Source organism: Dasypus novemcinctus, chromosome 15 (assembly GCF_030445035.2).
Source record: "Dasypus novemcinctus isolate mDasNov1 chromosome 15, mDasNov1.1.hap2, whole genome shotgun sequence".
NCBI classification, from domain to species: domain Eukaryota; kingdom Metazoa; phylum Chordata; class Mammalia; order Cingulata; family Dasypodidae; genus Dasypus; species Dasypus novemcinctus.
This window is the reverse complement of record NC_080687.1, coordinates 37,600,769-37,722,664: the sequence shown is the minus strand read 5'-3', so window position 1 is coordinate 37,722,664 and position 121,896 is coordinate 37,600,769. Positions and strand designations below refer to the sequence as shown.

Here is a 121,896-nt window from a genome sequence, read left to right as displayed (position 1 = left end):
ACTCTAGTACTAATTATAGGTTCAAATAGAAGGAAAAAAGAGTCATGCATAGGGAAACCACTGCTGAGTCTAACTCTATCACAATGGGGAGCATAAATACCAGATTAGGGCCCACTGGCAAAGGGCCAAATTCCTGAGCTATCTGTCCTGACTATAGTATCTGAATGTCTCCACATCCCTGAGGACTTTCACTTTTTGGCGTAGTATCTACTTTGGCTGTCAATGAGATCCTGTTGTGATGTGCATAAGTGCTACCTCTGGGATGGCCTCCTAACTCACTTTGAAGTCTCTTAGCCATACAAATGCATTTGTCTTTAGTTTTCTCTCCTTTTGGTCAAGGTCTTTCTTTTTTCTTTTTCCAGATTCATTGCTTGTTGGTACTTGGTAGCAATCCCTCAGTGCCAGGGAGGCTCATCCCCAGGAGTCATGTCCCATGCTGGGGGAAAGTTATTGATTTTATATGCTGAGTTCAGCTTATAGAGAGGCCACATTTGAGCAACAAGGAGGCTCCCAGTAGGTAACTTTTAGGCATCCTACATCACTAGGCTAAGTTTCAATTTCAAGAGCAAAGGCTCACAAGCATAGTAATCAATATCATGGATCCTTCAATGGATCATCCTCCTTCACAAGTTATTATTCCTGCACTTGGGGGAGTTCATGCTCCCCACAAAACCTCTATGAAGACCTCCCTGGGGAGGTGGGAAAGGAGTGCATCCTTCCTGATCCCCACTTGACCTCACTGATGGGACGGGGACCACTTTACCACAGGTAGTAGTGAAAGTCCTGACTTTTCACTAGGCTTCCTCTAACACCATCTTAGCAGGAAGGGGGTTGGGAGTCTCACTACAGGCTTTTCTAGGGTATAAGTGTAGGCTCTCTACTTGGCCTTTGCAGGTGGGGGCAGAGCCACAATTTTTTACTGTACTGTTTGGCTGGATAGAGTGTTTATTGTCTAAAAGTTTTCTCTCCTGCTAGGCTAACGCCTTTCCTGGCCCTCTGGCAAGAGAAAGCAGGCTTTTACTGGGACTTTTTTTTTTTTTTTTTTGGCCTGTAATTGTTGGCATTTCCAGGTTGCTGACTTCTCCAATACTCAATCTGAAATGTATGAGGTCAAAACAAAACCCAGGGTACTCACCACTGTCATTCTCTGGGGATCAAGGTCTCTACAGCCCACATCCTTCTCTCTACCTTTCAGTCTAATGTTTGTTTTATGTAATGGACAGAGTTTTTGCTGCACTCAGTGGGAGAAACAGGGAAAAATATGTCTACTCCATTTTCCCAGAAATGGAAGTTCCTTTAACTTGCCTTTTTGACAGGGTATTGCTGATGGCTAAGGTTAAATGTGAGGGAGTGGAATTTATGAAAATTTTACCTTGACTTACCCTAGTCCCTTTTCTTAGTACTCTAGAAGCAAAGGAACAGAGAGAGGCCTGACTCTTAGGATGCAAGCTGTGGCAGGCCAAAATAATCCAGAGCCAGCTTGCCTTTAGGAAGCCTGTGAGAGGCTATCTTGTAACACATGTGGTTGGCAGAATGGTGCGCACTTACTTTAAAAACTTTCCAATGTGGATTTATTCACAATGTAATCTGAGACTTTTGAAATGCCAGAAAGAAAAAAGAGAAAAGAATGTTGTTAGTCTGTGCACATTCTTCCCTCTCCAGGCCCCATCAGTCCCTGTCAGCGCACAGCCCTGCTCAGTTTGCCCCAGCAGTGTCACTGAGCCTCAGAGGACCAGTCAACCAAACCTGCAGAGTGAAAAAGAAATGGGAAAGCCTACTCTAATGTGAGTATTTGTGTTTTAGGAAATAGAATACTTTACAACAATTTAAGTTTTGTGGGAAGAAACAAAGTACCGAGTCCTATAATCAAGGGTACCAAATAAAAAACTTGCTTAAAGATTGCAGACCCTAAGAAATCAAGGAAAGTGTGACTCACTGACTGGAATACTGACACTAGAAGGGTAAGCACACAACTGCATCCTAAAGTGCACCCCGTGTTCCTGGAAGGGTATGTTGATGTCCACGTAACTTCTTATGGTGACCATCATACTCAGAAGGGAACACACCACAAATATTAGCTGGCCTTTTGTGATTTTTTCTAGTAGAACAAATTATCCAAATCATTCCCCAATGTTTAAAATATGCATCTCACTGCTATCAGAATTTTACATTTATGGTTTTTATTTAAGATACTAAATATTTTAGAGGAGGTTTTGTTTTCCTTGGTTTTGTTTTGTTTTCCTAAACACCTGCTATATTGGGATGGACTCAGAGATTTTGGATGCTGGTTATGGTTACCCCTGAGTCAATTTTGCTTATGACAAACATCAGGCATCACATTCTGGGAGATTTGAATATCAGGAGAAATTAAATCCTTACTTATTCCAAAATCTGGAGACTAAATTGATGAAGACAGCCTGTGGCTGCTTTTCCATACACTTAGAAATGTTGGGTAAAATATATAAAATAAATTATATCAAAGTAAAGATTGAAAGATGGAATGGAAAATCATTGGATACAGAAACCAAAAAGAAATTCAAACATAGAGGAGAAAGTAGGAACTGAGGTTGAGTCTTTCCACATGGGACCTTGATATGAGTCTTAGGGTCTGGGATTGGGATTTTATCAGCACATAGTTCTCCTTGAAGATGTCAGGCAGGGAAGTGGAAAGCAGGACTAAAGGAGTTGTCAGATCCTTGAAGTGGGTCTACAAGTTGGCCAAAACCTACTAAATCTATATCTTCTTAAAAAGAGGTAGATGGGAAACTTTAGGCTCAGTTTTCTAGGGGAATGAACAGGTAAATGTTGGGGACATGTCACCCTTGGGAGTTCTTTTATGAGGTGAATTATAAAAGTACAGGTTGCCACTGAGACCAAGAAAAATGTTTGTCCACAATTGTCAACTCCATGAGGACAGAGATGTTTTGTCTGTTTAGATCACTGCTATGCTTTCAGTTCCTAAAACAGAGCCTAGTACACAGCAGAAGACCAATAAATGTTAATCTAGTATATACAATGATTTTAGAAGTAAGCTGTTTTATAGATGCCATGATTCTTCTCATTAATTTGTAAAGAATCATGGAAAATTTTAAAAGGCCCAAGGAAAATAGCTTTTAGAACCAGAAGATTCAGAATCTTAACTAAGCAGGAATTCTTTTGACCTTTGTCTAAGTCATGCTTTAAAAAAAAAAAAAAAATTATTAGGATAAATTGAGACCCTGTAGGTAAAATCAAGTTGTCAATTCTGTTTCTGAAGCACATTAGATGAATCATCACCATCAACACTGTCAGTGCTAATTAATACCACAGATATAACTCTCAGTCATAATTTTCTAAATGTGATCATTATTACTCAATGTTAGATTTCTTATAAACAAACTGTAGAAGTTGGTTTCCCCAAAATAAAGTCTACCAAAGGAGCAAGTAGGGCTCAGGCAAAGTTGGTTTATTACTAATCAAACTGTTAAACCTCACCAATAAAATGATTCAGAGCAACTTATCAATGATACATTGAACCAAACCTTTGACTTAATTGTCAGGAATCCTGCATTGGGAAAGCCTATTTTCAAACCTACTGTAAACTTGAAGCTGTTAGGAATCTTAGGAGTCAGAGCATCCTAGACAATATTAGATAGATGGTTCAACAGTTACTTTCACATATAACTTTTCATTTAATCATCATAATATTACTAAAAAGCAGGTATTCTTTTCCCCATTTTACAATGGAAGGAATCCAGGCTCAGGGTGTATGCCAGTTTAAATTCCGTGAATCCCAGAAATAGATTATGTTCTTAAATTAATCCATTCCTTAAATTGCATTAAATTCAGTTAAAGGACTTTGATTAGATTATGTGGTAAGATCACTTTAGGACTTCTGGTTTGACTACCTTAGTGAGGCATGAGCCAGCTTGGGTCTGTGGTCTTACTGGGTCTGATATAAACGGAGATAAAGAAAGAGAGATACATACAGGAATAGGAAATTCTATTTTGATCCTGCCCTGTGAGAAAGGGCTCGAGGATCACTAGCAGCCAAAGCGTAAGCAGGAGGCACCCAAGAGGCTAGGCCCACAGAGCAGTTTAAGGCTGAAGAGATGGTCATAAGCCTGATCACCCACAACTCAACTCAGGAAGAAAGCGGAACAGCCGAGACCAAAAGAGATGCCTGAAAAGAGAAAAACCCTTTACCTGCTTGCCCATAGCTGTACTCTGAAAAATGGTAGATTCTGGTGGCAAAAGCAGGAGCGTCGGCAGAAAGTGGTGGCCATCTTTCTTCACCATGTGGCAGGACCCTAGGATCACCAGTAGCTGACTTTGGTAGGAAAGCACTTCTACTGATGTCTTGATCTGGACATTTCATGGCCTCAGAACTATAAGCTTTTACCCACCCTAAGTAAAATTCCCATTATAAAAGCCAACCTTTGTCTGGTACTTTGAATTGGGAGCTCTGTAGCAGACTAGACGGGTGGTTAAATAAAATTTGCAAATTCACAGAAGAAATAAGTGACTGAATTTAATCTAGATGCTTGATACTATACCATGCAAACTGTGTGACTGCTTAAATGCCCTATTAAGACTACATACAAAACATATTTACAGTATGGACATGCATATTCTTGATTTTCTAGTGAGGCTTGGCCTGAATAATCAATCAATTAATCAATCAGTCAATCAATCACCCAAATATCTCCAAAAAAGTAAAATTCTTATATGCACATGTCACTGATAATAGATAGCACGAGCTGGAAAAGACTTCAGGGCTTATGCAGTAGAAAGCAGTAAACTTAAAAGTGGGGAAACTAATGCCTCAGAGAAGTAACAGTTCTTATAGCTCAAGACAATAGTGGACTCTTGGCCAATTCTCCAAGATGGAAGCTAAAATTTTGCTTTTTTAAAAAACCATACCAAGGATGTTGTATATAAGTTACTCAGAAACTGGGTATACAAAATGTAAGAGTGGGGGGAAGATGTCACCCAGTTCGCCTGGTACAGTCCCAATTTATGCCTGTTGTCCTAACTCCTCTTTTTATTTCCAAAGGTGTTCAAATTTGATGATGAATTATGCGTTCTAGCACTTTCGTTTTTAAATTGATTTAAAATTTAAACATAAAGTTCTTTTAGAAATGATGGCAAGTTTACAAATGTGACCTAGGCTACAATGCAGAAGCCTTAAATCCCATCACCACAGCTAGGACAATAAGGAATTCTCTTATTCACAAAAGAAACTCCACCTGTTTTCTAGGCAGGCCAGGTGCTGTCTTACAAAGGAACTAGGTGATTTCATGTTACTTTTCAGTTTCTCCAGAAGATGAGAGCACTATTCAACAAATGGCAAACTGAAGCAAAATATCTCCTCTGTACAAATAGCTGCAGGAAATACTCAAATCTTCTCGGACTATCCACATTTTGAGGGCTAGCAAAAGGCTCTATGCCTGAGTCTGGGAGATAACTGCAGCCTGGACTTCACATTGCCTGACCTGGCTAGTGTCTAGAGCTTTTGTGGTGCATTTTGTTATTAAAACTGCATGAGAAATAGTATTTCCATCATCACAGAAAGGACTAACTATAGCTTCCAGGACCTCCAAATTAATGCCATCATGCAGCAGCTCCAGAAATCACTGTCATCAACTACATACAATTAGTTCTGAAAAATGCTTGGGCTACAACATATAATTAATGTCGACAAATTGGCAATGAAATGCTCTTCACTTCCAGTGTAAACCTAATGGAGATTTAAGGGAATACACTGCAACTGAATAAACCTTGTCTTTGTCAGGAATATTCTGGTTGTAAGTAATAGAAACTCACTAATATTAACTTAAAGTAAAGGAAAATTTAGGATAAGGTTTCTGGGTAGGGAAATTCTCACACATCAAGAGTAGAAAATGCATTGGACCTCCTTATAAGGAAGTAAGATCTAGGGAACTAAGTGAGCTACCATCTCTGGTAAGCCATCACTGATTTTTTTTCTGCATCTCTCTGTGAATCTGCTTTAATCTTTGGCTTTCTCTATAGATTGGCATTCTCTGCTGATTTATTAGTACACAAACCCCACATGAGCACTCCCCTCCCCAGTAAAACTTTCTATTACTAGAACTTTCTAGTTCAAGTGGCCAACCCTCTGGATTCCAATTCTAAATTCCCAGGAAAAAAAAAATCTGGCCCAGTTTGGGTGATATGCCAATACCTGGCATATTACCTGGCATATCACCAGCTATGACCAGAGAATGCAGGTGCTACAGACATGGCTCCTCTAGAGCCCAGCTTAAGTACAAACCCCTTAAAGTTACCTGCAAACAGATATAAAGAGTCATGTGCATTTCTAAAAAGAAACAGATCTTTTTAATGGCAAGGATAACTATTTTCTATTTTTCCTAAATACATTTGGAAATAAGTTGGGCCTATGGGCACACAGAAGCATCATGTCCTGAGTAGATAGTAATGCCATTTTAGCACACGTAACTCTGCCCTTACATACTTGTGTACATAAGTAGATCTTGATGGTACAATTCATGAGGATAATGTCAGGAACCTCACCGTGGACTTAGAATAACGAAGAGGCTGGCTCCATTATGCTCTACTGGCTATTTCTGCCTGAGCCCTAATGAAGTCTGTGTGCCATCCACCCCTCTAAGCTTTCCTACCCTGCTTACACTAAAGCACTAAATCTAGAATGACAGAGAAGTTCTTAAATATGGAATTAAAGACCTAATAAGTATTTATTTAGGCAGCTTGCCCAAGTTCTAACATTCAGATGTCTTTGATTTTTAAGCAATAAGAAATGCTCCTGGGAAGCGGACTTGGCCCAGTGGTTAGGGCGTCCATCTACCACATGGGAGGTCCGCAGTCAAACCCCCAGCCTCCTTGACCCGTGTGGAGCTGGCGCATGTGCAGTGCTGATGCACGCAAGGAGTGCTGTGCCATGCAGGGGTGTCCCCCATGTAGGAGATCCCCACACGCAAGGAGTGAGCCCTGTAAAGAGGGCCGCCCAGCGTAAAAAAAGTGCAGCCTGCCCAGGAATGGCACCTCACACACAGAGAGCTGACACAACAAGATGACGCAACAAAAAGAAACACAGATTGCTTGTGCCTTTGACAACAACAGAAGCGGACAAAGAAGAACACGCAGCAAATAGACACAGAGAACAGACAACTGGGGGGAGGGGAGGGGGAGGGAGAGGGGGGAGGGGAGAGAAATAAATAAATAAATCTTTTAAAAAAGAAGAAGAAATGTTCCCGAAATTTTAAGGGATATGAGACAAAATTATATTAAAAGTTTGCATAAGTTTGTATAAATAATTCTAATATTATTAAAATTTGATGACTTATATATTTTAATATTCATTTGTCTTAGTGATTTGTTTTATAATAGTTGGCTTAATTTTTACCTAATGTCTTATTGATATTTTTGATTGAAACAGAATTGTATGATTCCTTTTAAAGAATGATTTTACATGCAATGAGTTAGAAAATGGGAGCTTTTTTGTATTTTCCACTATTTTTTTCAGAATCAGAATTTGTTTTTAAGCATTAGATTTAGGTAAGAAAATTAACAAATCATTTCCTGAAAGGATATGGCCTAAACCAAGTCGTGATTCTTGTGAATTATGACTGTTAATGCTCATTGAAGAAGTATACTGTTTAAAAATTAACTTATGATTATAGCTGGTTTTAGAGCTGAAGTTCAAAGTTTAAAAACATTGATTTTAAGTACTGTGGAAGTGGAAATATCCCTTAATGAAGCAAAGAGCATAGTAATTTAATAATTTTTAAGTTGATTGTAATTTTAAAACTATTTAATATTTCATATTTAATCCAATTCAGTCAACATTTATTGAACACAAGCTAATGACTAGTCAAGCACCATAGGGATTAGAAAGATGAACAAAATGATAGCTTCTTCACTCTTCTCATCCCTTCATCTCTAACATCCATGAGTCCACATACTGTTGAAAGGACAGATGGGGATAAAACAAATATAATACAATACAATTTGTAGTAAATATGAGAAGAAAGGTAGGAAGTGTTTGGAGAACATGGAAAGAGAGAAACTAATTCTACTTTGACTTGAGGGAACTTGGAAGGTGGAATTTAAGGTAGTTCCTAGATTTTTGGGTAGATAACCTAATTATTCTGTATCTTCAGTAGCAATTTTCAGGATCACCACTTATATTAAGTATGTATTTTACTTCGGAAAATACATAATCAATATTGTTAAATTTATTTAACACTTGGGGGCATGTCAGAATCATCTAGAGGATTTTTTTCATTATACACATATACAATACATACATACCTGCCTGCCTTTTATACAGATTCTTAATTGGTTAGACTTGGGTGGAATTTGGGCATACTCCTTACTACCCCAACATATACACAAAGCAATACACCGAGTATGAATGCACTGATGAAAGTTGTTTTACAGAGATGTACTCCACTGTGAAATTCAGTTTCTATAAATACTTTTTTAGGAAAGATTATGTTAAGGTTCCTTGGAAAGCTCTCATTTGCTCTAAAAACTAGAAATTTACCAATATAGTTAATTATTATTTAAAGTTATCTTATATGTATTTATGAAATCTACTTTAATCATTTCTGGAATCAAGCGGGGTAAACAAATGAAAAAACAGGTGATAGATATCTAGATGGATAGCTAGTGACTTGAATGACAATGCTATTTGACTTATAGAGAAACCAGAGAATGGGAAGAACTATATAAGACCCATTCCCACTCATGAGTGATTCACCAAGCCTTGGTTAAATGTTTTACTTAAGTCTAACCCCACACCTATCCAATTGATTCATAGATAGATCCAGATAGAGGTACCCCCAAGCTTAAGACAATCTACAGCCCTAATGTGCAGTGGAGCACTGAGCACTTTGAAGCTTTACAACTTCAGTAAAAATCTTAGTAAAATGTGCTACTGATTGGTCTCTTTTTTCAATTATTTTACTGTATTGCTTTCTTCCGTGCACCATAATCATAACCTTACAGCACCATAAATTACCCATTTTAGCTCCTTTCATTTTGTCAGTGTGTAATGCAGAACTAATTCAATTCCAGTCTTGGAACTGATTGGTGTTGGTATAATCTAATTACATTTGATGGATTAATATTTTTTAGATAATTTACATATGGTGTAGAATCTTTTCATTGGAAATGTTAGTTTATATGGCAAATAGCCAAAATCTTTGTTAAAAAACTAATAAATACCAGCGACCGGCCCCCAACAGAATGGCAAGGCAACATGCATTATGGAACAGTTTAACTTTGTCAACACAGTAAGACCAAGGGAAAAAAAGACATTATCCCTAAAATGTCTCCATCAGGTTCTTTCATTCAAATGTAGACTGTAATCAATTTTAACATCAATGTCACTTGCACAGATAGCATTTTGACTAAAATACATCTTTTTCAACTAGCACAAACATTTGAAAGTTATAATTTATTCATTACTATTTTGTGAAGTGCTACTGTTGAAAAATTTGATGTTAATTTTCACAGTTAGCTTTTAGAATTTTCTTGCCTTTGATATTTCAAATATCACTACAGTCTGTCTAGATGTGGTTTTTCAATATTACTTTTCTTTGATACTCCATTCATTCATGAACAATTTAACACCATAATTTCTCTGAAATGCCATCCATTCTATTTTTCCTTTCTTCTCTTTTGGGGATTTCTATTATCTGTATGCTATCATTTCTCCTTCTGGTCTCCACATCTCTTAGCATTCTTTTTTTTTTAAGATTTATTTATTTATTTATTTCTCTCCCCTCCCCCCGCCCCAGTTGTCTGTTCTCTGTGTCTATTCACTGCGTGTTCTTCTTTGTTCACTTCTGTTGTTGTCAGCGGCATGGGAATCTGTATTTCTTTTTGTTGTGTCATCTTGTGTCAGCTCTCCGTGTGTGTGGCACCATTCCTGGGCAGGCTGAACTTTCTTTTGCGCTGGGAGGCTCGTGGCAGGGCACTCTTTGCATGCATCAGCACTGTGCATGGGCCAGCTCCACATGGGTCAAGGAGGCCTGGGGTTTGAACCGTGGACCTCCCATGTGGTAGACGGATGCCCTAACCACTGGGCCAAGTCCGCTTCCCTCTCTTAGCTTTTTAATAATAGTTTTCTATTTCCTTGAACTTCCTTCTTCCTTTTGGGAGATGACCTCAGTAGGGTCATCAAATTTGCTCGTGTTTCCTAACTGTATCCCTTCTACTTCTTATGCTGTTTCGTTCTTTATTTCTATTACTATACATTTCATTTATAGTACCTGTCTGGTTCCTTTTTGTTTGTTTGTTATTGTTTTCATATTACTAATATAACCCCTTACCTTTTCTAGTATGTTTATTGGGATAATTTTAAATCTCGACCTATTCTAATGTTTATGCTTCTGATGGAATCTAATATTATTTCTTCTGAAAAAGTTGTGCTTCTGAAAGTGTCTTTTTGACAAAAAAGTGTTTTTTGGAAAAGTGTATGAGGATAGGAAGAGGTGACCAACCTGGACTGAGGGCTTTTCCAGGAAGTCAAACTAAAAACCAGGGCAGTGTCTAGGTAACCCAGGGTAAACCACAATGTTTATTCACCTACCAGACCCATTCTCAGTCATCCCAAGTTGTCCAGGAGGTGGGAGCAAATGAAATCCGAGCATGGAGAGCCCCAAACATGAGAAAATTACTGCCAACCGCTCTTAAGGTTAAGATTTCACCCTCTGCTCCTCCAGAAAGAAGGAGTATCAGGAGAAGCATTCCTTAGGTTGTCAGTTTTCCAGCACAGGGAAGCTAGAGCAGGAGGAGTGGAGAGGCAAATATCTTAAATTGGTTAACACCAAGGAGTTTCTCAGCATCACACAAACACAGGACTGCTGTATTGACCTGATTTCCTCGAGTCTACCTGGACCAGAGATTGGCGTCACGAGATTGGCGTCATCATACATGTGGGAACAGGCACTGTTTTTCCCAAGGCAATGGTGCAAGACAAGCACAAGCCAGACCTACAACAATTCTTGGCCTATTTTATCCTTCTACAGCACAGCTGGCTGCTTCCTGCCCCAGGCCAAAACCACCACTACCCTCCTTTCCCAGTCTCCTCAACAGTTTCTGTTTGTTTCTTTTAACCGGGGTGTTTTTCCTCCGTACTGCTTCAGGGATCTTGAGGGAGAGTGCAGCAATAATGCTAGTTTAGCATCTCCGGGTCACATACTTGTATAGTTGCTCCTAATTGTTTTAAAATCTCTTATTAAAAAACAAAAAGCTTCTTGAATATATGGGAAAGAGCTATGAAAATGGCAAAGTACTATATAAATTTTAGTTATAGTGTTATGAATAATATCAGAATAGGCTTATATGCCTCCTGTGGCCTAATTTTCTTAAAGAAATTCTCTATTTGTACAGATAATAACATTAGAAAAACACTATTATACAACCGCCTTTGGCCAGAAACCAAGTAATGCCTAACATCTCACAGTTATCACAAGCATTTATTATGGTGCTACGACTATTGTATTTGGTACATCTATGGTTCTTTTCATTTCCAAAAAATGCTTCACTAATCTGTAACATTCCTTTCAGTATTTTTGTTGAAAAGATTTTTCTAGGGCAAAGGAAAACATGGCATACTAGGGAAAGTATTTTCAATTATATTTATGTACCCAAAAGACTATCTTTATATATTACTGATCTAGTGACAATTTTTTTCAATCAAGTTTTATTAATATTACATAATGCATGTCAATAATAGGAACCATGTGAAAATAACCATAAGCAAAATTTGTTTTCCTGCCTGTCTTCCACTTTTTTCCTATTCCTTGATATTCTTTCTACTTCTATTTGTGAAAATTTGAATTTCTCCTGGATTCTCTAAAGTGTGTAATTACTTCTTATGACAATTTTTTATGATGCCCATATTCTAAATCATTCACTACATTGATAATGTCTTAATTTCAAATGCACCCATATACTCTTACTTTTTCTTCTGTATTGTTTTTCCCTATATTATTTTATACCTTTTATAATCTTCCTTTGAGACTTTTGGTTTCTGACTTTTTCCCTCATAGTTGTCCCTAGAATGCCATTTTGCCAAGGAAGTAAAGAGTCAAGTGATTCTGTGTTTCCCTTATTTCACTATTATTCATCCCTGCTTCATTCTGTTGATTTTTAGGTTTCTTTTTTACATCTGGAGTACTCTGCTCTGCCCCACCTAGCCTATCCCTTTGGCCACTTCCCTCAAAACCTGGCCCCATATTAATTTCCTTCAGACAGCTTTCCCTTAATGACCCCACTCCAGTTTACTCACTGATCTCTTGGCCTCTAGGAATTCATGTATAAACTATCCGTAATATTATCATGTACTTGGAAAGTTTTCGTTTTGTAGTTCTATTGTCATTTTTCTATTTTTAATATTTTATTATCTATATTTATTATTTATGTAACTATATTTAGTAATACGTTCTTCTAAGTCCCTGATATTTCCCACTTAGCATTAATTATAGATGCTATTATGTAACATAAATGTATAATTTGTTGTTTAATATCTGCTTACAATATTTCTCTCTCCTGCTAAAATATAAGTTCTTTTGGCTACTTGTTCATTATTGTATCCCCACAGCTGAATATAATAAAATAGTAAGTGTTCAATAAATATTATGATGTCTTTAATATACCATTTACGATATTAGTAGAATGAAAGTGCTCACAAATGCTTATTTCTGTTTTTTTCTTTTAAATACCATTTTGTCTTGACTTCCTCATACTTCGAAAATAGTTGAGATGTGTTTGACTGCAAATTGCAGAAAACCTTACATAGGCTTAACTGAAAGGACTTTCACTGCTATATGTCCAAAAATGGGTAGTCCAGCATTGGTTTGGCAGCTCAACGTTGTCTTTAAGGACCTATGTCTTACCAACTTTCTTTCTTTTTTTTTTTTTTAAAAGATTTATTTATTTATTTAATTCAAACCCCCCCCTCCCCTGGTTGTCTGTTCTCGGTGTCTATTTGCTGCGTCTTGTTTCTTTGTCCGCTTCTGTGGTCGTAAGCGGCACGGGAAGTGCAGGCAGCGCCATTCCTGGGCAGGCTGCACTTTCTTTCGCGCTGGGCGGCTCTCCGTAGGGGGCGTACTCCTTGCGTGTGGGGCTCCCCTATGCGGGGGACACCCCTGCGTGGTGGCAGGGCACTCCTTGCGCGCATCAGTACTGCGCAGGGGCCAGCTCCACACGGGTCAAGGAGGCCCGGGGTTTGAACGGCGGACCTCCCAGGTGGTAGGCGGACGCCCTAATCACTGGGCCAAGTCCGTTTCCATTACCAACTTTCTCCTTAGCCATGAGAAGTTGGTTAGCTTTCAACCTCAGCCATAATGCATCTCAACCCAAAGATGGTAAACACAGTGTTATATTTCAATGTGTAAAGCAGGAGTGATAGCAAAAAATGGGGAGGTCTCCTCTCTCGTTAGAATCCCCAGAAATCACTCCAGTCCCAACAGTTTTAACATTCCACTGGCAAGAACTGACTCATATGCCTTGTTCTGGACTAACCATGGACTAACCATGGGCAGAGGGGGACATATTGACATTAAAGACCAATCCTGATTCACCTCTGCATATCTTCTGGCAAAATGAGAGGGAAATAGCTGGGTATGCAAGCAACATTGCAGCCACACTTCTGCCATATTAAATGAACCACACTAAATCTCTCATTTCCTCAGAAACCTCAAGTTCTTAAGATTTCTCAATCTTTCGTTTTTCTCCGTACGTTTAAATCATTTATCATTTTCTCTCAGGACATTTTCTTTAAATTGTCTTTTTAAACATTTTATTAACCTTTTGGTTTCTTTTATTGACTAGTTCACATACTCAATTTCTGTGTTGCAATTCTTTTTCTTTTCAAATGCACTGCAATTTATCACATTTTCAAGAGGAACAAGTGTATTTTGTTCCTTTCCACTCTTCATGTATACTTCTGTTTCTCAACTGTATTAGGAGCTTCAAAGGCCAAGAAAACATCTTCCACTGTCTTTCTAATTTCCAGCCGCATTTCATAGGTGTTAAATGTACTTGACTTGTCCTTCCCTTTCACAGCTAATCAGAGACATACATGCTTACATAGGTGCCAAGGGAATTAAGGTTTTATTAGCCAAGAAGTAATAATGGTTATATTACCAACACCCTGTACTAACTTGTTTATATTAAATTCTTTGCTTATTTGTTCCTTGCTAGCATCAGGAAATTCCAGAACTCAGTGTATTTCCCTCTTCATTCCACCTTTTCCAACAACTTTCAGGGAAGGCAGGAAAGGAGCTGGGTTTCCATGGTAACACAAGTGTGACAGTTGATGGTATTTGAGCAGAGGTCAGCGGTATGAGAAGAAATAAAGTTAGTTATTTTTGCCCCTCAGCAATTCACTTGAGAAATTTAAGAGACCCTACTGTGTCAGTGTACACTGTTTTCACTATCACATAGATTTACAACCCTTGGGAAAATTTCAATTTTTATTTATCTCAATTTTATGTTGCCTTTCCCACAAACAGTGAATGCAAACATAAGTTTTCATTTCTGAAATCACTCTCAGATTAGAGAGATTATGCTGGCACAAGAATGAACATGATTAAGGGATCAGGAGACAGATACCCATCTCCCAATCAAATCTTCAAAATTCTCTAAACATTCTCATATCCTTTCAGCTGCCAATCCTTCAACAAACATTTCACATACAGTCACAAATCAGGTAAGTACAATGACCTACACCAGAACAGGTGAGAAAATATGCTCCTACCTGTCATATTTCTATTGTTTCCTAGTGGTTAGAAATCAACCTTTATGACATTGAGAATGAAACTGAAGCTCGTCTGTGTGAAAAACATAAATGAACTGAAACTCCCCAAAGGACGACAGTCACCACACATCTCCTTAAGAAAATCAGCACTGATGAAAGGTCAGGAGAAACAGCCAGAGAAATGCCAAGCAAGTTCTCCTCTGTTATGCTAAGTGGAGTGACAAGGGAGACCACTCACTACTTTTGGGACAACTTCCATCTGATGCTCTCCAATTCAGAGATTCTCAACTGTCTGGGAACCTATGATTAATGAGAGTGGTAGCTTGGGTTACATTCTGGACCCACAACTCCAATGCAAATTTAAGGATCTTTTTCCTTATTGCAATACCAAGTATTAGATGGATTGCAATTTTCTATACAAGAAAGTTTGGTGCCTCTTTACTCTTATTTTTGCTGATTCTGGTGGCTCAGATATAAGTTCTCTTATTCTGATGCTGTGTAATCAAGAAATAACGACTGAGTCACGCTTTACTGTGCATTTTTAATTAGACAGGACACTTGACATTCATTGTTTCAAACAAAAACTTGGTGATTCTATAACGCAAATATAAATTATCCATTCTAATATAATGGAGTGGTAAGGCAGTAGGACACCGATCAATTAGGACATATCTTTGTAGTAGTATGTTAATTGACATAAAATTAGAGAAATCTGATTTCTAGAAGAACTTGGAGCAAAATCTTCTCCATATGATGACCTTGTAGGGGAGAGGAAACTGTGGAGAGGTATTCCCAGGATCAAACATGAGAACTATATAGACTTTGCTATTCCCAAGAAATGTGAGATAGTAATAGATGTAGATTAGTTCGAGAAAGACATAGTTTAAGAAAGGCAAATCCAATAGCAAGTTATTAGAATAATAACCCAGGAATGTTTGGGTGGGACGTAACTCTTCTGAAATTTGACGTCATGTTTGGGGTAGAGGTTGGAAATAAGCTTTAATGCTAGCGAGAGAACACTAAGTTTCAAAACTGAATATTAAGAAAAAAAATGTTTCAGGAGGCATATATAGAGCACCAATGCAACTGCTTCACTATGCCTTCGTAATTCCGGATTAGTCTCTGTTTGCCCGATTCATCCCACATCCCTCAGAACCATTTCCATGCCCCATCATTTAAGCAAAATGCCACGAAGACTACATTAATAGCAGAATTCTCCCGCCTGCCACAAATTGGGCTCCTTTGCCAGAAAGGCGTACAGCGCCCTGCCCCTCAATTTTTGACCACTCCCAAACCACACCTACTCCAAGCCCTGTCTCCATACTACCGTCCCTCTGGGGCAAGAGGATCGCGAGTTCTGGTTGGCGCAGCCGAAGCTCCCGTCATTCCTCAGGCCACCAACGATTGGTTGGCAGAGAGTGCGCAAGAGCAAACGCCCAGCCTGGCGCAGCTAAAGCTGATCCTGCGACTAATGCTTTTCCCCCATTGGTTAAAAGAGGACGATCACGGTGTGAGGCAGCTCTCTATTGGCCGCGAGTGGTACCATGGGGGTCCCAGAGACGTGGTCTGGTTGGCTGGAATGAATCCAAGCTTCCTACTAATGCCCCAGCTGGCTGTTGCTATGAGGTAGCCCTTCTCCAACCGGCAGTGGCACAGGGCTCCTCTTTCCAGGTTTTCCCGGCTCCCGTGGCTGACAGGGCGTGGGAAGAGCTTGACTTCAGTCCCGCACTGGAGGAGGGCGGGGCTACGGGGAAGGTGGGTGGTGCTAACGACGACGTCATTGGGCGTGGCCCCGGCTTCGGGGGTATCTGGCAGCGGCGGAATAGCCTGTTGGGGAGCAGACTGACGCTACTTGTCACCTATACCTCAGTGTCCTGACGCTTAAAACAAAGCTATTTGTAATGTTTATACAACTTCAGGCAGAAGGCTGGAGGTTCTTGTCACCTTAAAGAAAGCGCCATCTCGTTATAATTATACAACGTAAAGCGAAAGCTCTCAGGAATACCGACCGGCTGGGTGATGTCAGGGAAAGCGCCTCATGCAAAGGACTGCTTTCAGACCTTGCCCGTCTCTTTCTGTCACTTCCCGCCTCAAGTTAAAACCTCGAGGCTCCTATGGATCCTCCAATAGCTTGTTTCCGCAAAAATTTGAGTGGGATTCTCAGGTTGACGCTTTTTCTGTCTCAGGCAAATAACCTGGACATGCTCAGTACACAGGCCTTGGTGTTCGATGGGGTGCGCGGCTGGGGTGTTGCTGAGTTCCCTGGTTTGTTTAGCCGCGGGCAGAAGCTTCCGCCAGGCGCAGGGCCTCCGGGGAGTGCGCGAGGACGGTCGCCTAGGCGACCAAAGGGAAGGGGCGGGGCTTAGGAGCCCCCGCCTCACCCTCCATGGGCCGCCAGGCCCCGCCCCCCGCAGCTCTGCGGCTGGGGCTCGTGCGCGCGCTCCAGCGCCTGGGGAAGAGGCGGCGGCGGCGGCGGGCGGGGAGCTGGGCGTGGAGGCGTGAGGGGCGGGGCGGGCGGCACTGCGGGCCCGCGGATCGGGCAGCTCCGGCGGCTCCCAGTCCCAGCTCGCCCTCCGTCCCTGCCGGCGCCCGCGGGGCCGCATTGCCGCCAGGGTTGGCCCATGCCCAGGGCCGCTGCTCTCTCAGCTGCCGCGGCCACCGCCGCCGCCGCCCGGGGCACCGCCGCGGCCGTGAGGTGGAGGCGGCCGCGGGAGGCGGCGGGGCCAGCAGCCGGGGCAGGGACCGGGGTTGCGGCGCGGCGGGCGTAAGTCTATGTCGCGGGCGACGGCGGCGGCGGTGGTAGCAGCAGCAGCAGCGCAGAGACGATGCGCGAGTACAAAGTGGTGGTGCTGGGCTCGGGCGGGGTAGGCAAATCCGCCCTGACCGTGCAGTTCGTGACCGGCACCTTCATCGAGAAATACGACCCCACCATCGAGGACTTCTACCGCAAGGAGATCGAGGTGGACTCGTCGCCGTCGGTGTTGGAGATCCTGGACACGGCGGGCACCGAGCAGTTCGCGTCCATGCGGGACCTGTACATCAAGAACGGCCAGGGCTTCATCCTCGTCTACAGCCTCGTCAACCAGCAGAGCTTCCAGGACATCAAGCCCATGCGGGACCAGATCATCCGAGTGAAGCGGTAAGAGGGCCGGGCGGGGGCGCGGGCCGGGCGGGCGCGGCCCCCGGAGCCCCTTCTGAGCGGAGCCCGGGGTCCCGTCCGGGCGGCCCCCAATGGGGGCTTCACAGCTGGACTCGAGAGTAATTGTCCCAGGGCCAGAAGCCCCCGCGTGTGTCCATGTGTGGGGGGTAGCTATCTAGGGAGATGGCCCTGAGGTTTTTTGCTTTATTATTGTCATCATCATTATCATCATTATTATTCAGAGTCTCAAATTTGAGTGCTTTGTTTCACAACTTAAAATTTGGCATCCGGTTAATTCACAGCACAGCTCTTTGTTTCTTGGTTGGTATTAATAGCGCTTGTACAGAACACCAAAGGAAACAAAGTTTAAAACTTGCAGGGGGGAAAGAGGTGGGTAGGTTCGTGCTGGGAAGAAGGAAGCTCTGCAAGTACAGGCGAGACATTTTCAGATGGAACAACAACAAAAACTACCTTTGCAATATTTGACAACAAAAATAGCTCCCACGTATCTGTGAAATTGTCACATCGAGAGGAAAGAGTTTTATCATCTAATTACATTTAGTGGTGCGAAGACGTTTTACAAAAATGAACTCTCTAGTTTAGTGCCAAACTTTAAAGACATTATCAAACTATTTGAAGACATCATAACAATTCAGTGGGTTTGGGAGAGTTTTAGCATATAGGTGCACAAATATGCTATTTACTAATTAAAAGAAATGCGGTTTAACGCTTTAAGGAAATGGTATTTTTTAAAAAAATCTGGCCGCTTTTCCCCTCAAAAAAAAAAAAAGCCTTTCATGAAATAGAAGCTTCTTTTTCAAAGGCGGTTAGTATTAGCTAATTTAAAAGTTAATGCAAATAAGACCTATCCTGATACAAACTTTTCTAAGATATGTCTTTTGGAAATACGGCTTATAGCTTATGGCTAAAAATGTTGGCTTTTTTCTTAAATTGACTGAGTATATTTTCCCCTATAATTTTAAACCTTTGAAATGTAATATCTTAATTCAAAGTTTTAACAAAAGTTTCTAATTTCTATTTATTACACATAACTGTTTTGTCTGGCTTTTTTTACTAGTTTGTGTGTGTGTTAATTTTGTGGATTTGATGTCACTTTTTTTTTTTTCCCGCCTAGTTCTGTGGATAGCCATGTAGTGAAAGACAACTTTACCATAAACGCAATCATATAATAAATCAGTTTATATCTACTAAATTTTTAAAAGTAAGAACCAAGTCACCCATACTCGGGATGCTTAAAAATTCATTACAGGGAGCTGAGGTGGCTCAAGCCATTGGAAGCCTCCCTCCCACATGGGAGGTCCTAGGTTCCCTTCTGGGCCTCCTAAAAATATGAGATGCCCAGGCAAGAGAAAGATGCAGAAAGTGAGTGCAAACATCAAGGTGGGCGGGGAGGAGTATTAAATAAATTCTTAAAAAAATTTTTCATTACAAGTTGTAGATTTTTAATGCAACATATTAGCTCAAAGGGAAGGCAGCTCACCATTGTTCCCCTTAACAAATTGGGTATGCACTTCAATAGATCTGTGAATCTGATCAGCTTTTTACTTTTGCAGTCTTATTTTCCTCAAGTTAATTGTTTATGGTTAACAGAAGAGCAATTTTGGTGTTAAACTAAATATGTGGATGACCTCTAAGGAGCTACTTTCAGAAGACTCAAATGCTAAATTTTTTCCCCACCCCCAACACCAGGTGACCAGTCAGTGATAAAGAAGAGATTCGAACAAAGATCTGTGTGAAACCTTGGGCCCTCTTTTTTCTATGTCAGGCTGCCTTTCAACTTGGTATATAATGGCAAACTCAGCTTCCAGCCTTTGGTCCAGGGCAGCACTGTTCAGTAGAAATATATTGTGAACCACATATGTAATTGTAAATTTTAACTAAAAAGAACTGGTGAAACTAATTTTAATAATGTATTTTATTTAACCTAACTATATCCAAAACATTGTTTCAACATTTAATCAATAATGAAAATTATTAATGAGATATTTTACTTTATCTTTTTTTTGTACTATCTTCAAAAATCCAGTATGTTTTCTGCACATACAGTACATACCAGTTCAGAAAGGCCACATTTCAAGAGCTCAGCAGCCACATGTGGCTAGTGGCCACCATACTGGATTGTGCAAGTCTTAAGTATATATATTTTGAAGAAATGCTTGTTCACTTCTCTCTCAACCTCAGTTTCCTTATCTGTGAAATGGAGCATAACGTGTCTGTCAGGTTTGTTAGTATTAAAAGAGATGATGTATTTAAGGTGCATAGGTAAACAGAAATTGCTCAAAAAATTCAAGCTGTCATTCTTTCATTAATAACTTTTAAGTAGCTTTGCTACCCTACCTTGCTTAAATTTTACCCTTGATATAATGTAATTTTAGAGGAAGTAAATTAGTAAGTTTAATTTGAAATTCATTAACTAGTGTTGAAAAGATGAGACTAAAAACCAAACGATTAGGATTAATATAATCCTTGGAAAGTTTTTGTTAACACTCTCTCAAAATGTTTTTCTTTATAAGGGATCTGTTTTATGGGAAAGGGCAAGATATAGAGCACTACAGCATGAGCAAACAGTGAAATGAAACTTTTTATTGGATAATTATTTGAAATATTTTGCTTTTTAAAAAAATAAACCACACTCCAACGCTCTTAAGTATTTATTGGTCAGCATATAGAGGCATATACATATACGCTCTCCTTCCAAAGCCAAGTGGACCAACAAGAAATGGCTGTATTCCTAAGTTTATATGATGTATTTTTTTTTTTTAAGATTTATTTATTTATTTAATTCCCCCCCCCTCCCGGTTGTCTGCTCTCTGTGTCTATTTGCTGTGTCCTGTCTCCCTGTCCGCTTCTTCTGTGGTCAGCACGGGAAGCGTGGGCGGTGCCACTCCTGGGCAGGCTGCACCCTCCTTCGCGCTGGGCGACTCTCCCCACGGGCGCACTCCTTGCGCATGGGACTCCCCTACGCGGGGGACACCCCTGCGTGGCAGGGCACTCCTTGCGCGCATCAGCACTGCGCGTGGACCAGCTCCTCACGGGTCAAGGAGACCCGGGGTCTGAACCGCGGACCTCCCATGTGGTAGACGGACGCCCTAACCACTGGGCCATGTCCGAATCCCTGATGTATTTTTTTAATGTTACTTTTGGTAAGATCACACATCACAAGGAAGAGTGATTGAGAAACAGAAAATACAACTGGAATAAAACTAGAATTCTTTGATTCCATAGTTGCTTCTTTCATTTCTCCTCAGATAAGCTCTGATTCTGACTTCAAGTATCTTCAAATATAATGTGTGAAGTCTGTTGCCCTTAAAATAAAGCCTGTAATCCTCAACATGACTTTTTGAGGCCCAGCACGCTCCTATCCCTTTCTAACTCCCCCCCTTCCCACCCCTCCTCATCCATTACACTCCAGCACCTAGACCTTCTTTTAATTCTTTGAAGGTATCTTTCTCCCTGCCTGCCTATAGTGTTCTACCTTCTTTCACAGTTAGTTCTTACTCATTCTTTCATCCTCTGCTAAAAGGTACCCCCCCACCCTCTCAGGGAAGCTTTCCCTGTGGACACAAGTTAGATTTACATCACACCTTACCCCTTCCCTCAACCACCCATACTTTGTACTTTACACGTATCAGCTTTACCCTGTATTTTCCCTTTTATGTGTGTGTGTGTGTGGGGGGGTGCACTCATCAAAACTTAATTATTTGTGTGATAATTTTTTATGCAATCTGTTTTTCTCACTATACTCTTAAGTACATCTGACTAGCACAGCTCCTGGCATATAGGAAATGACCATGAAAAATATGTTGACAAAAAATTAATGTTCAGAAAGAGAAGTGTGTTTCTTGTTCTTGGCCCTTGGTTTTCTCAAACATTTTAATTTTATGGATGAAATAAATGATTGTTCTCCTTCAGCTCTAACATTCTGGGAAAGCACTTCTGTTTGGGGAGATCAGGGAAAAGGTTAGGTTTAATATGAACCTTAAAAAATTAGGAACATGATCTATTCCAGATGGAGAAAATGGCATGGGAAATGCATATAATATGTTTTTTTATCGGATGTTAAATAAGTTAGGAATATATATAGAAATGAAGAAATAAGGTTAAAAAACTTAAAGCCAAGTTAAAGACCTATTGTAATGGAATGTTATCAAAGTTGTTATAGAAGGAGTAATATGGTGGTGATATGATAGATGACTTAGTAGTAATATACCAGAGTCAGGGAGAAAAGTTGGAAAATATTGTGATAATCTGCCTTTTTTAAAAAATATTTTTTAAATTTCTGCTTTCTATATGAAGTACGTCGATTCTGAATTAATGTGGTCTATAGGAATAGAAAGGAAAGTATGAAAGCAAGTGATATTGTAAGGAATGAATTAGCCAAACATAGTGGTAGAGAGAGAGGGAAAGGTCTAAAGATACCTTGACATTTGGAAATATGAGAAAATAGGATTGTAGAAGAATAGCTGGGGGAGGGTATTACAATAATTTAATAAAGGCTGAAAGGTCAGTTTATGTATGGATGTAGACTCAGGCTCATCTGCATAGTTCAGATTTGGAGAGTGAATGAAACCTTGTAGGTATAGAGAGATAGAAATGAATGGTCATAGCCAAGAATAGAATTTAGAAATGAATGAATATGACCAAGGATGAAACCTGAGTGTTGTGAGATGTATAGATGAGTCTTCATAGAATGCAATAGGCTGGAAGACATGGGTTATTTATTTTAAAACTGTGGACAGAGAATGAGGAGATTGTTGATTTGGGCCACCCAAAGTGACTACGTTGTTTTTTATGAATATTTCTATATCATTAGAGTGATCATTCTCAAGTGAGCTTGCTGTTTGTTTGCACTTTTTCCCCTTCATTATAAGTAGCCATAAAAACCTACTCTAAAAGAGAGCTAAAGTGCTAACTGCTGCACAGAGATCTTTGACCTATGACAGAGTGATACTGTGGAGTGAAAGCCAAGGAACACATTAAATGATGTTTGTCCCCTGTAAGTGAACCTTCCAGAGCTCTGCTACCATTCCTTCCTCCACAAACATCGCCTTCCCCAGTTTCATGCCTGCAGTAAGCAAATTGTAATCCAAAATTGGGCCTCCAAACTATACAGCCTAATAGTCATGAGTTATTTTTCACAGCCCAAGATTTTTTCCTGACAGGGGACCTTTTGTTTTTGATGCATTTTAGAATTAGAAGTAGTTTTCTTTTTGCCACAGAGGATTAGCAGCCCAGTCTGTGAGATGCAAATATAGGTGTTTTGTCTTAAGATTTACAGATAATTCTTTCAATAAAATCTATAATCAGAGGAATAACTTATAATGATATTTATAGTTTTAAGGGGGGATGTAATAGTAATTCAAATAGCCACCCAATAGCACTTTCTGATGCCCACAGACAAAAGATATCAACTGTCCTGCATATTGGTAAAATCTACTGATAAAAACCAATGGGTGATTTGACAGGGTGTGCTACTGACTGCTACATGAGAACTATTAGGCCACCAGGCAAATGAATGTTGTTGACTTTCCTTAAACTATCCTTCAGGAAAAATAATGGGATAACTAAATAATAGATGAACATGCAGGAGGAGGTAGGGTAGATGATAAAGTGTTTCCAGGTGATGCAACCAACATAAGGAGCCAACCAAGTTGGATTCTTTGTATTTGCTAAAGTTTTCCAGTAGCAATACAGCTGAGTGAGTTTAATCTCTGTATATGATCTAGGAAATTATATACACTACATCAATATGCATATATATTTTTGAGCAAAGTTGTTTACATAAGGCCACATATATTATACTTAATTTAAGGTATACTTTTCAAGAATAATTTTTCTTTTAAACAATTTTTCTCTTAGCCATTGTCTTTAGCTCCTTAACCCCCAGAGAGGGATGTGTGATTATACTCTAGGGTTTCCTGTGCTTCTCTTTTTACTTTTTCCTGTTATCTTTTTCTCCCCATCTGTTCTTACCTACTGCTTTCTTACATACTTTCATTTTTTCAGGTCTTTGGAATGAAAGTGTTGTAAGTAAATTTTCTTGGAAAAAATATTTATACTTGAATATTAGTGACCTTACAAACAGACAAAACTGATAGAGACAGAATAGTTAAAGTAAAAATGTTAAGATTATTTCTTAGGGAAACTTATCATGAAATCATAATTGCATGCATAAATATGCCACTTAATTATGTATATTTGCCTTTTTATTTATTACTTTGACAGTTTGTGGCTCATTCCATTAAAAATTATTCTCAGCCTGATAGAGTTAAGTTTCTTAAAGATACCTTTATGCTTTAACATATCACACTGAGTCCTTTAGTAGAATGATATCAATAATGTAATGTTGTGATTTCAGACATCTGCATTTCAGTAAAGTGTGTTCATAAAAATAAGGTTATTGGTGAAGTTTAAGGTTATAAAAGACCTAAAATACTATATTTTAAGATTCAGCTTCATACTGCTAAAAGATTAAAACCTCTTTGGAAACATGGGACCTATAACTCCCAACTATATCCCCTTTTTTCCTTGAAGGAAAACCCTAATAAAAAGCAAAATACCTACAAAATACCTGGTTTTTCATAAATTGCAGTTTAAATTAAAGGCACTACTATGAAATAAGATATTGGGTATCTGATCAAATATCTATAGTACATCATATTGAAGTCATGATTTGGGAAGTTTAGTAACAAATCAGTATTAAAAATCTTTGGAAGTTTGATGCATTTAGTTATGTAATACTAATTAAGCCTGTTGGAAATGTACTTCTGATCACGCATTGCTGAAAATTTTATCTAAAAAAGTTGTTTAACATAGATTTACAGCATGTATATTAAGTATACTTTTATACATTCTTTTATTCAGAATGCTGAAATACCATTGATAGAATTGGATAAGTGGGTTTTTTGTTTTTGCTTTCTTTAATATGTTTAAGATTTTGAGACATACAAAGTTGATACTTTCAGGGAAGAATTCAGTGATTTATAATCTCAGTTTTTAAATTGTTATTATCTGTCAAACAACAAAATATTGACAAAACAACAGCTTTGTCTTTTTCTGTTCCTATTGATCCATTCAAGACAGTGTCTTTCACATTTTCTAAACTGTGACCATCAGTTAGAAGTGCATTTTACATTGTGACCCAGTAGCACATACTTACATAAATACATACAACTGAAACCAGAGTTTCATGAAACAATACTTATTCCTGACATGTAGCTTGTATTATATTTTCTATTTTATTCTTTTCTACTTTATTTTATTCATTTTTAAATGCTCCTCAGCGTACTAAATTGATCTTATGACACCTAATTTGAAAACTTTTACCCTAGAACATCTTACCCTAAGAAAAATACATGTAATTATCTCTTTAATATTTTGAAACAACTTTTACCTTCTCCTTCCTGCCTTATCAGCTCCTAACAAACTATGTGAGATTACTAAAAATGAAATACCCTTCCAACATGAGTTAGTATATGCTACCTCTATTACTGAGAAAGAGCTTTTAGTTACTGAACTAAAAGATACATAAAGTATATCTTTTGGGGAAACATTTATTGTTTTTTGTAAATATTAGAAATGTGAGGGCATATTTCTCATATAATTTTGTTCATTCTAATAAAGTGAGATAGCTCTTGCCTTGTGAAGACTTAGAACAAAGAAAGGGATGTTATAGTATTTAAACAAGAATGCCAGATTACTACAACAGGTTGCTGTTTCTGATCTTTTAAAAGAGAGGTTGACTGCATCTGTCCAGGATGATATTGAATCAGCTCTTCCTTTAAGACAATAAAATAGATGAAGATGACCATAATTATAGATAACTTAAACTTATTTAGTAAAGTTATCCAAGAGAAACATAGCAAACTTACTTAAAACATTTAGAAAGTGTTATTTTTCATGCTTTCCTGAGAGCATGTCCTTAAATATTAATAATTCAAATGAGGAAATCCTACATCATATTAATAATTCAGTACCTATTGTTTTTTTCTTTTCTCTATGACTGAAAAATGAAGAGTGTTTTTTCTGTCTTTAGATTGAGACTTGTTTTGCTCAAAATTTGAAATATATTCATCCTTTGGGTTTCCAATGAATATATTAATACTGTATGTATTAGAATTGTTTTAATGCAGCATTTTTAAAATTTTGCAAACTGAGCTCATCTTCTCATATAGGAAAGTAATTAAGTGTTAATCTGGTTAAAGCTGGACTCCAGCACTCACTAATTATATCATTTGGAACAAGTTAATATTCTCTGTATCTCAGTTACCTTGTTTGTAATATGGGTATAATATAACTAATAAAGTAATGAGTAACCCCAAATTATCAATGAAAAAGTTTCACCAAAATCACATATACAGGAATTAAACCCTATAAAAAGCATTTGTCTATTTTTTATAAGACAGTCTACTGCCATGTGACTTCTTAGGAATTAACCAGTTCCCCAACCATATCTAGAAAAATTAGGTAATGTAGTATCTTACTTCTGTTTCTTCTGTTGCTTACAACTCTGTTTTCAGTGCTAGTACAGATTTTGTAGAATTCATAGCATAGACCTTCAGTTCTTTGCATTTTGTGCCTTTGCCTTCTCTTTGAAGTCTAAATATGTTGGCTATAAATGGTGATAATAAGTTTTTATGAAATAATATTTTTCTTTAAAAAAAATTAGTTGGTAACAATCATAAACATTTATATGAATCTGAAAAACCATGAATGGGCCGAATTTAAATTTTTTTTTTGTCTTTATTTTTTTTAATGTTACGTTCAAAAAATATGAGGTCCCCATATACCCCCCACCCACCTCCCCCCTCACCCCACTCCTCCAATACCAACAATTTCCTCCATCATCGTGGGACATTCATTGCACTTGGTGAGTACATCTCTGAGCACTGCTGCACCACATGGTCAGTGGTCCACATTATAGTTTACACTCTTCCCCAGTCCACCCAGAGGGGCATGGGAGAACATACAATATCCAGTAACTGTCCCTGCTGTACCACCCAGGACAACTCCCAAGTCTTGAAAATGTCCCCACATCACATCTCTTATTCCCATTCCCTACCCTCAGCAGCTACCGTGGCCACTTTCTCCACATCAATGTTACATTTTCTTTGATTATTAATCATAATAGTTCATGAATAGAATATCAATAAGTCCTCTAATCCATACTCTATTCCTCCATCCTGTGGACCCTGGAATGGTTATGTCCACTCCACCTCTATATCAAGAGGGGGCTTAGATTCCACATGGATGATGGATGAAATTCTCCTGCTTTCAGTTGTAGGCACTCTTTGAATTTAATTTTAAAGTCTTTATGGCTAGTTATAAATAGTAACATGTTGACAGAACTTTTAAATAAATTGATTCCAGAAGAAGTTGTGTCTGTCTTTATATAAAAGTTATCATTGTCAACATAAAATAACATGGTCGTAGCCCACCCCCCCACCCCCGCCCCGGTTTGTATAACATTGTCCTGGGCATTATGCAGAATAAGAACAAGAGTTCATCTCTGCCCTTCTGGTATGCTGAAGTGTACTATAAATGAATATATATATTTGACAGTGTAAATTTATTATATATATGTTTAGAGAGAGAGAGAAATAGTTTTTAAAAACAATTTGTGTTCCAAATTTCAAAAAAAAAAAAAAAAGCATTGCTTTTGTAAGTCCACCTTTCCAAGGAATTTTTAATGAATTCTAACTCATATAAATTTTGAAATTTGTCTGTAAGACTAGTGATGAAATTATCTATTTCTTATATTTAGTACATTTTTATCCTTCTTGCAAATCTTACATATATTTGGTTGTAAATGGTTTAGGCAGGAATTATTACTTTAGAAAGCATTAGAAAAGTAGATTAGTTTCTGAGAAACTGAGGGAAAATAACAAATAGATGAGCTAGTATCCTGAAAAGATAGGTGGGGGACTAGTTAAAGATAGAAGTTTGCTATCAGGCATAGTCTTATATAGATTAAGTAACAAAGAATAAACTTTATCTTCAAAATTATTTTTTGGTTTTAGCACAACTAAAATATCCAAACATTATTTACATATATAGTTTTATATATAATATTTTAATATACACTTATATAGCTATATTCTCCAGAATAGAATTCTCCCCTCCCCCAAATGACCCACATACATTCAGCATACACTCAGTCTGTGTTTTCTTTTTCTGTTTTGTGAACCAATATTTCAAAGAAACTTTAGCCATCATTTTATGTTGGTATAGTGAAGGGCTGGATACCTATTGTTAAGAGAAGTAGTTAAATACACATGTACTTACGTACTTACTTAAATACATACATGGACACTTGAAAACTAACTAGAAATTAAGATTATATTTTAAATTTATTTTTGAAGAGTGGAAGATGAGAGAAGGATTTCTGAAGGGTTATTTCCATTTATGTATCATACTAATGACACAAAAAACTTTTCCCAGTGGTCTGGACTTAAGGAGCAGAAATTTTTGCATAAACCCTGTGTCTGTTCTTGCTCCGAAATGACTATGGACTAATTCTAGACTACTGTTCCTTTTGTGAGAAAGAATATATATATATTCTTCATATATATATATATATGGAGTATTCATTTTGGTAGATGTAGCTGCTGCCTGGAGTGCCACGTGGAAAGGCTCCTCCAATTGAATATGGGCTCAGCAGAAAGAAGCCATGATTTACTAGCAGCATTTACTGTGAGAGAGGCAGCAAGGGATGTTTTTACCTTCTCTGCCTAACAAATCTATACTTTAATTGTGGTAGGATGCCATACCATAAGGCATATATATTGCCTCAGAGACATATACGTTGTAAAATGCTATTCTTGACAACAGAAAATGTCTATTCCCTAAGCATATCTTTGGTTTTATTGAAAGAAATACATGTACATATATGCAGGCGCAGGGGCTATTTGGGGGAAGATTTATTCCACTGCTCCCATCAGTTACATCCCATTAAAATAACTAATCCCAGACTTCATCATGAAAGTAAAATGACAGTCTACACAATCAGAGAAAATATTTGGAAGCCACATATCTAATAAAGGTGTAATATCCAGAATTTATAGAGGAATCCTTCAACTTAACAAAAAAGACAAACCTCCCAATTTAAAAAAGGCAAAAGACTTGAATAGATCTCTCTCCAAAGAAGATAAACAATGGCCATAAATGCACATGAAAAGATACTCAACATATTAACAATAAGGGAAAAGTAAATCAAAACAACAATGAGATAACATTTCATACCTATTCGAATGGCTGCTATTTAAAAAAAAAAAAGGAAAATAACTGTTGGAGATGATGCAGAGAAACAGGAATACTCTTTCATTGCTAATAGCAGTGTAAACTGGTGCAGCTACTGTGGAAGATAGTTGGGCAGTTCCTCAGAAAGCTAGATATAGAACTATGATGGGACCTGGCAATCCCCCTATTCGGTATATACCCAAAAGAATTGAAGACAGGAATTAGAACAGATATTTAGACACCGATATTCATAGCGGCATTATTCACAGTTGCCAAAAGACAAGCAATCCAAGTTTCCATCAACTGATGAATGAATAAATAAACTATGTTATATTCATTCAATGGAATATGTTTTAGTCGTAAAAAGGAATGAAGTCGTGATACATGCGACAACATGGATGAACCTCAAAGATATCATGTTTAGTGAAATAAGCCAGACACAAAAGGACAAATATTGTATAATCTCGCTAATTTGAAACAATTAGAATAAACAAACTTAGTGTCAAAATCTAGACTCTAGGTTACCAGAAGATGGGGTAGAATGGGAAGTTAAGGCTTAAAATAAGTACAGGGTCCTATTTAGGATGATGGTAATGTTTTAGTTATGGATGGTGGTGATAGTAGTACAACACTGAATGTAATTAACAGCCCTGGAATATATATCTGAATGTGATTAAAAGGGGATATATTAGATTGTATATAAAGTAACAATAAAATTTTTAAAAAAATCCATGGAAGCGCACTACACAGTGAATCCCAAGTTAAAAAATGGACTATAGTTAATAGTACAATTATAAAAATGTGCTATCATCAGTTTCACAAATGTTCCACACCAATGCAAGATGTTAATAACAGGGCGATATATGGGAATCCTGCATTTTATGCATGATTGTTCTTGAAACCCATAGCTTCTCTAATAAAGAAAAAAAAAGTTCAACAAATATTTATTGAAACGAATTCCATGTAGATGAAACATCTTGAAATAAAAATACTTGACTACAAAATAAATAAATTTTTTTACAAAACTAGTCCTGACGTATTTCTTAGTAGGCCATGTTGATTGGCTTCTAAGAATTCTCTCTCTCTATGTATTTTTTTTCCTTTGAATTAGCACCACTTCTTGACCTGTTCCTTTTTCTACAACAGTGACCATATGCTTTTGTTTACCTGGGACAGTTCAAGTTTATGCCTTTTGTCTTCACATATTCGTTTACAGCATGCCCTTTCCATCTCAAAAGTGCCTCAGTTTGGGGCAGTAAATTATATGGTCACTCTAGACCTTTACCTCAACTTCCATCTTCAGAATCACAATGGTTTAAATCACATTTTTTAAAATCAATTTTACTGATACATTAATAAAGCATAAATCCATCCAAAGTGTATTGAATCACATTTTTACATATATTTTTGTGGCATCTAGTTTATATAAACAGTCTCTTTCTTTGACCTGGTTTACATCCTTTTGTATTGTATGTATGTATTTGGGTAAACAAATTCTTATGAACTAGAACTTAGGGTTGTTTGGCACAGAGTTGTTTTTTTTTTAAAAAAGATTTATTTTTTAACACTCCCCCCAAGCCCTTTACATATATTAACTATTATTAATGAAGTCATCATCATCACCTTCCTTAACATGAGAATAATTATTTTTAATATTTCCATTTTACAAATGAGGACTCTGAAACTTTGAAAAGTATAAAGACATGTAAGGGAGCAGAGTTAGGATTCAATGCTATGTCCTCTAAATCCAAATTCCATTTTCTCTCCCTTGCAGTGCACTCAATCTTGATTTTATCCAGTGATCAGATTGTCATTAGCCTTGACTTTTAACGTAGGGATAATCTTTTTACTCTAGTCATTGGAGAGCTACTGCATTTTTATGGAGGAAGAGAGGACTGTGTATTATGTTTTTTGTTTATATATATATATATATATTTTTTTTTTTTTTTAAGATGTATTTATTTTCCCCCTTTCCCTCCTCCTGCCCTGCTGTTTTTGCTGTCTGTGTTGTCTTTTCTTCTCATTTTCTCTCCTCTAGGATTCACTGGGATTCGATTCTGGGGACCTCTGATGGGGAGAGAGGTTCCCTGTCAATTGTGCCACCTCAGTTCCTGGTTTCTGCTGCACTTCACCTTGACTCTCCCCTTGTCTCTCTTTTGATGCGTCATCATCTTGCCACATCGCTCTCTTGTGTGGGGCTCACCATGTGTGCACTTGCTCACCACACAGGCACTCGTGGGCACTGGCTTGCTATGTGGGCATGCTTTCTCTTCTTTTTCACGAGGAGGCCCCGGGGATCGAACCCAGGTCCTCCCATATGGTAGTCAGTTGAGCCACATCCACTTCCCTGTGTATTATGTTTTAAAATACTTATTGAAGAAGTGGCATATAGGATAGAATACTATATGGGAGGCTGAGATGGGACCAGTTACGAGACTGCTGCAAAAGCTTAGGTATGAGTTATTTTGGAAGTGAAAGGGTTTTTGTAGTGGGGTGAAAATGAAGAGACAGATTTTCTCATGTCCAATATTTCTTTCTATGCCCATCCCTTCTAATGACTACTATACTAAACCTGTCATTTTAATCTCTCATCCTACATCTGATTACTGTTACAGACTTTTTGCTTAAATCCATTCTCCTTGCCCCCACAGCAATTACAACTGTGTTTCTAACTTATTTTACCTCAGTGTTGACTTGAACCTTGTCCAGATATCTGGACATCCTTTGGCATTGTTAGGCACTATAATCTCTGCGACTAATGATAGTTTGCAGCTCCTTTCTTCATTGTGTATTTGCTTTACTTTGTGTTTTTCACCTGTTACCTGCTCCTTCTTGTGGTTCAAATGAAAAGACCTTTTTAACAGATAGCACTAATCAATCCTATGCCAGTTAAACCAACTAATTACAGCATGTCATGTATAATCTATGTATTCCTCTTCTGAGTTTATTGTTGGAGAGAAGAAATACTAATTTTGTTGGTCTGATAATCTAAGCTGTCTAGAAAGCTAGATTAAAGAGATTCAGCTTTTTATTTTTTTTAATATTTGCTTTAGCTGGTGCTATTTGCAGTTAGTGAGTTGGAAATTAGAAATATGTTAAGATTTCTTTACAAGAGTAGAATAATATCCTAGGATAAATACTCTCCTGTTCATAATTTAAAAGTTCCTAAAAAGTCTTAGCTCTTCTTAACTTTGACACATCTTTAAATCTTCTCCATTCAGATGTAGCTTTTAAAAAGTAGTCTTACCATTGACCATGAGGTGCAGCGGTGCTCAGGCATGTATTCACCAAGTGCAGTGAATGTCTCATGATGATGGAGGAGGTTGTTGTTATGGGGGAGGAGTGGAGTGAGGGGTTGGGGAGTATATGGGGACCTCATATTTTTTTAATGTAACATTTAAAAAAATAAAGACAAAAAAGTCTTAATTAAATTTTAAACTGTTAACTGTTTACTGGATACAGATTAATTCTTTTTTCATACACATTTTGTCGAGGATTATGCAGTGAAGGAGTGCTGGGAAGATATATCCTACTATTTAATCCAGATACAAATTTAGGTAATGAATACTTTGCATATCCTAGAGCTGTTGACTCAGTGTAGTCTTTTTAAGTACAATAGTTAGATCTGTTTTTCAATGCACAGGTTTTGGATTTCAACTCCCTAAAATGAAATGCATGTTTAGTATCTGAAAACCTTTGTACCTTTGATAGATGAAAGCTGTGTACTCTTTATAAATATGCCCAAGCTTGAATTTTCCCTGCTATGTAAATTATGTAAGAAGAAACATGCTGATTTATTTAGATAAAGTTTGCATTTGGTTTTTAAAATACAAAGCTTTAGGCTTGTAGTTGTGAGTACTTCCTTACAAATAACATATTGTTGGGGTGGGTAATCTCTATTTCTAATCAAAAGGCAGATTAAATGTAGTCATCACTACTTTTTCTCTTTTTAACTTGGATTTTGAAGTTCTGAGGCATCTTGATGTACTTGAGAAGAACTGAAGTCAGGGATGCAATTTATGAATCTCATAGACATAGTGAAGAAAATGTTCAGAATTATTATCATTTTTATTTCTAGTCATATATACTTTACTGTTACTATTCCTTGTGCTTTCAGTTTTCAGCCAAGAGAATATTTTCAATATAAATCAAACTGTAAGACTTGGACAGAAATTTGAAATTGAGTAGCAGTCTTCAACTGAGTAATAAACCTGACTGATTTGCTTGAATCATGAACATACTTAACGGTATAACCAACATGCATGCATACTCAATGTCTTAAAAGTTATTTTACTATTCCTATTTTAAGAAGGTACTCTTTTATCTAATTACCTTATTTAATTTTTGATTCAGTTAATTTCTATTGAGGTATAACTTTCATGCAATAAAACAGCAGTCTCCCTATCTTCCCCCACAGTCACTTCCATAATCAGATCACCATAGATTGTTGCACTATAGATTGTTGGGGATGTAATTGTACTTAAAGTTTCTTTTTACATTTTTGGTATTCGAAGCTTCTTTTAAAAATTTCTGTTGTAAAGCATAAACTACATATTTTCCTTACCTGTTCTTTTAACTTTTTACTTAGACATGCATTCAAACTTTTAGGACAGTCACAAAAATAATACAAACTCCATACGGAGACCTCCAGCATAACCATACTCCCCTAGACTCACCAATTTTAACATTTTGCCACATTTGCTTTGTCTGTCAGTCTTTCTGTCCATCTATCTCTCTAACCATTTTTCTGAATATGTATCAATCCATTTTCTGAACACCTGAGTATGGGTTGCATACATCATGATCCCTGAACACTTAATGCTACCATGTGTGTTTGCAACTAAGATTTAACATTGATTTAAAGCTTATAGTCTATATTCCTATTTTTTCATATGTCCCAATAATGTCCCTTTGAGCCTTTTCTCCTCCCTTATTTGATCCCATCCAGGATCACATATTGAATTTAATTGTCATTGTCTCCTATGCTTACCTCTAAAAGTTTTATTGTTTTGCATTCTGTGTAAGTCTATGATCCATTTTGAGTTAATTTTTGTGTAAGGTATGAGTTTTAGGTCAAGGTGTATTTTTTTGCCTTTAGATGCCCAGTTGCTCCAGCCTTTTGTTGGAAAGGCTATCCTTCTTCCGTTGAATTATTGTGAACTTTTGTCAAAAGTCAGTTGGGCAGGGAAGCAGATGTGGCTCAAGCAATTGGGCTCCTGCCTACCACATAGGAGGAACCAGGTTAGATTCCTGGTGTGCGACGGTTTGCTCGGTCGGTAGAGGTGGGGTCTGGCTGCGGATGAGGGGTCGGTCCAGCTTTGGACGAGGGGTCGGTCCCGCTTGGGACAAGGGGTCGGTCCCACTTGGGACGAGGGGTCGGTCCGGCAGCAGATGAGGGGTCGGTCTCACAGGGGTTGCGCGGTTCGGCTGACGGGGTCGCCCGGCAAAGCCGGCGACGAAGGGGTTGCCCGGAGAAGCAGGCGACGAACTGGGGACAAGGGAGGCCAGGCCCTTGTCGGGGGCTCTCAGGACTGGAGGGCGCATGGCAGAAAAACTACCGCGGAGACAAGGTAAACACGCAAGTCCAACTTTATTGAGGGAGAGGCAACAGTTTTATAGGGGCTGGGGAAGGCTGATTGGTCGAAGCCACGCCCTGTTCTGATTGGTTGCCGGAGAAAGGTCAGTGGGAGGTACTGGAAGGGGGAGGGGTGGTGGTTAGGGATTGGCTGTTGCTGTTGCTGGGGGAAGCGGCAGGGTTTAGTGATTGGTGGCTGCTGTTGCTGGGGTAGAGGGCAGACTTGAGTTTCCTGCCCACGCCTGGCTGTTGCTGCTGTCGGGGGAAGGGAAGAGGGCAGACTGGAATTTTCCGCCCTGCGCCTGCTCAGGGAGAAAGAAGGCATCGTGCGGTGCTATCTGGGAGGAGGGGCGGCCACGGAAGCATGGCTGCCGAGAAGGGGAGACCCGAGGGCACTCTGCGCCCATGCCGAGCTTCCTTCAGGGGTGGCGGTGGGCCCGACCAACCACCCTATTACAGGGGCAGCGGTTTGGAATAGGCCTACCGCGGCCGCCGCCCCTCGCCAGGCCAGAAACCACACTTCAGCCCAAGGGGTGACCACACTGGTGTCTCCTGGAAAAGATGGGCAAGACAGTGAGCTGCCGCACTGGGGTGGCACAGTGAGGTGACAAAACAGGATTCACAACAAAGGAGACAGAAAGAGAAAACACCGGTGAACTTGACTTCCCAAGAGAAGCTGCAAGTTGGGAACTCTAATGAAGGTGATAAAGAGTTCCCCAGGAGAAACTTGCTGGCTGAAGTAGAGATAGAAATTCTTTCTAACTGCCGAAATCCTCAGGTCTCCCTTTAAGGCCTCCAACTAATTAGATGAGGAGACTTCTCATTGCTGTCGGCACTCTCCATTGTTGATTGTAGTATAATCAGCTATAGATACAAACAATTCACTAATTATTTAAATCCATGTATGAAATACCCTCATAGTGAAAGCTAAGCCAATGCTTGCTTGACCAAACAACTGGACACCATAACCTAACCATGTTGACACATGAAATGAATCATTACACTTTCTGATCTACATGCCTTTTTATTTCCTTTTCTTGCCTTATTACACTGGCCAGAACTTCCAGTACTGTGTTGAATAAGAGTGATGAGACTGGATATCCTTGTCTTGTTCCTGATCTTAGGGGGAAAGTATTCAGTGCTTTACCATTAAGAATGATTTTATTTGTAGGGTTTGTGGGTGTTCTTTATCATGTTGTGGAAGTTCCTCTGTATTTCCATTCTGAAAGTTTTTATCATGAATGCTTATTGTCAAATGCCTTTGCTGTATTGATTTATATAATCATGTGAGTTTTCTTTTCTAGGCTGGATTCCTTTGCTTGGTCTTTGAGTATTAAACAGTCTTGCATCCCTGGAATAAATCCCACATGGTCATGGTGTATAATACCTTTTATATTGCAGAATTCTATTTTCTAAAATCTTATTAAGGATTTTTGCATTGATTTTCATGATGGATATTGGCTTATAGTTTTCTATTTTTGTACCATCTTTGGTTTTGTTATCAGGGTAATGTCTTTATGAAATGAATTGCGTAGTGCGCCATCCCTTTCCATTTTCTGGAGAGTGGATAAAATTGGTGTTAACTTTTCTTTTAACATTTGGTAGTTTTCTCCAGTGAAAACATCTGGGCCTAGAGATTTCTTTTTTTAGTTTTAAATTGCAAATTTAAATACCTTACTAGTTACAGGGCTGTTCAAGTCATCTCTTTTATAGTGGGTGAGTCATAATCATTTTGTCCTTTTCAAGGAGATGTTTGAGGTATCTTCAATTGCATTAGAACAAAATTGGGCATCACTCACCTTTTCTTTCCCTAGGTCCAAGCCAGGACAATAACAACTTTTATCATCTCCCCTTCCCTTACCCCACCCCAGAAAAACCAGAATTTTCTTAACTTTGTTTCTTAAATTGGAACTCTTGGCCTGAGGAGAATAGAATGTGGAAAAGGCCTTGTAGAGAAATGTGATACAAAGTCACTTTTTCTTTCTTAAGAGGAGTTAAGAAGCAGGGGATACTGTTGGAGTTATATCATTCCTCTACCAAAAAGTAGTTGAGGCTACTTGTTGATTGATGTGATATTTCTCTCTTAAGACTTTTAAAGACTTGATTAAAATAAATAGTTCTGAAAAAACTTTAAAAAGGTACATTTACAGTGTTGAGTAATTATTTTTCATAAACCCCTAGAAAGAAAATGTACACATTTTTGGTGAAAGTCAAAGGCCAAAATCCCATTCTCTTTCTATTAGGAGAAATTCGAGAGTGGAATTTCCTTCATTAATGCAAAATCTGAGTTACAAATGATTTGTAACTTACATAATAAACATACATTTTTAAAGACTCCCAGGTAATTGGCAAAGGATAGGTGAATATCAAGAAATAATAATGTAAACATGAAGTGAATTAACCTGGTTAAGATATTTGAAAAATTAAACTTTGATTCATTATTCACTTGATTTGGAAAGGGAACTAATACTACAGGAAGAATAATCCTTTTATAAATTTTAAGCTGAGAGGAATGTTTTTTATTGTTTTTTTAAGAACTCCATGATGTACTAACATTTTCTTCATAAAGAATAGTGATTTGGATACTACAGTGGGCTGAGTTGTGTGTCCCAAAAAGATACGTTCAAGACCCTACCCCTAGTACCTGTGAGTGTGACCTTATTTGGAAACAAGATCTTTACAGATATAATTAATTTAGCTAAAATGGGTCTGCTGGGCCCTAAAATCCAATGACTGGCATCTTTATAAGGAAGGGGAGATTTGGATACGTGCAGATGCACACACAGGGAAGAGGCCTATGTGAAAACGAAGGGAGAGATTGGAGTGATGCAGCCACAAGCCAAGGAATGCCAAGGATTGCTGAGCGCTGTAAGAAGCAAGGAAGAAAGCAAGGAAGGATTCTTCCCTTGAGCCTTCATAGGGAGCATGGCCTTGCCAACACCTTAATTTCAGACTTTTAGCCTCGAAACCTGTGAGAGAATAAGTTTCTCTTTTAAGCCATCCAGTGTGTGATACTTTATTATGGCAGCCCTGAGAAACTAATGTGGATTTCAGAATAATTTTTAAAACATGATCATGGTGCCAAAAGTAGAAATTGAAGAAAAATTTAGCAATGAGTACATTGTATTTATTTTTGTATTAAAACAGAGGGTAATAGGAAACATATGATTCTTCCCCTTGGGGTCTTACATTCTTAGATAAAACTAATGAATAAACTAAATGAATAGTTTCCTTATGATTGATTCTTCATTTCTCTCTCTCTTTTTAAATCACAACCTTTACTTGCTTCTTTCAACCAATCTATCATGTCTTATTGGTTCTACCTCCAAAATATAACCTAAATCTTAATTTGTCCCATCAACATTGCTACCATCCCAGTTCAAGTCACCATTGTCTCTTGCCTGGAACATTACAGTCATCTTCTATCTCCTGACTCTACTATTGTTCCCCCAAAATCCATTTTCTGTATACTAGCCACACAAATCTCTAATACATGTGCCATGTACCTTTCCTCCTTAAAAACCTTCAATGCCTTTCTCCTGCTCTTAGAATAGATGCCTTCATTCAGCCAATGATGCCAAGTATTATCTAGATCTGTCAGTCTCCTCTCATGCATCTCTTCCCCTTGCTCTTTGGACTCTAGCCATGCTGGTCTCCTTTTTGTTTGAGTAAGCTTAGCATTTCCTACCGCCCATCCTTTGCATTTGCTTTTCTTTCTGTCTGAAATGTTCCATCCTTAGTTTTTCTATAGCTGACTCAACTCTCAACCTTTAAGCTTCTGCTCAGATTTCATCTCCTTAGGCATTCTTTGATCACCTCATCTAAAATTGGCCTGTCAGAGTTGTTGAATATTAATCAGTATTTATTTTCTTTGTAGCAACTGACACAATCTATAATTATCTTGCTTTCTTGTCTATTGTGTTTTCCTCTACTTGAATATAAGCTGCAAGTACCTTGTTTGTCTTGTATCCTTACTCCCTAGCATAGTGCCTAATAGAAATTCAAGAAATAAATGAATGAAAACCCATGAACACCAAATTCCTAGTAATAGAAAATTAAAGTAAGAGTTCAGACAAATGAGCCATCTGCTAGTGTAAGGGCAAATTTTAAAGAGATGAAATTTATCCTAAACTTTATACAGTAGTTAGAATCTGATTGATGGGAACCTATAGTTAGAATTCCAGAATAACAAGGAGGCAGAAATTGGAACAGAAGTTTCTCTTTGGAAAGTTGTGGGAGGTAAGGATGGATTAGATAATGAGGGGTGAGACTGTGGATAGATAAAGAAGCTAAGTAGAGGGCTTACGTATGATATGGTCAACAGTATGAGGGCAAGTTTCATTCTCTGAAATGGATGGAGTAATATTAGTAACTTGCTTCAGAGAATCAATCCATTTCATCTAAGTTTCAAAATCAAGAGTATATTCTTTAAATAGCAGGTTGTAGTGTTTTCTCTCATTCATTCTTGATAGTGTTAATTTTTATCTTTTTGTTCTTGGTAATTCAGGTTAGATGTTTTTCAATTCTATTGATTTTTTTTCCAGAAAACTGGTATTTTGTTTCATTGTTTTTCTATATTGTTTTTCTGTTTTCAGTTTCTTTATTTTTGCTCTATTTTTTTTTGCCTTCTGCTTAATTTGGATTTAATTTGTTCTTTTTCTAGTTTCTTAAAGTGGAAGCATAGATCATTGATTCTTTTCAAATATAAGCATTTACTGCTATACATTTCCCTCTGTACACTGCTTTAGCTGCAGCTCCCCCCCCATTTTGATATGTTTTCTTTTCATTTTCATTCAGTTAAAACTATTTTCTAATTTTCCTTGTGATTCTTCGTTGACCTATGGATTATTTATTTATTTATTTATTTAGTTCCCCTCCCCCGGTTGTCTGTTTTCTGTGTCTATTTGCTGCATCTTGTTTCTTTGTCTGCTTCTGTTGTCGTCAGCGGCACGAGAAGTGTGGGCGGCGCCATTCCTCGGCAGGCTGCTCCCTCCTTCGCGCTGGGCGGCTCTCCTTATGGGTGCAATCCTTGCGCGTGGGGCTCCCCTACACGCGGGACACCCCTGTGTAGCACGGCACTCCTTGCGCGCATCAGCACTGCGCATGGGCCAGCTCCACACGGGTCAAGGAGGCCCGGGGCTTGAACCGCGGACCTCCCATGTGATAGACGGACGCCTTAACCACTGGGCCAAAGTCCGTTTCCCGCTATGGATTATTTAGAAGCATATGGTTCAATCCAAAAATATTGGGAGATTTTCTAGATATCTTTCTGTTACTGAATTCTAGTTTAATTTCATTATGATCTGAGAACATACTTTGTATTTCTGCAGTTCTTTTATTAAAGATTTTATTTATAGCTGAAAATATGGTTTATCTTAGCAAATGTTCCAGGTGCACTTGAGAAGAAGAATATATTCTGCCATAGTTGGGTGGAGTGTTCTGTAAATGTTAATTAGGTAAATTTGGTTAATAGTATTCATGTCTTCTATATCCTTACTGATTTTCTGTCTACTTGTTCTGTCAATTACTGATGGAGGTTTATGTTGATTATTGAGAGAGATATGTGATATCTCTGAGTATAATTGTCTATTTCTTCTTTCAATTCTATCAGTTTTTGCTTAGTGTATTTGAAGATTTACTAATCTTTAGTATCAGATCATACACATTTAGGATTGCTTTGTTTTCTTGGTGAATTGACCTGTTATTATATAATATCTCTTTTTATCTCTGGTAATATTCCTTGTTATGAAGTCTACTTTGTCAGATATTAATAGAAGCATTCCATCTTTTTATTACTGTTTACATGGTATATCTTTCTATATTTTTACTTTTAACCTATCTACATCCTTATATTTAAAGTGTGTTTCTTATAGATAGCATATTTCGGAGTCTGTTTTATTCCAATCTGAAAATCTATCTTTATATTTGAGTGTTTAGACCCACGCTAATGTAACTTTTGATAAGCTTCAATTAGGTCTACCATTTTATTTTTCATTTTGTTTTTTATCTGTTTTTTGTTCTGCTCTATCTCCTTTGCTGCCTTCTTTTTGATTATTTGAAAAGTTTTTAGTATTCAATTTTAATTTGTTGACTTTTGGTTATGTATCTTTGTGTTATTTTTTTCCTACAGTGTAAATAGTATTTTTGAAAATGATGTGTAGCATTAAGCAATATTATGTCAGTAAATTTTTACGGAATTCAACATTTGATCTTTACAGTACTTATCAAAGTCACCCTAGTTCCTCTGAAACTTGAAATAAGATATATAAGATAACCCTTTTAAAAAGAATCCACAACTGTTGTCAGTCAGCCTTGTCACAGTTCTTTTATATGGACTTTGTATTAGTCAGCCAAAGGTGTGCTGATGCAAAATACCAGAAATCGGTTGGTTTTTATAAAAGATATTTATTTGGGGTAGGAGCTTACAGATACCAGGCCATAAAGCATAAGTTACTTCCTTCACCAAAGTCTATTTTCATGTGTTGAAGCAAGATGGCTGCTGACATCTGCAAGGGTTCAGGCTTCCTGGGTTCCTCTCTTTCAGGGTCTTGCTTCTCTCTGGGCTCAGGGTTCCTCTCTTCCCAGGGCTTGCGTCTTCCTAGCCTCAGGATTCCTCTCTTCCTGGAACTTGCTTCTCTTTCCTCTGTGAGCTTACTTAACAGGGCTCCAGCTTAAGGCTTCAGCATCAAACACCAACATCAAAACTCTAACATAAGAACTTTCAACTCTGTCCTTTGCCATACCTTTTATCTGTGAGTCCCCACCCACCAAACCACCCACCAAGGGGTGGGGACTCAATGCTCTAATGACATGGTCCAATCAAAGCCCTAATCATAACTTAATCATGCAGATGAGAAAACAAGCATAATCCAGTATCTGTTTTTGGAATTCATAATCATATCAAACTGCTACAGGCGTCTTGTCTTTTTTTTTCCCCCTACGATCTCTTTATTTTTTATTTTTTTAAATGTTACATTAAAAAAATATAAGAAGTTCCTATATAACTCCCACCCCCCTCACCCCACTTCTCCCACATCAACAACCTCTTTCATCATTGTGGCACATTGGTTGCATTTGGTGAATACATTTTGGAGCACTGCAACACCACATGGATAATAGTTTACATTGTAGTTTACACTCTCCCCCAGTCCATTCAGTGGGTTATGGCAGGATATATAATGTCCAGCATCTGTCCCTGCAATATCATTTAGGACAACTCCCAAGTTCCAAAATTGCCCCCACATCACATCTCTTCTTCCTTCTCCCTGCCTCAGCAACTACCATGGACACTTTCTCCACATCAATGCCACAATTTCTTCCATTACTAGTCACAATAGTTCTAGAATAGAATATTAGTAAGTCCACTCTAATCCATATTTTATTCCTCCATCCTGTGGACCCTGGGATGGTGATGTGCACTCCACCTCTATATCGAGAGGGGGCTTAGATCCATATGGATGATGGATGCTATTCTTCTGCTTGGAGTTGTAGGCACTGTTGGTTCCCTGGTGTGGTGGTTGACCATATTCACTTGCCTCTTAGCTGGCCTGCGTAAGTCCAATGAACCAGAGAGTAGGAGTTGCAAGTCTGCTGAGGCTCAGGGCTCAGCTGGCACATGGACAGGCCAGAGATTCAAGTCTCCTGACTATATACCAACCCTAGTGCCAACCACAGGTTCAGTAAAAGTGACAGAACAGGCATTGTAGAAAGGTCGCATCTGAGTCCAACTCCATCATACTCAGGAACACAAATTCCAATGTTGGACCAACTGACATGGAGCCATTTGCCATGACCACAGAACCTGTGGGTCTCCATAGCCCTCAGGAGAACCAGTACCTGAGGTTGTATCTACTTTGGCTGTCTCTGGGATCCTGCTGAGGCATACATAAGCATACAGGCTTCTTTTCATCTCCACTTGTGTATGGATCTATTGATATATACTTTAGTAATTCCTCACCTATTTACTAGAATTCTTGCAATCTAATTTCTTCAGATTATTCCCTTTAGGTCCCTAGAAAGAGTACATTTGTATTTTGGCAAATGATCTAAAATGTACTAGCCTTTAATCTGTTCATAATATTGAAAAGTCTTATTACACCCATTTTTTAACTCATGACCTTATCAAAAAAATGTTACAGATCTCATTGTCACCACTGAAATAAATTTACTGTGATGGAAGCATAACCTGCATCTCAGTTTAGCCACATAAGCAATTCTGGACACCATGATCAGTGTGCCAGTTCTTATATGGAATGAAGCTCTCTTTGCATTCCCCCCCCCAAGATGGCTCCCTCGTCTTCTTGTTGTTTTTGCTCAATGTCTGCTCTTTGTCTGTTCGATGTTTGTTTGTCTTCTTTAGGAGGCACCAGGAACCAAACCCAGGACCTCCAGTGTGGGAGGCAGGCACTCAACTGCTTCAGCCACATTTGCTCCTTGTATTATTTTTTTAATGGTTGATCTGAATAGGTATTACAATACAAATGCCTAACCTTTTACTTCATGTTCCCATGTTACCACCTTAAATAAAATTTAAACACCTTACAGTCATGTAGGTTTCTTTATCTAATATACTTTCTATATATATATTAAAGCTACATATATCAAAATTCCCCAGAAAAGTCTTGTAATTTTTTTCTTCAACATTTATGTTTAAAGAACTTAAGATGAGGAAAACAAGCTCCTGTTTACCCAATATTTACTATTTCTGTTACTCTTTATCTATTTCCAAAGTTCTAGGTTTCATTTTGGTGTTATCATTTCTCTGTATCCTGAAGAACTTTCTTTAGCATCTCTTAGAGCAGGTTTGTTAGCAACAAATTCTCTTCATATTCCTTTCTCAGAGAATGTCATTATTTTACTTTCAGTTCTGAAGATTTTTTTGCTGTTGTCATTTTTGTATTATTTTGTTTTTGTACTTAAAGGTATTGTCCCACTATCTTTTGGTATCCAGGGTATCTGAGGTTTCTGATGAGAAATCTGTGGAAATTTTGTTTGTTCCCTTCATATGTAATGCATTTATTTTCTTTGGCTGCATTCAAGATTTTACTTTTGTCTTTGCTTTTAAGCAGTTTCATTATGATATACCTTCACATGGGTTTCTTTGAGCTCTCTTATTTGGAATTTGCTGAGCTTCTACTACTTGTATGTTTAATTTTTTTACCTAGTTTGGGGAGTTTTCAGTCATTAAGTTCATTTACTCTTTCTCCTGTCATCTCCAATTTGACTAGTGAATGTTTTATTTCAGATATTGTGTTTTTCAGCTTTTAAATTTCCATTTGATTCTTACATACTTTATTGTTCTCTTATGAGAACATCTAATCATTCATTTCTAGAATGTTTACTTTCACCTCATGGAGCATGGTTATAGTAGCTTCTTTAAAGATTTTGATAATTTCAGCATCTGGGTCATCATGGAACTGTTACCATCTATCATTTGCCTTTTTCCTTGGGAACTAGTCACATTTTCCTCATTCTTTGTGTGTCTAGTAATTTTAGGTCATATCAGACATTTTTAATATCATGTTGCTTAGACTTCAGGTTCTGTTAACAGTCTCCTCTGGAGATTGTTGAGTGTTTTCTTTTCTTTTAATGAACCCACCTAGGTTCAAGTTCAAATTGCAAGTTCTTTTTTGCCTTCTTTTGGTAGTGGTTCCATTGACCATTCACTTTTATTCATTTGCTCTACTGCCTCATGCATCCACTAGCCTGAGACTAGGGCAGTGGTTTAAATTGTAGTACAGTTCTCAAAACTGTCACAGCACTGCTTTGGGTCTTTCTCACTTGTGAACCTCCTGAATGAACTTATTATGGCGATTAATGCACAAAATTAGGGAATCCCCTTCTCTAGCTGTCTCCTCTCCAGGATTCCTCTAACAGTCTTCAGACCACAGGAGTCCCTTTTCCTGTTCTTCTGGCCAGAATAAAGTATTTCTGTCACAGTTGGGGCCATCTTTGGGGTAGAGTGGGCAGGGAAAAAAGAAGGGAAAAAAGTGGCGATCTCCCACACCTTCAGATTTCAGAGAGCCCTTTTCTCAGTTTCTCTAGCCAAAAAGACAGATTTTTAATGAAATTTTAGCTAATGGCATTATCTTCTTTCCAATCTCTACTAGGGGCCCAATCTAGGCGAGCCATGAGAGAGAAAAAAAATGAGGATTCTTTACCCATATACACTTCATCTTAAGAGGGCTCCCTTACCCCAGTATTCTGGTTAGAAAGATAGGATTTCTCCCAGTTTTAGCTGTCCGAGCACCACTTAGTGCCCATACTCAGCTCAAGGCCACAAGAGAAAAGAGGGAAAAACTGGGAAATTCACTTCTATATTCTTATTTTTTTCAGTTTTGACTCTCCTCTTTTAAATTGTATGCTTTGCTTTACTTTACTTTTCAGAGGCTGTTGTATTTTATCTTGAGTTTCTATTTGTAATTACCAGGAGATAAAGGCTTTAGTGGGTTTACTCCATCTTGGCTACACTGGAAGTCCTCAAGTGGCCTTTTAAACATTTTTTTTTTTTAAAGATTTATTTATTTAATTAATTCCCTCCCCCGGTTGTCTGGTCTGTTCTCTGTGTCTATTTGCTGCGTCTTGTTTCTTTGTCCACTTCTGTTGTAGTCAGCGGCACCATTCCTGGGCAGGCTGCACTTTCGCGCTGTGCGGCTCTTCTTATGGGTGCACTCCTTGCGCGTGGGGCTCCCCTACGCGGGGGACACCCCTGCGTGGCAGGGCACTCCTTGCACGCATCAGCACTGAGCATGGGCCAGCTCCACACGGGTCAAGGAGGCCCGGGGTTTGAACCGCGAACCTCCCATGTCGTAGATGGACACCCTAACCACTGGGCCAAGTCCGTTTCCCTTAAACAACATTTAAAAATACCTGTGGATTTAATCCATGGTCAGTAGGTCTGTCATGTCAAACCAATTCTTGTGATACAATTTGTATGAAAGCAAGTTATTTTTATTCATGTTGCTATGAGTACCCTAATAGCTTTGAATATCTTTTTGGTGTCATTTATTCTCCTTAATTTAAGTGAGCATAGTCAAATTTCTCTCTGTTCTTTCTCAGTATACATTCTGAAACCGAGAAAGTCAGAGAAAAAGATTGTGGTTTCCTTTCCTTAGTCAAGCTAACTTACCAGAAATGCCCCTTTAAGATGAAATATTTAGTCACTTCAAAACTAGTCCATTTAGAGAAGATGGGCAGCCTTATTTATTCTGTTTTACATCCTTAGCATCATGCTAGCAAACTATGGTAGAAGCTCTCAAATCCTAGCCAAAAGCAATCACAATCCCTTTCTCTTTGGAATTCCTGTAACACTTTATTGGAAAATTAGAAATATCAATTCAGAGAACAGAGAAACAGGAACTCAACATAAGCACTATTGGTTGTAGTATAAATTTCTGGATGTCAGTTGGAAAATATGTGCACACGTGTGTGTGTGTACAGCAGTCTGATGAACTATTCCTAAAAGTGTGATTTCTGGCTGAGAGGGTATGCATTATATACATAACTATACCTAGAAGTATAGGTGCATATGTGTGTACACATGTATGTATGCATGCATGTATGCATATATGTAGGTATATGTATACATAATGAAAGAGCCAAAAATCAGACTCCCAGGTGTAGTTCATCAGATTGCTGTTTATATTAGTAAAGATAGGGGGTACACATTATATATCCTGCCATAACCTACAGAATTGAGTGGGAGAGAGTGTAAACTACAGTGTAAACTATAATCCATGCTTAGTAGCAATGCTCCAAAATGTGTTCATCAGAGGCAATGAATGTACCATATTAATGAAAAGTTATTAATGTGGGGAAAAGTGGGAGGTGTGGGGAGTGGGGCATATGGGAATCCCTTATATTTTTTATGTAATATTTTATGTAATCTAGTTATGTTTTAAAAATAAAAAATATATTTTAAAAAGTAGAGGGCAGAGAATCCATTAATGAGGAAGGAGTAAGTAAATTATGGTGCATTTATAGTATAGATTCTATAAGATGGAATACGACTTCACCCCTAAGATGATAATGTAAATCATTTACTGAAATTGAAAGGTCCATGATACTAAGTGAAAATGGGGCCAGACTAAATTCAATTAATATAATTTCATTTTTATAAACATAGTTTATAAAACCAAAATAGTTATAAGTAGTCATTCTCAAGGTGGTGAGAATGACTTTACCTTCAAGTACTGCCAGGAATTATTTTTTTTTTTAAAAGATGATATATATATATTTTTTTTTTTTGATAGGAGCTGGGGGAAAGGGAAGAAAATCTCTTTTCATTTTGGAGAAAATAAAAGATTTCTATATTCTAAAGGGTAAAAGAAACAGAACCTATGAGAAAACAAGGAAAGGTGTTATAGATCACAGCTCATAATATATGGATAAACTTTTTAACAGTCATAGAAAGGACAAACTGTTGCCTTGAAATAAGAGTAACACATCACTAAAGGTATTCACACATAGGCTATATACCCATTTGGTAAGGTCCTCTAAAAAGGGATTGAAGCATCTGGTGTTTCGACATTTTGCCTTAAGACTTTTGGAAGATGAGATTTTGACATCAGGTAGGAAGTTGAAGAAGGAAACCTCTAAAAGTCTTTCTGATTCTTGTTCTGATTTGAAAGAATAGTGGATTTCAACTGTTTTTGAAAAAGTGACTAAGAACACAAAAGCATGAGAAAAGTTCATATGAATTTTGGCCTTTTTAAAAAAATTAATTTATTGAAGTATATCACTCACACATAACCATATATAAACAATAAGTGTATAATAATAGTTGTGAATTCGTAAAACAAACATATAACATCATACAGGACTCTCATACCTCACCCTACCACCAATAATTTGCATTGTTGTTAAATCTTTTTAACTAATGATAAAGAGATTGTCAAAATATTACTACTAACCAAAGTATTTTTCCCCCAATCAACCCTATTATTATCTTTATATCGTTTATATACAAACATACATAAACAATTAAGTGTATAGTAAAAGTTGTGAACTTACAAAGCAAACATTCCTAACATCATACAGTGGTCCCATACATCAACCCTCCACTAACACCTTGCATTGTCATGAGACATTTGTTACAAATGATGAAAAAATATTGTCAAAATCTTACTACTAATCATACTCCTTATGTTACATTTGGTGTGTTTTTCCAGTCACCCACCCTATTATTATTTTTTAAATACATTTTTTATGACAAGTTGTGAACTTGGCCTTCTTTTAATATGTTAAAATATTAGCACCCTTGAAAGGAAAGCCAAAGGAACTGGTAGTTGAGGTTATCTGTCTACAGTTTATCACTGGTGAATAAATGAAGCAAAGAAGGGATTGATTCTGTCCTTCCCACAATATAAAACCATGAATTAAATAGTGTTCTTGAGGGTCACAAAGCAGTAAATGATCAGTGATTTTTAAGCCCTGCAGAACATCAGAATTAGTTGTGTGTATGTGTTTAACTATATATGTGAACATATATACATACGTACATGTATACATGCGTGCACACCCATATATACCTGGTTCCTGTTCCTTCAGATTTAGTAGCTCTGGAGTAAGGTTTGGGAATCAGAATTTATTTTTTAAAGTCTCAAGTTGCTCAGATAGACAACTCAGTTCAGGCATATCTAGAATAATTTATACATACACACATATCAAGACAGTTACAAGAAAAGAAGAAAATAGCATACAGACCATTGATTAAACATGTCAAATGCTTTTGGAGTTATTGCTTTTTACAAAGTTGCCTCACTGAGAAGCCTATCAACATTCTACAGCTAAGTGATACTAGAGCCACTATTTCTAATGTTTCATTCAGTCCATTAAGCAGTGCTGCTTAAAAGGACATTTTATTTATTTATATATTATGTAATCCTACTCACAAATACAATAAACAATGTGAAAATTCATGTTAAAAAGAACAAGTGTTTGAGAGACTATAAACAGAAATAAAATTATTTAAGGTACATCAGCCACTGTATGACCTGGTCATGCTCCTAAAGGAAATCAAGGAAGATAACATTAAATTCAGTGATAAACCTGCCAGTATTTAAGATGTGAACAGGTAATATCTTACTCATAATCAGGTTAACAATAATGCATAAATTGAAATTTGTATATGAAATTTGGAATTTAGAATCTTAAACTATATCCCCAAATGATGTGTTTTGAAAAGGGGAAAAAGGGTGACAACTATTACCTAATAAAAATAGCACATTGATTTTTGGTGTAAATATGAAAGTAACTTTTGTCATCCCTATCGAAGTACCAACATTCCTAAATAATATATTTGGCCTTGTCATAAATCACATTTGTCACATTTGGCATTCTGAGACTGCCTTTTCTTTCTAAATTCTTAAGTTTTATTTAGCCTCAGATGAAAGCTACAGTGCAGGTTTTTGGGTTGCTATTCCTTGAAACCACCAAGTGTGCTCCCCCTAGCTTTTTAACTGTCTCATCCATATTCTGCCTGTAATAGTCTTCTCCCGAATAACTGCTTAGCAAATTCTTACCTCCTCCAATTCTTTGCGCAAATGTCACCTTTCCAATGAGGCCTACTTTGATCACCTTATATAGAATTATATCTGTGACCCCACCTCCACTCCCTAATCTATGTTTTCTTTTTTCCAAAGCAATACCTTCTAATAAACCTATAATTTACTTATTTACTTAGATTTATTGTTGATGCCTAGAATGTAGTCACTGAAAACAGAGATCATTGTTTTGTTCACTGTTTTATCCTAGATACCTAGAACAGTATCTAGTGCATAGTAGGTTCTTAATAAATACTTGGTGAATGGATGAGTATCTATTGGGTACATTGCTTAGTACTAGTTATTTTTGCAGCAGCAGGTGTTTTTCACTATGGTTTTCTCTATTCATGTAGTTCAAACCAACTCGGGTATTTATGTTCTAACAGTACCATCAGTGAAACGTAACTGCTTAGGTCTTGAATGTATCTTTGACTTCTGCCTTGTGAGTCAGAACAAGCTGGCAAAAGCTGCTCTACTTGTGGAGTTGAAAATCTCTACTGCTGCTCAGTGTTTTGGTCCCAGGAGATCTGTGAGGTTTCCCCCTACCTTTTGGCATTACTCCTGGTGCGTCCTTTCGTATCTCTTATAAAGATCAACTTGTTGGATGTTGTTCTTAGAACAGTGCAACATGCATATTAGCAGTTACCTGGCTCACTGTTTCTGTTCAGATTTTTAACTTCAGAGTTTAGGTGCACCTTAGAAATTATCTAGTTCACCTCATTTTGTAGTTCAAGAAACTGAGGAACCAAGAAATTAAGTTAATTTTCTAAATTCACAAAACTCAAAAGAGGCAGTTTTGGGACTGCAATCCTGGTGTTTTTTGTTTTGTGTGTGTGTGTGTGTATCACACCCACATTGCTACAGCAGACAGTGAGACGAGTTTCCGCTTGCCCTGTATTCTGTCATCACCAGGCTTTGCATCTTTCTCTTTTCCTCCCACCCATCTTCCTTGAGGATCCAGGTCTCTCTATATCTTATTTCCGCATCTAGGACCCAATTCTGTCACCCAGCCCAAAGGTTTCATAGTATTCCCTTCTTCACGGGTATAAATATTTCATCTCTTAAGTCCCCAAAGTTTTGAGAATGCATTTCTGATTTTCATTCTCCTCATTACCACGATTCTCTGCGCTGGGGACTAAGCAGGAATAGGCTAAGGTCAGGCAATAGCTTTATCCGCCCCCCTTTCTTTTGCCTGTCTTAGGGTAACCCCTACCTCCCCACTCTCTAATTTGGTATGCCCCTCCCCCCCACCCCAAGAGCCCTTTTTCCCACCACGATGCTCAGTTTCTCCTGCTTCTTAACTCCTAATGGCTTCTCCAACTGTGGTCTCACATCAGTGGGGTCAGGAGGAGAAAGTAACACCACCCTGCATTTATCTAGTACTTGATTTTTTTCTACATTATCTCACTTGATCTTTACTGCAACCTTGTGTGTTAAGTGGGAATAGATATTTTTTTTTTTCACTGACAAGGAGATGATGAAATACAGATTAGTAGAGGAAGTGATTTGCTAGTCTTGCAGCCTGAGTGGCAGGACTGGAAGCTAAGCCTCCAAATCCTAATTCAGAATCTTTTCTGCCCTCTCATATTTTAATGTTAACGGAAAGAGAGACAAAATTTATCACCTCTGGTATTCTCAAATGCACATAATATACTTTCCCTGAATATCTTATTCAGTGTTTTAAAATATTCCGAGAATATTAATCTCAATTTCTCTAAGATTTTAAGTGCTTTTATTTCAGAAAAGACCCCTGACAGCTCAAAGTTAGTGATATAATGGACAGGTAGATTCCCTGACATTGACTAAACGCCACCTATATTTAACAATTGTGAAATGCTGGTACATGTGCACTTACATTTGCAGTGGTCTGAATTTACTTTTTTCAGACTCTTGTTAAGATTTATTTCAATTCTTGATTCAAACAATGTATCATACTGTTAATGATTTGACATTTTTGCAGTAGTTTTGAAAGTCAGTATACATGCATTGTATTATTTTGCTGTTTTTAACTTTAAAAGTATAAGAAAATGTCTTCTGAATGTATAAAACATGATATACTGTAATTGAATTAAAAAATATTCCTTAAAACATTTACCTTTTTACCACTTCTCATTTTATTATAAAATAATGTACACAGATTGAAATTAGTTTTTAACTTAGGTTGAATCAGTAAGTTTTACTTAATTGTATTAATGTTTATAAGTTACTTCACCACCAAACAAAGCATTTCGAAGTACACTGTATTATATGTCTTCTCATAAGGAAAATGAACTGCAGTTATATCATTGAAGTCAAGTCTGAAACTGCCTCTGTCCTGTCACCTGGCAGTATTATTTCCCTGCTATGCATCTCTATACAGCAGGTGAAGAGAGCTTATATGTGAAGTAGCTGAACTATGGTATTTGGCAATGCAGCTGCATTCACACTGCCATTTGCCCTCCCAGAGGGTATACATAATTGTTTATGTAAGAGTCCAACAAGATGTGAGAAAAACATTGTCATCGGTTGAGAGCTGTCAGTGTGATCTGGGACTAGAGTGTAGTGTGTAAGGCACAGTTGATATAAATTCATTTAAAGCCCTTTGTCCAAATCCATTTCCTGAAAAATGATAATATCCCATTATAGATTTACTCCTTTTTGTTGCTTCCCTTGCTCGTTTTCAGGTTGTGTTAAGTTCCACATTGCTATATGGCACACTGCCTGAAGTATGCCCTCTTATTAAGACCATTCTCAGTCTGATCTAATGCCAAGGAAAAAAGTGAGAATCTGTTGGGAATACAGTTTGCTTTACAAGTTAGGACGAGTAGAGGGAATCATCTTGGCAGGATGATGAAATTGTGGAAGTATTGTAAGAAACATTAGCTACTCTTCCTATTATTCAGTTTCCTGAATGATAAAAAACCCATGAATACTCTTTCAATAAAGATTAACTTTGTCCAGACACATTTGTTACCCTTTGTGTGCAGTTGTGCTGTTTACTTCCTTCATAAGTCAGGGATGCATTCTGCAGGGAGTGGGAGTAAGGTGGGGGGAAGGTATATTTTTATTTGTATGAAATTCATAGAAGCATAAAAAGCTTTAAAAAATAACATTTAAAGTAAAACTGCTAGCCTTATGAGAATATATTAGCATCATCTCTTAGAACAAATGTAAACAATGATATTAAATAAACATGTAGAGTAGTCCCAAGCAATTTTCACTCTATGACCATCTATCATGCCATGTGTCATGTGGGGTAATCATTGTAGAGGGAATCATACCTGGATTCCAAAATAATTCCAAACCCTTTTTTTTTTTAGTTTGTTCTTTTCTTATCGTTTATTAGCTTTATTAGTTCAGTTTTTTCAAACATGTTTACCTAGAAACACTTTTCCTAGGTAGGAAGGAAAAGATGAGATAAGATAAAATAAAGCTAATGATTGAAATACTAAATTCTTGCCAGGTTGAGAAAAATCATAGTTGTTTCTCTTTTAACTGGCTAATCTGTAACAGTTTTATAAACAAATAGAGTCTAACCATATTTGATGGCGTCTAGCCTAATGATTTCTAGTACCTTTTTTCTCATTTAGAAACTGTTCGAACATGATCATTTCTATATACTTAGAAAGCATGTTAAAATGCTGAAAATTTAAGTTGTCTGTTTTCTTAGTAGAACTATTACATGATGAACCATGAAATTTTAAGTAAGCATCTCAGAAAGAAAAAAAACATGTTAAATTTATCTTGAGATTTCTGGAATAATTTCCCAAGTATATCTAAAATGATGAATTGATTTTAAATGATATATAATCTATTAATTAGACATCATTTTGAAAGCCATTAATGACCCACTAAGCAGCTTCTAAATGCCCTTGGGTAGTGTCAAGTCAAATGGAGCAATAATTTTTCATGTAACTAAAGAGAATATTTATAGTGGAATATAATGAAAAAAGAGAAAATATATTTTACATTTTTAACTTTTCTGACGAATACAATACACGTGTGTTTTGCTTATTTCCTTGTAGGTATGAGAAAGTGCCAGTCATCTTGGTTGGGAACAAAGTGGACCTGGAAAGTGAGAGAGAAGTATCATCCAATGAAGGCAGAGCCCTTGCTGAGGAGTGGGGCTGCCCCTTTATGGAGACTTCAGCTAAAAGTAAAACAATGGTGGACGAACTTTTTGCAGAAATTGTGAGGCAAATGAACTATGCTGCACAGCCTGACAAAGATGATCCATGCTGTTCTGCATGTAACATACAATAGCATTTGAAAATGGCTATCCTGGACAGGACTTGCCTGATACTGTAGGCAATACAAATATCATCTACTCTACTGCAGAGTTTGCAGGATATGTGGTGTGAATCTACAGTGATATAGCACCCCTTATTCAGAATTGAGCAGTGATTGTCAGTTGATATCTCTGAGTAATATTTGGGTCCTGTAATTACAGCTTTCACCATTGTCCTCAGTCTTCTCTATACACTTGCAACTTTAAGGCACAGCCAATTGATCTACAGGGTTATCTCATTTGAAAGCTCTCTAATGGCATTGTCGCTGAGTTGACAGAAGCAACTATTGCATAAATTTAAAATAATCTTGAACGAAAACTGGAAGAATTATTAGGATCATTTACAAGTAAACTATTTTGTCTTCATTAAAAGAAATAAGTAAAGGAGTGATATTTTCCTACATGAGTGCAGTTTCAGGAATGGATAGTGCTTCTAGCCCCTCTATTCTTACAAGTAAGTTAATAACAGCCGACCTGTCCAACAGGATTCCAGGGAGAGATTCTTTGCTCAACTGACATATGTCTGTTTTTTCTAAAGTGATGCTTAATCGTAGATATTATCCTAATTTGTGACACATAACTAACTCATGTATCAATCCTTGAAAGAGCAAAAAATCAAAACAGGTTGTATAAAAATACAATCTGTCTTTAGAATATGTTAAATCACCTGCTTTGCCACAGAAAACGGCAATTTGATCACAATTAAAACCCCAAACTCACCCGCGTTAACCAAGCAGGGAAGGTCTTTATTACTTTTCTGAACAAGAAGGAAGCAACTATGATGAAAAGAAATTGCCTAGCCTTACTAACAAGAAGCATTCAAGTAGATTAACTAGTACCATCATGTAAGGAAAATGAAGCCATGTTGCATCCAGATGTTCCCGTTTGCAGAAACCTCACAAGACAGCAAAATATCTTGCATTTTTACATTTGTCAAAACAGCAAATTCTTTCTTGCCTTTAAGGGCTGTGGTGTGGTGTGATCCTTGGCTAACCTGCTTTCAAAATCAAGGTTGCTATAGCAGAGCTTTATTGCAGGCATTTTAAAAATTGAATAACCATATGAAATAATTTGGGTTTAAAAGTAGAACATAAATTATAGAGTGGAAGGTAAGGGACAAAAAGCCTTTTATCTTTAATTTTCCTGGAGAATTATATAAAGGTTTTCTTATAACAATTTTGCCCTGATTACTGAAGTGGCACATAAAGCTAGACTGAATACTTTGTTTTGAAAAGGTGCTCAAGCTCTGACATTTTTGGTTTTCATAGCCATGAAGTATTTATCATTTGCATGACTAATGGCACAGGAAATACCTATTCATAAGTTTTACAATCAAGTATAGAAGGATTTTCAATTAACTTCAGAGATAAAAACGCTGAAGAGATTTCTTGAGCTGGACCTCTAGAGATAAATTTGGCCTTTGAACTGCATTATCACTGAGCCTGTGATCTACATAATGCCCCACATTTTAATGTTTTTGGTCTTGTGCAAGTGGCCTCTGGTCTTATGTGTGTAATTGAGAGAAGAGTGTATGTGTATGTGTGCATGTGTTTTTACTGTTCCTAAGAATTTGGCACAAGTCAGAAAGAATTGCCTCTACTGAAAATCTGTACTGCAGGATATAGTGTATCAAAACATTTAGAGTTTTTTCTTTTAAACTATTTAAGTGTTTTTAATATAACATTGAAATTATTTCTAGCCACCTAGGTGTTTAGTAATTGACATTTAAGCTTAGAAGATAGAACAAAAAGTTGGTAGCTAGTAGTTGTCACGGATGAGAAAACTGAAAAGATATGTAAAACCAGGCCTTGGTTGTCAAAAATCTTTGAATTGTGAATATTTACATTCTTCAATATAGTTTTTATAATTCTTAATTATGAAGCACCTTGTTTATAGAGCAAAATGTATTAACCAATTTTATTGAAACCACTTATATGTAAAAACTGATTTGACTCAAACATTTAAAGAAATCAAAGATTCAAGGAGTATGATTTATCTACTAAAGTAGAGATACTTGTTAGTGAATTGGTTGAATTTTTGAAACCTCTAACTTCTCAGAATGAATCTTTTTTAAAATTCCATATTTAATAGCAATATATGACAACTAAGAGTGTATATTAGAAATACCTATAAAGATTCTACAGTTTTAATTATGATTACTATGCAGATGTTAAAAATAAGTAAAATGATATGAAACGTATGGCAAAATATAAGGTGGTAAAGAATATCTAAAATTTTAGTTTTTAGATTTAAAAGGTTTGGTTCAGAACAGTAAGGTGGGCTATTAATGTAAAGATAGTAATAATAACTGATTGGCTACCTGATCAGTGTTCCCACACAGCCCTATACATTTAGTGACAAGGCCTCATAAGACATCCAAAAAGCATCAATCCACTTGTGCTCTTATTATCCATATTTTCATCTGGTATGAATATAATCCAGCTTTGAATGAATGAGATGTGTTTGTTGAGATGTTAAAAAAAGCTTAAGAACAGGAAACTTAAATTTGTTGGCACATAAAATAATAGTGGCTACAAAGGAAAGTTGGTGACCTTGGGTCACTATTTATTTTATGCCCTGATCAGACTAGCAACTATATAAGTGAAAGTTTTTCTAACATGCCTTAAAATTATTATAGTTTGATCCAAAGACCCACTTTTTCTTTAGATGTTGTGATAGGATTTTGTTTAGATTTTTTTTTTCTTTTATACAAAGGCAACATTTTTAAAGTTTTTTTTTTTCCTTTTAATGTTGCAAATTTTTGATTCTTCTAAGCTGTGATAGTGATGGTAGCTGATATTTTTCATTTTGGTCAATTTCCATAAAATAAGCCAGCATCTGATCAAAAGTATTATATTAAATCTTTTTTAACTATTGAAAGGTGCTTTGATGACTTTCTCCTTTGGTTTGTAGAATTAGAAATGACTTTTTGACTCCATTTATTACAGTTGCCATCACTTTTTCTGTGATAAAACTACTGACATTTACTTTTCTACATAAAGAAATGTTGCCTAAGGATGTCTGCTGTATATTCTCAAGGGTTTTCGAATATGAATGTTGTCTGTGCATGTATGAGTATCAAAGTGTTTCGTTTAGTTTGTTGGTGGTTGTAGTTTTTTGTTGTTGAGCTTTTTGTTATTACCAATAGTCCTCTGTTAGCACTGAGTAAGCTTTAATTGTGTCTCCTTAGCCAATCAAATGTTTCAAATGTTAAAGACTATGGGAGCCTTTTTTTTTTTTTAACATGTCATCGTGCATCTATTAAATCTTGATCAGGGTTTCAAGAATGACTGCAGTGGGTTTTGGAAACAGACTTATCATTATTGATTTGGGGTTTCCCAGAGATAAATATAGTTCACAGTTAATTGTTGAGCTCTAATACAACTGACCATTTAAAATTGAACAACAGTTTATTGTTTTGTAACAATGTCAGTTGTTAAACATTGACATTTCAATTAGAACATGAATTGTAGTTATAACTCAATGCAAATTCAACAGTTGTATTGGAGTTAAATTATTTTAACAAATAAATTTATTTAATGAAACTTCCTCTGGGTTTTGTTTTGTTTTATACACGTTCATGAGTGAAACTTATATTTAATATATATGAAACAACTAAACTTTGCCATATAGCAAATTTAGTAATTTTCATTCATAAATACTTAAGCTGAATTAAGTTGAGAATTCAGCATATAAAAAGTGAGGTTGGTAGATGATTTTTATACCCCCTGGAAATATAAATAACAGGAGAAAACCTATAAAATCAGTAAGAGTAAATGTAAATATCTTCAAAAATGGTATTTTACATTTCTGATGATAGCTGCTGCCTGATTTGAAGTCTTATGCTAATGTTAACAGAATTGTTCTAGATAATTAACATGAATTAGCAGTTGCTTTATGGTCCTGCCAATATCATTAAAATGTATCCTTGTCCTTATAATGATGGTTTAGGGCTGCCTTTTAGCTTTCAGGTCATGTGGAGCTTAAGGTGCCAGAAGCTGGAGGTTGGTTCTCTGTAGGACAGTAGGGACTGCTTGTTCTATATGGGGCCCAGTGAATTTTGACAAATGCTGTTGTACACAGCCTTCAGCTGCTCTGATAACGAGCCCATTCATTCCCTAAGCCAATTTAAACTATGCCTTTTGGTTTTGTTGCCTTCAAACTCTTTGAAAGCCCTTGGCAACATTCCACCAGTTTAGAAGCTTCATTGTTTTAGAATATAATAATTTGAATGAATATAGTAGAGGCACTGTAAACAGAATCTTAAATATTTAAAGGAAAATGTGCCTGTATTTTAGTGCAATAAATATCAGATGGTTGGCTTTATAACCACATTTAAAGTGTTAATATAAAATTTTAATTTTGATTGGGAACATTTCTTTGTGGCTGAAATTTGAAATTCTTTCAATTTGTCCTGTTCGTTTAATTATAAAGGTCCACAAAGGAAAATATAAATAGCTGAAGGAATCAGGTACCATTCAGTTTGGAACCAAGTAAAAATAAATTCCATTCTGACCTTTGGAACCTAAGGAGCAGAGAAAATTGTTGCAAACTCCCTAAAATAGCTGCCAACCTCTTATAGGTTTTTTAATTTAAAAGATCTAATGGTCATGGAAACACTAATAAAAAGTAGTGACAATTCATTTGTTAAATGAATAATTGAAAGTGGTTTTAAAGTTTTCCATGTTAACTAAATGGTCTTTGTTCTGTTCTGTTTTGTTTTTTCTTTTCATTAAAGTATAGGGTTTTAAAAGATTTGCTGCTCTTCCAAGGTAAGGTGATTTTGTTATTTCTTTTTATGTTACTTAGAACCTTAGTCTTCATGCTACCTTCCAAGGATTCTGAGAGGCCTCCAAGCCTTATTTGCAGAGGCAAAGGCAGAGAACTATTTGTTTGAAAGATTAAATACAAAGACCTGTTTGTAGGTATATTAGCCAGGATTCTCTAGGAAACAGGAGATACATGTATAAGTGGATCGGCTTACATGACTGTGGGGCTCGGCAAATCCAAAATCTGCAGGACAGGCCACAAGCTGAATTCCCCAGGAGAAGCTGACTGGCTGAAGTAGAGATAGAAAGTCTCCCTTCTGACTGCTGAAATCATCACTTCTCCTTTTAACACCTCTAACCAATTGGGTGAGACTTCTCTCATTGTTGAAGGCAATCTCCTTAATTGATTGTAGATGTAATTAAGTGATAGATACCATTAATTTACTGATGATTTAAAACCATGAAATATCCTCACAATAACAGTCAGGCCAGTGCTTGCTTGACCAAACAACTGGATACTATAACCTGGGCAAGTTGAAACATGAATTTAACCATCATAGCATGCATGAATTAGGAACAAAGAAATGGAAGGAATAAATGGTATTTTGGGTTATGGGAATTTTTATAAGAGCTTCCCATTTCAAAGATTCGGAAATACCAGCCATTTCATTGTTTTATCATAATTATAATTTTACATTGACATTATTTTGGATATGTTTAATTTTTACCTTAAAATACAAAAACAAAAATGGGTAATGTGATAAAATTATATAGAGAAAGCCCTGGGAATCTCTCAGAGCCCAAAAACCTGTGCCCTGCTTACTCTGTGAACTTCTTTTGAATTTCCTCTTGATATCTTTTGAAATTTGAAATACCCACCACAGCAGCCAACCCAGATATCCAATCAAACCCCAAGTTCATGACATTTGGCCCAATACAAAATAAAGCCCATCTGCCATAAACTTGCCCCTTGTCCAAATCTGGAGGAGCCAAGCTAACTTCCTTTTTATATGTTGTTAAAATTGTTTGCCATCCTAGAACCCTGAAGCTACTTCCATTTTTCCAAGCTGGATTCCTGCTGCAGCAAAACGTTAGTGCCCTGAGTAAAATGCTGTAATCTGCAAACTTGATTCCAGTTTCTTTCAACAAATGAAAAATGCAAACCAAAAAGGAGACAATCACCCCACTTCTCCAAAATCCAAAACAAACATATTAACGTTTGATGTCAGTCATTCCAGACATCTTGATACACACACACATAATACACATATAGAAAGATAAATAAGTTATATTACTTATGAGAAAATTTGGTTCTGAGCACTTAAAATGACTTGCTCAAGGTCACACAACTAATAAAATTGCAGAAGTACAGATCCATGATTCTAACTATAAATTTTCTTTTCCCCATTCACTGTTTGCCTTTCACTTAAATGGTATTCCCTAATTCAAGGTACATTTATTCATAATTTACTGAGGGTTTTTTCTACATCCAGCACTGTGTAGCAATACAGAGATAACTGCATATAATCCCTGACCTCAAGAACATCCTAGTATTGTCTGCTAGCCTTTTCTCCTTTATCTCCAGCAGATAAAAATTAACCTACTGGCGTAAAGTAAATACCTTCCTTATTGCTACATGCCTGTACACCAGTAATCCGTGCTGACCCAAAGGCTTGGGCACAGCCCACAGAGGCTGCTGGTGGTTCCATTCTTTCTTTCCAAGGCTAGCCCTACCTACCACGTCTTCCAGCCTGAGTTATTCTGTGTGATGTGAGTTGGGGGCGGTAGGGGAGAGGGGCGGTAAAGCAGGACTCCAGGGCTCTGCTCTTACAGAGTGTCTACTTCCTAAGGCTAACAGTAGAACCTGAAGGGCCAGTTCCTGGAAGGTACAAAGTGGGACCACTGAACCATTCTGGGACAGTAGCAAAGCTGGATGAAGGAGAGGGATCTATATATCAGATACTATACTGAAGAATAAATGCTGGATCCATGCCTACAGTTAAAAATTTGACTTCAGAATTTAGTGAGATCTTTTGTTAAAAACATCAGAAAGTATTTGCTAAGTCCATCCTATACAATTAGGGGTGAATGATTCATATATACTTGGAGTAATTTAAATAAATCATTGTTTACTGGGGAACTGCTAACTCTAAGAAATTATATACTGTTAGTGGAAGGACAATGGAATTTTTGTAAAGAAACTCCCGGATTCTGAGTAAGACAGAGTAAGACAGGAAATAAACCCAAAGGGACCAACAGTTTAATTTTAAATCTAACTCTTTGTTCGTCATGTCTGTGGTAAGAAAGTGAGAAAGCCATGAACTAGAATGTGTGAATTGAGGTTCCAGAGGGAACAATCTGCCAAAAAAGATGTTCTAACAAATGTTCATTATTTATTTCTTGGGTTGAGTGTCACCCATGTGTGTTCTGAAGAGGTCTTCCGATATAAGATGTTTTGCAGAGGCAAGTAAGTTTGGGAAACCTGCATAATACATCTTAAATCTTGGAATTTCACAATATACATTATCATTGAAAAGCACCAGGAAATACCACTGATGTTTCCCAAACTAACCTAACTCTGGGACACTTTCTTCTTGTAATACCTAATTAAGTTGAAACCAGCGTGACAGTGATTGCTGGGACCCCTGTGTTAGAATCTCTCAAAGCTGCTCATAGCCATGGCTTTGAACACGGCATGGAGAGCAAGGGGAGAGCCCAGGGCCCCCAGGCGGGATGGGCTGCGATACTGAAAAATGCCTGGAGAAGGAGAGTAGATGCTGCCTTTCATGTGCAGAGAGCCTCATGGGAGTGAGTCTTTTAAGCATCTGCCTGCAGGAGAACTCGCCAGAGAAATAAGATTCCAAGGACTGGAAAATCATAAATTAATGACTGGTCTTCTCATCCAAATAGTATCAAAACAATACATCTTTTCTCATTTTATTCTATCTGCCACCTTCAAGATGACTATTTCCTCTTTTCTTTCTTACCCCCAGTCCTCAGTAAATACAGTCTGACATATTAGCACAGCAGTGGCTTAGAAAAATATAATTAAAAGTACAATGTACTAGAACTGAAAAACCTAGATATCCTAGTCACTCACTTTTAATTATATTTGGAAGTGTTCTCTGTTGCCATGGAAACTCTATCCTTAGCAAATTTTGGAGGCAGGGAGCTCTAAGTTTCACAGTTTAGTATCTTAAAGAAAATTTTCGTTTTTGTATGAGTTTTGAAGTTATGCTGTAACTTTCCATTACAGTAACATGCAAACTTTGCTGTTGTCAGTTGCTCAAAACAATTACTGTAAAAGACATTGTATCCTTATCTCCAGTTTGTTGGACTTACCCAGGTCAGCCAACATGGAGGTGAAGATGGTCAACCACCACAGCAGGGTACTGAGTGCCTACAACTGCAAGCAGGAGAATTACATCCATAAACCATGTGGGATCCAAGCCCCCTCTTGATATAGAGGTAGAGTGGACACCACCATCCCAGGGTCCATAGGATAGAGGAATGAAATATGGATTAAAGTGGACTTAACTGGTATTCTACTATTGAGCTATTGTGCCTAGTAATGGAAGAAATTATAGCATTGATTTGGAGAAAGTGGCCACAGTAGTTGCTCAGGGCAGGGAGAGGGAAGAAGAGATGTAATGTGGGGGCATTTCCAGGACTTGAAGTTGTCCTGAATGATATTGCAGGGACAGATGCTGGACATTATATATCCTGCCATAACTCACTGAATGGACTGGGGGAGAATGTAAACTATAAGGTAAACTGTTATCCATGTGGTGCAGCAGTGCTCCAAAATGTATTCACCAAATGCAACCAACGTGCCACAATGATGAAAGAGGTTGTTGACATGGAGGAGTGGGGGGACAGGGGGTGGGATATATGGGAACCTCTTATATTTTTTAATGTAACATTTTTTATGATCTATGTATGTTCAAAAAAATACATTTAAAAAATATGCCAAAAAATAAAAAAATAAACACCCACACAAAAAAAGCCATTGTATATTTCTGTTACAAGTTTTTCCTATATGAAACTGTTTCCTTTATTGTCTGTAGTTTGGTTGGGTCATTAAACTACCCTGTCCAATATGATAGCCACTAGTCACAACCATTGTGTAGCTATTTACATTTATATTAATTAAAATTAAATAAAATTAAAACATAGTTCTCAGTAGCCGTATTTTAAGTAAGTGTCCAATAACTATAGTTGTTATGGCTATGTATTAGACAGAATGGATACAGAACTTTCCACTACCAAAGAAAGTTCTATTGAATAGCACTGCATTAGAATAAAAAATTGTTTGCATCATACCTAGTTTTTTTTGTTGTTGTTCAGAAATAACGAGCGACAAAGCTAGCTTAAAGGGCCCTGCTCATGTAAAGGCCCTGTGCTTGGTTTAAAACTCTGTTGTCACTGTGTTGAAATTCTTAATAATTTTTGAACAAGGGGTCCTGTCTTTTCATTTTGCACTGGGTCCCTCAAATTATGCAGTTCGTCCTGCACATATAAGGGGAGTTTGTTGAATGCTTTTTTCCCCCTTCCCTTGTAATTGGATTCTTTTCAGCCTTCTTTCCTGTAATCTTCTTAGAGTAAGGAAGAACAGTTGGCACACAGAATAAAATTCAGATACCTAGGTCATCTCATAAGAGAACCTCATCAGGGATTCAGCTTTAAATTATGTCTGTTTCTAGGAAAGCTGAAAGCCTAAACCTGTGTCCTGGAAGCTCCAATACTAAGGAAAAGTTTGGATTCTCTTACTACTAGCAGATGTCTTCTAACATGGATTCTGAGTTGCTCACAGACGACTATCCCTTGAAGAACCCTGCCAGGGCTCATTGTTAAGTTTTAGCCGGATTTGTTTTATTCCTTATTCATTCATTCCTTTATTCTTGGAATCATTCATTCAGCAAATATAAAGTATCTGTTACATGTAAGACACTAATACAGGCATGAAGAGAAAATTATATGATATGCTTACTGTTGCCATCTGGTACATTATATGCTGCAATTAAGCCAACATTAACAACAGATACAGGAGGACAGTAAAATCAAATGCAGCCTGAGTACCATCAAGGATGGATTAGATATTCTCCAAGTTTCCATGGTTACATTAAAACAAAAACAGGATGAATGTAGCAATAATTCTGACTGATTCATGTACTACAAGATGAAGGGGAAAGTTTTCTTCCAAAACAAATTTTGGTTATTTTATTTTTCCAAAAATACATATCTAAAGAGGACAAATAGCTCAGATAATAATAGTATTAGCATAATAATACAATTACTATCATAGTCATTTTCATTTGCCTTGGGAAGTCATATGATGTATTTTTCTGAAAAAATTGATTCTTAATTATGTTTGAATTAAACTAACATTTGCATTGGTTTTATGTTCCCTTCGTTTATTTGACCCAGGTACATGCCAAGTGGAAGAGGGAATATGGTATGTGATTAAACTGGCCAACAAAAATTTGCTAAGGCAGAGACACTCAAGCTGAGAATTGAAATTTTTAAAACTATAATTTTCTCCTTTCAGTATCTTGGGGGGCTTGCAGAAATTCATACCACAAAAATTAGGAAATAAAGTCAAAGGAATAGAAAGTAGAAAATTAAGAAAAAGATACCCAGGGGTGAAGCTATTTTTCACAATGCTGGACTGTACATACTTGATTCTGAGTTCCCTGGCAGGCAAATCCAAGAGGAAAACAAAACTACAAGATTCACAGTGTCCTCAAGATAAAAATAACCAACTCTAAAGATTTGTACCAGATGTTCCTGTAGATCCCCATAAAGAGCACACTCTGATGTAGCAAATGGTACCATCAACTACTTAGCGGGGCTTATTTTGTTAGTCTTTTGATCCCTGTTACTTGCTTCTTTTTAACGCTTGTTCTTTCCAATGCCTAATGTTTATAGAATAACTGGATTTTTTGCAAAGGGGTGGGTTTTGACATAATCTATTTAGAGTATTAAGAAGATGAGGGCTTTTGTTTCAGATTTCAGGCATGGTGATAATGCTACACTAATTCAAGATGTTAATGGGAAAACAGTGGGAGTAGGTAGAGGTTGGATATATAGGAAATCTGTACTAGTTTCATGATTTTTCTGTAAATCTAAAACTGCTCTAATAATTTTTTAAAAAGTAACAAAAGTAAAACCAAACTATGCTAATGAACATAAATGGGTTAAAGTTGCTGTTGAAAAAGAACGGGGTTTCAGAAAGAGTTTAACAATGAAACCCAACTATATGCCATCTGTTATTAGTCAGCCAAAGGGGTGCTGATGCAAGGTACCTGAAATCTGTTGGTTTTCATAAAGGGTATTTATTTAGGATAAAAGCTTAGTTCCAAGGCCCTAAAGAGTCCAACTCAAGGTACCAAAAGAGTACTTCCTCACCCAAAGTCTACTGTCACGTGTTGAAGCGAGATGGCAGACTATATAGGCAAGGGTTCAGCCTTTGTCTTTCCTCTTAAGACTCCATTGTCGGAGATTTGGACCCAAAGGGTATCCGGAATGAGAGAGAGAAAAAGGAGAGTGAAAGAAAGAGAAAGAAAGAATAAGAAAGAAAGAACAAGAGAGCTGGGATCAGGGGGTCTGTGAGTAGAGATTCATCAGACAACTTTATTGTTTACAAGGGGCTCTCTATATACCACAGTCTACTTGACAACAAGCAGAAACACGTAGCTTACATGACAACAAGCAGCAACATGCAGTTAACTATTAGCATTACTAAGGAACTCTAAGGAACTCAAAAAATCTTATCTCAAGTTACAAAGTCTTAAGTGTTCTATTTACTACACAAGGTATGTGCTCATCTTTTCTTTCAGCTTTTAAAAGCTTCATCCTATCTGCCAGGAACTCTTAATTATCACATTCCTTAGGTTGCAAGCGTAGCCATGGAGACAGCACATCTCTCCTTGTGAGGCCACTGTGCCTCGGTTTCCAACATGCCATGGTCCGAGCTTCTTCTTTTTCTAAGATTTCTTTTTTATTTATATCTCTTCCCTTCCCCGCCCCCTCTCCCCCGCCAGTTGTCTGCTCTCTGTGTCCATTCACTTTGTGTTCTTTAACCGCTTCTATCCTTATTGGCGGCACCGGGAATCTGTGTTTCTTTTTGTTGCGTGATCTTGTTGTGTCAGCTCTCCGTGTGTGCGGCACCATTCTTGGGCAGGTTGCACGTTCTTTTGTGCTGGGCGGCTCTCCTTATAGGTGCACTCCTTGTGCGTGGGGCTCCCCTACATGGGGGCCACCCCTGTGTGGCACAGCACTCCTTGCGTGCATTAGCACTGTGCATGGGCCAGCTCCACACGGGTCAAGGAGGCCTCCCATGTGGTAGGCAGACGCCCTATCCATTGGGCCAAGTCTGCTTCCCTCAAGCTTCTTCTGATTTTAGCTGTCGGCTGGCTCAGGGCTTGTCTCTCTTCCTCTGGGGCTTGTTTTTTTCCAGGCTCAGCTACTCTGGTCTCTTCACAGGGTCAGCTATAAACAATCAGGCAAGTGGATCATCGTTCTTCCCAGGCTGCAGGATCCTCTTCCATGTCTATGGAAATCACTTTTCTCTCATATCTCATATCTGCTTCTGTGATTTCCTTAAGTGAGTGTCCATTTATATAGCCCACCAAGGGGGCAGGGAGTCAACCTTGCATGCCCTGATGATGTGGTCCAATCAAAGCCCTAATCTTAATATAATCAAGTAAATGTAAAACCTTTAAATTTAAAATAATCAAAAGATATCACACCTAGAGAAACAGACCAGTTTACAAACATAATTAATTTCTCTTTTTGGAATTAATAAATAATATCAAACTGCCACACCATTTATAAAAGAAATGCCTAGGGGAGTGGACTTGGCCCAGTGGTTAGGGCATCCGCCTACCACATGGGAGGTCTGCGGTTCAAACCCCGGGCCTCCTTGACCCATGTGGAGCTGGCCCATGCACAGTGCTGATGCATGCAAGGAGTGCCGTACCTTGCAGGGGTGTCCCCGTGTAGGGGAGCCCCATGCACAAGGAGTACACCCCATAAGGGGAGCTGACCAGCGCGAAAGAAAGTGCAGCCTGCCCAAGAATGGCACTGCACACACAGAGAGCTGATACAAGATGATGCAACAAAAAGAAACACAGTTGCCGGTGCCACTGATAAGGATAGAAGGGTCACAGAAGAACACACAGTGAATGGACACAGAGAGCAGACAACTGGGGTGGGGGGAGATAAATAAATAAATAAATCTTAAAAAAAAAAAAAATGCCTAAACCAAAGTGATTCCCAAGGTAAAGTAAGTAAAATTTATAAATGTTTTAGAGTCAGACCTAGTTCAAACTGTAGCATCTTCTTGTTGGGTTATCTTAGGCAAGTTATTTAACTCTGTAAGACAATTTCATCATCTGTAAAATGGGTATAATAATACACATCTCATAAAACTGTGGTTAAAATTTAAAGAGACAGTATACCCAGCACAATTGTCACATTGTTAATGTTGTATTAGACAACAGAATATTTAGGAAAAAGTGCACCATACCAAAAAGAGGCCCATTTTTAAAAAAACCTGATAAAGCAAACAATTTACAAGAAAGCTATATCTTGAATATATATGTGTAGCAATAATACCTATTGCTGGTAATAGTTTTGGTTAGATGGACACTACAGTGTAAAATGGTGCATACTTAGTGGAGTGTAATTTCATAGTAACTAACAAAAGCTTCAAACAGGTTTCTACACTTAGATGCAGTAATTTCTGGAACTCTAACTTAAGAAAAATTTTGTTAAGGGCAAATATATTAATTACTGTTATGTGTAACAACTCAAATATTCAACAGAGAAATAGTAAGTCAAGTATGATATAACCACATAAGAATATTTTAGGCTATCTATATTCATGCACATAAAGAATTATAAATGACTTAATAAAATACTCAGAATAAAGAATGTATATCCTGTATAATTCCAATTTTGCAAGTTAAAACTATATAAATATTTGTACCTAAGTAAGAAAAAAATTATACCCAATGTTTGGATTATTGACTTTCTTAATGAGTTTCTGTATTTTCCAAATATTCCACTCTTAGCAATTACTTGTTTCATAATAGAAAATTTATGCTATCTAAAAGTAACATATCTCTGAGAATATTTAGGCTGCTGTGAACTAAGATAATAAAGAAAAGTATGACATCTAAACATTCCTTAAATGGAATAAAATACATAATTCTACTTCCTACCTTAGTATGGTTTAATTAGTTTAACATTTTTGGCATTGACTCAGGTTATTTTAAAGTCTCGGTTATTCTGAAAATATTAATCGTTCTACAGTATTTATGGTATTAAAGAGGAGAAGATTAGACCCGTATGTGTTTTAAGAAGGATGACAGAAAATTCTCTGGAATTATATATATAGACATTTATGTTTTAAGTGATAGTAATAGGGTTACCAATCTTTAAATTTTCTCTCTTAAAAAAGAAATTCAGTTAAAAAATACATTACCTGAGGGTCACAGTTATTTGAATTCTTGTTAATGGAGATAACATAATGAAAATCACACAATTTATATACATGTAATAAATTTGTGTAATACTGAGGGAACAGACATGACCCTAGGGACATGTCAAATATTTGTTTGTGACAGTTCCAATTAACTCACTAAGTATATGGCTTTTCCAAACTATTTTACCTCTATCAACAACAGTTTTCTAAACTAAAAAATGGGGTCAATGCTGAGAGCTGTTTTGTGGTAATTCCTGACACACACAGCCATCTCTAGGATTACAAAACTCAGGATTTGCCCCAGAGAACTAAATTTCGGGAGCAAAATTCTAAATAAAAAATAGAAAATAAAAGCAACTTAACATACTCTTTTAGCAACACAGGAAAATCTGAGTGTAAAACATAGCAATGAAGGGTTAAACTGAATTTTTAACATCCATTCATGTGTAAGCTACACTATAAATTATGATGGTGATCAGAGGGTTTGTTTGGAGCCAGATTTGCTAGTTTGACCTCTATGGGCATGTGGCATAGATGCTCAGTAGATTCCTCACCCTACCCTATCCCATCTCTTTCCTCCTTAGCCAGGATGGTTAGAAATGAGTTTTCTGGTAAAGTGGATATTTTGATTAACTGATATTACCATAAATACCAAAAGAAGTTTACATATTCCCAAATAACTAAAATCTAATAAATTGCATGACACCTGAAACTACTCTGAACACAAATATATCTCTGTATATTTAGACATTAGTTCAGGAACTGACAATGCCTCAGTTTGTCCATTTAGACATCATTTGCACAATACAGTAAATAAAAGCCTATTGTTTTAACTTTATAGCTTTCTGTGTACTTTATGAATAGGTGTTTGTGATAACAAGTGTTATCATTATAAATATTTTAAAAAGGATATATTACAGTGCCTTGGGAATCTTCTGTATTGAATCTGAAACAAATTAGGTCAGGTTCTGCTAAGTCCAGTGATTGTGTGGATATACAAACAGACTTAGATATTTAAAACCACTGTGTGTTAAAGAGTTGCCTTTATTTTTTTAAATATATTTTTTACTTATTTTTAAAAGATACATAGATTACATAAAATGTTACATAAAAAAAGATAGGGGATTTCCATATGCCCCACTCCCCATACTTCCCACTTTTTCTACATTAACAACTTCTTTCATTAGTGTGGTACATTAATTGCAATTGATGAACACATTTTGGAGTATTGCCACACAGCATGGATTATGGTTTACATTGTAGTTTATACTCTCTCCCACTCCATTCTGTAGGTTATGGCAGAAAGGACTTACTGGTATTTCTACTATAGACTTCTTGTGATTCTAGCATTGGAAGAAATTATATCATTGATGTGGAGACAGTGGTCACTGGAGTTGCTGAAGGCAGGGAGAGGGAAAAAGAGGTGTAATATGGGGGTATTTTCGGGATTTGGAATTGTCCTGAATGACATTGCAAAGACAGATACAAGAGTTGCCTTTAAAAGTGAATAAAAATCAAGAACTGTGGTATTTTTGTTTGTGAATACTTCTAAGCTTTTTAAAAAAAATTTCTTTGTGCTGTAAATGTAGACTGACCTTCTGAAAATCAGAAATCTCCAGGGCCTGGGCAAACAAATAGAACATAACAGAATATATTTTATATCAACATCCATTGTCTTTAAGGTATTTGAAAAGATTAAAAAAGCAACTAGATTGACCATTCAAAAGGAAAAAATGAAAAGAACAATATAATACCAATAAAATATTCCGAAGTTTTTAAAGAGGTTAATTTTAAGAAGGAGAATCAATAGAAAAACCTAGTTCTCTTTGGCGCTGCTCCTTCTGACTTTTCCGCCTGGGCAGAGGGACAATCTTGATAGAAGAAGAGCCAAAGCATTAAGTATTGGCATGTGGATGTATATTTTGGTCCATGGTTTTGTGAGTTAATCATCTAGAGTAAAAAAGCAATAGCATTTGCTTTTGACAAAGAGTTGTAGCATTTGCAAAATATTAATAGTAGGCCTGCACAATTAAAACATTGGCTCAGTGGTAGAAGGTAGAGACTAAAACTAAAGAAACAGAGGCGATTTGAGACATCTTCTAATTTATCGTGTTTGATTAATCAGATCACCCTCATGGCCCTCATGAGGGCTTGTCAGGAGCCATCCCCAGACCTCTCTTATAATTCAGCCACAGGTACTAAAAGAATAACTTCCAGCCTGGGTTTTGTAATATATTGATCAAGTATCTCAACAAGTGTCTGCCAAAGATAAATTTGAATTCAGTTTAATTTAAATAAAAATGGCACTCATCACTTTGAAGAGGTGAGGAAGGTATCAGAGAACTAAACATTTTAAAAACCAAATACCATCAATAAATTTGGTCTGTGGAAAAAAAAAAACAACAGAAAAACCCAAATACCCGGCTGCCTTTCCGCTAATTAACAGAGCATTCCCACATCTTAAAACCATGGTTAAACCATTGTAAATTCTACTCTTCCTCATCTTTTGTAAGCAATATACTTAGTATCATAGAACTTGAAGGTAGCCTGGAGATCATCTTGTCCAAACCCTTGATTTTATACATCGGATACTGAAGCCCAGAAGAGGACAACTGCCTGAAGGTCACAAATGTTCCACAGAAATCACCAATGCTACAAGACCCAAACTGAGCTCAATGTGGACCACCAAATGTGTTCCTTTTCCTACATCTCTCTTTGAAATAGTGGGGGAAGCATCATCCTAGTTACCCTACCTAAGGGTCTGGAAAAGAGACTAGACTTCTCTCTCAACCTCAGATTATAGCACCTCCATTCATTCATTCCCTCAGTTATCAATCAAACATTTATTTGATGTTGACTATGTAAAGACAGTTTGCTAGGCTCTAAGGTCAGAAAGATTAAGTAGAATACAGTCCCTACTCTCTAGAGTCTCAGTGTTTACGTGGAGGGAAAAAATGTGTAATGAGCATGAAACTGATAGAAGCACTCTGTAGGGGCTCAGTGGAAGAACAGAGAATAAAGCACTAAATTCCTCTTGGGGTGAAAATTAAAAGTAGTAGTTTTTCAACTGAGTATTGAAAAAGCATAGACTTCCCCCATAGGTAGGAGGAGGAGGAGGGTAGGCCAGCGCCCCACTTAGCTTATGTCAACAGCCTCCTCACTCATACCTCCAGTCTTGCTCCTTTTAAATCCATTCTCCAAATGGATCGGTTTTTGTCAAAACCAAATGCTATCACTTTTTTACTCTAGATGATTAACTCACAAAACCATGAACCAAAATATACATCCAGGCAGACATCCTTTTCCCCTCCCTCCCTTCTTCCTTTCCACCCTCTCTCCTTCTCTCATCATTTTTGGGGTTTTGTTAATCAAATACATAATTACAGTTAATAATTTTTATTTTACTAGAACAGAAATAGTAGAATGAAATGTTTGACTCTAAAAAATATGTATAGACAGGATAGAAATGGAAATTTCTTATTCAAGAATACAATAGTGCTTAGAACTCTTCAAGGGCTTGCTATCACATTTAAAATAATAGCCAAACATTTTTTATTGTAATGTATTTTATTGTAATGTATTTTCATAAATACAGTGGAACTAGATACAAATCAATATATAAAGATAATGAGAAAATTCCCCAATGCTGAGAAGTTAAACAACCTATATTTAAGTAATCCATAGCCAAGCAATACCTCATAAGAGAAATTAGCAAATATTTTAAATGATAATAAAGATATAATAAGTCAAAATGCCTAGGATGCAAGGAAAGCATTTTTTAATGGGGAAAATTATAACATATAGACTTTACTAGAATATAATCAGTGACTGTTTCCCTTTAAGACATTTAGTTTCTCCCAATCTTTTTTATTTTTTTCTTTCTTTCTCCCTTTTTCTAACTGTTTATGTTTCTCTATCTCTATTTTTCCCTACCTCTCTAACCCCTTCTGTTTATTACTGAAAAGTCAAATTCTTAACATGGATAATAAGCATATATTGTTTGCCCATATTCCATTGGGGGAACTGTACTTCCTCCACTCATGAAGGGGTTTGCTGGGCATGAGTCAGCATAAACAGGGCCAGCACTAGCCTGCGTGCCCTCTTTGTATAAACTAGACTAAGTGTCATCTGAAGATGCATGGGTAAACCATAAAAGGCTCCCCCTTGAGGAGGACACAGTTGCACCATGACACAGCTGACTAACCAGAAACCACCTAGTGCAACGGAAAAGTCACCCCTTCCGGCAAGCAAACAGGCTCTCTGCCAGAATGCAGGGCTTGGTGAGCAGATGCTGGCTGAATTTCAGCCTCTACTCACCAACTCTGGCCAGATGCCTTTATACAATGCATAAATGGTAGAGAAGTGATCCAGGCCTGGCAAAGGAAGAGACTTATTCCCCTGGGCACAGTGTTTGATTCAGAGGTAGGTAGGTGACAAATGCAGAACCTGAGTCCATCCTTGCAATTGATAAAGAGACAGAAAGGAATGAGATTTTGTTTCCCTGAGGTTAATCTAGGAAAATGTAAGTTTGAGCCGGTTGTAACTATTTCCCACCAGCGGAGAGGGGCCATATGTAAAACAGAGACTGTACAGAAGGAAACAGAACCCAGAGACAGTGATGAACAGAATTCTCCTGCTATTGTTCAATCCTCTCTCACTGCAGTGAGCCTGAAGTCTGTCCAGCCTTTAAACTTTCCAGTTATGTAAGCCAAGCCCATTTTTAAAAGTTGCTTTGTGTCACTAAAGTATTTACACTAAAATACTTCAGATGTACATCACTTATAACAAGGTTTGCAGACTTGGATGTCTATAGGAGCCAAATGCAAGAAAAAACCTATATGGTTGATATGGTATGGAGTAGTGGGACTGAGACAAAAATGGGAGCAAATGTGCCATCTAGAAGAATTGGAACCTGCTCAGCTCCAGTTGCCAGGCAGAACACATGTCCAGTGAAGCCAGGTTTTCTTATTTTATTTTAAAGGGCATCTTGAGAATACACTTATTTATGCAAAGGTCTTCCCAATCTTCCCATTTTTATTTTTATTTTTAAAGATTTGTTTTTTATTTATTTCTCTCCCTCTCCTTCCCTCCCCCAGTTGTCTGTTCTCTGTGTCCATTTCCTGTGAGTTCTTCTGTGTCTGCTTGTATTCTTGTCAGCCACACCAGGAATCTGTCTTTTTGTTGCGTTGTCTTGCTGTGTCAGCTCTCCATGTGAGTGGCGCCACTCCTGGCCAGGCTGCATTTTTTTTGCGTGGGGTGGCTCTCCTTATGGGGCGCTCTCCTTGCACATGGGGCTCCCCTACACAGGGGACACCCCTGCATTGCACAGCACTCCTTACGCAGCAGCACCACACATGGGCCAGCTCCACACAGGTCAGGAGGCCCTGGGTTTGAACCCTGGACTTCCCATGTGGTAGGCAGATGCTCTATCAGCTGAGCCAAATCTGCTTCCCTCTTCCCATTTTTAAATCTTACCAATTAATTTTTTTTAATGTTAAAACACTCTGTAGGTCAACTGAAACATATTTGCAGGCTAGATCAAGTCAGCGGGTTGGAACTTCAGACTTCTGCGTCCCTGCAGAGTGTGGTCTCTGCTTACCTCTTTACCATACACCGAACCACTCCCAACCATCCCCCACCTTATTCTCTTTGCTCCAAAATTCTTTTTTTTTTCTTTTTGTAATTAGAAATTCTCTTTTCTTTTTATTGTCTTTTTTTTTTTTAAAGATACATAGATCACAAAAAATGTTATGTTAAAAAATATAAGAGGGAAACGGACTTTGGCCCAGTGGTTAGGGCGTCCGTCTACCATATGGGAGGTCCGCGGTTCGAACCCCGGGCCTCCTTGACCCATGTGGAACTGGCCATGCGCAGCGCTGATGCGCGCAAGGAGTGCCGTGCCACGCAAGGGTGTCCCCCGCGTGGGGGAGCCCCACGCGCTCCTTGCGCCCATGAGGAGAGCCGCCCAGCGTGAAAAGAGAGAGCAGCCTGCCCAGGAATGGCGCCGCCCACACTTCCCGTGCCGCTGACGACAACAGAAGCGGACAAAGAAACAAGACGCAGCAAATAGACACCAAGAACAGACAACCAGGGGAGGGGGGGAAATTAAATAAATAAATAAATCTTTAAAAAAAAAAAAAAAAAAAAAAAAAAAAAAAAAAAAAAATATAAGAGGTTCCCATATAACCCCCACTCTTCCCACATCAATATCCTCTTTCATCATTGTGGCACATTCATTGCATGTGGTGAGTACATTTGGAGCACTGCTGCACTGCATGGATCATAGTTTATATTGTAGTTTACACTCTTCCCCAGTCCATTCAGTGGGTTATGGCAGGATATATAATGTCCAGCATCTGTCCCTGCAATATCATTTAGAACCATTCCAAGTTCAGAAAATGCCCCCACATCACATCTCTTCTTCCCTCTCCCTGCCCTCAGCAACTACCGTGGCCACTGTCCCCACATCTATGATACAATTTCTTCCATTTCTAGGGTCACAATAGTTCTATAGTAGAATACCAGTAAATCCATTCTAATCCGTATTTTATTCCTCCATCCTGTGGACCTTGGGATGGTGATGTGCATTCCACCTCTAAATCAAAAGGGGACTTAGATCCCACATGGATGATGGATGCGATTCTCCTGCTTGCAGTTACAGACTCTCTTGGTTCTTTGGTGTGGTCGTTGTCCATTCGTCCCTCCTTGTTAGTTGTCTTGGGTGAGTCCAGTGAACTGGAGAGTAGGTGTTGCAACTCTGCTGAGGCTCAGGGCCCAGCTGGCTCATGGCCAGTCCAGAGATTTAAGTCTGCTGAGCATACACCAACCCCAGCACCAACCACAGGTTCAGTAAAAGTGATAGAAGAGGGATGTGTAGAAAGGTCACATCTGAGTCCAAATCCATCACACTCAGGAGAACAAATTCCAAAGTAGGGAGAATACCCCCACTCCCTTTCGGGCCTGTCGACTTTAGAGAAAGCTGATCCCTCTGCCTGAAACTCTTTGCTCTTTTTTCTATATTCTGGTCTCAGTTTAATTGTCACTTCTTCCAGGAAATATTCTTGACATCACAAGTCTGAATTTTATGTGACTCCTCTGTATATTTTTGGCAAAGGAAAAAACACAGCAGCACCAGTGAGTTCATAAAGGACCTTGTATTACTGAAATTATTTCTCTACTAGCAATTCCCAACCAGAAGGATGAAACCGAGTCACATGTGGATCTTTAAAGAAAATGCAGATAGATATAAGGGTCCCATCCCAGAACCAGGGCTAAAACCAGGGCAAAAAAAGTGAGGCACTTGCCCACAAGCATAGCGGAGTGGCACCCAGGCTGCAAGCGCCATGGAGTGCCCTCCAGGCCGCAAGTGCCGCAGAGAGCCAACTCAGCAAGGTGACGCAACAAAAAGGGAGACAAGCAAAAACATAGAAGAGCGCACAGTTAATGGACACAGAGAGCAGGCAACAAGCAAGCCACGGGAGAGGGGAATAAATAAAAATAAATACAGACACACAGAAGAACGCACAGCTAATGGACACAGAAAAGCAGACAGCAAGCAAGCTGCAAGGGGAGGGGGAATTTTAAAAAAAAGTGAGGCACTTATCTTGAGCACAAAATTTAAGGGGATCCTCAAAAATATTTTAATTTGATATTTTAACACTGAAATTAATGCTCCCAAAACAAAATTTAAACAAAGACAAGATCAATATTACTAATTTTACCATTTGCACCAAGCTCTAATATGTCTCAGCAGAACATTTCTTTAATTCAGTTTTGATATTTTGTTCATCATGATTTTCTGTATCAATTTTGGTATCTTAAAATATTGCATTAAAGCAGTATTTATCACGATGACTGAGTTTTTTTGGAGTACCCTTAAATTTTGTTCCTGTAGCATTTTGATATTATTTTTATTTTATTTTTTTATTTTTTTTTATTTTGATATTCTTGATGAAATCCAAAAAGAAATATTGGATTATGTTAGTGAACTGGCCTTTTCCTCTGGACATACTAGCTTATATTGGATTCAAAGGTTTCACTTTTACTTGATTAAATAATGATTAAGACTTTGATTGGGCCACATCAATAGGATGTTGAGTCCCTGCCCCCTTGGTGGGGCAGAGAAACCACACTGCAGAAAGGGAGAGTGGTGTTTTGAGTTGGAGCCCCAGGAATTAAACACACAGGAGGAGAACACAGAGGAATAGAGAGCTCTGTAGCCACAGCAGAGGCCCTTGGAAGAGAGATGAGCCTAATCGCCTACAGCTGCAGCCGAGCCCAGGGAAGAGACAAGATTTATTCCAGCCTACAGCTAATACTGGAAGAAGCTCGGACCATGGAACACTAAGAGGAAGAGGAAGCCTGAACACTTGCAGATGTCAGCAGCCATCTTGCTCTAACATATGGCAAAAGACTTTGGTGAGTGAAGTAACTTATGTTTTATGGCCTGGTAACTACCTCAAATAAATACCCATTATAAAAACCAACTGATTTCTGGTATTTTTGCATCAGCACACTTTTGGCAGACTAATACGGTGCCCAAGGCGAATGCCTCACTTTCCTCACTCTAGCCTTGGTCCAGATATATTAAAAGAACCTTAAAATAGTACTTTTCCTTTTTCCCCTTTTCTGCCTTTGTGTAATTGTCATTCATTTTACTTTTACATTTATTGTATATATATATATTTGCTATTTTTTAAATTGTCAGTTGTCTTTTAAAGATTTTTATATAGTTACCCATGTAGTTACCATCTTGTTCCCTGTAGTCCTTTAGAAAGATTCATCTTTCCCTCTAGTATCATTTTTTCTTCTGTCTGACGGTATTTCTTGTGCATTTCTGCTGGTGATGAATTAATTCAGCTTTTTGTGTTTGGAAAAAATTTTATTTCACATTTGCTTTGAAAGACATTTTTTCTCTGGGTATAACATTTTAGGTTAACAGTTGTCTTTCTTTTCTTTGAGTACTTTAAGTATTTTAAGCATATTCCCACAGTTTTTTCCACTTGCATTATTTCTGATGATAATTCTACCTTTGCCTCGTAGATAATGATGTGCCTTGGTAGAGTTCTCTTTATATTTCTTGTGCTTTGGTTTGGTTAAACTTCTCTGATATGTGGGTTTGTAATGTAACCCAAATTTGGAAATTTTTCTGCCATTATTTCTTCAAATATTTTTGTCTTCTTCCTCTTTCCTCTCCTTCAGGGATTCCAATTACATGTAGAATATGCCCTTTGAAATTATTCCACACATCACAGATGCTGTGTTCATATATTTTTATTTTATTTTCTGAGGTTCATTCTGGAGAGTTTTTGGCTTTGTCTTCAAGTTCACTAATTGTTCTGCAATATGTAATCTATCATTAATCTCTTCTCATCTGTTTTTCATTACATACATTGTAGTTTTCATCTCTCAAATTGGATTTGAATATTTTAATATTTTTGCCATCTTTATTTTTGAACATATGGAACACAGTTATGATAGTGGTTTTACTGTCTTTTTAAAATTAGTTCTAACATCTCTGTGATTTCTGGGTTAGTTTTGATTATTGGAAGATCTGTCTCCTCATTGGGCTCATATTTTCCTACTTGTTCACTGCCCGGAATTTTATTGATTTGATGTCAGCCATTGTCATGTTACCTATTTGAGTGCTGGTTATTTTTCTATTCCATAAACATCCCTTAGTTTTGTTCTGAGATGCAGTTAAGTTTTTGGTACCAGATCAATCCTTCCAAGTCATGCCCTTAATATCTGATAGGAGAGACCAGCTCAGTATTTAATCTTGAGTTAATTATTTCCAATTGCTAATGGAAGAACGTCTGTATACTCTACCCAATGACCCAAGAATTATAAGGTTTTCTAATTTGACTGGTGGAAACAAGTACTTTTTCCCAGCCTTATCTGAGTATTTGACACAGATACCTCTAATATTTTGGGGGCAGTTCTTTTTCTGATTTTAAGTAGTTTCTTCATATGCATATGCTGATCAGTTCTCAGCTGAATACTCAGTGTTGACCATCTAGAGTTCTCTAGGGTTCACTTTCATGTAGCTCTCTCCTCTCCTTAATTTTGATGAGGTCCACTTAATCTATTTTCTATTGTTGCTTGTGCTTTGGGTATAAAGTCTAAGAAACTATTGCTTAGCACAAGATCCTGAAGATGCTTTCCTATATTTTCCTCTAGGTGTTTTGGAGAACTGGCTCTTATATTTAGGTTTTTGATACATTTTGAGATATTTTTTGTATATAACATGATATAAGGGTCTTCATTCTTTTGTATATGGATATCCAGTTCTCCTAGCACCATTTGTTGAAGAGACTATTCTTTCCTAATTGAGTGGACTTGGCAGCCTTGTCAAAAATCAATTGTCAATAAATAAATAATCAATTGGCCATACATTTAAGGTTTATTTCTGAACTCTCAATTCTATTCCACTGGACTCTGTATCAGTACCATGCTGTTTTGACAACTGTAGCTTTGTAATAAGTTTTAAAGTAAGGAAGTGTGAATGCTCCAATTTTGTTCTTTCTTCAAGATAAATAATTTTGGCTGTCCAGTGACCCTTACCCTTCCAAATAATTCTGATGATTGGTTTTTCCACTTCTGCAAAGTAGGCTGTTAAAAAAATTTGACTGGTATTGTGCTGAATCTGTAATTTTGTGGGGCAGAATTGACATCTTAACAATATTCAGTCTTCCATTCTATGAGGAATGTCCTCCATTTATTTAGATCTTCTTTGACTTTTTAAGCAATGCTTTATAGTTTTCTGTGTCTAAGTCCTTTATATCACTGGCTAAATCTATTCCTAGACATTTGATTATTTTAGTTGTTATTGTAAATGGAATATTTCTCTTGATTCTCTCCTCAGATTACTAATTACTATTTGTGATAGTTGGAAACTGTTTGGATCCTAAAAGATCAGGTTCTTGGAGCCAATCCATTCTTATGCATGTACACCTACAGTAGATGAGACCTTTTCATTAGATTCAGTTAAGGGACCTTTCTTTTGATTAGATCACTTCAGTAGAGCATGACCCAGGTGGATCTTAATCCTCTTACTGGAGTCCTTTATAAAACAGAGGAATAAAAGCCACAGATACAGAAAAAAAAAGCCACAGTGACAGAAAGAAGCCTCCAGAAGTTGCAATCAATGAACCTTGGAGAGAGAAAAGCCACAGACAGAGAACCCCAAAGCAGAAGAGGGAAGACACAAGCTGACATGGCCATGTGACTGATCACCCATAGCTGAGCTCAGGGAGAAAGTGAGCCTGGAGGAAATGGAAGAGACCAGCAGAGCTGCCCTTGTGCCTTGCCACATGGCAGGAATTCAGGATCACCAGCTGACCTTTGGGAAGAAAGCTTCACATAATGCTTTGATTTGGACATTTCTCCCAGTCTCAGAACTGTAAACTTTTAACCTAATAAATTCCCACTACAAACACCAATCCATTTCTGATATGTTGCATTGGACTCCTTTAGCAAACAAAAACACTACTGTATGGCCATCCCCTATGTTTTTTTTGGTAACACTTATATAATCTAAGTATCTTTAAAAAATGCTAGTGTATGGAAACACTAATTTTTGTGTGTTGATCTTAAACCCCACCACTCTGCTGAATTTGTTTATTAGCTCTAGTAGTTTTGTTGAATATTTTTCAGGATTTTGCATACATAGGATAATGTCATCTTCAAAAAGTGAAAGTTTTAGTTCTTCCTTTCCAATTTGGAAGAATTATTTCTTTTTCTTTCCTACTTTCTTTGGCTAAAACTTCCAGTACAATGTGGAATAACAGGAGATGACAATGAGTGAGCACCATTGTCTTGTTCCAGATCTTATAGGAAAGTTTTCAGTCTATCACCATTGAGTATGATATTAACTTGGGGTTTTTATATATGCCCTTTATCATGCTGAGGAAGTTTCCTTCTATTCTTATTTTTCTAAGATTTCTATTTTCTAGGTGTTCTAAGAAAGAATTCTGGATTTTGTGAAAAATCTTCTCTGCATCAATTGAGATGATCATGCATTTTTCCCTTCCTTTTGTTAATATGGCATATTACCTTAATTGATTTTCTTATGTTGAACCACCCTTGCATACCTGGGATAAATCCCACTTGAAAATGACTATAATTCTTTTAATGGGCTATTGGATTTCATTGATTGATTGCAAGTAGTTTCTTGAGGGTTTCTGCATCTATATTCACAGGAGAAATTGATATGTAAATTTCTTTTCTTGTAGTACCTTTATCTGGCTTTTGTATTAGAGTGATGTTGGCCTCATAAAATGAGTTAGTACTGTTCCATCCTATTCAATTTTTGGTAGACTTTGAGGAGATTGGTATTAATTCTTCTCACAATGTTTGGCAGAATTCACCTATGAAGCCATCTGGTCCTGTGTTTTTCATGATTGGGAAGGTTTTGATGACTGATTCAATTTCTTGTAATTTGTCTGCTGAGATATATTTCTTCTAGAGTAGAGCAGGTTGTTTGTATATTTCTAGGAATTTGTCAATTTCATCTAGGTTGTCTAATTTGTTAGCATACAGTTGTTCATAATATCCCCTTATGATCCTTTTTATTTCTGTGGGTTCAGTAGTAATTTGCATGAATTATTTTTTCCATCCTTTCACTTTCAATCTTTTTGTGTCTTTGGGTCCAAGGTGAGACTTTGTAAATAATATATTGATGGATCATGTTTTTATCCATACTGCCAATCTGTGTTTTTTGATTGGGAGTTTAATCCATTAATAATCAGTGTTATTATTATAAAGGCATTACTTCAGCCATTTTGTCCTTTAGTTTTTATGTTGTATCTTTTTTGTCTCTTTTCCTTTATTGCAGCCTCCTTTTCTGTATAATTGATCTTTTGTGATGTATCTGACTATACCTTTTCTCATTATTGTTTCAGTTATGTTTAAAATACTTCCTTTGTGGTTACCCTGAGGTTTTTATTATACAACCTTCATCTCTAACCTACCAATTTGAATATGCTTCAATAGCATATATGTTCTCTGCCCTCATATCCCTCAGTTTCCCCTCTTTATGTTGTTAGTCTGATTATCAGGAAATAGAACCTTTTCTTGTTTAACTCTATTCTGACTCATAAGAATTAAAGAATAGAGTTATATATTAAGGATACAGTACTATTGGGCTTTACATTTACCCATTTAGTTACCTTTCACAGAGATCTTCACTTCTTCACACTTCTCCAAGCCACTCTCTCCTCTGTCTTTTCCTTTAAACCTAAAGAATTCCCTTTAGCAATTCTTGTAGGACAGGTCTTTTGTTGATGACCTTTCTCTGTTCCTGTTTAGCTATGAATGTTTTAAACTCTCCCTTATTTTGAATGACAGTTTTGGCAGATAAAGAATTTTTCGCTGGCAGTTTTTCTCTTTCAGTAACTTAAGATATCATGTCATTGCCTTCTTGCCTCCATGATTTCTGATGAGAAACTGGCACTTAGTTTTACTGAGGATCCTTTGTAAGAGTTGCTTTCCTCCTTCAGTTTCAGAACTTTTTCTTTATCTTTGGCATTTGACATTCTAATTAGTATGTGTCTCAGAGCAGGTCTATTATCTATTAGGGTTTATTTCATTTGGAGTAGGTTGTACTTCCTGGACATGTCTATTTACCTTTTGTAAGAGTTGGAAAGTTTGGGGCCATTATTTCCTCATATATTCTTTTTGCTCCTTTTTCCTTCAGTTCTCCTTCTGGGACACCGATGATGTATATGTTTGTAGGCTTCATGCTGTTACTCATGTCCCTGAAACACAGTTCAATTTTTTTCTATTCTATTATCTGTTCTTCTGACTGTATGATTTTGATTGTCTTCTCTTCTAAGTTTGCTGATTCTTTCTTTTCCCTGTATCTATGCCTGTATGTCTGTAGTGTATTCTAATATCCATTATTTTTCCTTTCAACCCCATAATTTCTGTTTTTTTTTTTAAACTTTTGAATTTTTCTTTTTGCTCACCCATCCTTTAGCCTTCTATCTACTATTAGTTTTTTTATATCCACATTTTCCTTCATTTCCTTGAATAGGTTTAAGGGATTTTTTGAACTTCTTTGATTAGTTGTTCCAAACTCTGGGTCTCCTCTGAAGTTTTAATTTGTTCCCCTGACTTAGCCATATTATCCTGTTTCTTGGTATGGCTTGCTATTTTTTTGTTGATGTCTGGGCATCTGATTATTTTGATGTGTTAACTCTGAAGGTCAGTTTCTCCCTCATGCCTAAGATTTTATTGTTGACTGGCTTTGTGTTATGGCTCGTCTTTGATGCTTAGTTCAACTTATTCTGGATCTTTAGAGTAGCCTGTGTTTAACTGTTTAGATTTTCTCAGCTATTCTGCACTTAATTCTTCCCTAGAAATATGATATAATATTTCAGATTGCCCTTTTATGTGCAATTGTTTCACTTCCAGGAGAAAGCCTCCTTTCTTCTAGTCCTTGTCTGAGAATCTTGATCTATTCTGTCTTTGTGCTGAATTTTCACACAAGCTCCTATGATTTGTTTACATTCACTCCTTCACTCTGTGTCCCTTTCCCTTACATTTTTTCAGTTCTGGGACTCATTCTATCTTACTGCAGTTCAGTTTTCCACTTTCCTTTTCCCATGAAATTATTCTGCTTCTTGTTCCTTCCCCATTAGGGTATCCCACCCCAGGGAGTCAGGTGGGGGTCAATCCTGCAAGGTCTATTTTACATTTAGGTGACCCAGCAAACACAGACTGGATTGTATGTATATACCTCTTGCCAATAGTAATGGTACCTTTTTTTCCTCCTGGGGGAATTTTCTATGAGGCACTCCTCAGCCTCTTGTGCTCTGCTTTGGGTCTCTGTGAACTTGCGTCTCTGTGCCTGGATATGCATGGGGTTCTAATTTGCTACAGTGTATGGCTCTATGGTCTGCATTTGTGGCAGAAGGGACCTGGGCCATGCTGCCTCTGTGTGGCTCAAGTTGCACAGGATCCAATAAAGTAGAGGGATCTGGACTAGCAGGTCCAGGATTTAAATCTCCTGTCTGCTTTTGTGTTGTTTTTTTTACTTTTCCTTTGATTCAACATTTTGTGGAATCCTTCTCTAGCGTCTATCATATTCCAGAGTTCCAAGCAAGTGGGATTTGTCGTTTTATGGTTGATTCTGAGGGAAGACTTTTCCTGACGATGTCTTATGTTGCCATGTTGATAATGTCATCTTGTGTGCTCTATTTACTCTTAATATGAACTATTAAAGTATTTGAATTTAAGCCTACCATCCTACCATTGCTTTCTGCTTGTGCTATCTCTTTTAAGTTTCTTTTTCTTTCTACTTTTTTGTTTTCATTGAATGACTTTTTCTAACTTTTCCATTTTTCTTGTTAGTTTAAAAGTTCTACAATTACTTCTTTACAATTACTTCAGTAGTTACCCTAGCAACTATAACATGCAGCCATGATTATTTAAGACTATTTTTATTTGGAACCATTACTCTTCCTCAAAGATGCAATAACTAGAGAATGTGTCATCATTATTTAAATTCCTCTCAAATTATATTGTATTGTCCGGAGTTTTAATTTTTTATACCTTTTAACCCTAAGACATCATTTTTGTTACAATCAATATAGATATATCCTCATATTTGATGTTTTCATTGCTCATCACTCTTTCCTGTATATCTCACCTTCTGGAATCATATTCTTTCTCACTGAAGAATAATTCAGATCTGCAGGTGGCAAATTCTCAAGGTTTTTGTTTGCAAATATTTTTATTTCATCTTCATTCTGTGTATTTTCACTTGGTATAGAATTTTAGAATATCAATTATTTTCTTTCAGCAAATTGAAGATATCATTTCACATATACTAGTTTCCAAAATTTTTGAGAAGTTGTCTGAAGTCTAATTATTGTACCTTTGAAAGTAATCTTTCTTATTTTTTTCTGGCAGACTTCAAATTTTTCTGTCTTTGATTTTCTGCAATTTCACCATGATGTATCTGGCTATGCATTTCCTTTAATTTATCCTTTTGGAGGTATGTTTGGCTATGTGAATCTGTGGATTCATATCATTCATCATTTCAGGAAATTTCATTTATTATCCTTTCAAATATTGCTTCTATCACTCCTTTCTCTTCTTTTGGGTTTACAAAAATATTTCAACATTCTCACTATAGCCTCTATATCTTTTTAACATCTTTTTGCATTTTTCTAATCTTTTCTCTCCTTCCTTCCTTCTGAATATCTTATTTTGTCTGTCATCCAAATCACAAATTCTGTTTTCAAATGTTGTCTAGTCCGTTATTAAATTTGTCTATTGAATTACTAATTTTAGTTACTACAATTTTTAATTCTAGACTTCTATTTGTTTCTTTCTAGTCTGCTGTGTAGTTTTTTATGATTTTCAGTTGTCTCCCAACATTTTGTGTCTTGCCTTTACTATTCTTGAACATAGTAGGTATAGCAGTTTCAAATAGTTATGAATTCTAAAAATAGACATTGGATTATGTCTGTAAACTAGTCTGTACCTGGGAGTGATTAAATTATGATTAGGGCTTTGATTGGGCTATGTTAGTAGGGTGTTGAGCGTCTGCACCTTGGTGCGGAGGGACTCACAAATAAAAGGCATGGCAAAAGACAGACTTGGAGCATTTTGATGTTGAGGATTCTAATGTTGGAGTTTTGATGTTGGAGTTTGATGCTGAAGTCTTAAGCTGGAGCCCTGGGAAGTGAGCACACAGAGGAAAGAGAAGCAAGCCCTGGGCAGAGAGGAACCTAGGAAGCCTGAGCCCTGACAGATGTTGGCAGCCATTTTGCCACATCTGCCACATATGCCACAGCCATTTTGCCACAACACATGGAAATAGACTTTGGTGAAGGAAATAACCTATGTTCTAAGGCCTGGTATCTGTAAGCTCCTACCCCAAATAAATACCCTTTATGAATGCTAATGGATTCCTGGCATTTTGCATCAGCACCCTTTTAACTGACTAATATATATACTATAATAATATAGTAGGTATGGTTATTTTAATATCTGTATCTGATAATTCCAACATCAGGAGCTTTTGTGGATCAGTTTCTGTGTTGATTCTTTGTTTGTGCTTATTCAAATTCTCCCGTTCCTTTATTTACGTGGAAAGTTTTCTTTGATTAAATGCCAGACATTATATTTTAAAAATTATTTGTAGAAATGATTTGATGATACATTCTTTCTCCAGATTACATATTTGTTTTCTTTAGCTAGGCAACTGATGTACTAGCAATTCAGGATCCCAGTTTCAGAGATTGAATTTTTCTGGGCCAGCCAGATGACTCAAAACTAGATTTTATGCTTTATGAGGGTTGATTTACTTCTGGTTAATGATTTATCCTAGGCCACGACCAAAAGTGAATCATTTATTAGGGCTACAAGGGTTTACTACTCTACTCTTGCCAGGCTCTGAACTGCATTTTTTACTCCCCAAGAGTTCAAGGCTATCTAAAGCTCTAGTTTGAGTCCCCTAGCAGTCTCACTGATATTAGCAATTACTCTCAGAGCAAAGAGACTCCAAATGACCTTTTTTCTCTGAATTTCTGTTTTCTCCTAGTTTGTGGCCCAGAAAATCTGCACTACCTTAAAGTCCACCAAGGCTTTCAAGCAAGGTTTTCATTTTCCCCAGATTTTTCTAAATTGTCCTCAACAAGAGATCTGGTCTGAATTTAGGTGATTCCTTTTTTTTTTTTTCTTTAATTCCCCTATTTTCTTATGAATTAGGTGAAGCATCTTTTCATTTGTTTAAAAATTTGCATTTTCAATGATCTGTAAGAATATTGTCAACATTCCCAATTTTCTCCTAAGATATTTTCTGGTTTGACAATTGTTTGACATTTATTTGGGGAAAACAAAAACTACAAAAGATTATAAAATATTTTGACAGTATAAATGGTTTCAAGAGAACAGCAAAGATAAAAATATTAATTTAAAATTAGCTTCTCCTTATCTCTTCCTTTCTTCTACATAAGCATTTTTAAATATTACTTTGAAGGACAACCAAGCAAGCTACTAGTCTTTTTCAGATGAACTTGTCCTTGACCTAAGGAATGAGGCCTAGGCACACCTAATTTTAAACACTTTTACAGGTTATTGAATCCCTGGTTAATATACTGTGGCAGATATTATTGAATGCCTCAGACAGCTCCATTCCAACCTCCTTTTTGGCCTTTCTATGTGCAAGAAGGTGGTAATTTAAAGGTTGCATTTCCCCAACTGCCCTTATTGCTTGGGATCAGTACTTGATTCAGTAAACACCCACACAATATTTGTAAGAGATAAAGAGCAGAATCTACTGCCTCTGTTTCTACAGATCTCTCTTTTTTTTACAGAAATACTATCAGAAGTTCAACTGTCTAATCCCCTGTTTTGTGGATATTCATAGGAACTGTGTGAGATGTCCATTTTGTTATCGTGAAACATGGGTCCTGGAACCCCAGTCATGGTGGCAGCTTCCTGATCTTCAGTTCATAGCAGATGTTATGATTAGGACTTCCTGGTTTCCCAGTCTCTCGGCTAAAATAACATCATTTTTGGAGAGCCAATTCCTGGAAGCTCAGCCTCAAGTGTGATCTTTCAGCCCCTCCAATGATTTTATAGCCCCTAGTTCCCTAAGGAGCAAAATTGGCTTCTGTTCACTGCAACTGATTTCTGACAGATAACAGATCTCCTACATGAGTAAACTCTGAAGGATTTAAAACAAGAGAGAGCATGATAAGAATTGTCTTATAGGAAGATAATTCTGGCTTAGAAGGCCACCATAGATACAGGGAGATCAGCTAGGGACTATCAAGCGTCTCAATTCAGCTTACTTAATATTTTTCAAATTTGTGTACTCTTTTACATCACCCTGCATTGCCAGCGATTGGAGCTGCACCATCATGCTCTGATACTGTTGATTAGCTCTCAAAATAATCTCCTTTCTCTTCCTCGCTCCATTCTACTCAACATATGGCTGTGTATTAGTCAGCGGATGCGAAATACCAGAAATTGGTTGGTTTTAATAAAGGATATTTATTTGGAGTAGGAGCTTATTGATACCAGGCCATAAAGCATAAGGTATTTCCCTCACCAAAGTCTATTTTCACATGTTAGAGCAAGATGGCTGCTGACATCTGCAAGGGTTCAGGCTTCCTGGGTTCCTTTCTTCCCATGGCTTGCTTCTTTCCAGGCTTAGGGTTCCTCTCTTTCCAGGGCTCCAGCTTAAGGCTTCAGCATCAAACTCCAACATCAAAAACCCTCCAAGTCTGTCCTTTGCCATGCCCTACTGGCACAAGGGGTTTACATAATTACTTAATCAAGTAAACCTATAAATTCAATATAATAAAATATGCCCAGAGGAAAAGATCAGTTTACAAACATAATCTAATATTCTTTTGGAATTCATCACTAATATCAAACTGCTACAGGCTGCTGGAGGCTCTTTCTAAAATTCAAACAAGAATGATGTAGGTTTGTTGCTCAGTAGCTCCCAGTGCTGCTTTATCATCAAGATATGTGCCAGTATTGGATAGAAATTTATATTTGACCCTTGTCTTCGTTTCTTGTCTTATCTCCTACCAGTTTCCCTGTGTACTCTGCATTCTAACCACCAACAACTATTCATTTTCCAAAAATATGGTATATACTTTCATATCTATGTATCATTGCATACTCATCCATATAACTTTTATTCTCATTCCAAATAAAATTTAAGTCTGGTGCCTCTCTTGTTTACCCTGTAGCTTTTTTGTGTTTTTCAAGATTTAGTTCAAAGATTAATTCTTCCATGAAACCTTCTCAGAGAGAGGGACTCATACTTTCTTCTATGTTCTTAAAGTTCCCTCACTTAACCCATTATAATATCCATTTTTTCCATTAGTAAGATTTTTGAAGTCTTGCTAAATTTTTAGTTGCCAGCACAAAACACAATTATTGGCACATAATGAGTGAACAGTATTGCTTGCTGAATGAATAAATGAACTGTTCGAAAAGTCTGGTTTAAGCCCAATTCTAGGGCTTTTCCTATCATATCATATTATTTCTATTTTTACCTCCTAAGGACCACTTGAGCTAAATTAACTGCTACATTTTCAAACCTCTCCATTTTTTTTACAATATCTATAATTTCCTGGATTATCTATCCACCAATAAAAAAGAGATACCCTTTTCTAAATCGCTAAGACCCTCAATTATCTTGTATGCATTCAACATATTTTCACATACATACATCATTTCCACACACACAGATAATGACACCAAAGTAACTATAACTAACCCAATATTTTAGGACAAGAAAAACTGGATTATAAAATGCTTGTTTATCTGTTCTAGTTTGAATATTACTTATTTTACCCTATATTTTTGAGTTCTTCTGATGTGGCAAAAATGTCCTCAAGTCTGGGGCCATATTTATGAGCAAATCATGAAATGCCCTCACCCTCAGAGGATCTAGCATAGATGGGGGGGCAGATACATTATACCATAGTTACACATTTATATATCTAAAAAATGAAGTTAAAGTACAGGTCATAAAATCAGGGAGAGCTTATCTGGTCTAGAAGGTAGGGGAAGTCTTCCCTGAGGAGAGGTTTGATATGAAAGCTCTACAATAAATGATAGTAAATGGGTTTAGATGAGTACAAACAATTTCAGCGATAGGGACTAGCACGTGCAAAGCAGCTCAGATGGGAAGGATCAAAAGTTACCTTAAGAAGGAAAGGAGGCTAGCGTTGCTGGATATCATGAAGCTAGGGAGAAAAGGATGTGAATTTGGAGAGGTATAATAGAGTTAAATTATGCAGGGTTTTATAGGCAAGGTTAAGGAGTTAGGTCTTATCCAAATTAAGCCATGGGAAACTATTGAAGGATCACTACTATTCCTTAAATCTATTTTTATTAGTAGAACCAAGAAGGTAAAATTATGTTGATTAGAATCTGTCTGTAGAAATCGATGGGTTTCTGGGGCAAACACTATTACCTAGTTGATCCAACTATCATCAGCAGTTTCCTTCTATTCTGCCTCCCCTGCAGTTAGGAATGACCATGCTAGGGACATATGGCCAACCAGATGTAAAGTTAAAGTCTTATGAGTGGAAATTATGCTTCCCTCATAAAAAGGGGAAGACTTGGCTAAAGTTCCCTTCTACTCTTTCTTTACTTGTCTGTAATAAAGATGTGAATTCTGGAGGGAGAGCAGCCCTGTAGGAACCATGAGACAACAAGCAAGAAGATGAATGGTACTACACTGAGGAAAGAAAAGAAAGGGAAGACAAAAAGATAGGAGCTTGGGTTCCTGATGATGTTGAGCCATTGCACAAGCCTTAGGCTGCTTATTTCTGGGCCTTTCTCTCTCTCTCTCTCTCTCTCTCTCTCTCTCTCTCTCTTTTTTTTTTTTTTTTTGGAGGTACCAGAGATTGAACCCAGGACCTTGTACAGGGTTCAAGAGCAGGTGCTTTCAACTGCTGAGCTACTTCTGGTTCCCAGAGCTTTTTCTTTTAAATAATTAAATTTCTAATGGTTTAATATTTTCTTTTGTTTTATTTTTGCAACTAAACCTATTCCTAACTGATACAGGTTTGTACAGTACTTTGGACAAAAGGGAAAAAGGTGTCTCAAGACATCCTGGTAAATAAAGCATGATCCACCATCACTCACTTTAGTAGAAGCAGGAACTTTCTCCTATGCTAAAAAACATGGGTAGAAGGGGACTGCATTAGGTTATTTAGATTACAAGTGTCACCTTCAACTTTCTACATGGGTTCCCAAACCAAGCCAGTGAAAAATTCTGTTATATAATTGTAACAAGCATTTTCTGCAGGTCTTATTGTTTGGTTTATGGATAAAATATATTTGCTGACATATTTGATTTTCGTAGAGAGATCCTCACTTAGTACTTAGTATTGCTTTAAATGCACTTACCTGCATGGCCTTCAACTTTCACCCCTTCAACTTGGTACTTCTAATTTTCAATTTCAAGTTGAAAAAGAAGCATGAACACCTAAGAATCCTTCTACTGGTTTTCAGGCATATTGTTCAAGTGTGATTAGTGAAAACATGTAGTGTGTCTTATTTATAATGTGTTTGATGAGACTTTAATAGGGATACTTTTTATTATAACTATAATTTTTTTTCAAATACAAAGAATTGACTTCTCACTACAAAACAGTACACGTTTATTATAGAAAAAGTAGTCAGAAGACTTTCTTCGTATTTCAAGCCCTTTAAATAGAAAATCCATTCATGCTGCCAGAAGCCTCTTTCAGAGTAGAGGTGCTAAGGGCCTATAATATTCTGTTTACTCTCCTGTCAAGGGACTCTACAGAGAGAACATAAAGGTCTTGATGAGGAAAGTCTTAGTAAGACATAGCTTGATTACTAGTTGCCCTGTGCTCAGGGAGATGAGAGAAGGCCAAACGTATAGCTGATTTTCCTCAAGTGGCTTGATTTTAAATTAAATGTAGTTGTAAAGACATCTGACTTCTTGTTCAAGCTGTATTTTTCTGTAGTGTTTTCATAAAGGTGGGGGCTGGGTCTGTCTTTCTCACTGCCCTATCCTCTGGCACTTAGCAGGTGCGAGACACACAGTTAAATGGGTGCATTCTACACTAGCTGACCGAAAGTTAAATTAAACTAGGAAATTATGGCCCAATATAAAAGTCTCTGCAGAGCATACAAGGTAAATGTGCCTTACAATGGGTCCTCCTATTTCAGGAATGGGAAGGGAGGGGATGGTCATCCACATATAACCAAGCAGATTCCAGCACAAAAGATGGTGAGGACAGTGTCTCCTACAACAACAGTAATAATGTTTATAAGTAGTTAGTATGTACCAGGCAGATTCTAAGTACTTTACAAATATTAACTAATCTTCACAGCAATCCCAATTATTATCCCTAATTTTGAAACAAGGAAACTGAAACCCACAATGGTTAAGCCAATCACTGGTAAGTGCAGAGCTGGGATGGAACATACAGTTGGCTCCAGAATCTGTTCTTAACCACTACACTAAACCACCTTTTAAATGGTACTTGATGCTAAGATCTTCCAGTGGAGCTAAATTTTGCAAGCTGTTTCCAGAAAACATTCTAGAGCAGGGGTTCTTAACCTATTTTGTTCCACAGACCCTTTTGCCAGGCAGGTGAAAACCACGGACCCCTTACTAAGTCCACCCTATACTGTGTATTATTTAACAAAATATATCACACCTGTACCAACATGTCCCCATAAGAATAATGTTTTGAATTTCATTTTAAGCTCATGGACCCCTTGTTAAGAGCCCCTGTTTTAGAGTCTACCTTCTCATTTGATTGGGATCTACAAGGCTGCTTTAGGGCTGTACTTGTCTGTAAGAGGCAGTGTGTATTGTTGTTGCTGAGTTTCATGAATTCTGATTCTTGAATTCCACTCCTGGGGATTGCTTGGTTCACAGTCATGCCCACAGTTCTATAGACTGGCTACTATGAGTCTACCCTACATATTGACGCAGCATCTAGATTTTGAGATTTATGATTGGCCTCTCTCGCCAAGAGAACATGACATTGAGTAATCAAGTCTATATTTGATGGCTTAACAATTAGAGCAGCTGCATTGAAGGGTAGGGACAGACAGCTTTTATATCCCCTGCCAGAGGGTATAGTAATGTATAGCCAAAGACCCAAATGTTTTGCATCAATCAGGGTCCCCAAAGTGACAGATAACATAATCAAATTAGGATAAACAGAGAGGGTTATTTATAAAGAGACTAATTACGAAGTTGAGGATGAGGCAAAGAGGAAGCACAAGAGCTAGTGCAGGAATCAGAGCCCCTGAGCTGTCTCAACCCTTAAGCGTGGGGAACAAGGAAAGTGAGTGGTTATCTGCACTTAGAATACTCATGCAGAGTTGGTTGCTTTGAGAATAGCACCAACTTTCAATTAAGGGATGTGGCAATCTGAGGAAGAGAATTGGGAATAAATACTCTATCCTCACTTTCTTTCCTCCCTCACATATCTTGGTAGGAATCCTGGATCCCAAAGGGACCCACAGTCCAAATAAGTCATCTGCCCAGGGCAGAGAACAGTGGGGATGAAAGGGAAAACTGGCTCCAGAGAAGAAAATAGAAGATATCAGACACAGGAGTTAACTGGAATATTAATAGGCTGATGCTGAGATAGAATCCATGGCAACTTTAGAAAGTAAGAAAGAGATCCAAAATGGAGACTGGACATCAGAATCAACACCAGGACAAGTATGGCCTTTCTCTCTCTGTACCATAATAACTGTAGGTTGATAGTTTTTTTGACCTTGCATAAAAGAAAAGATCCATACAGTTTTATTTTTTCAAGATGTATTTATTTTTCACTCCCCCTTTCTTCCCCCCGTTGTCTGCTCCCTCTGTCCATTTGTTGTATGTTCTTCTGTGTTTCCTTGTATTTCCATTAGATGGCTCCAGGAGCCAATCTTGGGACCTTCCAGAGTGGGAAAGAGGCACTCAACTCATTCTCTTGTACCATCTCAGCTCCCTGGTCTGCTGCGTGTTCCAATGTGTTTCCTCTATATCTCTTTTTGTTGTGTCATCTTGTTGTGCCAGCTCTCCACATGGGCCAGCTCTCCACTCGGGCCAGCCCACCATGCAGGCCGGCCAGCCTTCAACAGGAGGCCCCGGTATCAAACCCTGGACCTCCTATGTGGCAGACAGGAGCCCAATTGCTTGAGCCACATCCACTTCCCACCATGCAGTTTTAAGGTATAAATACAGTTTGTGGAAGTCAGTGGGTCATTGATTTCTCTGGTCATTGCACTAAATGGCACGGGGAAACATCTGGATATAGAACAAAGCCATCTTTACTGGAACCCAGGGATAACCACACAGATTTGATAGTTATGATCACAGAGACAAAGTAGGTAGTGTAACCTGTATCCTTCATCCTGACAGGAATGCTTTCTGAAGATTGGTAATGATCAGCATGCACTTTCATAAGTCCATATTTTCATAAATCTTTGCAAACAAACTTATATGGACATTTGAGACCAAAACAATGGTTTGTCTGTACCATATCTCTAGAATCTGAATATAATGTAAAAAAGCACTTAAAGCAGGGATCCACAAACATAGCCTAAGGGCCAAATCCAGCCTGCATCTGTTTGTGTAAATAAAGTTTTACTGCAACACAAACATGCTCATTCATTTATATATTTTCCATCGCTGCTTTCTCACTACAACAGTAGAGTTGAATTGTTGTGACAGAGATTGTATGGTCTGAAAAGTCTAAAATATGTAACTATCTGACCCTTTACAGATAAAGTTTACCATTCCCTGAATTAGGGAGACAGTTTTAACAGTAGAATGTGATGTATGGCAAACTCAAAAAGGGGTTTGAGGTGACTGTTAATTCATCTTTATCACTAGACTCCAAGTTGGAAATGGCAGCAACTATCTGTCTTGTTCATAGCTACATTCTCAGAGCCTAGCACAAGGCTTAGCATAGAATGGGTGTTTAATAAACAGTTGTTTAATAAATGAATGAATGCTCCTTTTATGCAGAGAGTATGACATTTAGAAAAGTTAGACCACAAACCAGCATTCTAAATAAAGGGATTTCCCTTTAAAGAGACATGAAATAACTGGCTTGGTTCGGGATTTTGTTCTTTATTGTTCTCCCTTACTTCCCTTGAAAATTCTGATTTGAACTCCTTGAGGAAGAGGAGAAGGAAAGGGGTAATTGGCAGTTGTGCATAGAGTAAGGGGAATTTTTTATCTAGTCTGTGTGTTCTCTGGTTATGTATCCTGGATCATGTCTGGTCTGTTGATTTGGTATGTGATGACTGAACCCAGAGTTTCCCAGAGGGTCTTTCAGTGGTTCTAGCCCTGGATGTGGCTGTGCCACGGAGCTATTTCTAAGTCATACTCCATCTTTTAGTAAAAAGGAAGAGACCTCACTGCAAGTCAAGTAGTCCAGCTTTCAGGTAAGTCGGTTGGGAAAAGTCAAATATTCACCTCAAAGGAAGTGCCATTTTCTGGAGGCAATCATTAATTAATTCAATCATTTAATCAGCAACCGTTAAGTGCCTATTCTGTACCAAGCATTATTCTAGAGCAGGGAATAGAGTGGTGTACAAAACAGACAAAAATAAAATTCTTGTCTAATGAAACTTACATTCTAAGGTGTGGCAGGGTGGGGAGGAGAAAGAGAGAGGAAAGAGAGAGAAACATTTTTTAAAAAAGTAAAACAGTATGTCAGATGGTGATAAGTTCTATGGAAAAAAATAAAGCAAGAAAGGATGATAGAGGGTTCTAGGTTGGGAGTAGAGAAAAGTTCGATACAAGTATCTCTTGACGTGTTTGAAATATCTACTGATAATCTGAAATCCAATGTATCTGTTGAATTTCATGGTCATGGGTAAAGGAGTTCTTTTCCTACCTTAATGTTTGACATAATGAGAAGAAACGTCATCATTACACTACAAAAGTTGTTAGCTATTTGATCCTCATTTCAGTGAAGGAAGTGAAAGAAAAATCATTTACTGAAAACTCAACTTTTCTGGAATTTGGAGTTGTTAGCAGTGTTGTGGTGGCAATTCTTTCCCCTACCTTAAACTTCTTGCATGCACCTTTGATATAATACATTAGGCCAAGTGGAAGTAATACCTTAGTCAACCCAGAAAATGAGGACACAGAACACAGAAGTTGATTAAGGGTGGCTATAGCAAATTAAAATAAGATAGGAACTTTTTTCACAATGTCATGCTTCCTCTGCATCTCCAACCCCGTCATTTGTAACATAAGGGGCTTGACATTGTCATAGGTCCTCAGCATCTGAGACTCTGTCATTGGGTTTCTCCGTGTTCACTTGTGACACCTGCTTATACAAGATACGCAGCTTCTCCTTTTCTTCCATGTCCTACCCAGGTCCTCTCCCCTGCAGAAGTCAAATACAAACTCCCCAGTCCCCACTCTTGTTTGACCAACAGCTCCAGCTCCACCCACACAACATTATAGGTGTATAGTTCCAGGTCCACTGTAATCTTTTGCTGCCTGCCTGTTTGACTGAGGCTGCACTCCTGACACGCTTCCTTTTGTGATCCTATGAGGTATACAGCTCCTCCCTGTTCTAGGACCTGAGGTACTGATAACTTCTTTCACACATCTCTGATGTCACCCACCCATGCTGCACCTGACTATCTATAGAAAGAGCTTTACAATACAGTGGCCACTGGGAATAAGGCTGGCCAAAATGAGCTAGACATTTTCTTATCAGGGCCAGAAACCTCTGGGAGCCAGGGAATTGCCCTTTCTCACTCCCTTCACTGCAGTAGACATTTTCCAAACAGAGGAAAGGACACAGGGCTTCAAAAATTCTGAAGAGAGCACTCAGGTAGTCACATATAACAATATTTCTTCCTACTTTCCAAAGCCCACCCAGCAGTGCTAAGCCTTGCAAGAAAGCAGGGACACTGGGGAGAGGGTCTGGGTTGGAGCATATGCTGAACATACTGAAAACCATGAAAACTATCATCTCCAAAACTAACTGGACTTGGCCAATTTGATTGAATCTTTCGCAAACCCATTTCCAAGAGGTCAAGGTTGGACATAGCTTAAAGATCTAAACACTGCCTCTCCTATCTGGAATAGTTAGAGGAGCCTTTAGTGCCTGATGGAACAAAAACTAAACTTCATTGATTCAGAGGTGGGAAGGGATCTATGTGACCTACTCCTCAGTCCAAGAACCTTATCTCATGATGCTGGATGGGTTGGAAGTGTGATTGGGGAAGACTACAGTAAACTCTGTTGACGGTCCCGGGGGCACATTTCAGCAGGATTGAGGATAATGGGATCTCACGGCTCTATACAGTGCTGGTTGAAGATTTTATGCTTACAACCCCTTTCCAGGAAGTGGATGGGCCTCTTCTCCACCTCCCCCACTTTTGCCCAGAAATCAGGAAGTCTCCATAGCATGGGGCTGGAAGCTAGGGTTTCTCAGGCCCAAGACACAGTTCAGAAGTCAACAAGAATAAGTTTGGAATTTCCTGCAACCCCTGCAGTCAGGGGTCTTCAGTTCACTGGTCCCAGGAGTGGCCTTTGGAGTCATCCAAATATGCATCGTGGTCCCTGCTGTTTTCCTAAGCATTTGTTGCCCTTTCCCACACCATAGGCAGAAAAAAAAAATCCTTTTTATCCCTAGTTTCTCTCCTTCCTCATTTCTCTTTGTCCTCACTCTAAATTTGAATAGATCTTATCTAAAATTGTTCTCAAGACTTTTAAAGATATATATCAACAAAATCATCCCTTCAAACACTCAACTGAACAGTTTGGATGTTACCCTATGCCTAAATCAGTCATTGGGGCTATATTTGCCCTATTTTAGAGCACTAATAACTCTAGCCCTCTTCTTGTACTTATGCCAAGACATACTGTATTTAAGAAGGGTTGAAATCTCCTATGGCATTTTCTTCCTAATGTTTTAAATATTTGCTTGTTTTTCCCACAGGAAACTTTACAGTTAAGTGTGCATTCCTAAATTGATCCTTTTCCCCAGTTCTTCCCTCTTCAGCAAATCTTTGGGCAGCTCATTGAGGATGTTCCTCCGTGTGAGCCATTTTCTTTTGCTCTGTATGGGGTGATCAATGGCAGCCAGTTTTCTCATTGGCTCAGTAAATCTCAGCTATTGACATATTTAAGACTCATCTTCAGACATAAGAAACATCTCCAAAAGCCCTCAGGCCCCATTATTTTTTTTTTTAAGGATTTTTTTTAAATAAACTTTTTTTTTTCTCCCCCTCTCCCCCACCCTGCTGCTTTTGCTGTGTCCATTTGCTGTGTGGTCTTCTGCATCTGATTCTCTTTGTCTTCTCTTCTCGTTTTCTCCTCTAGGCTTTACTGGGATTCAATGCCAGAGACCTCTGACCTGGGGGAAAGGTTCCCTGTCACTTGCTCCACCTCAGTCCCTAGCTTCTGATGCGTCTCCGTCTTGACTTGACTCAGCCTACATCTCTCTTTTGTTGCATCATCATCTTGTTGCGTGACTTGACATGCAGGAGCCTGTCTTGCCACCCAAGGCCTCATTATTATTATTATTTTTTAAAGATTTTTAAAATTTCTCTTCCCTTCCCCCTGCTCCCCCAGTTGCCTGCTCTCTGTGTCCATTCACTGTGTGTTCTTCTGTGTCTGCCTGTATTCTTGTCAGTGACACTGGGAATCTGTGTCTCTTTTTGTCGCATCATCTTGCTGCATCAGCTCTGTGTGTGCGGCGCCATTCCTGGGCAGGCTGCAATTTTTTTGTACAGGGCAGCTCTCCTTACGAGGTGCATTCCTTGCATGTGGGGTTCCCCTATGTGAGGGACACCCCTGAGTGGCACGGTATTCCTTACGCGCATCAGCACTGTGTGTGAGCCAACTCATCACATGGGTCAGGGGGTCCTGGGTTGGAAACCTGGACCTCCCATGTGGTAGGCAGACTATCAGTTGAACCAAATCTGCTTCCCCCTCATTATTTTTTAATCTCTTCTAGATTAAAATTCATCATTTTCTCTTGACACTAAGTCCAAGACCTCCCTATGTGGCTGGCTGTACAACCCAAGGCCATCAAACTCTCAAAGCCAATGACTGACTGTCAGACTTTGGTTTCTTGTTATACATGAAACACCACAACTAAAGAAAACAGGGGGGACACGGATGTGGCTCAAGTGATAAGGCCTCTGCCTACCATGTGGGAGGACCTGGGTTTGATCCCTGGGGTCTCCTGGTGAAAAAGAAGAAGAGAAAGCATGCCTCTGCAGCAAGCTAGTACCTACATGGCAAACCGAGTGCCTGCACGGTGAACTGAGTGCGCACATGGTGAGCTGAGTGCCCATGCAGTGAGCTGAGTGGCCATGTGGGTGCCCACACAGCAAGCCAAGTGCCCAGGTGGTGAGCTGAGTGGTAAGCTGAGTACCCACATGGTAAGCCGAGTGCCTGCATGAGTGCCCGTGTGACAAGCTGAGTGCCTACATGAGTGCCCATGTGGTGAGCCAGTGCCCCATGCAGTGAGCCGAGAGCCCACATGAGTGCCTGCATGGTGAGCCAGTGCCCCCATGGCATGCCAGTGCCCACGTGGCAAGCAGAGTGCCCATGCAGCAAGCTGAGTGCCTGCTCAAGTGAGTCATGCAGCAAGATGATGATGCAACAAAAAAGATGAAGGGGGGAGTCGAGGTGAAGGGCAGAAGGGACCTGGAACTGAGGTAGCTATAAGGGAGGGGGAGGGAAATGGGGGAAGAAAAAAGAAAGAAAGAAAGGGAAAAAAGGAAGCAGGGAATTAATGAAAATATAGTAGAGGAAGTAACTCACATCTGAAGAAAAAGGTTCCCAGTAAAGCACTTTTAGGACAGGGGTTCTTAACCTTTTTGTTCCATGGACCCCTTTGCTAGTCAGGTGGAAACCATGGACCCCTTCTCAGAATGTAGCAATAGATAGTTTTATGACACTCAACAAGAGTTGGGTCTAACAACTATGGTAATTTCGAAGTATGGATGAATGTAAGCAATTTTTTGAGATATGTAACAACTGTAATGTGCTATGAAATTAATACTACTTTAATTTATTGCATACGTTCATAAGTGAAGGAAATGCAAGATTTCAGGTAGATATCAGAGAAAATAAGGACAATATTGATTTTTTTTCATTTCAAGCTCACAGAATCCCTGAAATCTTTCCACAGTCCCCTGGGATCTGTGGACCCCTCATTAAGAACCCATGCTCTAGGGGATCATTTATAGTCATTGTTCTTTATTTTGGAGGGATCAGAGGACCAGGTGGAAAATGTAACCAACTGACTTATTTCTTCCCTATCTGCCATCAGAATAAGCCAGTGAAAAACATCTCTGATGAAATTTTAGATTTCCTTTTCTTCCCAGGTATTTCCATGAGCCAGAAAATGGAACAGAATATCTGCTAAACAGATGGCCAGTACAAAGTAGAAACACAGAAAACCCTTGACATGGGAAGCCAAAGGCCAGAAGCATCCACAAATCTTGGAAGGATTGTCACCAAGCTCTGCTGTAAACCCAGGAGTTTGCTGAACAAGGGGGTGAAGCTGTAGTCAGTATCTGTTTCTCATTATTGGCTGTGTTTCTGATTAAGAACCCCAGAATTAGAAGGTGGGAGATTCTAATCTTTAGAGCATTAGAAATACTTTGCATGGTGGGGTCTAAATTGAGATTTAGCTGAATTCTGTGAGTACTTACGGAGAATCTGCTGTGTGTATGCCACTGTGCTAAATATGGCCATCTTGTTGCATAACTTGATGGGGAGCCATTCACAATCTAGTCTCTAAAAAGGTCACCCCAGAATTGGGTGGTCCAAAGCCTGCCAGCCACATGTGGTAACCTAGATGCCACAAGGTTTTCAAAGTCTAGGGAAAATTCATTCTGCCCTCAAAGAGACTGTAGGCTGGCAGGGAGAAAAGCAACTATAATACCAGGCGGGAAATCTCAGAAGCAAAATGGAAGTCACCAAAATGAACTCAGAGGTAATCCAAATTGGAAAGACTGGGCAAAGGAAGAGAAAGAACAGAGAAAAGAAGGGAAGGCTGAGATTGTTTTGTGGAAGCCTCGAATGCTGGGCATTAACTGGTATGTCATCAAGAGACCTGGAAGAAGAGAGTTGTGTTTTAGTCAGAAAAATCTGGAAACAAGAAAAATTGGCAAATGACAAGACAGGAGATCCAGAGGCAGATAGAAAATACTCTATTGCTCAGTTAAAAAATAAGGGGTGGAGACAACCAGCAAGATGGCAGCAGAGTATGGTGCTCCTAGAGTCAGCTCCAGCTACAGGGCAGTTAGTAAATACCCAGAGCTATCTGGAGCTAGCTGAAGCACCTGTTTGGGGGCTCCAGGAGGCCAGAAGAGCATTCTGCCACATCCTTGAAGGAATGGAAGGAGAAGACTGCCCATCTGCAGAGAAGATTCATAAGTAGAGCGATCCATGCCATGGAGGCTGGTTCCTATCCTCCACTGGAGGCACAAGGTGCCTCTGGAGCTGTTCCATGGCTGTAATTGAAAGCTCCACTTCTCCAAAACAGGGGAAGAGATGGTTGGGCACCAACTTCAGCTACTGATGAGTACATTCAGTGGGCTAAAGCATAATCCTGAGAACAGCTAAAGTTTGACCATCTCCAAGTCAGAAAGAGGCTGGTAGCCACCATCTTAACTCTGCACCTGACACAAGGAGAAGCGGGGCAGCCTGAAAATCACAGTGCTGATGGGGACCAGCTTCTTTCCATCCAGATCAAATTGCAGATCTAGCCTAAGCCCCAGCCCCACCTCAGAGAAAAAGGAAGCTGGGAGGAAATGCGCCAGCCTCTCTGGGAAATTACCAACCAAGCCACAGAGGCTGGTGATTGTCCTACTTTGGCAGCACAAGATGCTCCAGAAGTTATTCTGTGGCTGGAATTGGAAGCTCCATTTCCCAAAAACAGGGGAGGAGGAGATGATTGGCCACTGATTTTGGTTACTGATTAGTAGACTCGGTTGGTTAAGGGATAACTAGGAACACCTAGGGTGTGAATCTGTCCAAGTCAGAAAGAGACCAGTAGCCCCCATTTTGACTCTGTCCCCAGCCTAAGGGGAAGCCAGATCCAAAAATCACAATGTTGGAAGGAATCCGTTTCTTTCACCCACATAGGCCTACAGCTCTAGCCTAGGCTTCAGCCCTACCTCTGGCAGGGAGGAGGCTAACAGGCCCTGCACCAGCCTATCCAGGTAACTGCAGGTACCTTTGACTGGCAGACTGAATAATCAGAAGTCTACCAGAGCAACTGTGGTCATCTTGCACCCGCACTACATAGATTACTGCCCACACCTGCAGGTCCATCCCTGCCCCAGGCAGGGGAGAAAGAGGTGTGAAGTATCATCAGTCTCTCTGGGCAACTACAGTCTAGACCTGCATGACTTGGATTATTCTACACAGCTGTAACTCTATTCTACCTCTGGCAAAGGAGAAAGTTGGAAGAAGCGTCATCGGTCCCTGGAGCAATGAGGGCAACTTGCGCCTCCATAGCTTATAGCACCAACTACATCCTTGGCTCCTACTGTACAATCAGCAAGGGAGAAAGAGGAGGAAGCCCTAAACTAAAGAGAAAAACTGCACCCACTCTAGTAAGCCAGATGCAAAGACACCAACAAAAAATTACAATTCACACCAAGAAACAGGAAGCTATGGCCCAGTTAAAGGAACAAGATAAGCCCCAGATGACATAAAGGAGTTGAGACAACTAATCATAGATATTCAAACAAATCTCCTTAATAAATTCAATGAGATGGCTAAAGAGATTAAGGATATTAAGGAAACACTGGGTGATGGCTAAAGAGATTAAGGATATTAAGGAAACACTGGGTGATGGCTGAAGAGATTAAGGATATTAAGGAAATACTGGGTGAGCACAAAGAAGAATTTGAAACCATACATAGAAAAATAGCAGATCTTATGGGAATGAAAGGCACAATACATGAAATTTAAAAAACATTGAAATCACATAATAGCAGATTTGAGGAGGCAGAAGAAAGGATTGGTGAGCTTGAAGAAATGGCCTCTGAAAGTGAACATACAAAAAAATGATGAAGAAAAGAATGGAAAAAATGGAACAATGGAATGGAAAAAATTTAAGTTCAGGGAACTTTAAGACAAGAAAAGACATGCAAACATATGTGTTATGGTGTCCCAGGAGGAGAAGAGAAGGGAAAAGGGGCAAAAGGAAAATTTGAAGAAATAATGGTAGAAAATTTCCCAACCCTATTGAAGGACATATATCCATGTCCAAGAAGCACAATGTACTCTCATCTGAAAAAATCCAAATAGACCAGCTCTGAGACACATACTAATTAGAATGTCAAAGACAAAGAGAGAATTCTGAAACCAGCAAGAGAAAAGCAATGGATAACATATAAAGGATCTCCAATAAGATTAAGGGCTGATTTCTTACCAGAAACCATGGAGGCAAGAAGACAGTGGTATGATGTGTTTAAGATACTACAAGAGAAAAACTTTCAGCCAAGAATCTTATATCCATCAAGATTATCTTTCAGAAATGAGGGGGGCAAGATTAGAATATTCACAGATAAACAGAAACTGAGAGAATTTCTAAGCAAGAGACCAGATTTTCAGGAAATGCTAAAGGATGTGCTAGAGCCTGAAAAGAAAAGACATGAGAGCAAGGCCTGTATGAGGTTTATAAATGAAGATTATATCAATAAAAGTAATCAAAAGTGTCAAAAGAGTAGGGAAAATAATATTTTAGAGATGAAACTCAAATAGGAATAAACTTAACTAACAATGCAAAGCACTTGTATTCAGAAAAGTGCAACTCAATGTTAAAAGAAATTTAAAAAGGCCTGAATAACTGGAAGAACATTCCAAGCTCATGGTTTAGAAGACTAAATATCATAAAGATGTCAATCTACTCAAATTGATATACAGATTCAATGCAATGCCAATAAAAATTCCACCAGCATTTTTCTAAAAAATTCGAAAACACAACTATCAAATTTATTTGAAAGGGTAAGTGATCCCGAATAGCCAGAAACATCTTAAAAAGGAAAAACGAACTCTCATCTCCAGACTTCAAATTATATTACCTAGCTATAGTGGTAAAAACAGCATGGTACTGGCATAAAGAAAGACCTATAGACCAATTGATCCAAATTTATGGTTCAGAAGCAGACCCTCACGTATATGGTCAAGTGATTTCTTACTAGCCTATCAAAGCCACACAGTTCAGGCAGAACAGTCCATTCAACAAATGGTGTTGAAAGAACTGGATTATCCATAGCCAAAAGAAAGAAAGAGAACCCCTATCTCATACCTTATCCAAAAATTAACTCAAAATGGATTAAAAACCTAAAAATAAATGCGGTAACCATAAAGCTTCTAGAAGAAATTGTAGGGAATTATCTTCAAGACCCAGTGGTAGGTGGTGGATTCTTAAAGGAAATAAGAGTAGCACTAATATGGACTATTGATATTTAATGTACATAGAAGTTTTAATTAGCTTGACTATAAAAGTGTGGAAATATATATAGTAGATTGTAACACATAGTAACAGTTAGTTTACAAATGAGGATGTGGCTGAAAATGGTAGTCTAGGTATGTAAATGCCAATTAACAGAATGCTAGAGAATATATAGGAACGGAATACCACAGTAAACCAAGAGGTGGATGAAAATTGTGGTTGATGGTACAGATGTGAGAGCGTCCTTTGTTAGCTAGAGCAAATGTACATCACTATAGCAGGGTGGTGGGAATGTGGAGAAGCATGGGAATAATACAGCTTGAGTGGCCTATAGACTGTAGTTAGCAGTAATAATGTAATATGTTTGTATCTATGCCAAAGATGTACTGTGTAGATAATGTAACAAATGTTCCTCCACAGTGTGGTGTGTTGATAGATGGATGTTATTTGGGAATTCTGCACATATGCATGATTGTTTTATAAGTTTACAACATTTGTCAAAAGAAATACATTGAAAAAATAATAATAGGGTGGGTTGGGAGAAAAATGTACCAAACATAAGATATGGACTTGTATGAGTCAGCCAAAAGGATGCCGATGCAAAAATACCAGAAACTGTTTTTTATACAGGGTATTTATTTGGGGTAGGACCTTACAGATACTAGGCCATAAAGCATGTTACTTCCCTTACCAAAGTCTATTTCCACATGTTGGAGCAAGATGGCTGCCAAAATCTGACAGGGCTTAGGCTTCCTGGGTTCCTCTCTTCACAGGTCGTCTTCTCTCTCTGGGCTTAGGGTTCCTCTCTTCCCAGGGTTCCAGCTTCAGCATCAAACTCTAACATCAAAATTCCAACATTAAGAACTCTCAAACTCTGTACTTTGCCATGTCGCCCTAATGACATGGCCCAATCAAAACCCTAATCATAACTTAATCATGCCCATGTACAGACCAGATTATAAACATAATCCAATATCTATTTTTGGAATTCATAACCACATCAAACTGCTATAGGACTATAATTAGTGGTAAGATTTTTTTTTTAATTAATTATTTATTTTTAAAAATTACATTCAAAAAATATGAGGTCCCATTTTTGACAACATTCTTTCATAATCTGTAACAAATGTCTCATGACAATGCAAGGTGTTGGTGGAGGGTTGATATATGGGACCCCTGTATAATGTTATGCATGTTTGCTTTGTAAGTCCACAACTTTTACCATACACTTATTGTTTATGTATGTTCATGTATAAATGTTATAAAGAAAATAATAATAGGGTGGGTTGGGGGAAAATACTTTGGTTAGTAGTAATATTTTTACAATGCTCTTTAATTATTTGTTTAAAATGTTTAACAATAATGCAAGGTATTGGTGGTACGGCGAGTTATAGGAGTACTGTATGATGCTATGTATGTTTCTTTTGTAAGTTCACAACTATTACTATACACTTATTGTTTATGTATGTTTATGTGATATACTTCAATAAATTTTTTTAAAAATAAAAAAAAAAAGTGGTGCCTGAACTAGTATAAAAACAGGCAAATTAAAAAAAAAAAAGAAAAAAGGAAATGGACTTGGGAGATGTTTTAAAGTTTATAAAATTTCATTCTGACTATATATAAAGTTAAAAGAGAAAATTAGTAAAAAAAAAAAAAGTACAGATTAACCCCAATTTTAACAACAGTATAAATATATAAGCTTGAACAATATGAAACTGCAAAATGGCTGACTATGGATAAATTCATAAAATTGAAACTTATTTTATAGTAAGTGCTCCTAAATATCTCATTGTAGAAAATGTACAGCCCCAAACTAAAAAGCATTAAAAGAAATAAAATTAATCATGAACAAAAAGAGAACAGGAGTCATTTATTTAGCCGTGGGACAGGTAAGGGCATATTTTGAAGAATAGTCACAGCTCTTAAAGGAGACTGCATGTTGGAGAATCTCGTGCAACTTTTAGCTAAAGACAAAATTTCGGAGAAAAAGGATCAGTTAAGACCAAACTTGTTTTGGAATTAAAGAAGAGCATAGTAACTAATTTCAGTATACAACCTCCCATACATCTCTTTTTCTGGATTTTTCTAACAGAATATTTGTACCACAGTCGTTGACAAACATTGAAAACACCTCCACTGAAATTGTCCCTGAGCCTGTTTCTCCCATGCATCCTTCACCATAATACATATTGAAGATAGATTCTAGGAATAAATAGAGAAACCTAAGGGAGAAGCAAAACCTTACATTATGTGAGGCAGATATTATGTCACCTAGTAAATAATGATTACCAAAGGATGGAAACTGTGAATCACATTCAAAATGATTCCATTTGTAGAGCCTTCACAATTTTCACCTCCAAATTCCAAGCCACATCAATGCCTACAATACGCTTCTGAACTTTTTTTTTTTTTTTTTTTTTTTTTTTTATTTTTTTATTTTTTATTGAATTTGTAATAATATTACATTAAAAATATATATGTGAGGTCCCATTCAACCCCACCCCCCCACCCCCCCTCTCCCCCCCCCCCAACAACACTCGTTCCCATCATCATGACACATCCATTGGATTTGGTAAGTACATCTTTGGGCACCTCTGCACCTCATATACATTGGTTCACATCATGGCCCATACTCTCCTCTATTCCATCATGTAGGCCCTGTGAGGATTTACAATGTCCGGTGATTACCTCTGAAGCACCATCCAGGGCAGCTCCATGTCCCTAAGACGCCTCCACCTCTCATCTCTTCCTGCCTTTCCCCATACCCTTTGTCCATTATGTCCACTTTTCCCAATCCAATGCCACCTCTTCTATGTGGACACTGGATTGGTTGTGTCCATTGCACCTTTATGTCAAGAGGAGGCTCAGATTCCACCTGGATGCTGGATGCAATCCTCCCATTTTCAGTTGTAATCACTCTAGGCTCCATGGTGTGGTGGTTGTCCTTCTTCACCTCCATCTTAGCTGAGTGTGGTAAGTCCAATAAATCAGATTGTAGGTGCTGGAGTCTGTTGAGGCTCAGGATCTGGCTATCACATTGTCAGTCCAGAGATTCAAATCCCCTAAATATATCTTAAACCCCAACATTAACTGCACCTCCAGCACATTAGCATGAAAGTCTTATGAAGGGAGATCCCATCTGAGTCCAGATTCATCACACATAAACACCATTTCCAAAGAGGGGCCATCTGCCCTGGTAGTTAACCCCATTGGCCATGACCATAACTCCCATGGGTCTCTTTAGCCCTCAAAGGAACCAATATCTGGGGGTTGTATCTGCTTTATCTGTCTCTCTGACTCTGCTCAGTTGTGCATGAGGGCAAACCTTCTGCCAGCCTCCAGACTCTTTTTTAGAAACTCGTAGCCATATAAACTCATTTCTCCTTTCCATTTCCCCCTTACTTTAGGTCAAACAGCATTTTAAAGTCATGGTATTTTATGTAGACATGGATATTCTGCTGATCCGCATTGAACCTTCCATATAAGGTCATTTTCCAGTTGCATCATCAGTTGGTAGTTGATAGTGGTCCCTCGTTGCCAGGGAGGCTCATCCCCGGGTGTCATGTCCCACGCTGGGGGGAAGGCATTGCATTTACATGCTGAGTTTGGCTTCGAGACTGGCCACATTTGAGTAACATGAAGGCTGACAGAAGGGAATTCCCAGGCACAAAGTTGCTCTAGGCCTTGTTATTATTTTGGGTTTATCAGCTCACAAGCATAGTCATTAGTATCAGGGGCTCACTGTTGAACCCTCACTCCCTCCCGGTCCCCACCACTGTACCTGGGAGACTGTCGCTGCTCCCCTAGGGACCACGACAGAGCACCACTGGCCGGGAACCCAGTACCCCCCCTACTGTGGTTTTTAATTGTTGCCACTATGAGTATATCCAAACATTACCATGCACCCTGGACATATGTTCTGTACAGCTCCCTGTCAGTCATATATCATCTGTCATTGGTATCCCATACCAGTATCCCTCCATTGCCATTGTTGAAACACTCTGTGATCCAGAACTCCCCGAAATTTGAAGCCCAATATAATGTCATGGTCCCTTACTAGGGAATGGCATATAGCGATGAGTTTAAAGGATAGATAAAGAACTTGGATAAAGTTAGATAAAGAACTTAGATAAAGAATGTTGACTTGAAAAAATTCCACATCCTATTTCCCCCCCCCCCCCTAATTATTCAGCTTTTCTTCACAGGAGTCCTAGACCACAGCAATGTATATATATAATATACAGCACTCCCACACATCCACCAGAAAACCTTTTCCCTTCCACAGTGATACTCTTACGCCCTATTCATATCATATTTACTTAAAGTGATGTACAGAGTCTGAGACATTAGCTTTCTAACAAGGTGACATCTGTATTTACATTATGGTGCATACTTTAGGATACACAGTTCTTTACATTTTTAGTTATCCTATGTTTTACATTATGGTTTACATTATCAGTCTGTCATCTCCTATATGTTATGGTGTAATATTACATGTTTTATATCCATCCTTGTGTACTCTCAAGAAACTCCTCTCTTACCCCCCATTTACTTTGGTTCCACACATTTAACGTCCATTTTCCCTTCCACCTTAGTGCCCTCAGTGATAGCCAACCTCCGTTTCCTGAGGAGCCACTTCCAGAGATAGATGGAATAGTGTTCAGGGCCTAACTTTCTCAACTGCCCCAATGCCCTGGGATCCACCCTTTCTCTCGAGGGATACAGTTCCCTCTATTGGATGGCATTAGTCCTCCCCAGGATGTGGGTCCACCCCCACTCTCACTACTTGGGTTTCTACCCCATGGTGTCACCCACTCTGGCAGAATGAGCATTTAGACATTCCCCAGGAGCCCGTCCTGCATCAGACCCTCCCCTCCGAGCATTCTAAACAGGTAACCCTCTTTATTATATTTTGATATGATTTTCTCGGCATTTTACTCTCCACCAACACCTGACCCTCTCCTGGTTCGTATGCTACCCCTCCCTCCCCCCACTTTTGGGCAACGTTACCCACCCGTCCCTCCCCAGCCACCCTCAAACCCGCAAAGCCCCAAGCAAAGGCAACCCCTTGCCCCCCTTTTATCTCTTCTTTGTGTTCATACTTACCACCATCTCGTCTTAAATTCCACCCCTGCAGACATCGGCTCATATCCTTCCTCCACCCTCCGATTTCCTGCAAGCCTATCGTTCAGTCTCTTGCTATCTAGGGCAGCTTGTTTATTTCATATCATTGAGGTCATGTAGTATTTGTCCTTCAATGTCTGGGTTGCTTCACTCAACATAAGGTTCTCAAGATTCATCCATGTTATCACATGTGTTTGTAGTGTGTTTGTTCTTACAGCCGAGTAGTATTCCATTGTGTGTATATACCACATTTTATTGATCCACTCGTCTGTTGATGGGCATTTGGGTTGATTCCAACTTTTGGCAATAGTGAACAATGCTGCTATGAACATTGGTGTACATATATTGGTTTGTGTTCTTGTTTTCAGTTCTGCTGGGTATATTCCCAGCAGTGGTATTGCTGGGTCATATGGCAAATCTATGGCTAGTTGTTTGAGAAACCGCCATACTGTTCTCCAGAATGGTTGGATCCTTCTGCATTCCCACCAGCAGTGGATGAGTGTTCCCCTTCCTTCACATCCTCTCCAGCACTTGTATTCTTCTGTTTTTTTCATAGCTGCCAATCTTATGGGTGTAAGATGGTATCTCATTGTGGTTTTGATTTGCATTTCCCTGATAGCTAGAGATTTGGAGCATTTTTTCATGTGCTTTCTTGCCATTTGTATTTCTTCTTCGGAGAAGTGTCTGTTTAAGTCTTTTTCCCATTTTTTAAATGGATTGTTTATCTTTTTATTTTCAAGATGTAGGAGTTCTTTATATATGCAAGTTATAAGTTTCTTATCAGATATATGATTGCCAAATATTTTCTCCCACTGTGTGGGCTCCCTTTTTACTTTCTTGACAAACTCCTTTGAGGTGCAGAAGGCTTTAATTTTGAGGAAGTCCCATTTATCTATTAGTTCTTTTGCTGCTCGTGTTTTTGGTGAGATATTCATAAATCCATTACCTATTACAAGGTCCTGTAGATGTTTCCCTACACTGCTTTCTAAGGTTTTTATGGTCTTGGCTCTTATATTTAGGTCTTTGATCCATCTTGAGTTGATCTTTGTATAAGGTGTGAGATGGTAATCCTCTTTCATTCTTCTACATATGGCTATCCAGTTCTCCAGACACCATTTGTTGAATAGGCCACTCTCTCCCAGTTGAGAGGGTTTGGTGGCTTTATCGAATATTATGTGGTTGTATATGTGAGGTTCTATATCAGAGCTTTCAATTCGATTCCATTGGTCTATATGTCTCTCCTTATGCCAATACCATGCTGTTTTCACCACCGTAGCTTTATAGTATGTTTTGAAGTCAGGTAGTGTGATTCCTCCAATTTCGTTTTTCTTTTTCAGTATGTCTTTGGCTATTCGGGGTCTCTTTCCTTTCCAAATAAATTTCATAGTTAGTTTTTCTAGTTCCTTAAAGAAGGCTGCATTGATTTTTATTGGGATTGCATTGAATGTGTAGATCAATTTTGGTAGGATAGACATCTTAATAATGTTCAGTCTTCCTATCCATGAACAAGGAATAGTCTTCCATTTATTTAGGTCTTCTTTGATTTCCTTGAACAATCTTGTATAGTTCTCAGTGTATAAGTTCTTTACCTCTTTAGTTAAATTTATTCCTAAGTATTTGATTTTTTTATTTACTATTGTGAATGGTATTTGTTTCTTGATTTCCTCCTGATCTTGCTCATTATTGGTGTACAGAAATGCTACTGATTTTTGCGCATTGATCTTATAACCTGCGACTTTACTAAACTCATTTATGAGTTCTAGAATCTTCGTTGTAGATCTCTCAGGGTTTTCTATGTATAGGATCATGTCATCTGCAAATAATGAAATTTTGACTTCTTCCTTTCCAATTTGAATGCCTTTTATTTCTGGTTCTTGCCTCAGTGCTCGAGCAAGTACTTCTAAGACAATGTTAAATAGGAGCGGCGACAGTGGGCATCCTTGTCTTGTTCCTGAGTTTAGAGGGAAGGAGTCTAGGATTTCTCCATTGTAAACAATATTGGCTTTAGGTTTTTCATATATACTCTTTATCATGTTCAAAAAATTTCCTTGTATTCCAATCATTTGGAGTGTTTTTATCAAGAAAGGGTGCTGTATTTTGTCAAATGCTTTTTCTGCATCAATAGATATAATCATGTGATTTTTTTCCTTCAATCTGTTTATATGGTGTATTACGTTGATTGATTTTCTTATGTTGAACCATCCTTGCATACCTGGGATGAATCCCACTTGGTCGTGGTGTATAATTCGTTTAATGTGTTGTTGAATACGATTAGCAAGTATTTTGTTAAGTATTTTTGCGTCTAGGTTCATTAGAGAAATTGGTCTGTAATTTTCCTTTCTTGTGATGTCTTTGTTTGGCTTTGGTACTAGGGTAATGTTGGCATCATAGAAGGAGTTGGGTAATGTTCTTTCTGTTTCGATGGTTTGGAATAGTTTCAGCAGGATTGGTGTCAGTTCTTTCCGGAATGTTTTATAGAATTCACCTGTGAAGCCATCTGGCCCTGGGCTCTTCTTAGTTGGGAGATTTTTAATAACTGATTCTATCTCTCTGCTTGTGATTGGTTTGTTAAGATCATCAATTTCTTCTTTTGTCAATATGGGCTGTTTATGTGTTTCTAGGAATTTGTCCATTTCCTCTAGATTGTCATTTTTGTTGGAATATAGTTTTTCAAAATATCCTCTTATGATAGTCTTTATTTCTGTGGGGTCAGTGGTGATATCGCCTTTCTCATTTCTTATTTTGTGAATTTGCATCTTCTCTCTTTTTTTCTTTGTTAGTGTTGCTAAAGGTTTGTCAATTTTGTTAATCTTCTCAAAAAACCAGCTCTTGGTCTTGTTTATCTGTTCAAGTGCTTTCTTATTTTCTATTTCATTTAGTTCTGCTCTTATCTTTGTTATTTCCTTCCTTCTTCTTCCTGTTGGGTTACTTTGTTGTTGTTTTTCTAATTCCTTCAAATGTGCAGTTAGTTCTTCAATTTTTGCTCTTTCTTCTTTTTTGATATATGAATTTATGGCTATAAACTTCCCTCTCAGTACTGCTTTTGCTGCATCCCATAAATTTTGGTATGTTGTGTTATCATTATCATTTGTTTCAAGGTAGTCATTGATTTCTTTTGAGATTTCCTCTTTGACCCACTGTTTTTCTAAGAGTGTGTTGTTTAATTTCCAAATCGTGGTGTGAAATCTGGGCTTCTTTCCCTTGCAAATCTCCAGCTTGACTCCACTGTGGTCAGAGATAATGTTTTGTATGATTTCAATCTTTCTGAATTCGTTCAGCCTTTCTTTGTGGCCTAGCATATGATCTATCTTGGAGAATGATCCATGTGCGCTTGAGAAAAATGTATATCCTGCTGTGTTTGGGTGTAGCGATCTATATATGTCTATTAGATCGAGCTCCTCTAATATACTATTCAGATGTTTTGTGTCTTTGGTGATTCTCTTTTGAGATGTTCTGTCCAGAATTGATAGTGGTGTATTAAAATCCCCCACTATAATTGTAGATGTATCTATTCTTTCACTTAGTTTTTCCAGCGTTTGTCTGACGTATTTAGAGGCACCCTTGTTAGGGGCATAGATATTTATGATTGTTCGATCTTCTTGACAGATTTTCCCTTTGACTAAAATGTAGTATCCTTCTTTGTCTCTCACAATTGTTTCACATTTAAAGTCTATTTTGTCTGATATTAATATAGCTACTCCTGCCTTTTTTTGGTTATTGTTAGCTTGTATGATTGTTTTCCAGCCTTTCACTTTCAATCTCCATGCGTCTCTGGGTCTAAGATGTGTCTCTTGTAGACAGCATATGGATGGGTCATATTTCCTTATCCAGTGTCCCAGTCTGAATCTTTTGATAGGTGAGTTTAATCCATTGACATTCAGTGTTATTACTATCAAGGAATTATTTGTGTTAGCCATATTTTGATTGGATTTGTGTTTGTCATATTTTGTTTGTATATTTTTTTTTGTCTTTTTTGTTGTTGTTGTTGGTCTTATACTCTCCTCCAACTTTGCCTTTCCTGTTTTTTCCTTTCTTCCTGCAGAACTCCCTTTAGAATTTCTTGAAGGGGAGGTTTCTTGTTGGTATACTCTTTCAGTTTCTGTTTGTCTGCGAATATTTTGAACTCTCCATCATGTTTGAATGCTAGTTTAGCTGGATAGAGTATTCTTGGTTGGAAATTTTTTTCCTTTAGTACCTTGACTATATCATACCACTGTCTTCTTGCCTCCATGGTTTCAGAAGAAAAATCAGCACTTAATCTAATTGAGCTTCCCTTGTATGTGATGGTTTTCTTTTCTCTTGCTGCTTTTAGGATCTTCTCTTTGTCTTGAGCATTGGATAATTTGACAAGTATATGTCTTGGGGTGGGCCTGTTGGGGTTTATGACTTGTGGAGTGCGCTGTGCTTCTTGGATATGTACATCTGTCTCTTTCAGTAGATTTGGGAAGTTTTCAGTCATTATTTCCTGCAACACTCTTTCTGACCCCTTTCCCTTCTCTTCACCTTCTGGAATGCCTATAATACGTATGTTTGAGCGTTTTGCATTGTCATTCAGGTCCCTAAATCCTAATTGGATTTTTTCTATCTTCTTATTGACCCCTTCTACTATCTGTTTGATTTCTGATGTACTGTCTTCCACATCACTAATTCTCTGCTCTGTCTCTTCTAGTCTGCTGATATTTGCTGCAAGTGTATTTTTGATTTCTTGAACTGTGGTGTTCATTCCCATCATATCTGTTATGTTTTTGCGTATGTCTGCAATTTCCCCTCCAAGTGATGTCTTCATGTTGTTAACCTCTTTCATTACTGCATCAATTTTGTCGGTGATAAATGTTCTGAGATCTTTCATTGCTTGTGCCAAGTTTTGCTCCCCTTCGTGATTATTGGTTTGTTGATTGGATTCAGCCATGTTTTCCTGATTATTGGTTTGGTTCGTAGATTTTTGTTGCTTTCTGGTCATCTCTTTATTTTGACGCATTTAATCAGTTCCTTAGCTTCTTTGTCTGCTCTTGGAGGTTAATTAGTTGTTATTTTTGCACAGGTGTTATATCTTCTCTTTGTCACTTTTATCTTCTTATTCTAGTTACTTGTTGTTGGTTAAGTTCACTTTAGAGGAAAGTATTAGTGTTGGGGAAAGGCAATTGTGTAAGCAAGGGAAAAGTGTAAAGTTGTATTGGTGATGTATGTTAATAAAGCAGGAATATGAGATCTGGAAGGATGGAGGTTAGATTCATGTAGATTGTATAGAGTTATAGCTGTAGGTAGAGTACCTTTTATGAAGTTGATGACTGAATTTGGGAGGAATATGGTATGAACTACACAGCTATTGTTTTCATGAGAGAGGGAAAAAGAAAAGAAAGGTAATAGTTTCAAGAGTGGATAATAGACAGAAAACAGAACAAAGGTATTAGAAATTAAGAGTTAGACACTTTGTGGATCAAAGAACGGGAGGTGGGGGGTGGAATATAGGAGAGACAGTAGATGATAGTGGATATCAAGATGCAGGGGAAGGGGGATAGTGTAGGTAGCCTAAATCAGTTCACACAGAAATGAGGCAGTGGAGGATGGGAAAACCCAGCAAATGTGAGGTGTTCCCTGTAGCACCTATTGTATACTTGAATTAAAGTAAAAATAAGTGGAAGATGAGGGACAAGAGGGAAAGAGAAAACCGAAAACAAACAAACAAAAAAAAAAAACAAACTAATTATAATAGAGAAAAAAGAAAGGCAAGAAGAAATGAAGAAAGAAAAAGAGGATGGGCAAACGGTGGGGAACGGATAGGGAGAAGAGAGATACAGGTACACACGTGTCACAATTGCAACACTATCTAAAACAACAACTTCCCCCCGCTTTGCCCTAAAACCCCCCCGTCTGTCTGCCCAAATGGGTCTGCAAGCACCTCCCTTCCCACAAACCCCCAATAGGCCGCCCAGGGCCCACGAACTCCCCAGTACTGCAGATGCTCAAAAAAAAAAAAAAAAAAAAAAAATTTAAGTAAAATTAAAAAAACAAACAAACAAACAAACAAACAAACAAAAAAAAAAACAAAAAAAAACAGAAACCCCTCCGCAGGCCCGGCTCCGCCCGCCGCGGAGGCTTGGACCGGCTCTGCCCGGCTCCTCACGCCGCCTTGGCCTGGCCTGGCTCCGCCCAGCTCCGCTCGCTACAGCGGCCCAGCCGGCTCCGGCATCCACCTCCCGCCACCGCGGCCTGGACCGGCCCTGCCCGGCTCCGTACCCGCCGCGGCCTGACCCAGGCCCGCCCGGCTCCAAACGCTACCGCGGCCCGCAGCCGGGGCCTGAACCGGCCCCGCCCGGCTCCAAGCGCTACCGCGGCCCGCAGCCGGGGTCTGAACCGGCCCCGCCCGGCTCCAAGCGCTACCGCGGCCCGCCGCCGGGGCCTGCACCGGCCCCGCCCGGCTCCAAGCGCTACCGCGGCCCGCCGCCGGGGCCTGCACCGGCCCCGCCCGGCTCCAAGCGCTACCGCGGCCCGCCGCCGGGGCCTGCACCGGCCCCGCCCGGCTCCAAGCGCTACCGCGGCCCGCCGCCGGGGCCTGCACCGGCCCCGCCCGGCTCCAAGCGCTACCGCGGCCCGCCGCCGGGGCCTGCACCGGCCCCGCCCGGCTCCAAGCGCTACCGCGGCCCGCCGCCGGGGCCTGCACCGGCCCCGCCCGGCTCCAAGCGCTACCGCGGCCCGCCGCCGGGGCCTGCACCGGCCCCGCCCGGCTCCAAGCGCTACCGCGGCCCGCCGCCGGGGCCTGCACCGGCCCCGCCCGGCTCCAAACGCTACCGCGGCCCGGCCCGGCCTGGCTCAGCCCCACCGAGCGGGGCTAGATGCCTCGTCTCCGCCTACCCAAGAAGGGAATCCTCTGCAGGTAGCTGGGATCTCCGTGTATATTTCACAGACGAATCCTCTCTGTTACCTTCCCTCCAAATTGATGTCCAGACACCTCCGGACCAGCAAAAATCCCGAAACAATCCGGTCCCAAAGAGTCTCCAACGCCACCCAGCCGATTCCCTGCAGAAGACTCTAACAGGGATGTTCACTCAGCCGCCATCTTGCCCCCTCCCGCTTCTGAACTTTTGTTCCCATCCCTTCTTTTTCCTAGAAAGTTCTTGCCTCTCCTCTCCTCAGACTAAGGAATGACAAGGCATCCTTCATGTCCTGTCCTTAGACCTACTTTAGAGAAACCAATTGTTCTTTTTAGAAAAAAATAGCCCTTAGTTCACACTTTTATTTCCAGTGTATTGAGTTTCGCTATTTACATCTTTGTGTTCAATTAAGAAAGATAAGAACAAAAATATGTGCTGTTGATCGATAAAACAAAGGAAAACAGATTTCAAGTTTGTATGCTAACAATAGGCTGCATTTGTGTCAATAAAATAATACTCCCCAAAAGACACATTGCAAGAATACGTAAATATTTAAATTTGTATATAAAAGTCTACATGAGTTATTTATAATTGAAATACATTTGCATGGGCATAGAAAAAATGTGAAGGGATACCCACTGGTTTCCACTAGGAAATGAGTTTGGGTTGCTGGGACAATTAGGAACTTTTACAATAGTATCTAATCATTTCTTCACTGCTTGAAATATCTCTCCACACTGGGCCTTGGGGAACTGCGGTTTAGAAAAGATCAGCCCCAAAGGAGCTATGTACCAAGAACCTGCAACACTCCAAACAAGAAGTACCCTCAAACATGTTCCTCTGTCCTCCAACAGAAAGTGTCTTTCTCACCAGAGGGTGACCTCCCAAGGCCAAGTAAGGCCAAGCTAACTAGCTCAGTGGCCTATACTCCATTGCCTCATAAAATGATAATTGGGATGAAAAAGAGGCAGCCTTTTTCTTAAGTTTTGGAATAACAGAAGGGGATTATTGCACAGGAAAACACAAAAAAGGCAAGATTTAAAAATTCAGTACTTCATTGTACTAAAAATTAAGCAGTCATTTCCTAGCACAAGGTATTTCTTATCGGCCACATACCTTTAGCCCTGAGCTTACTGCTATCTTCTTACCTCTCTTGCTTCTTTCAATACCTTCTCTTCCATTTTCTAGCTATCAGTCTTCAACCCATAAATTCCTATTCTTTTGTTTATTTAGAACATTTTTAAAAAATTTTAGCCTCTTAAAATGGGCTTTAGACTTACTTTTAAATATCTAAAAATTATCAAAAAATTTGTATATTAAGGAGTCCCTGCTTAACAAAGGACCTTCTACTCAGGGTCTCTTTCTGTAGCAACAACCAATCAGTGAATCAGGATTAAATTCTTGGGAAGGGCTCCTAACAGCACTCAAAGATAGGAGTGGAGTGGAGGGAATGTCGTCCTAAAATAACAAAAACAATGATATTAATGAAATACTTTCTATGGCCCAGGGACTGGACTAGGGTATCTTTCATGTACTAGCTCATTTAGTCTTTAGAGCAATCCTAAGAAGTTGTAATACAAACAACTGTCCCAAATCTGGTTTGTGTAATATAATTTATAGCCTCCTCCTAGGAAGAAGTTAGAAATTTTCCTGGTAAAATGTCTAAGGATCATTTTCTGGTTAGTTTAATGGGAGTAAGATTTGTTCTGGGAAATACCACCTCAGCTGACCATCAGTCAAGAGTCTAGTGACCATTACTAATGGCTTATTTTTCTTTTTTTAAACTGATCTAACAATGCTAATCTGCCCATTCTCTTTGTCTGTAAAAATGTCCTTATCAAAAGTGAATGCAACTTGTCCTGTGAGAGGAATTTTTTTTCCCCTTAGAGCAAGATTTTCGTATAAGTTTGAAACATGCTCATAACCAAATTGCCTGAATATCTTAAAGTGAAATCGATACTACTATCCACCCCCTCCCCCCATTTTATACAAATAAGCAGTAATGGAGTCAGAGCTTGAAGGTAGATCTGTTTGACTCCAAAGCCTGGGTCTTTAACTACTTTATTTTACCTCCTCGTCAAGCAAACTGGCCTCTCAATTCATTCTGTTTCTATACCATGAAGTTTCTGACTGCCAGCCCCATTTCTCTGCTAAAATTGTTCTCTCGAAGTCCATCAGTCAGGACATCAGTCTCATCCTTGATAAAGTCAAGCCCTAATTTTCCAATTTGACCACTGATAAAATCTCTGAATGGGAAAGGGATCTGGATTTGTAGACTTACCCCTGTATTCTCTGTAGATTATCTCTAACCTGGAAATTCTTCCTCTCCATAACTGCTCCTGCTCCCACCACACAGCCTGTGGGGGGCGGGGGGGGGGCGGTGAAGGTAAGGGGACTGCTTGCCCTTTAGTGCCCAGGCTTCAATGTGGACCCAGAGTCAAGCATTTATCTCAGCCAGGAACTGCCCTGGACATTTAAAATAGACTTCACTCAAAGATTGGAGAGACGCAAGGTAAACGCAGAGAGCAGCATGTAGATTGATAATGTGCTATGCAAGTTACAGGGGCTCACAGTTTAGAGGCCTCTATAAGTTACACTACAGATTAGGGTCCCTGATAAAGCTCATCTAACCTGCTACCCAGGAGGATTCTAAGGTATGTCCAGACCCCTTAAACCACAGAACCAAGAAGGTAAGGCCACAAGGCCTTCTTTGCCAGCCTAAGGATTGCCTCCTGAGCCCTACTCACTATCTAACCTAGATTGGACAGATACATCCAATTACCATCCATAGATAAACCTTGGGCTATATTCCTAAGAAATACCAGAGGATGGCCTAAAACATATTGCTTCCCTGCTCCGTAACATCTGGTGGTGCATATGCATTCAATAGACCCACTGTGTTCCCTTTCCTCTCTACCACTGATATTTTTTAAAAATAATTTTCTTTTATTAGATGTAGGAAAGGGTTAAGTTTAATTTTCACAAAGGGGAAGCCAGAGCCCTCTCTGCCCTTAGAGGGAGGGAAAGGGTTTCTAGCAGCTTTGGCACGCCAAGAATTTGAAAAGTGGCCCCCAAATGAGGGGGGGAGGGGTGGCAAAGGTGAGAAAGGCCAATGGTGAGAAGTATGAGTAGGGCCAATAATAAAGTGGGGCCAAATTAGAAAAGCATGCCAGGAGTGAAAGCTGTGTGGAACCTACCAGCTCACCAGAGTGTAGAGACCGCCGGAGCGGTGACTGAGAGCAGGAACCATGGAACTTAGTTAGATGTCTCAGACAGCCTGTAAGCCCTGAAGTACCGAATCAGTGGGGAACAGGAGAGGGACCTGCATGTTAGGTTACATATCTCTGTTTCTTGCTGTTTGGTACACCAGCCATTTTATCCAGGTCATACGCCTGTTCTTGAAAGATCATTAATAAAATTCTTTTCTCTTCACAATGGGGTGAGCCTTTGTTCTCATACAGGTGCAGCTTTCTTTCTAACATTAGAGCAATCATAGATATACAGAAAAATCATGCAGAAAATACAGAGTTCCCATATATAATTCCTTTTTCTCACTTTCAGTTTTTCACATTACTAGTATTTTGCATGAGTGTGATAACTTTGTTACAATTGGTGTGGTAACTTAAATACATCACCACTAAATTATATATTTGAAAAGGGAAGTTTTAGGTTGTATATAAATTACCACACACACACACCCATAGAATTGTATGACTCAAAGAATGAACCCTAATATAAACAGTGGGCTAATGTTAATAGCAAAATTATAATAATATTGTGACACCAATTGTAACATTATCCATTGTCAAAATGTTTTTATCACTCCAAACAGAAACTCCATACCAATTAAACATTAGCTCCCCATTCCCTTCTCCCACCAGGTCCCTGGTAACCTGTGTTCTAGTTTCTCTCTTTATGAATATAGAACTTCTGCTTTCATATAAGTGAGATCATACAGTAATTGTCCTTTTGTGTCTGGCTTATTTCAAACAGTATGATGTCTTCAAGGTTCATCCATGTTGTAGTATGCATCAGAACTTCATTCCTTTTGCCAGTCAACTAATATTCCATTGTATGTATATACCACATTTTGTTTATCCATTCATCTGTTGATCAATATTTGGGCTGCTGCCACCTTTTGGCAATTGTGAATAATACTGCTATGAACATTAGTGTGCAAACATCTGTTCAGCTTCCTGCTTTAAATCCTTTTGGTTATATACCTGGAAGTGGGATTGCTGTGTCATAAGGTAATTCTATACTTAACTCTCTGAGGAGCTGCCAAACTGTCTTCCACAGTGGTTGCACCATTTTACATTCCCACCAAAATGTAGTATGGTTCCTATTTCTCTGCCTTCTCTCCAACACATGTTATTTTCTGTTTTTTAAATAGTAGGCAATCAAATGGATGTGAGATACTATCCTTTGCTTTTGATTTACATTTCCCTTATGGCTAATGATATTGAGCATCTTTTCATGTATTTATTGGCCATTTGTATATCTTCTTTGGAGAAATGTCTATTCAACATTTTCCCATTTTTAAATTGGGTTGTTTCTCTTTTTGTTGTTGAAATGTAGGAGTTCTTTATAAATCCTAGATATTAAACTCTACTACCTATATGGTTTAAAATATTTTCATCCATTGTATAAGTTGTCTTTTGACTTTCTTGATAAAGTCCTTTAAAGCACAAAAGTTTTTAATTTTGATGAAGTCCCACTTATCTATTTTTTTCTTTTATTGCTTGTGCTTTTGCTATAAAGTCTAAGAAACCATTGTCTACCACAAGATTCTGAAGATGCTTCTGTATGTTTTCTTCTAGGAGTTTTATTTCTTATATTTAGGTCTTTGATCCACTTTGAGATAATTTTTATATATATTGTGAGGTTGGAATCTACTTTCATTCTTTTGCATATAACTATTCAGTTTTTCCAGCACCATTGTTGAAGAGACTATTCTTTCCCCAATGAGTGGAACTGACACTTTTGTCAAAGATCAGCTGTCCAAAGATGTGTGAGTTTATTTCTGAACTAGTCAATTGGTCTACATGTTTGTCTTGTGCTAGTACCATACTCTTTAGATTACTGTAGCTTTGATTAAACTTTTGAAATCAGGAGTGTGTGAGTCCTCTAACTTTTCTTTCAAGTTCATTTTTTCTTTCAAGATGGTTATGACTAATCAGGGCTGCTTACCCTCCCATATGAATTTCGCAATTGGCTTTTCCATTTCCATGAAGAAGTCTGCTGAATTTTTTTCTTTTAATTTATTGAAGTATATCACTCACACATAAACATACGTAAATAATAAGTGTATAGTAATAGTTGTGAACTTACAAAATAAACAAACAGAGTCATACAGGACTCTTGCAACTCACCCTACCACCAATACCTTGAATTGTTGTTAAACATTTTAAACTAATGATTAAAGAGCATTGTCAAAATATTACTACAAACCAAAGTATTTTCCCCAACCCATGCTATTATTATTATTACCTTTATATCATTTATATATGAACATACATAAACAATAAGTAAAAGTTGTGAACTTATGAATCAAACATGCATAACATTATACAGGGGTCCCATACATCAACCCTCCACCAACACCTTGCGTTGTTGTGAGATGTTTGTTACAAATTATGAAAGAATATTATCAAAATATTACTACTAATTAAAGTCCATATCTTATATTTGATGTATTTTTTCCCTAATCAACCCGTTTACTGTTTTTTTAATATATATTTTTTATAACAGAAGTTGTAAACTTATAAAACAATCATGCACATATGCAGAATTCGCAAACAACACTCTTCTATCAACACACCACACTGTGGTGGAACATTTGTTACAAATAAAATAATATCATCTGATTGTTACCATGTCCATAGTGTACATTTGGCACACATTTTCCATACTGCCCCATTATCAACACAATACATCTTTGGCATAGATGCAAGGATATTATATTATTACTGTTAACCATAGTCCATAGGTCACTCCAGTTGTATTTTTCCCATGCTTCTCCATGTTCCCATCACCCTGCAATAGTGATGTACATTTGCTCTAGCTCACACAGGACACTATTGCATCTGTACCATCAACCACAATTCTCATCCACCTCTTGGTTTACTGTGCTATTCTGCTCCTAGAATATTCTCTAGCATTCTGTTAATAGGCATTTACATACCTAAACTACCATTTTCAGCCACATCCTCATTTATAAACTAGCTGTTACTATGTGTTACAATCCACTCTATACATTTACAAACTTTTACAGTAAAGCTAATTAAAACTTCTATGTCCATTAAATATCAGTAGTCCATCTCTGTCCTCCTCTCATCTCCTTTAAGAATCAACCACCTGGGGGCAAGATGGCGGCTGAGTGAACATCCCTGTTAGAGTCTTCTGCAGGGAATCGGCTGGGCGGCGTTGGAGACTCTTTGGGACCGGATTGTTTCGGGATTTTTGCTGGTCCGGAGGTGTCTGGACATCGATTTGGAGGGAAGGTAACAGAGAGGATTCGTCTGTGAAATATACACGGAGATCCCAGCTACCTGCAGAGGATTCCCTTCTTGGGTAGGCGGAGACGAGGCATCTAGCCCCGCTCGGTGGGGCTGAGCCAGGCCGGGCCGGGGCCGCGGTAGCGTTTGGAGCCGGGCGGGGCCGGTGCAGGCCCCGGCTGCGGGCCGCGGTAGCGTTTGGAGCCGGGCGGGGCCGGTGCAGGCCCCGGCTGCGGGCCGCGGTAGCGCTTGGAGCCGGGCGGGGCCGGTGCAGGCCCCGGCTGCGGGCCGCGGTAGCGCTTGGAGCCGGGCGGGGCCGGTGCAGGCCCCGGCTGCGGGCCGCGGTAGCGCTTGGAGCCGGGCGGGGCCGGTGCAGGCCCCCGCTGCGGGCCGCGGTAGCGCTTGGAGCCGGGCGGGGCCGGTGCAGGCCCCGGCTGCGGGCCGCGGTAGCGCTTGGAGCCGGGCGGGGCCGGTGCAGGCCCCGGCTGCGGGCGCGGTAGCGCTTGGAGCCGGGCGGGGCCGGTGCAGGCCCCGGCTGCGGGCCGCGGTAGCGCTTGGAGCCGGGCGGGGCCGGTGCAGGCCCCGGCTGCGGGCCGCGGTAGCGCTTGGAGCCGGGCGGGGCCGGTGCAGGCCCCGGCTGCGGGCCGCGGTAGCGCTTGGAGCCGG

At 38.4% G+C, this 121,896-nt stretch overlaps 1 protein-coding gene and 1 non-coding gene across 3 annotated transcripts; one reads left to right on the top strand and one right to left on the bottom strand.

Annotated features, from left to right (window-relative positions):
* Positions 1–17,277: 17,277 nt before the first annotated feature.
* RAP2A (RAP2A, member of RAS oncogene family) lies at positions 17,278–57,083 on the top strand. Of its 2 annotated transcripts, XM_071208236.1 has the most exons (3): positions 17,293–17,368; positions 17,495–17,894; positions 53,276–57,083. In XM_071208236.1, the coding sequence occupies exons 2-3, from the start codon at positions 17,581–17,583 to the stop codon at positions 53,511–53,513; spliced, it is 552 nt and encodes a 183-aa protein (XP_071064337.1). In that variant the 5' UTR covers positions 17,293–17,368; positions 17,495–17,580; the 3' UTR covers positions 53,514–57,083. The 2 variants fall into 2 exon arrangements, with proteins under 2 accessions (XP_004467626.1, XP_071064337.1); XM_004467569.3 differs by having other exon boundaries at positions 17,278–17,894.
* Positions 42,856–42,988, bottom strand: LOC111766339 (small nucleolar RNA SNORA1). The gene has a single exon (XR_002798415.1). It is a non-coding gene; the product is annotated as a small nucleolar RNA SNORA1 (small nucleolar RNA).
* Positions 57,084–121,896: the final 64,813 nt, after the last annotated feature.

Coding starts and splice junctions, on each gene's coding strand:
- RAP2A (XM_004467569.3), top strand. CDS start 17,581: ATGCGCGAGTACAAAGTGGTGGTGCTGGGCTCGGGCGGGGTAGGCAAA. Junction 17,895..53,275: donor CAGATCATCCGAGTGAAGCG/GTAAGAGGGCCG, acceptor ATTTCCTTGTAG/GTATGAGAAAGTGCCAGTCA.